Source organism: Chrysemys picta, chromosome 20 (assembly GCF_011386835.1).
Source record: "Chrysemys picta bellii isolate R12L10 chromosome 20, ASM1138683v2, whole genome shotgun sequence".
NCBI classification, from domain to species: domain Eukaryota; kingdom Metazoa; phylum Chordata; order Testudines; family Emydidae; genus Chrysemys; species Chrysemys picta.
Genome location: NC_088810.1, coordinates 9,976,701 through 10,120,074, shown reverse-complemented (window position 1 = coordinate 10,120,074; position 143,374 = coordinate 9,976,701). Strand labels below are relative to the sequence as shown.

Here is a 143,374-nt window from a genome sequence, read left to right as displayed (position 1 = left end):
AAAAAGGGATCCCGAGGGAGAACCTTCATGCCAGGTGAGAGGTATTGCTTCTACTCCCGTCGGAAGAGTCAGGGGCCTTATTAGTTTATTCGTCAGGTCAGGCCGATCACCTACAAAGTGTCCCAACCTGACCGAAAGAAGAAAAAGCAAATATATCATGTCAACTTGTTAAACGCCTGGAGGGAGCGGGATGGCCTCTTGATCACGTCGTACCCCACCCAGGGCCTGACCCAGGACCTGAACTACTGGTTCCCACCGACCCAGAGGAGCCGCAATTGGGGAATATTCTGGCACCTCTGCTGGGCAAATCTGCACTCCTCATAAGCACAGTCAACAGAGGGTTAAACAGAAGAACTTTGTTGGCGGAGGAAGGAGGAAGGACGGGGTGAGCTGGGAGAAACCTTTACTGTTCAACACCTTCCCCCATCTACTGTCTCAGGGCGCATCTGTCACTGCCCCCACCAATTGGCCCCTGAGCAGTTGATGCAGTTTGTTCTGCCTCCCAGCCCCTCACTCACAGTTTGTGGCTGCAGAAGAATCAGGGTCCCTGGGGCTCTACCCCCATCCTGCTATGATGATGTCAGAAGTGGGTTTAAACCTGTGTGGGGACACGTCCATTGGACCTTAAACCTAAAGTCGCCACCACTCAGCCACTTGGGGACTGTTACGATGATTTCAGCAGCTAGGACAGGGAGCCTGCACCAGAGTCTTTAGGTGAACGTAGACCCTGATTCCAGTCACTGTTCAGCCTTTGCCCAGCTGGTTCCCACCAGGGAACTCTCCAGAGTATCAGCCCAACTACAGAACGTAGCCACATTTAACCCCAATGTCCCCAAACCATCCACAGTTGGTATGTAAATAAGTTATGGCCTCACTCAGTCCCTTTGCCCTCCAGCAGATGGCAGCAGAGAGCTCCCTCTGGTACCTTCCTAACTCATGGACTTCAGGCCCCAGGGCTCCCACTCCTCTCTCCTGGGTCTGCCCCTAACTGAGTTCCCCTCCCTTGTATCCTCTTTTCCTGGCCATGGCCCAGCTGGGGTCACAAAGTATCATTAAGTTGCACCATCACCCCCTGCGGGGGCTAGCTGCAAGCTCACAGGCCAGGCCTAGCTTGGCTTGCCTTAAAGGGCTGGCCAACCTGTGACACCACCCACAACAAGCCACCCCACTGCACACACAGTGCAAAGAGAGGATGAGAGTCACTGAATCACAGGTGACACGCCCCCAAAATCACAGATAGTGTTGGACAGCCGGTTCCACACTGGCTGTGATTTTTTCCTGGAGCTCTAGGAGAAAACAGAGTTAATAAGACACATGTACCTTTAGACATACTACTGATTATATAAAAACTAACAATATGTTTCATTCCAAGAACAATTGTTAACCAGTTAACTCTGGGAAACTATCCCGGGAGAGTGCATCAGCCACTTTGTTAGAAGCTCCCGAAATGTGTTGTATTTCAAAATCAAAATCTTGGAGAGCTAAACTCCACCGAAGAAATTTTTTGTTATTTCCCTTGGCGGTATGAAGTCACTGTAGCGCAGCATGGTCTGTTTGTAGTTGGAAACGCCGTCCCCAAACATATGGGCGTAGCTTTTCCAGCGCGTACACAATGGCATAGCATTCCTTTTCGCTGATTGACCAGTGGCTTTCCCTCTCAGACAGTTTCTTGCTGAGAAACACGACAGGATGGAATTCTTGATTCAGTCCTTCCTGCATTAAAACTGCTCCCATGCCTCGCTCGGACGCATCTGTGGTTACTAGGAACGGTTTGTCAAAGTCTGGGGCCCTTAGCACAGGGTCAGACATGAGTGTTGCCTTAAGCTGGCTAAAGGCCTTTTGACACTCATCAGTTCACTGAACTGCATTTGGCTGTTTCTTTATGGTTAGGTCTGTCAGCGGGGCGGCGATTTGGCTGTAGTATGGTACAAATCGCCTATAATATCCGGCCAAGCCTAAGAAGGATTGGACCTGTTTCTTAGACTTTGGAACCGGCCACTTTTGGATAGCATCCACTTTGGCCTGTAGGGGATTTATAGTTCCTCGACCAACCTGGTGCCCCAGGTAAGTCACTCTGTTTTGGCCTATTTGACACTTTTTAGCCTTAACAGTTAGTCCTGCCTGCTTGATGTGCTCGAAGACTTTTTCCATGTGCTCCAGGTGTTCTGTCCATGAATCAGAAAAAATGGCCACATCATCGAGGTAGGCAACTGCAGATTCTCCCAATCCCGCTAGGAGACCATCTACAAGTCTTTGGAAGGTGGCGGGTGCATTTCGCAACCCGAAAGGGAGTACATTGAATTCATACACCCCTGCCTGGGTGAGGAAGGCTGACCTTTCCTTAGCGGGTTCATCTAGTGATACTTGCCAGTACCCCTTGGTTAAGTCCAAAGTAGAGATGAATTGGGCATGTCCCAATTTCTCCAATAGCTCATCTGTGCGTGGCATTGGATAGTTGTCAGGACGAGTTACAGCATTTAGCTTACGGTAGTCCACGCAAAAGCGTATTTCCCCATCTGGTTTGGGAACTAGAACCACTGGAGATGCCCATGTACTATTAGAGGGGCGGATTATACCCATCTGTAGCATGTCCTGGATCTCCCTTTGTATAGCAGTTTTGGCATGAGGTGATTCCCGGTAGGGTGGGGTTCTAATTGGGTGAGCATTACCTGTGTCAATGGAGTGGTATGCCCGTTCAGTCCGTCCTGGAGTGGCTGAGAAAATTGGTGCAAAGCTTGTGCACAGCTCCTTGATCTGCTGTCGCTGCAGACGTCCAAGGGTTGTGGAGAGGTTCACCTCTTCCACGCCACCATCCTTTTTTCCTTCGTAGTAGACACCTTCAGGCCACTCCGCGTCATCTGTTTCCTGGGCTGTAAACTGGCAAACGTTTAATTCTCTGGAATAAAAGGGCTTAAGAGAATTAACATGGTATACCTTAGGCTTTATGTTGGAGGTGGGGGAGGCTATGAGATAGTTAACAGCTCCTAGGCGCTCCTGGACCGTGAATGGTCCTTCCCACAACGCTTCCATTTTATGGGCCTGGAGTGCCTTTAAGACCATGACTTGGTCTCCTACTTTGAAGGACCGTTCTCTGGAATGTTTATCATACCAGGCCTTTTGCTCTTCCTGAGCATCCTTTAGGTTTTCTTTAGCAAGGGCTAAAGAGTGTCGGAGGGTGCTTTGGAGGTTGCTTACAAAGTCTAGAATGTTAGTTCCTGGAGAAGGCGTAAACCCCTCCCATTGCTGCTTCACCAACTGTAATGGCCCCTTAACCTCGCGGCCATACACAAGTTCAAATGGTGAAAACCCTAAACTGGGATGTGGTACAGCCCTGTAGGCAAAAAGCAACTGCTGCAACACTAGGTCCCAATCATTGGAGTGTTCATTTATGAATTTACGTATCATGGCCCCCAAAGTTCCATTAAACCTCTCCACCAGGCCATTGGTTTCATGGTGGTAAGGGGTGGCAACCAAGTGATTCACCCCATGAGCTTCCCACAGGTTTTCCATGGTCCCTGCCAGGAAATTAGTTCTCGAATCTGTAAGGAGGTCGGAGGGCCAACCTACCCTGGCAAAAATGTCTGTTAATGCCTGGCACACACTTTTAGCCCTGGTGTTGCTTAAGGGTACTGCTTCCGGCCATCGGGTAGCAAAATCCATGAAAGTCAGTACGTACTGCTTTCCTCTGGGTGTCTTCTTTGGGAAAGGACCCAGAATATCCACAGCTACGCGCTGAAATGGGACCTCAATTATGGGTAGTGGCTGGAGAGGGGCTTTGACCTGGTCTTGGGGCTTTCCCACTCGTTGGCACACCTCACAAGACCGGACATAATTAGCAATGTCCTTGCCCATTCCCTCCCAGTGGCAGGACTTCCCCAACCGGTCTTTGGTTCTGTTCACCCCAGAATGGCCACTGGGATGATCATGGGCTAAGCTCAAGAGCTTTACCCTATACTTAGTGGGAACTACCAACTGTCTTTGAGGATGCCAGTCTTCCTGGTGCCCACCAGAAAGAGTCTCCTTGTATAAAAGTCCTTGTTCTACAACAAACCGGGATCGGTTAGAAGAGCTGAGAGGTGGTGGGGTGCTCCGCGCCGCTGCCCAAGCTTTCTGAAGGCTGTCATCTGCTTCCTGCTCGGCCTGGAACTGTTCCCTTGATGCTGGAGACATCAGTTCCTCCTTGGACTGTGGACTGGGGCTTGGTCCCTCTGGAAGCGATGCAGGTGCTGGGGCTGTTTCCATTGACTGTGATCCACTGTCCGCTGGTGCACTATGTGGTATCTCAGGCTCTGGCTGAGCCTCTTGGGTAGGGTTATCTGCTGCTTCCACCAGGTCAGGCTCGCTGGTGCCCTCTGGCATTGGAGTTGTAGACGGGTTTGCAAGCGCTGGACTCAGTGCTGGCAATGGTTCTGGTGCTGGTTGCGTTGCCAGTTCCGGTTCTGGGACTGGCTTTGGCTGGTCTCTAGGATTGGATCCACTACGGCTGTTGCAGTCGTTGGCAGGAGATCTGGTTCCACCACCTTTGTTTGGGTCTCTGGTAACACAGACGGGGCCCTGGTGGACGGCTCAGGAACAGGGATGGGGGTGAAAGCTTGCTTAGCCTGGCTGCGGGTGACTATTCCCACCCTCTTGGCTAGCTTCACATGGTTGGCCAAATCTTCCCCCAGCAGCATGGGAATGGGATAATTGTCATAGACCGCAAAAGTCCACATTCCTGACCAGCCCTTGTACTGGACATGCAACTTGGCTGTAGGCAAGGTTACAGACTGTGACACGAAGGGTTGAATTGTCACTGGAGCCTCCGGGTTGATGAGTTTGGGGTCCACTAGGGATTGGTGGATAGTTGACACTTGTGCCCCAGTGTCCTTCCAAGCGATAACCTTCTTTCCGCCCACTCTCAAGGTTTCCCTTCACTCCGAGGGTATGAGAGAGGCATCTGGGTCTGGGGATCTTTGGTGTGATTGGGGTGTAATGAACTGTAATCGGTTGGGGTTCTTGGGGCAGTGAGCCTTTATATGTCCCAGTTCATTACATTTAAAACATCGCCCTGCTAAGGTATCACCGGGGCGATGTTGGTTGGTGGAGACTGGTGTGGTGAGGTGAGAAGGCATCTGGGGTTTCCCTTGGGATGTGGGTGCGGCCTTGGGTTGTCCCCGGTGGTAAGGTTTTGTTTCGGCTTGCCCCTTCTGATATTCGCTCCAACTGCTACTAGTTTTTTTCTTTTCTGCCACCTCCACCCATTTGGCTCCAATCTCCCCCGCCTCAGTTACAGTTTTGGGCTTCCTATCTAGGATGTACCTTTCTATTTCCTCAGGAACACCCTCTAAAAACTGCTCCATTTTTACTAGGGAAAGCAGATCTTCCAGAGATTGAACATTTGCTCCTGATACCCAGGCATCAGAATTTTTGTCAATGTGGTAGGCATGACGGGTAAATGACACATCGGGTTTCCACTTTAGGGCTCTGAACCGCCAATGGGCATGCTCAGGTGTTAGCCCCATTCTGAGTCTGGCCTTGTTTTTAAAAAGTTCATAACTGTTCATGTGTTCCTTAGGCATTTCAGCCGCCACCTCTGCTAAGGGTCCACTGAGCTGCGGCCTCAGCTCTACCATGTACTGGTCTGCAGCGATGCTGTATCCAAGGCAGGCCCTTTCAAAATTTTCTAAGAAGGCCTCAGTATCATCGCCTGCCTTGTAGGTGGGGAATTTTCTGGGATGGGAAGTGGTACCTGGAGGGGGGTTGTTAGCATTGGCTGGTGCATCCTGCTTAGCCTTTGCTACTTCCAGTTCATGCTTCCTTTCTTTTTCTCTCTCCTCCATCTCTTTTTCTTTCAGCTCCATCTCTCCCTTGTGGGCCTCCTCTTTGGCTTTTTCTTCTCTTTCTTTTAGCTCCATCTCTCTCTTGTGGGCCCCCTCTTTGGCTTTCTCTTCTCTGTCTCTCAGCTCTATTTCTTTTTCTTTCAGCTCCATAGCTCTCTTGTGGGCCTCCTCTTTGGCTTTTTCTTCTTTTGTAGTCATTTTCCTGTTTTCTTGTGCTGGGTCACCCCCTCTGCATTTGACTGAAGCTGGGAAGCTCTCAGCTCTGGCTGCTGCTGAGTTAACAGAGACTTTTTAACTAGCTACTCCCGAGGATGTAAAAAGAAAAAAAAAACAATTCAGAATGTAAATTCCCTTTACCTTGTCTTTTGTTTGCTCATTTGAACACTTCTCTTAACAAAGGACCTTGTTAAAAAAAACTTAACACCTCTGCCTTCAGGCAAGGAGAGATAAGATATGCATCTACTTCCAGCTCGGCTTTCCAAGCAGCTAGAAGGAAAAAAAAATCTTACTGGCTTTTGGGTTTAAACTGATCCCACCGCTCTGCCACCATGTCAAGGCTGTATCCCCACTTTGAACTTTAGGGTACAAATGTAGGGGCCTGCATGAAAACTTCTAAGCTTAACTACCAGCTTAGCTCTGGTTCCGCTGCCACCATTTCAATGGATTCCCTCCCTGGGAAGCCTTGAAAAACCTTCACCAATTCCCTGGTGAATACAGATCCAAACCCCTTGGATCTAAAACAAGGAGAAATTAACCATCCCCCCTCCTTCCTCCCACCAAGTCCTGGTGAATACAGATCCAACCCCTTTGGATCTAAAACAAGGAGAAATTAACCATTCCCCCTCCTTCCTCCCACCAACTCCTGGTGAATACAGTTCCAACCCCCCTGGGATCTAAAACAAGGAGAAATTAACCATCCCCCCTCCTTCCTCCCACCAACTCCTGGTGAATCAAGATCCAAACCCCTTGGATCTTAAAACAAGGAAAAATCAATCAGGTTCTTAAAAAGAAGGCTTTTAATTAAAGAAAAAAAGTAAAAATCATCTCTGTAAAATCAGTATGGAAATTAACCTTACAGGGTAATCAAACTTAAAGAGCTCAGAGGACTCCCCTCTAGTCTCAGGTTCAAAGTACAGCAAACAAAGATAAACACTCTAGTAAAAGGTACATTTACAAGTTGAGAAAACAAAGGAAAACTAACACGCCTTGCCTGGCTATTTACTTACAAGTCTGAAATAGGAGAGACTTGTTTAGAAAGATGTGGAGAACCTGGATTGATGTCTGGTCCCTCTCAGTCCCGAGAACGAACACACTTCCAAACAAAGAACACAAACAAAAGCCTTCCCCCCCCAAGATTTGAAAGTATCTTGTCCCCTTATTGGTCCTTTAGGTCAGATGCCAGCCAGGTTACCTGAGCTTCTTAACCCTTTACAGGGAAAAGGATTTTGGAGTCTCTGGCCAGGAGGGATTTTATAGTACTGTACACAGGACAGCTGATACCCTTCCCTTTATAGTTATGACAGAAGCACTGAAGGCTGCTGTTGGGGAAGGAAACTTCACCAAAGCAGCTGCTAAAGCTAAAGAGTCCCTGGAGATGTTGATAAAATCATTATCAACATCGCTATCATTGGGGAGGCAGGCTCTGGAAAATTGTCCTTTGTCAACACCATCCCGGGCCTGGGGGATGACGATGAAGGTTCTGCTGAGACAGGGGTGAATGAAACGACAATGGAGCCCACTGCTTACCCACATCCTACATACCCAAATGTTACCATCTGGGATCTGCCAGGGATCAGGACCCCAACATTTAAATCAGACACGTACCTCAAGCAGGTGGGGTTCAGCCGCTACGACTTTTTCATCATCATCTCGTGCACCCGCTTCAAATACCACGACATTAGCCTCGCCCAGGAGATCCAGAGACTGGGGAAGAAGTTTTACTTTGTGCACTCCAAGGTGGATCAGGATTTGACAAATGAAAAACAAAACTATAACGAGGCGGGAATCCTAGAGAAGAGGAAAGCTTCCACGAAAAGAGCACATCAGTACAGTGAGAGTGTGATCCTCGATGCCATCAGAGAGAACTGCATCAAAGGCCTGGAAGCAGGAGGAGTGGCCTCTCCACGGGTTTTTCTTGTATCTAGATGGGACTTGGGTAAGTACGATTTTCCCAATTTGCAGGAAGTACTAGTGGATGAGCTCCCCAGTCACAAGAGACTCACTTTTCTACGATCCCTGTCCAATGTTTCTAAAGAAATCCTGGAGAAGAAAAGAGAACTACTGCAAGCACAGATATGGTGGAAAAGTCTGGCGTCATGTGGAATTGCTGGTGTTCCAATCCCAGGTCTCACCATTGTTTGTGATATCGCCATGCTGATGATGTCCCTGAAAGAGTACTGCACGGACTGTGGCTTCAATAAAAATGCTCTCACTGCAGTTGCTAGACAGTCTAATAAGCCTATTGCAGAGCTGAAGGCCCTTATAAAGTCCCCACTGAGTGAGGGAATAACTGGCGATCTTGTAACTAATCTAGTGACCAAGTGCACAGCTGGGCCAGTGAAATATTCTACATTTTTGTTAAATTTTATACCTGTGTTAGGTTCCATAATATCTGCAGTAGCTTCTTACCCTACCACATACTACACACTGCAGAATTTCCTGAATGATGCTGCTGCTGACGCTGCATGAGTTCTGGAGGTGGTTTTGAAGGGAGCCATTTCCAACACAGAGAAACAGCGCGAAAACATCCGCACCCCCTGAAAGGAAGAAACGTCAGCACGCAGCTGAAAGGATCTAAGTAAAGACCCTGTCCCAGCTGGAGCTCCGCACTCAAAGCTGTGGGAAGTCTCATGAAATTGCCCTTTCTGCATCGGGTGTGAAACTTCACCGTAACTGAGCTCCAACTTCCATTTCCACGGAGGTCTACCACCCACCATAACATATTGCCACAAAAGGGGGGGCAGAATCCTGACTGACACTGTTCTTTGTTTTTTCTTTATTTCACCAGCGAAAGAGTCCAAGTTGTGATGACCATAGAAGATTAGGGTTGGAAGAGACCTCAGGAAGTCATCCAGTCCAACCCGCTGCTCAAAGCAGGGTCAACACCAACTAAATCACCCCAGCCAGGGCTTTGTCAAGCCAGGCTTTAAAAACCTCTAAGGATGTGTCATAACTATAAAGGGAAGGGTAACAGCCCTCCTGTGTACAATACTATAAAATCCCTCCTGGCCAGAGACTCCAAAATCCTTTTCCCTGTAAAGGGTTAAGAAGCTCAGGTAACCTGGCTGACACCTGACCCAAAGGACCAATAAGGAGACAAGATACTTTCAAATCTTGGGGGGGGGGAAGGCTTTTGTTTGTGCTCTTTGTTTTGGGGGGTTGCTCTTGGGACTAAGAGGGACCAGACATCAATCCCTGCTCTCCAAAGCTTCTGAACAAGTCTCTCATATTTCAAACTTGTAACAGCCAGGCAAGGCGTGTTAGTTTTTATCTTTGTTTTCTCAACTTGTAAATGTACCTTTTGCTTGGGGGTTTACCTCTGTTTGCTGTACCTTTGAACTTAAGGTTAGAGGGGGTTCTTCTGGGCTTTTTGAATCTGATTACCCGGTAAAGTTATTTTCCATCCTGATTTTACAGAGATGATTTTTACCTTTCTTTCTTTAATTAAAAGCCTTCTTTTTAAGAACCGGATTGATTTTTCCTTGTTTTAAGATCCAAGGGGATTGGATCTGGATTCACCAGGAATTGGTGGGGGAAAGGAGGGGGGATGGTTAAATTCTCCTTGTGTTAAGATCCAAAGGTTTGAATTGGTGTTCACCAGGAAATTGGTGAAGAAGTCTCTCAAGGCTACCCAGGGAAGGGAGTTAGTACTTGGGAGTGGTGGCAGCAAAACCAGATCTAAGCTAGTAATTCAGTTTAGGGGTTCACAGGCAGGTCTCCATATCTGTACTTTAAAGTTCAGAGTGGAGAAGGAACCTTGACAGGATTGAGATTCCACCTCCTCCCTAGGTAACCCATTCCAGTGCTTCATCACCCTCCTAGTGAAATAGTGTTTCCTAATATCCAACCTAGACCTCCCCCACTGCAACTTGAGACCATTACTCCTTGTTCTATCATCTGGTACCACTGAGAATAGTCTAGATCCATCCTCTTTGGAACTCACTTTCAGATAGTTGAAGGTTGCTTTCAAGTCCCCCCTCACTTTTCTCTTCTGCAGACTAAACAAGCCCAGTTCCCTCAGCCTCTCCTCATAAGTGATGTGCTCCAGCCCCCTAATCATTTTTGTTGCCCTCCGCTGGACTCTCTCCAATTTGTCCACATCCTTTCTGTAGTGGGGGGACCAAAACTGGGTGCAATACTCCTGTCTAGTCAGAGCAATGCCCTTACGCCATGGACATTTAGCAATGGTAAAATTCAGGGACACGGGCTCTTAGGCCAGATTAAATGCAAGTTTATTACAATTGAAATATTAAATCAGTTCTACAAGACAAGAGGGGCCCGTTCTGGGGGTGTGAAAGGATCGCAGAACCGGACCGCTAATCATTATGAAATCAAAAGCAACAAATCAGTGGGTTATTGAGGGAAGGCAGAGGCTGATGCACTGGCTATACATATGGCCAGACCAGCTGCAATGTATCGAAGTCTCCAACTGCTCAAATGAATTGTTCAGTCATAGGCTCTTATAATAAACTACAGAATAGGCTCCCACTGAGAATAGCAAATCAAGGAGCAATAGAGGTACATAAACTCAGCATCAAACACTAGAGCCTCTCTCCACACAAACTCACCAGCCAGGAATGGGGGCACAGCCCAGAGTATAAGTGACAGCTGCCACTCAGCCAGGTCATTATCAAGCATCCCATATGGGTTTATCAGCCAGGCACATCTTGACCCTTCTCCATTTCAATCCAGGGCCATTCACAGGGTTAATAGCACAGCCAGACACAGGTGCTTCCCTGGACAAATCTACCTTTGCATAAGGGGCTGGTTAAACCTATGAGAGTAGAGACAGAATTACAAGGATCAGTCTCAGCATTTCTTAGTCTATTATTGTCTCACAGTAACACCTAGGACCCTGTCAGGAGATGTCCCTGTTGCGCTAGGTGCTGTACAGAGAACAGAAGGATGGGCCCTGCCCCCAAGAGCGACAATCTAAGACTAGACCCAGCAGGCGGGTGCTCCAGGCAGACGGGGGAGCACACGGGAGCAGGGAGATGGGTGGGATAACGCAATGGGCAGCACTCCCAGAGCTCCAGCCGTGGGCCATTGTCGAGTAATCCGGAGGGTCAATGGCCGGGGTGAAGCTGAAGGAGGCATTTGCAGGAGGTCAGTCCAGGGGCTCTGTGGGAAGTTACAGGCGGCTCCTCCCCAGACAGGGGCAGCCTGGGGGAAAGTGCGAAAGCGTCTGTGCTCAAAAGCCTGTTTCATTTGCTTGGGGCCAGTAGCATAGCTAGCGGGGTGCTAAAAGTGGCACCTTTCCAAAGGCGGCCGCCGGCCGCAGGAGTGAGGGGGGGCGCAGGCTGGTTGCCCGCAGCACGGCCGGACAAGCGCAGGGGGGCGCAGGCTGGCCGCCCGCAGCACAGCCGGAGAAGCGAGCGGGGACGCAGGCTGGCCGCCCGCAGCGCAGCCGGCAGCCATGGTGGGCGCACGTGCGGCCAGAGGAGCAGGGGTGGCGGCGCTGCATGTGGCCTGCAGCTGCGGTCGGAGGAGCAGGGGGGAAGGGCGCAGGCTGGTTGCCCGCAGCACGGCCAGAGGAGCAAGAGGGGGCACAGGCTGGCCACCCACAGCGCGGCCGGCAGCCATGGGGGCGGCCGGCACGCGGCTGGAGGAGCAGGGGGCGTGGCATGTGACCTGGCCCCGCAGCCACGGCCGGAGGAGCGAGGGGGGCCGCAGCATGGCGGCCGGAGGAGCGAGGGGGGGGCAGTGTGGCCGGAGGAGCCAGCCAAGGGGGGGGGCTTTTTTATGTTTTCTCCCCCTCCTATTAAAAGCTGCTACGTCACTGCTTGGGGCCCTACAGTGACGAGGGAGGAGTTGGCACCGGGGGGGTCGGCACCCAAGTCACGTCAGGATTTAGGGTTTTTACGATTGTGTCTGAGTGAATTTACCCACATGGCCAATGTGACGCCTGCCCAGGCTGCAATTTCAGGGCAACGGGAACCAAGAAGTGGAAAATCTGTGGCTAGAACGAGTCATTGTTGGTGTCGCTCCCTGTCGTTTCTCAGGGAAGGGTTAGATGGGCTCTGCCCTGGCCCTGCTCTCGGCTGGGGCCTGAAATAACTGTTCCCTGAGCTCCCTGCAGAGCGCGTGAGGCACTGGGGACCCTGGGGAGCTTTATCACAACTTGGCCTAGTTCGCTGCGGAAATAAAAACCAAAGAACAGGGTCAGTCAGGACCCCTCCTCCGCCCATTTTATGGCTGAATTAAATTCAGTATGTTATGGTTGGAGACCTCCATGGAAACGGAGCTCAGAGCTCAGTTATGGTGAAGTTTCACACCTGATGCAGAAAAGGCAGCAATTTCATGAGACTTTGAGCCCCGAGCTCCAGCTGGGACAGGGTCTTTACTTTGATCCTTTCAGCCACATGCTGACGTTTCTTCCTTTCAGGGGGTGCGGGTGTTTTCATGCTGTTTCTCTGAGTTTGAAACGTCTCCGTCCATAACGACCTCCAGAACTCTTAGAGCGTCAGCAGCAGCAGCATCCAGGAAACGCTTCAACATGAAGTATGTGGTAGGGAGAGAAACTGCTGACATTTGATCCTTTCAGGTAGGGTGACCAGATAGCAACTGTGAAAAAACGGGACAAGGGGTGGGGGGTTATAGGAGCAAATATAACAAAATGTCCCCAAAAAGGGAACTGTCCCTTTAAAAATGGAACATCTGGTCATCCTACTTTCAGGGGGTGTGGTTGTTTTTGTGCTGTTTCTAGGCATTGGAAATGGCTCCGTCCATAACCACCTCCAGAACTCCTGCAGCGTCAGCAGCAACATCATCAAGGAACTTCTGCAGCATGAGCTTTGTGATAGGGAGAGAAACTGCTGCAGCTGCGACAGAACCTAACACAGGTATACATTTTTAAAAAATTGTAGCATATTGCACTGCCCCAGCTGCGCACTTGGTCAGTATCTTAATTACAAGATCTTTTGTTATTTCCTCACACAGTGGGGACTTTATAACGGTCTTCAGCTCTGCAATGGGCTTGTTCTGTCTAGCAAGTGCAGCGAGAGACTTTTCATCAAGGCCAAAATCCCTGCAGAACTCTTTCAGGGATGTCACCAGCATGGCAACATCATAAACAGTGGAGAGACCTGGGAGAGGAACAGCAGGGACTGCGCATGACACCAGACTTTTCAGCCATATCTGCCTATGCAGTAGTTCTCTTTTCTTCTCCAGGATTTCTTTAGAAACATTGGACAGGGATCATAGGAGAGTGAGTCTCTTGTGACTGGGGGGCTCATCCACTAGTACTTCCTGCAATTTGGGATAATCATACTTGCCCAAGTCCTGTCGAGATGCAAGAAAAACCCGTGGGAAGGCCACCTCTCCTGCTTCCAGGCCTTTGATGCAGTTCTCTTTGATGGCTTCGAGGATCACACTCTCACTGTACTGATGTGCTCTTTTCGTGGCAGCTTTCCTCTTCTCTAGAATTCCCGCCTCGTTATAGTTTTGTTTTTCATTTGTCAAATCCTGATCCACCTTGGAGCGCACAAAGTAAAACTTCTTCCCCAGTCTCTGGATCTCCTGGGCGAGGCTAATGTCGTGGTATTTGAAGCGGGTGCACGAGATGATGATGAAAAAGTCATAGTGGCTGAACCTCACCTGCTCGAGGTACGTGTCTGATTTAAATGTTGGGGTCCTGATCCCTGGTAGATCCCAGATGGTTACATTTGGGTATGCAGGATGTGGGTAGGCAGTGGGCTCAATTGTTGTTTCATTCACCCCTGTTTCAGCAGCACCTTCATCATCATCCGCCAGGCCCCGGATGGTGTTGACAAAGGACGATTTTCCAGAGCCCGACTCCCCAATGACAACGATGTTGAGAGTGATTTTATCAGCCATCTCCAGAGCCTCTTTTGCTTTAGCAGCTGCTTCGGGGAGGTTTCCTTCCCCAACAGCAGCCGTCAGTGCTTCCACATCCTCTTCAGGTATCTTGGGAAGCTCTTTAGCATCTACCCCAGCCATGACAGCTCCAGTGCACTGCTCAGCCTGCCTGCGAAAAGACAATGAGATATTCCATGTACGGTTAGTTTAGACAGAAGATTGGTCCTGCTTTGAGCAGGAGGTTGGACTAGATGAGCTCCTGAGGTCCCTGCCAACCCTGATATTCAGGGTGTCGGTAAGTGGTGGGTTTCACTGTTGTTTCAATTAACCCTATCTCTGCAGCACCATCATCTGTATCCCCCAGGCCCCGGATGGCGTTGACAAAGGACAATTTTCCAGAGCCCGACTCCCCAATGACAACGATGTTGATAATGATTTTATCAACCATCTCCAGGGACTCTTTAGCTTTAGCAGCTGCTTCGGGGAGGTTTCCTTCCCCAACAGCAGCCATCAGTGCTTCCACATCCTCTTCAGGTATCTTGGGAAGCTCTTTAGCATCTAACCCAGCCATGGCAGCTCCAGTGAACTGCTCAGTCTGCCTGCGAAAAGACAATGAGAGATTCCATGTACGGTTAGATTAGACAGAAGATAGACATCAGCTTACATGTGAAGGTCCAGTGGGAGTTTGGGCGGGAAAGGTGATACTCTCCACTCAAATCAAGCACATAACCTTAACTCTGCCCCCATAGGAATGCCAGGAGAGACTCCCCCTCTGTTTTTCTGGGGATGGAAGGACCCACACAACGTGTGACATGTGAAATCCCAGAAAAGGATTACTATTTTCCCAACAGAAAGCCAAAGAATTTCCTCAGAGAAAGAAGATTCCTATCAAGTGCTTGGGATGGGTAATGGCTCCCAGTCAGCCTGCTGTGGCTTCTCCCACCCTGCATACCTCAGCGAGTCCACAGGGAAGGGAGGAAGAACCCCAGATCCCTCAAGTCTTCCGCTCTCTACACAATCTCTAGCCCTTCCAGGAGAGCCAGAGTGGGTGGGAGAGGGGACTGGGTGACTATCAGGGGCTTGGAAGAAGGCAGGGGCATTCTCCTCCCTTCCTGAGACCTTGTGTGCATGATGGGAGAACCCCCACTGGACCTCAGGCTCATTAGTTCTAGCAGTGTCTGCACTGGGGCTTTGGTCGGCTTAAGCATATCACACAGGATGTGAAATTTTTCACAGTCCTGAGCGATGTAATTAGGTCGACCTATCTCTACAGTGTAGACCATCTCTTAGAGGAAGCAGAGGGACAGAGTTTCTTGGGCACAGAGCCTACTGGAGGGCAGGCGTGGAGATTTTGGAGTGAGGAAACTGCCTGTGACTGTTTCTGCTGTTTTCAGAAACCACAACTATGTGTGCGCTCTGTGCAAATAAACAAGATCACACCAAGATCAGACCTGACTTGTGTCTTCGATTTCTATCACCTCCTAATGCAACTAGCCCTGCAAATAATGGTGAACTCCATGGACCAAAGAGGCAACATATTAAGTGGGACTTTCATTTTCACAATCTCCCTCATTCATTCCCTGTGCCTGTAGAGAATCATTTATGGAGAACTCCCTGCTTGTCGATCTGTAGGATGGTGTCAGAGATGGTATGAAATGTCCTTTTGGGAGAAAGAGGGAAAGTTCGTTTAGACGAGCTGGAGCGGCTGCTGCTGTTGATGCCATCACAGTCTGACCCTGCCTGGTTTAAGGCAAATCCTGACAAACACACACAAAAGGGGAGAGGAAAGACCAGCAAAAGGAGAAAATGCAGCTTCTGTCTCTGGGGCTGACTCTCACTTGCAGCCTCATGGCTGGAGAAAGCAGGGCCAGCTCCAGGTTTTTTGCCGCCCCAAGTAAAAAAAAAAAAAAAAAAAAGAGGGGGCCGGAGTACCACCCCTTGAAAAGTGCCACCCTAAGCACATGCTTGGGACGCTGGCGCCTAGAGCCAGCCCTGAGAAAAACACAGGCCCAGCCCATGGTCTGACCAGCCACTCCCACAGATGGCAAACTCATGCTGGCATCTGGCTGTTTAAGGCCTTGCTTTTAGCTGCCTTATTGGTCACAGGCTCACAGCCCACGTGCAAAGGGTCGAATTGTCTTAGGCTGTGAAACTGAATCCTTAGTGGACAGAGGCAAAAGGGCAGAGAGAGAAGGGGGAGCTGGAGCGGCTGCTGCTGTTGATGCTGTCACAGTCTGACCCCCAGGGCCGGCTCTAGCTTTTTTGCTGCCCCATGCAGCAAAAAAAAGCGCCGCCCCCCAGGCCCGCCGCCGAGCACCGGGCCGCGCCGCCCCCCCCCCGCACCGAGTGCCGCCGGAACCCCCCCCCCCGAGCGCCGAGCCCCGCGCTGCTGGAGCCCGCCCCCGCTGAGCGCCGCCGGAACCCCCTTCCAGCGCCACGCCCGCGCCGCCTCCTCGCCGTGACGCCCCCCACCGCCGGAGCCCACCCCCTCCCAAGTGCCGCTGGAGCCCCCCTCCAGCACCGCGCCCGCGCCGCACCCCCCCCCGAGCGCCGAGCCCCGTGCTGCCGGAGCCCGCCCCCACTCCCCCGCCAAGCGCTGCCGGAACCCCCTTGCAGCGCCGCCTCCTCGCCGAGCCCCGCAACCGGAGCCCACCCCCCCAGAGCCGCGCCGCCGGAGCGCCCCCCCCACGGAATGCCGTGCCGCGCTCCCCCCGCCGCCCCTTACAAGGTGCCGCCCCAAGCATGTGCTTGGGTGCCTGGTGCCTAGAGCCGGCCCTGCTGACCCTGCCTGGTTTAAGGCAAATCCAGACAAACACACACAAAAGGGGAGAGGAAAGAGCAGCAAAGGGAGAAAATGCAGCTTCTGTCCCTGGGGCTGACTCTCATTTTCAGCCTCATGGCTGGAGAAACACAGGCCCAGCCCATGGTCTGACCAGCCACGCCCACACCTGGCAAACTCATGCTGGCATCTGGCTGTTTAAGGCCTTGCTTTTAGCTGCCTTATTGGTCACAGGATCACAGCCCACGTGCAAAGGGTGGAATTGTCTTGACCAGTGAAGCTGAATCCTTAGCAGACAGAGGCAAAAGGCAGGGAGAGAAGGGGGAGAAATAAGGCGGAGAAGGACAATGCCCCAGGATGGACGGGGTGTCCTCAAGAATCAATCTCACATCCCAGGTGGAGTTTAGGGGATTCAGCTGGAGCTGGGGGCATCATGTGCCTCCCTCTCTGACCTGCTCTTGTCAGGACATCTCTGAGGATGAGGAGAACAAGGCCTAGTGGTGTCGCGGTGGATCCTGGGGTCCTAGGAGACAGTGGTGGTGGCAGCCTTGCTGGTGTGGCTTGTTTCTTTCAGTCCCCCCATCCCAATGCTCCCATTTAGTGACCCCCAGATACACAATATCCAGGTGGGGGGATGGGTCTAGTCCCATTGACATTAATCACTCAAAGGCGCTATGGGGATTTGAACCCTGGAGGGGTCCTTCCATTTCTGGACTCTCTCAGCTCAATGTCGTGCCAACCTGGGACTTCACCCAGAGCCCGGGCGAGCCCGTAGCATCAGCCCAGCTCTTTTCCCTCTGTCAGTCCTGGCTGCCCGTCTGTTGTTCTCCTGCTTTGCTGACTTTTGCAGTTTGTGTAACAGGCTAAGTTGGCCTTTTGTCACCTTGGACATGCCACACTGTGCCATTGGGGCCAGCGCTGATGACTGGGGGACAGTGCCCCCTGCTGAGCAGTGACCCCTAGCGCCACACTGGGGCATTGGGGCCAGCACAGACTGTGAGGGGAAAGCGCCCCTTACAAAAAACTCCACCCCACTCCTTGCAGTACAGCACTGCCCATTGAGCTCCCTGCCCCTTCCTGAATCCACCCAACCTGTTCCCTGCAGCACATGAGTCCCCCTGCCCTCCTTCCTTCAAGCACGGCACCCATTGCTGAGTCCCCTGCCACCCTCACTGCAGCATGGTGCCCCCTACCGAGCCTCCCAGCAATACAGCGCCGCCTGCTGAGCTCCCGGTTCCTATCCATGCAGCGTGGGGCTCTCTGCTGAACCTAAATAACGCTCTCCCTGCGTGAGCCCCTGTCCCATCCCTGCAGCACGGCAGCCTGTAATGATAGTTGTAGCGACCACAGCTGAGATTTCTCTCCCTGGCCCTGTTAGTAACTACACACTGTGAGCGTTTCACAGCACGACCATTAACCCTAAAGGATAAAATGATGTCACAGAGCTCACGGATTCCAGGATTGTCAGAGACCTCCGGGACATTTTCCACTTCAGCCCTGGGGTCTGGAGGGGGCCGGAGCTCCCAGGCCGGGGCCCTGGCGCGCTGAGCTGCTGCAGGTGGTGTATTGGGGACCCGGAGATGCCTGGGCAGTGACTTAGGACACTTTGGCACTGCGGGCCCTGGAGCTGTCAGCCGCCATGGTGCAGGTGCTGCCACGGTGCAGGTGCTGGACACCCCCCTCCCACAGCGCGGCTCGAGCTTCAGTCACCCCCATCAGCCCCTCCCCCCATTATTTTTGGTTATTGCCTGTGACCTGTCCCTGACTTTTACTAAAATTAAGAGTGACAAATTATCCCCACCGCACTGTAACACACTGTACAGGAGAGGGGAGGGGCCCTGAGGAATCACATGGCAACTGCGTGGCCTAGTGGAGAGACCCCTAGACTGGGACTATTCCTAGCTCTGCCACTGGTCTGTTGAGTGACCTTGGGCAAGTCACTTCCCCTCCCTGTGCCTCAGTTTCCCACCTGTATAATGGGGATAATGATGTAAAGCTGTTTGAGATGTCCTGGTGTAAAGCACCATGGAACACTTCAGTGTTTTCATTATTACCTAGGCACAGGAGCATGGCAACTGCAAACCTAGGCGGGGACGACAGCTGTGTAAATGGCCATGAACTCCCACCGAGAACCATTTCTCTTTTGGTTTAAATCACTAGGAAGTTAAATAGCAAAAACGTCATTGAGGCAGAGTTCAGGTTGCCCAGTGAGAGCGCCTGCCCTTCCAGAGCAGTGAGTTCAGCACAACTCCAACTTCCGAAAAGCTAGAAATAGTGTTAGGGCAAAGGCCCACATCACCTTAGCTCTGCCCCCTTAACTCTGCATTTCATGGTCTTCAGACATTTGAGTTTTGCTGAACTTGACATTCTGGAAGGGCCCAAGGTATCACTGGGCACCTTTTCTCTGAGTTAATGAAGGTTTTTGCTGCTTAATCTATCCCTGCCCACCCCCTGCACCACAGTGCCCCCTCCTGACCTTCCCAAACTTCTTCTGAGCCCTGCCTCCCTGCAGCACAGCACCCGTACTGAGCTCCCTGCCTCCAGGGCCACCCAGAGGGGGGGCAAGTAGGGCAATTTGCCCTGGGCCCCACATGGGTACCGCGAGCCCTGGCCGAGAATCCCTTTCCTCACCCAGCAGCTGTCCGGGTCTTCGGCGGCACTTGAGCGGCGGGGAGCCCTTAAGTCGCTCCGGGTCTTCGGCGGCATTTTGGCGATGGGTCCTTCAGTGCTGCTGAAGACGGGGAGTGACTGAAGGGCCCCCCGCTGCAAGCCTGGGAGGGGAGAAGAATTAGAGCGGCGCTGGCGTGCTCAGCAGAGGAGGCAGAGTGGAGGTGAGCTGGGGCTGGCTCCCGGGCATGGTTAGTTTCCACGGGGGGGGGGCTCCCTGGGTGGGGTTAGCTTCCGCAGAGAGGGGGCTCCCCGGGTGGGGTTAGCTGCAGAGGGGGGTAGCTGCTGCGGGGGTGGCGAACTCCCCGGGCAGGGGGACGGTGGGCTCCCCGGGTGGCTGGCTGGGTTAGCTGGATTAGCTGCTGCAGGGGGGGCTCCTCTGGTGGGGGGGGTGGGGGGGTGTGGTTAGCTGCCACGGGGAGGCGGGGGGCGCAAGGTGGAAGTTTCGCCTGGAGCACAAAACTTCCTTGCACTGGCCCTGCCCCCCACCCCAGCTCCTTGCAGAACAGCGCCCCCTACTGAGCCCTCACCCCCACTCCATGCAACATGATGCCCGTAACTGATGCCCACCACCCTACTCCCTGCAGCACAACTCCTCTAAATAACATGCCAGCCGGCTACCTGCAGTCCAGTGCTCCCAGCTGAGCATCCAGCTACGTTCCCTGGGGCATTTCGCCCCCTTTGAGATCACCAATCTCTCCTTGGAGCACAGCGCCCCCTACTGAGACCCTGCCCCACTCCCAGAAACACAGCACCGCCTAATTAGCCCCTGACCTGCACCTTGCAGCACAGGGCCCCCTACTAACCTGTGGAAGGCAAGTCACCCCCCATTACACCCTCCTCCCCTCCTGGTTGCATCTATCAGGGCCGGCTCTAGGCACCAGCACTCCAAGCATGTGCTTGGGAGAGCACTTTCCAAGAGGCGGCACTCCAGCATCCCCCCCCATTTTTTTTTTTTTGCCTGGGGCGCAAAAAGACGGGAACTGGCCCTGAACCAAGATGTTCCCTCTTTCAGGCTGAGCTGGAACTGACACTGCAGTTCTGGCTGCAGTAGCTAGATGGCGCTCACGGCAGACTGAGTTGCACAGGCTGCCCGGCCGCTGGAGAGCCGGAGCCTCATCCCCGGAGCTGAGCCCGGCTGCGGCGGGGAGAGGGGCTCAGCTCCAGGGGATGATGCTCTGGCTCTCCAGCGGCCGGGCAGCCTGAACTGCAGCCCAGCCTGGGTGTGAGGAGCCGGGGAGGGAGGGAAGTGGGGCCCGGGATGCAGGGAGGTGGGAGGGGTCCTGCTGCTGCTCTGAGTCTCCCCAGGGTGGCGCAGAGTTTCCCCGCCCAAAGGGGCTGTGCAGGGCGCCAGGCTGGGCAGGGGGCGCGGATCCCGGCTCGTGAGCTGATGGAGCAAATGGCTGGGCAGCCCAAGCTGCCAGGGAGCTGCTGCCTCCTGCCCCTGGACCCAGCCCGTCGCGCAACTCACCCGCCTCAGCCCCACGCTACCTGCCCTGGGCGGGGAGAGGCAGAGCTCGGCTCCGAGCGGGGCAGCGGGGGATACTGCCCTGCTGGGGGACCCCCGCGGCTCGGGCACCTGGGGGTCAGTGTCTGTCCTCTCGGCTCTGCCTGCACGGGGCTGGGGAAGCAGCTGTCAGTGCCTGTTCCTCTCAGCCCTTCCACCCCCATCCCGCTCGCTGCCCCTCCACTTGTACCTCCCCCCCTCGCTCCTTCACCCGCACCTCTTCCCTTGTACCCTCCCCCAGCCCTCTCCTCCCGTACCTCCCCCTTCCCCTGCACCTCTTCTCCCGCAACCCTCCTGATACCCCCTCTCCTTCTCCACCCTCCTCCGCGAGTACATCACACCCCGTTTCTCTGCCAGTGCAGAGCCCCCAAGCACCCCACACCCGCTCCTCCGCCTGAACCCTCTTTACTAGATTCCCCACCCTTTGCCAGGTACTAGGTTTGAGGGTTAGTCTCTATGCCTTCCATGTTCATTTGGAGCACTAAAGATGGGGTTGCGGGGGATGGTGAGTTTTATACTAAAGTGAAATAAAAATAGGAGAAATGGTTTGATCCCTGCTGCAAGTGTAAACGGGGATTGCTGTGGTGAAAGAGGAGGTCACGTTTTCGGGGGGGGAGCCCAGGGCTTGGGCAGCAGGGGGTGCGGGTGGGGGTGGGCCCTGTGGGGGGGGAGAGCCCAGGGCTGGGTTGGGGGGCAGCCAAAAATTTTTTTGCTTGGGGCGGCAAAAAACCTAGAGCCGGCCCTGTCCTCAGCACCCAAGATCAGTTAGTTAAAGTCTAATTCCCAGCATTCCTAGCTTTTCAATTTATGCTGCTACGGTGGGTCACTGGCTCTGATACCCCTAGTGCAGGGTGTCAAATGACTGCTGGGCACCCAGCCTTTGATTTTATTCAAATACTTAGCAGCCCTTGTTCCAACAGAGAGAGACCTCAAAATACTTCCTGAACACTAGCGAGGCAGAACAAAGTGGCACAAGGCTCTTGTAATGTACCGGCTGTGCGTGTGTGTAAAAGAGATCATAGTGCCCTCGTGTGACTGCAGCCCACACACAGGACAAGGGGCATAGGCACAGACTTCCTCTCTTCCTGGTGGGTGCTCAACCCCTCCCCGCCCCTGGCCCCACCCCTACCCTGCACTTGCCCACCCCATTCCACCCCTTTCCCAATGTCCCCGCCCCCTTCCCGCTCACATTCCACCCCCTTCTCCACCTCTTCCCTGCCTCTTTTCCACCTCCTCCCCTGAGCGCACTGCACCTCCGCTCCTCCCCCTCCCTCCCAGAAAGTTCTAAGCACCACCAAACAGCTGTTAGGCAGTGGGAAAGCACTGGGAGGGAGGGGGAGGAGCGGGGACACTGCACGCTTGCGGGGGGAGAGGCAAGGAGGGGGAGCTTGGCTGGCATAGGATTTGGCGCCTATGATAAGGGACCTGATACTGCTCCTCAGTAAGGGAGTTTTCCCGTAGCACGGGTGCTACAGGCCTGGGTTTTGGAGCTGAAGGAGCCGAGTTTCTTGTCCTGGCTCCCCACTGGTACGTGTGAGCTATAGAGTAGCTGTGTCTGTTGGCTGCAGGACACTGGTTTGTTACACTGCGCGTTGGGAGCTCTATTGCTGTGAGTCCTGTTACTGAACGGTTCACCCCGTGTGACTCTGGACTGTGTCAAAACTGTGTCATGAGTCCCCTCCTCCCTCTTGTGAGCTCCAAACTTATGTTACTGAGAAAGTAATCAACAAAATCATCCCCAGATAGATCGTTCAACTAGTTTCTAGCTGGATCACACGCTACTGCCATTGGAGTGAAGATTTTCTTGTTTCCCTCATCTCAGCATCCTGCCCAGGGGTGGGTGGGCAGCAAGGTGGGGTGAGTGGATCTGTCCGGAGCCTTACACGGCCCTCACCACCATAGTGTCTCAGCACCTCACAAAGCTCAATGGATTGTATCCTCCCAGCACCCCTGCGAGGTAGCCCAGTGCTGCTCCCAATCTACTGGCTGGGGAATGGAGTCACCCAGAGATTGAGGGCCACACTCACAAAGGGATTTAGGCACCTAACTGTCTCTTTAGGCACCTCAGTCCAGCATTAGACACCCCAAAATCCTCAAAGCCCCCACTCAGCTGCCACCTAGCCCCATTGGTACCTAAGTCCCTGCTGCTGGGCACGCACAAAGCTGCTGAATTCCTGACATCCCCCCACTGCTAGTGAGTGGCTCAGAACCCCAGTGCAAGCCACAGCCCTGGTGGCATTCTCCAGCTACGTGTTTCCTGGCACATAGTTCATCAGCCAGGCCTGGGCCTCAGGTGTTCTCAGCAGGGTGGTGCCCCACACAAGAGGCAGAGAGGGGGTGGGGGTCTTCAGAACAGCCCAGAGCCTGGGTCCTGGCAGACCTGGGTTCAAGCAGCTGCTCCAAATCAGGCAGCGTGAGGATTTCAACAGGGTCTCCCCTCACCTTGGTGAGTGTCTAACCTCCCAGGCCATGGGCTCTCACCGAGGCTTTGCTCTCTCCGAACAAGCTGATCTGGCTTAGGCACCTAACTCCCCCAAGAGAGCGTTCACATCTGAGCATCCCGAACAGAGACAGGCGCCTCCCCGAGCCCAGCAACCAAGGCTGAGATCAGTAGGCGTTAGGTGCCTCAGTGCCTTTGTGGATCTGGGCCCTAAGCTCTGTCTCTCTGCTCTGCATTTCACTCCTGGCTGGCTTGGGCAGCTCCCTGCTCAGCTTGCTGGTTTCTGAGAATCCCTTTCGTAGGCACCTAAATCTAGGGTTACCATATTTGAACATTGAAAAAAGAGGACACTCCATGGGGCTCTGGCCCCGCCCCAACTCTACCCCTTCCCCGGCCCTGCCCCAACTCCGCCCTCTCCCCTGAGCGCCCCGCATTCCCCCTCCTCCCTCCCAGCCACGCAAAACAGCTGCACCAATTCTAGAGTCAGGCACTCCATTAGTGTAGACTCCCATGACTTCAGTGAAGCTGCTCAGTTTACACCAGTGGAGGATCTGCCCCAGCGCTCAGTTTTCGGGAGGGGTCAGGACACGCAGCTCACACTGTTCTGTTTCCCAGCTCTCCAGATGCCTTGGAGCACCCAGTTCCTCGGGTTCCTGAATCTGACCACCCCAGCTCCTTCCATTGCTTGAATTCTGGGGTTCTTGCCAGTCCTGTGCTCTCGGGTTCTCAGCTGGCGATTGGCAACGACCCCTCTCCCCCCAGCACTCGTCTCAGTCCCACTGGGTCTCTCAAGTCTCCCAGAAAATGCTCTCAGCTTCATCCATGCAAACTCCAAATGGGCAGCGCGACCCAGAACTCGCCCCCGGCTCAGTCAGCGGTGCAGGCCAAGTCGAGTCGCCAGCAGCCATCATGGGCCGAGGGTGTCTTTGCTCTGCCATCTGCCTGGCCCAGACTGGGCTACAGCAGGGGCTGGGTGGTCCTGGCTGGAGGGAGGAATGCAGGCATTGGCCATTCAGACCCACCACAGAGCCAAGGCTTCCTGCTTCCTCCCCCAGCCTGGACAGAGATGCTGCTCAGTCAGTGACAGGGAATTTTCACCCCCTTGGCCACCCCCACACAGCGTTCATCTGGCTTCACAGACTCTCTCCCATGCCCTTAGGAGCACACTGTCCCTGTTACAGATGGGGAAACTGAGGCTCGGAGCGGATGATGTCCCCCTCCCAATACCAACAACATCCCAAGTTTCTATAGCACCTGTGAACCCATGGCCTCCTGAAGATACAAAACCACTGAAATGCAGCCACTTCTGGGCTGGCATGGAAGGCGTTTAACAGCCCACAGCAGCAACAACACCACAGACACAGCACTGCACATGGCGGAGGCTGGGACGGCAGGGGATTTGGCTTTGCAGTCTGCACAGGTCCCAATGGCCGAGGCAGCCCAGGCTCCGACCAGGTGGGAACTGACTGTCTTGCACACCAGCTGAGGCAATCCGGGATTGGGACTTCTGCCCTGCCCTGCAGCCCTAAGCTCCTACCGCAGCTCCCCAGGCTTTCTCCTCCAGCGTTTCCATCCTGCTGGCTGCAGACAGGGCAGCCTCAGCATGGGCTCAGGAATTCCACCCCCTTTCCCCTCCGCCTCCCCCTTCCATTGGCTCCCAAGGCCGAGGCAGCCCAGCAGGGGCTCCAGACTAATGCTCCCTGCTGCCAACCGGGCTCGGAGGTTCTGCATTCTCCTCCCCGCCTGGTAAAATCCTGGACATTTTGAGCTATTTGGCGACTCCCAGTGCTGCCCCCCACCTGTGCAATCAACAGCGCATGGTACTCCCAGCTTTGACAGCATCCCTGCCCCAGTTAGGGTGACCAGATCACAAGAGTGAAATATCAGGGCACATTGGGCAAGCGTGGGGGAGGGGAGAGGACGACAATGACAGACACAGGTGCACAGAGCCATGAGAGGGGGCCCTAGGAAGCTGCGAGAGGGGTTGTACGACCCCTGCTGCAGCCCGCACCACAAGCCACAGAGCAAGGACACCTATTGAATTCAATGAGAATTTTGCATGTGAATTGATGTACCTGCCTAGTTCTGAGATTATAAAGCCTGAAGGGATCCGGTGATCACCTGGTCTCACCGCCTGTATAGCACAGACATAGAATTTTCCCAAAATAATTCCTAGAGGATAGCTTTTAGAAAAAGCTTTTAGAAAAACACCATGACCCTTAGTATATTGTTAATCGTTACTTACTCTCACCATTGAAAAGGTATGCCTTATATCCAGTCTGAATTTGTCTAGCTGCAACTTCCAACCGTTGGCTCATGCTCTATCTTTCTCTGCTAGACTGAAGTGCCCATTATTAACTGTTTGTTCCCCATGTAGATACTTACAGTCTATAACCAAGTCACTTCTTAACCTTCTTTTTGTTAAGCTAAATAGATTGAGGTCCTTGAGTCAATCACTATAAGGCATGTTTTATAATCCTTTAATCATTCTTGTGACTCTTCTCTGAACACTTGACAATTTATCAATATCCTTCTTAAATTGTGCACACCAGAACTGGACACAGTATTCCAGCAGTGGTTGCACCAGTGCCAAATACAGAGATAAAATAACCTCTCTACTCCTGCTTGAGATTCCCCTGTTTAGGCATCTGATCACCCGATTTCTGTATGCATTTCCCCAGGTTTTTTGTAAAAATCAAAACTGAACTGCCCCAGAAATTCTGGCATGTGGAATCATCGTGAAACTCGCATGGCTCCAACCCTGCCGATGAACCTTTAGATCCACTGCACAGACTTCTGCCACTTGAGCTAATGGAGTAAGTGATGGCAGAGGCAGTAGGTTGTCATCCTATATGTGATAGATCAGCTCTATAGGGGGATGAGACACTTTTTTTTTGCCACTGGGTTTCACAGATATCTGCTGACAGAAGAGGAATTGTGAAACTCAGGAATTCTGGGTCTATTCCAGGCTCCTGAACGGCGTGGTCTCTAGTAGTCAAAGACCCTTCTTTCCCGTCCCCTCCAGTCTGTCTATCCTATTGCTGTCTAACCCGCCCCAGCTCCTCATCTGATTTCAACTGCCCCCCACTACCACTCTGGATTCCTTGTCCCAGTTTCCTGGTCCTGTCTCACTCTCCTCTCTCCCCGCAACCATCCCTCAGATGGGATGTTCATTCCAGACTGGCAAAATTATAAGGCTTCCCAACATTTCAACACTTCCCATTCTAAATTTTTGGTTGCTTAACTATAGGCTAGCTCTGCCTACAACAAAGTATATTCAGAACCTCTGATTAAAGGGACTATAAATGTAGCAACCTCCATCATAGCTAGTCACCAAAGATTGAACCCGAGCCATCCAGACTGAAAAGCATGAGTTTCTACTACTTGAGTTCAAGCTATAACTCCCTTAGCTGGTAGCTATACAGTTATCCTCTAAAAATCCACTAGAGGAGGGCACAGAACACATGTTGGACAGTGAATTACAAAAGTGCCAAATATTATTATTAGACCTGCAATACTTTTCACAATTAATATCAGAGGGGGATAAACTGGGAGTTTAAGAATATTTGGAAAACAATTTTAGAATAACAGTCAGTGCTGTGGTTTAAAAGAAAAAAAACCCTATTAAAACTCATAACTTAGCAGCATTCAGTGTTTGAAAAAAAACAACTTCTAGGAGCTCTGGGATACAAGTTAAGAATGTTGAAACAGGAAGATGTTATGCTTAGTTACCACTTGGGCAAGGCGGCGTGCTATGGAATACTTGCAAGATTTCACTGTAATGTTTTACAATATATAGCAGCGCAATGCTGATTCCATTGATATTGTTGAGCAATTCATGCTGATTTGATTTCAGCCCACAGCTTAATAGTTTTCAATACTGTAGATCACAATTTTCAGCTCAGTTGGTCTGAACATGCAGAGCTTTAAAATTGCTATGCTCTAAACTGTATATTAACTACAATTTGATAAACCTGCATCTCAGAGAACTGTGTGCCACTACTACTAGACAGTGGCACAAGGCAATTCAGTGTGAATCACAGAAATGTAGGACTGGAAGGGACATCAACAGGTCATCTAGTCAAACCCCTGCACTGAGGCAGGACTGAGTAATAACAACACTAGACCATCCTTGACAGGTGTTTGTCTAACCTCTTAAAAAACTCCAATGACTGCTGTTCCATAACCTCTCTAGGTAATTTGTCCAGTGCTTAACTACCTTTACACTTAGGAAAGTTTTTCCTAATATCTAACCTAAATCTCCCTTGCTACAATTTAAGCCCATTACGTCTTTTTCCTGCATGCCCTGAGTGGGATGTGGGTGGGTACAGGCAGTGGGATTGGAGGGAGAGAGGTTGAGGGAGTTGGTGGGTGTGTGGGGATGGACCGGGAGAAGCAGGGTGGAGGAACTGAGGGGGACAGGATTGGAACTGGGGGAGTCGGGGGGGCTGAGGAAAGCATGAATGGGACAGGGTAGAGAAAGCTGTGTAGAGTGGAGCGGGGTGGGGGAGACAATGGGGCTGGGCTGGGGAGGGTCGGGGGTTGGGGAGAGGGACAGGGTCTGGAGGGGATGAGACAGAGGGGAGCAGGACTGGGATGGCAGGAAGTTGAGGGGGTGGGACAGCAGGGGGAGTGATGGGGGTGGGATGATAGGGATGCTGAAGAAGAGATTTGGGGTAGGGCAAGGCTGAGGGCAGTGGGTTGAGAGGAGCAGGGGGAATGTGGGGAGGCTGTTGGAATGGGGGTAGGGACTGAGGGCAGTGGGTTCGGGGTGGGAGGTACAGAGGGGACTGCGGGGGAGGCTGAGGGAACAGGGTGAGGGCTGAGGGTGGGTCAGGTCTACACTGGCACCTCTCAGCATTGCTGTGCCGGGAGGCAGACCTGCACCGGCCCTATCCTGGTGATGGAAGAGTCCTCAGTGGAAATGCAGACTTCATAACACAGACCCTCCTCGTCACTTCACACCTGGCACTGCTCTGGTCAGTCGCTAGGGTCTTGTCACTTTCAAACCCATGCAGGGTATCTGGCTCTTTTTCAGTTCTCAGGTTAAGAAAAGCCTCTGCATTTTGTGAGGGCTTCAACATTCACTTTCCTACTTGACAAACTGTCTGCCTGACACATTGCTCCCAGGGCATTCATCTTTATTCATTATCAGCAGGTCCATCAGATTCATGAGCAACACAGGGGGAAGCAACACCATGGTGTCATGGATTTTTAATTTTTCAAACCACTTTGGCCTCAACAGGGATAACAGCAAATCTGGATAGAGCAGATGGGTGTCAGGATGAGTTTGGGTATTTATTTATTTATTTAAGTGAAAATGTTTGGGTCTGAGCAAAGGCTGCAAATTTCCCTTTGGAAACCTCTGTTGATTTTTTTGCCCCAGCGGCTAAGGACAGCCTGGAATCCGGGACAGATTTCCACATCAATGAGGGTGAGATGATCGGGGGGAGGGGAGGGGAAGGACTGTGGGGGAGGCAGAGGGAACAGGGTCGGGGGGGCTGAGGGCAGTGGATTGAGGGTGGGGGGCACAGGGGGGACACTGCGGGAGAGGCTGCGGAACAGGGTCAGGGTGGGGGCTGAGGGCAGTGAGTCGGTGAGATGATCGGGGAGGGGGGAGGGGAGGGACTGTGGTGGAGGCGGAGCCCAGTCCCGGGCTTACCTTAGAGCGGGCTCTGGCAGGCTGTAAGCTGCAGTCGGATTCCCCCGCAGCAGCGGCGGCTGCTGCTGCTGGGAGACACCTCAGCTCTGTGCAGCTGAAGAGCGGAGCGTCTTTTGCCTGAGCGATACTGGCTTAATGGTTTGCCACACAGCCCCCATACCTCCAGCCCCTGCGCCCCCGGTCGGGCGCTTTCCGCCTCCCGGGCTCCGGCTGCTGCTGCATTGGGGAAAAGATGCTCGGTTCTTCAGCTGCACAGAGCTGAAGTGTCTCCCAGCAGCAGCAGCAGCAGCCGCCGCCGCTGCGGGGGAATCTGACTGCAGCTCGCAGCCTGTCGGAGCCCGCTCTAAGGTAAGCCCGGGACTGGGGCAGGGATGCCGGCAAAGCTGGGAGTATTTTCCCGGACATGTTCAGCTTTTTGGAAATTCCTCCTGGAGGGGGATTTGAGGACCAAAAAGCCGGACATGTCTGGGAAAATCCGGATATATGGTAACCCTATCTAAATCTCCCCTGCCTTGTAGAGGAGCCTGGGCACTGAACTCAGGGCTGAGGACTCCACCAGGCAGCAGGGCAGCTAGGGGTTAAGCTCTGCCCTGCCTAAGGAGCTTTCAAAATCTGTCCCAAGTGACGTGGCTGAGGTGACACAGGGAGACTGCGGCAGAGCCAGGAACTGACCCCAGAACTGCCAAGGCCTAGTCCAGTCACCCTCCATTAACCAGTCCTCCCTGGCCTTGGCTTTATTCTGCCAGTTCCCCGCTCCAACCGTTCTCCCTCTGCCCCCTGCACACTTGTCGATACACTCAAGGAATGTAATTTTCAGTTTCCGTTCTCAGGAAATGAGCAGTGTTTGTGGCAAGGCCTGGGAGTGGCAGGTGCTAAGGAAACACCACAGATCAGAGAAAGGTGGAGATGCCCTTTCATGCCTAACACAGCAGAGCAAGTAGCAATGGAGCAGAGGGGACCGGCATTGGGTACTTCTACTGCAGGTCTGAAGCATGCAAAAGTGAAGCCAGGCCCTGGAACTCTGTCAGCCACCTCACCCTCAGATGCTGCAGCAGACACAGGAAGGGAGGCCGGGCCACGGGAGATCACAGGGGGAAGGAGGGCACCATCTGCACTGCCCCATAGCACTGTGATGAGCTCGCTCCTGCAGCACTGAGCTCTGTGTTTCCTGGCTTCCCCCTTGTAACTCACAACATTGGCTCCTGCAGTTAGTTTGTGAGGATTTGGGGGAGGGAGGGAAAAACTGGGAAACTCACCAATTAATGGCACCGTGACAAGCTTCCTGGGTATCTGGGCTGTGTCCAGTAAGCACCGCCATGGGGCTCCTCCTCACTGGCCCCTCCATTACCTGCCCCAGTGGCACATGGGGGGCATCACAGAGTGAGCACTTCAGGGCTCTGGATTGGTGCCTCCATTGGAGTAACTGGGGGATTCTCCCACGCAGAATGATGGAGCCAGGGACCAGCATCTCCTTCCCAATCAGGCTCAACTCACCCTGACCAGCCATAAAGAAGCATTCGACGCCTGCTCCCTACTTCTGTATAGGATTCAAATTCCCCAGCCCCTGTTCTCCGGGCCACCCAGTCCCTCCATTGCTTGTTTTGGGGAAGGAGAGGAGATGGGGGAGGGGTTGTATTATTTTAGATTGAATAAATGGGCCCAAAGAGTCAAAGGTGTTACCTGACCCTGTCACTGTCCAACATTAACCAGTGTTATACCAGATTTGGGGTTTGGTGTCCAGAGACCTCAGCCTGCTTAGTGCCATGGCAAACACAGTGTCAAAGTCATGCCAAAGGTGAGAAATGTATTAACTGAAACACAGGAAAGGAAAAGAATCAAAACAAGGCAAAAAACTTTGAAACTGGAACTGAGTGATTGTCTAAAACAAACAATCAAAACCTACAGGAGTCTCATGTAGAATGGGGTGAATATTGGTTAAAGTCTCTTATTCTTTCAAACAGTCTGTCTTGGTGGGTTAGTTTTGTTGTTCCATTCTGAGTTGGGAAGGACAGTCAGACACAGAAGGGAGAGACGAGATGGGATAGTGAAGATGGGGAAATGCGGCTTTTGTTGGGTTCTCAGGACTCAGGGTGGCTCATCAGTCCTGGACGGACACTTTGGGCTGGCAGATCACCCATGACAGTGGTTGCTTTGGTCTCTAGCTCACCTCCTTGAACGGGGTCATCATCTGGTTTGTTTGGTCCTGTCCCTCCCCTTCACTGGTCATTCTTAGGCCAGGCCGAGCTGGATGGGCCGTCTCATCTCATTGTGCTGGTTCTGTGCAGTGCACTTGGTTTCAGGATCAGGTGAAAAGCCAAAAGGAGAGAGCGATGAGAGGAGGGAGATAGTGGAGGGTGGAAAGGAACACCAAAGGCAGGGGAAGACACAGCAGGATCTCACACGTATCAGGTATTTATACTGAACCTGTGATTGAGTGATAACAACAAAACAAGCTTAATTAAAATCCTTCCCTTTTTGGAGGCAAATTATCAGTCTTTTATTTTCAGAACCACATTTTTGATTAAAAGGAAAGCATTCATTTTACACTCAAACCTGGTTTGTAGAGGGCATTTACTTATCCTATTGTAAACAGACAGACAGACACAAGAAGGAGGAGAGACTGGATAGAAAAGACTGGTCCAATATAGCTTTAGTTGATGTTTTCTGCAACTTTTGACAGCTGGCAAGTCAACCCTGACACCTATGACTTTTATTCTGGTTCACAGTCTGGTCAGGGTTGTCATCTGATTGGATCCTTTCTGCTTGGACCAGGCCGGCTTGGCTGAATACAGCATAGTTAACTTCAGAGTTCAATCAAATGCAAGAGAGTGAGATAGGATAGGAGAAAAGAAACAGGGGGCAGACGGTAACACAACAGAGGAAGAGAAAACAATACAGGAACGTATGTGCCTGTGTAATGCTGGCAATAAGATATCCCACTGTGACAGACCCAGACCAATGGGGTACAGGACTCTGGTCCTATTGGGATCCAGGAAGTGGACGGGCGAAGCCCGCTCACTGCTAAAGGATCCCCCCCAGCCTAAGGGGGGGTCCACAGGGCCTGGAGACCAAAAAATTACGGGGGACAACTAATAAAAGAACAGGGACAGGAGTGAGGTCAAAGGGTCAAAAGCAGGGAACCAGATGGGGACACCGAGCAGAGAACCCCGGATAGTGCCCACTGCTCCTCGAAGGCGTCAAGGGAGTCAGTGGACGCCACCCAGAGGAACTCTGCCCGGATACGTGAACGAACGGAGGACCAGAAATAGGCCCCACAATCACAGGAGACTCCATCGGCCAACCTCCTCACTATGGTTTTATAAATGGCCAGCTTTGCTAGGGCCAGGAGGAGGTTGACCAGGAGGTGCCGTGACTTTGTGGGGCGATGGATAGGGAGTGCATAAATAAAAAGGTGAGGGGAAAAGTGCAAACAAAATCATAACAAAATATCCCTGAGGAGCCAGAATAGGGGCTGCAACCTGGCGCACTCCAGATGAACATGCGCCAGGGTTTCCCTCATGCCGCAGAAGGGGCAGGTGTCTAGGATAGGGGTAAACCGCGCCAAGTACACGCCCGTGGTCACGGCTCCGTGAAGGAGCCGCCAACTTATGTCCCCGGTGGGCTTCAGGATCAGAATAGAATAAAGGCTGGCCCACCGGGGCTTCTCACCCTCTAGAGGTGGCAGGAGGTCCCGCCACTTCATATCGGGGTGGGACGCGAGGGTGAGGACATGAAGAATATGGAGCACGAGCGTGTATATTTCCTTGGCGTGGTCCGGAACAGAACCGGCTGCAGATGGTGCAGCCGGCTCATGGCGAATGGACGGGGAGGGGGCCAGTTGGGTCCACGGGGCAGGGGCCTGATTAAAAAGTCTGGAGGACTCGGAGCGGAGGGTGGGAGGGGCGTGCCCTCTCGCAGGACCTGGTCGAGATAGTCCGAGCAGCGGGCGGCAAAGCGGCCCTCACCTCCTGAAGTATGCGCCGGGGAGTACGAGGTCTGGAGAGCCCCATGCGCTGAGCGAGCGTCAGGGGATCCAGCCAGTCTCCCCGGTCGTAGTCCAGGAGGTCTCCGACTTTGGTGACTTCTCCTAGGACCAACCTCTGGTGCACCATGGGGGACTCCGCCACCTGCACACGAAGCTGGGGGTTGTGTAGCAGGGGCTCCGCGAGGAGATCTGCCCCCACGGTGGCCGCCACGGACCTGGTCACTGAAAACAGTTTCCAGGTCCGGAGGAGGTCCTGGTAGAAGACCGGCAGCTCGGAGAGGCCTCGCAGAAGACCTCTCGGATGGAGACAAAGGAGCTGCCGGTCATATCGGAGCCCTCGGAAGCGGCGCAGGAAGGCGTGCGCCAATACGCTCCATGCCGGACTACCTGCACCATAAAGGAGCCTCTGCAGGGCCTGGAGGTGGAAGACATGGACCTGAGCGTGTAGACACTTCAGGCCCTGCCCTCCCTCCTCCAGGGGTAGATGGAGAACCCCCGCAGAGACCCAGTGCAGTCCTGACCAAAAGAACTCCAGAATCAACGTCCGGAGGGTGGTCAGGAAGCCCGGGGCCGGGACCAGGGTGTTGAGCCAGTACCAGAGCATAGACAGGACTAGTTGATTGAGCACCAGTGCTCTCCCTCGAAGGGAGAGACACCGGAGCAGTCCCGTCCATATCCGGAGCCGCTCCGACACTCTGCCCTCTAAACCTAGCCAGTTCTCCGGCGGAGACGGATGCGTGGCAGAAATGTAAACGCCGAGATAGAGCAGCGGACCCGCGCTCCACCGGATGGCCTGAAGCGCGGGTGGGAGGGAGCTCCCTACCACCAGGCCAGAGCTCTTGACCCAGTTGACCCGGGCGGAGGAGGCCGCCGAATAGATGGTCTGGCAAGCCTCCACCCGCACCAAGTCGCCCGGGTCCTGGACCACGAGGAGCACGTCGTCGGCGTACGCCAACAGGACCAGCCGCAGCTCCGGCTCCCGCAGCACCAACCCTGACAACCTACGGAGGAGACAGAGGAAGGGCTCAATCGCCAGAGCATACAGCTGGCCCGAGAGGGGGCACCCTTGACGTACTCCTCGCCCGAAGCTGACCGGTTTGGTCAGGGTCCAGTTGAGCCTGACCAAACACTCTGCGGAGGCGTACAGCACCTGGAGAAAACCCACAAACTGGGGCCCGAAGCCAAACGCTTGCAGAGTGCCCAGGAGATACCCGTGGTCCACCCTGTCGAACGCTTTCTCCTGATCCAGGGACAGGAGGGCGAACGACAGACCATCCCTACACCCGAGTTCCAAGAGGTCCCGGACCAGATACAAGTTGTCGAAGATGGTGCGGCCCGGGACGGTGTAGGTCTGGTCTGGGAGGATCACGTCCACCAACACGGACCCTAGCCGCAGCGAGATGGCCTTCGCTACGATTTTATAGTCCATGCTGAGGAGCGAGATGGGACTCCAATTCCGTAAATCGCGGTGGTCCCCCTTCTTCGGCAATAAGGTCAGCACAGCTCACCTGCACGAAAGAGGGAGGACCCCGCCCTGCAAGGACTCGGCCCAGACGGTGACAAGGTCCGGGCCGAGGACGTCCCAAAACACGCGGTAGAACTCCACGGTCAGCCGGTCCATGCCCGGAGATTTATTGGTGGGCATGCGGCGGAGGGCTTCCGAGAACTCGGCCAGAGTGAGAGGCAGCTCCAGCCGGTCTCGGTCGCCCACGCTGACCGTCGGGAGTTCATCCCAGAGCATTCTGCAAGCGTTAGGATTGGTTGGATCCAGGGAGAAAAGGCCTGCGTAGAAGGCCCTGGCCCTCCCACACATTTCCGCCGGATCTGTGAGGGGGGTGCCGTCCTCTGCTAGAAGGCAGGTGACGTGCTTTTTAGCCCCCCTCTTTTTCTCCAGGGCGTAGAAGAATTGGGAACCGCAATCCATCTCCCGAAGGAGGCGGATGCGGGATCGAACAAAGGCACCTCAGGCCCGAGGGTCCTCGAGGGTCTGCAGCTCTTCCCGCTTCTCCCGGCACGCTCTGCAGAGGGATGGATCACCGGGGCTGGCGGCCAGATGCCTCTCCAGCTCTAAGACCTCCCGTTCCAACTGCCCTATCGCCGCATCCCTCCGTCGGCTGGCGCCCTGGGTGTAGTCACGGCAGAAGAGCCGAGCGCGCACCTTCCCCAGGTCCCACCACCGTCGCGCCGAGGGAAAGGCACGCCGCTGCCCTCGCCAGGCCAGCCAGAACTCCCGGAAGGACGCCACGAAGCCCACATTCTCTAACAAGCTATTTTTAAAGTGCCAATAGGCCGGCCCCGGCCTCTCCGCGCAGAGAGAGGCTGTCATGGTGGCTAGATGGTGATCTGAAAAAGGGGCCGGCCGGACGCTGGAGGAGTGGTCCCGGAAAGATGGACGCGTGACATATAGATGCGGTCCAACCGGGAGTGGTACGACCGATGGACCTCCACCCGGACAAAAGTGAATGTCGAAACATCATCCAGGTGGTGGTCGCGCCAGACGTCCACCAGGGAGTGATGTTCGACGATCTCCTGGAGGACGTCCACGGCGGCCTGGTGCTGCTCGGTCCCCGAGCGGTCCCATTCCTCAAGGGTGGTGTTAAAGTCCCCGCCCAGGACCAGGCACTCGCGAGGATCCAAGGTGCCAAGGAAGGCGGACGCCTGCTGATAAAAACACAACCTCTCCGGGCCCAATGTCGGGGCGTAAACATTGACGAGATTAACCACAAGCCCCTCTATGCGGACCCGGAGGTGCAGCAGGCGGCCCGGCACAGCCTCGGTGACCCCCAGCACCTTGGGCCGTAGGTCGGGGGAGAACAGGGTCGCCACTCCAGCCATACGAACTGTGAGGTGGCTAAAATAGACCCTGTCCCCCCACTCCAGCTGCCAGCTAGCTTCAGCGGCCGGATCCATATGGGTCTCCTGCAGGAAAATCACAGAGTACCCCCCCCCCCCCGAAGGAGTGCAAGCTGTACCTTGTTGCGGGAGCCATGGACGTCCTCAAGGAAGTCCCGTAGCTCCTCTCTCAGCGTATGGGGGAGGTACCGGAGTCTGTTCAAAGGCAAACACCCTGGCCACTGGCTGAACAGTTGTCTGTTCTCTGAGTGACCAGAGCAGGGGCTGCACTAGAGTAATCAGGAACCTGCTAGAACCAGTTAAGGCAGGCAGGCTAATTAGGACACCTGGAGTCAATTAAGAAGAAGCTACTAGAATCAATTAATGCAGGCTAATCAGGGCACCTGGGTTTTAAAAAGGAGCTCACTTCTGTTTGTGGTGTGAGTGTGAGGAGCTGGGAGCAAGAGGTGCAAGGAGCTGAGAGTGAGAGCCTGTGCTGCTGGAGGACTGAGGAGCACAAGCGTTATCAGACACCAGGAGGAAGATCTTGTGGTGAGAATAAAGAAGGTGTTTGGAGGAGGCCATGGGGAAGTAGCCCAGGGAGTTGTAGCTGTCATGCAGCTGTTACAGGAGGCACTATAGACAGCTGCAGTCCACAGGGCCCTGGGCTGGAACCCGGAGTAGAGGCTGGGCCCGGGTTCCCCCCAAACCTCCCAATTGACCTGGACTGTGGGTTCTTCCAGAGGAGAAGGTCTCTACTGTTCCCCAACCCACATGGTGAATCTCTGAGGGAAGAAAATCCGCCAATAAGCGCAGGACCCACCAAGATAGAGGAGGAACTTTGTCACACCACATATGGACTGGCCACCGGAGGACATGATAATGTGATGATTTTCAGGATCCACAGGTAAAAACAAACTTTGTTAAACAAGAGCAAGGCCAGCCAGCCTTCCTCTTGGGACAAAACTCCCTGAGTGTGATCTGCTCCTTCTGACTTGGAGTTCAGGAAGCCGAGATGAGTGGAGATGAAATGCAATGCAGACAGGGCGAGGGATGAGCTGGGGGAAAGATGATGGAGATAGAGATATGTCAGCAGGTCATGGAACAGGCCACCCAAATACCCCGAGAGAACCTGACTCAGTACAGTAATAAAACACCCTCAATTGTCATCTACCACCTCGTACTGGAACCCATAAGTGGTATCATCAAACAACTACAACCCACACTCCATGGGGACCCCATCCTGAAAGACATCTTTCCTGACACCCCACTTCCAGCCTTCAAACAACCCCCCAGCCTCTCCAAGTTCAAAATCAGATGTAAGCTTCCCACTAACCACTGGCTGTGCCATTTGGTTCCATGGGTGCAGGATCAAGCCCAGTATTTGGCAATTTTGCCATCTGTAAATTGGTGATAATAGATGTAAGCAGAGTCAGAATGAGCTCTACCCTGATATCTGGTGGTGAGCTGTGGAAAAGGACTTCAGGGGCTGATCTCATTTACATGGGCACACCCACCCTGCGTAACATGAAACTGAAAGTAGAATGAATTATATTTTAAAAATAGAATGGATTAAAGAAATGTTGTATGTACCTTTAAGCAGAAATAAGGAATGCTGAAATACAGGTGTCAGGAAAAGGAACATTAAGGCATAAACAATGAGTCCACTTAAGCTAATGGTGAAACATCAGCCGGAGATCTGTAAAAGTTAGTAAGAAAATTGAATATGTATGTCTAGCCTTGGGTAAACTTGTCAGTTCTGTTTTCTTTATTCTTTTGTTAAGTTTGTGCCCTTTTTATCTGTATAAAATAAGGTAGTGTGGGTCTTGGAGGGTGCTCACATTATCTGGGTGATATTAGCAGAGCACTGTGCTAATAAAACAGAGTGGACTGACGAACTGTGAGTCCCGAGTCTAACTTTGACAATTTGGTGATCCCACCGAGATGGCAACCATCTTCACTGGGGCCGTGTGATTCCTGACCATTTTTGTAGGACGAGCGTGGCAGCTGGCACCTGGGTATTTGTCCCAAGTGGTCCTCCTCCTGAATGGAAGGGCGCACGACCACAGTGAAGTCTACGCCATCAAACCTGTTGGTTTGCACTCTGTTCTGGTAGGGATCCCAGGATCTGACATCAGGAATCTGGTCAGGTAATTATTTCTGTGTTTTGTCCGGACTGAGGACTGTCCTGTCTCTGTGTCTATCCGTCCTCCTGTGGAGTGTTTGAGTCTGGGTGCCGTCTCCATCCGGGGATCGGCTGACCAAGCGGTTCCTGTCCCCGGTTCCTGGTCTGAGTGAGTGAAATCTGCACAATTCCAGCAGCACCGCACCTTGGGGAAAACCCTTGGTGTGAAAGCAAAGGTGATTGAGGCAGTAGCCTGTGGGCTCCTTTTGTGTGTTGCACCGGGCATCGCTCTGACGAACCCGAATTTCCTGCTTGTGTGATTGGTGTGTGTAAAGTCCTCCTGTATGGGTAACCAGATGTCTACGTCGGGACAGTTCCCTAAAGGAACGCTGGCTCATTTTGTGTATTTTAGGAAGGGTCCGGACTCCTGTAAATTTCTGGAAAAATGGTCTAGGCTAACTCAGGGGAATCCCAAAACTCAGTGGCAACTGTTAAAATCTTGTAACAAAGACCGAGTGGACATCTTAAAGGACAAACTCTGCCAACCTAAAACTAAATTGGCTAAAGGAGAGGTTAATTGTTTCATGCAGTGGTGGGAAGAGGCAAATTGTAGGTGGACAAAATCAAAACTCGCCTCTCTCAAATATTAAATAATAAGTTAAAAGCTTTATTAAAAGCCTCCTCTCCCACCACCAGACTGAGCGCTCCCTTTTACCCCATTCTCCAAAAAACAAACAAACCCCGGTTCAATCCCAACCCCCTTCATACTTCTATCTCATTGTAAAAAGTATAAAAAGCCCCTTGTTCTGTTCCCCTTCATTGTCTGCCTCAGAAACTGATTCTTTAGTGTTCCACTACCAATTCAGTAAGGAGGGTGGGCTCCTTAACTAGCTCCCACCCTTCCTGGTCCCTTTCCTTAAACATTTCTTTCAAAATTGTGAAATGACCACAATATCACTCACAAAAACGGTTCATTGGAAAAGCAGGATCGGGCCCCAGACAAGCACGCAAGCAACAGATAAAGAAACTGAAAAACAGGTTGAAAGCCCTAAGGACATAGTGTCAGGAGTAAGAAAAGCAGTAAGTGCAAGCATGAACCCCTGGAACAATACTTAAAATGGTGAAATCGGAGTTGATAAAAGTATCATTTTGGGAGAGAAACAAGTGATTTAAGGAAAGAGAGTGAAAAGTTAACTCTACAGAGGCTGGAGAGAATTAAGCAGTTAAACTTTGTGAAAATGTTAAAAAGGACCATGTTAAAGAGAAAAAGAATTCTTGGTTTCTTTGCAGCCATTCTAAAGGAAAAATAGGACCTTTTCCAGAGGAATGTCTATAAGTAATCCAGGTAAAGAGACTATCTAATTAAAATCATTTGACTATGAACAATTTAGTCAAATTTGCTAAAAGAACAAAAGGGGGGGGGGGGTTTCCTATTGGAACTTAACTGCCCCAAATGTATAAAGGTAATGTAATCTATCTACAGCTATGTAAAAACAAAGCAGTGTAGAAGGGATGTTAAGGAAAAGAAAATGTGTATGTATCCGTCTGTCTGTGGAAATATGTGAGGTCTGTAAAACTCCTGTTTTGTAGGTTTAAGATAAATTGGTTTGGTTTTGTTTATAATGCCACTAAAAATCCATTTGACTCTTTAATTCCAAGTTGCAAAACTGACAGACCTTTTTGCCAGACACAGGTAATCAGTGTTGGTTGACTTTGAGATTTGGTATTTAACCCTTAAGGGGTAACTTGATTCTTTACAAAATTTAAAATGTTTTTAAATAAAGACCAAGTCATGACTGCAGCAGGACAGTCAAAATCAGAAGAATAGGGAGAGATTCTGAATTCTTGTTTGTTTTTTTGTTTTGTAACAAAATAGCAGATGAGAGCTGTAGTAAAAAAAAAAGAAAAAGACATTGCCCTTCTGAAGTAACAGCAGGGGTGAGGAGCACAAAACAAAAAGAAGCAATGTTAGAAACACTGAGCCTTAAAATGGCTCTGTGTAATCAGACTGTCACTTTGATAAGGGTACATAAAACTCTGTAAGAACAAAAGAAACAGTTACACCTTATGTAAAAATGAATATGGCTAATGTTTTAAAAGTTAAAGTATAGAAGGAATGTGCAGACGTGTGCAGTGTATATTATAGAAGTGGGTAAAAGAAATGCAAATGAAACATGCTACTTAATTAAAATCCTGTTAGGGCTCCAAAGGAGCCACAATAGACTGTGTTTACTTTTTTAGCTCTCTGTGTGTTTTGGAAGCAAGAGTTAAAAGTAATCAAAACTCTGGTAAAAGATAATTGTGTTTCTTTTTAGACAGAATCTCTGAGCTTTGCTGATAGCTTTGTTACAAAACAAACAAGCCTGTGTTGATGCAAATTACACTGGTCTACAATTTTTGAGAAGTCGTCTGCTTCAGAGATAAAATGTGCTATTTATTATGTATTTTGATGTGCTGAATTCAAATATGACAATTAAAACAATTGGCTACTGTTTCTAAGTTATTTAAGTTTTTACATTTTATGTCTATGTATATTGTGTAGATAGTAGAGTTTTAATCATAAATTGTAAACCTAGGTCTTTTCATGTGTTTATGGTTGCTTTACATGATAATAGTTCACCTGTCCTGTTTATGTAACACTTTAAAAATCAGCAAAAGGGTTATATAAATAAAATGTATTATGAAACAAAAGGCAAAAAACTATTATGTACATAGTTTAGTCCTATTCAGTGTCTACTCGGCGCTTCTTGGCTTGTCTCTTGTATTCATTAAATGGAGCATCTCTTGTCACTGTCCAGCAATAGTCTGCAAGCATTGATGGGTTCCATTTGCCCTGATAGCGTTTCTCCATTGTTGCAATGTCCTGGTGAAATCGCTCACCGTGCTCGTCGCTCACTGCTCCGCAGTTCAGTGGAAAAAAATCTAGATGAGAGTGCAAAAAATGGATCTTTAGTGACATGTTGCAACCAAGGCTTTTGTATGCCTTGAGGAGGTTTTCCACCAACAACCTGTAGTTGTCTGCCTTGTTGTTTCCGAGAAAATGTATTGCCACTAACTGGAAGGCTTCCCATGCCGTCTTTTCCTTGCCACACAGTGCATGGTCAAATGCATCATCTCGAAGAAGTTCACGAATCTGAGGACCAACAAAGACATCTTCCTTTATCTTAGCTTCACTTAACCTTGGAAATTTTCCACGGAGGTACTTGAAAGCTGCTTGTGTTTTGTCAATGGCCTTGACAAAGTTCTTCATCAGATTCAGCTTGATGTGTAAGAGGGTAACAAAATCTTCCTTGATTCAACAAGTGGTGGATGCTGAACACTTTTCCTCCGAGGCTCCAATGACTGTCGGAGTGACCAATCTTTCTTGATGTAGTGGGAATCTCTTGCACGACTATCCCATTCGCAGAGAAAACAACAGTACTTTGTGTATCCAGTCTGCAGACCAAGCAAGAGAGCAACAACCTTCAAATCGCCACAAAGCTGCCACTGATGTTGGTCATAGTTTATGCACCTCAAAAGTTGTTTCATGTTGTCATAGGTTTCCTTCATATGGACTGCATGACCAACTGGAATTGATGGCAAAACATTGCCATTATGCAGTAAAACAGTTTTAAGACTTGTCTTTGATGAATCAATGAACAGTCTCCACTCATCTGGATCGTGAACGATGTTGAGGGCTGCCATCACACCATTGATGTTGTTGCAGGCTACAAGATCACCTTCCATGAAGAAGAATGGGACAAGATCCTTTTGACGGTCACGGAACATGGAAACCCTAACGTCACCTGCCAGGAGATTCCACTGCTGTAGTCTGGAGCCCAACAGCTCTGCCTTACTCTTGGGTAGTTCCAAATCCCTGACAAGGTCATTCAGTTCACCTTGTGTTATGAGGTGTGGTTCAGAGGAGGAGGATGGAAGAAAATGTGGGTCCTGTGACATTGATGGTTCAGGACCAGAAGTTTCATCCTCTTCCTCATCTGACTCAAGTGAGAATGATTCTGGTGCATCAGGAACCGGCAGTCTTTCTCCGTGGGGTACTGGGCGTATAGCTGATGGAATTTTTGGATAATGCACAGTCCACTTTTTCTTCTTTGACACACCTTTCCCAACTGGAGGCATCCATGCAGAAGTAACAATTGCTGGTATGATCTGTTGGCTCTCTCCAAATCATTGGCACTGCAAAAGACATAGATTTCCTTTTCCTGTTCAACCACTGACGAAGATTTGTTGCACAAGTGTTGCAGCACGTGTGTGGGGCCCACCTTTTGCCCTGATCTCCAATTTTGCAGCCAAAATAAAGGTGATGGGCTTTCTTAACCATAGTGTTTATACTGTACTTTTGTGATGCAAAAGTCACTTCACCACAAACATAGCAGAAGTTATCTGCACTGTTCACACAAGTACGAGGCATCTCTGCTCACTTTGGCTAAACAGAAATGTGTCCCTTTGCAAAATCAAACACTGACAAATAAGAGAGCATGACACTGTATGATTTCTAGAGCTGATATAGGGCAATTTGTTCAGCAGAGTGATATAAGCTTCGTTATGATTGCATTGTCAAAGTTAGAATCAGGACTCACAATTTTGTCAAGACCACTCTGTTTATTAGCACAGCGCTCTGCTAATACAATCAGATAATGTGAGCCTCCATGCAAGATTCAAACAGTCTTATTTATACAGATAAAAGGGTGCAAACTAAACAAAAGGACAGAGAGAGCAAAATTGTAAAATATGCATGGAGCACAATATGCATATCCTGCTTCCTTGTTAACTCTTATCAATCTAAGGCTAATGCTTCACCAATTGCCCTTAAGTGGCAAGTTAAGCAGTTAATGTCTGCTTTCCTGCACACCTGGCTTTCAGCATTTCTAATTTCTACTTAAAGGTACATACAGCATTCTTTAATTCCTTCTATTTCTTTAGTATAATTCATTTCACTTTCACAATCCCTCCTTTTGGTCAAGCTTACGCAAAGACCAACAATTACTGGGTTCCACATATTAATAGTTCTTTATCTCTTCGTTCATCAGCGATATTTAACATCATCATATTAGCACTCTGTTTTGGGGTAGTCACCTGAGTGGCATACCTTACACAATTCTGGATACAACAGGAGATTAACTGAAAACATACAAAAATCATTAGGATTCCACACAGGATAGTCAGGGCTCCCTGAAACAACCAGTTTCCTATGCCAGAGAAATTGAATAGGTTACTTAGCCACTTCCATAAAGAACTTGGCTCTTCATGGGGAAGAGATGCAATTTGTTCTAAGTGACTAGCGCGATCTATTACCTCATTGGTGTCGTCAGGTATGAACACACAACATTCTTTTCCAATGAGAGCACAGGTCCCTCCTTTGGCCGCCAGCACTATGTCCAGTGCCTGACGGTTTTGGAGGGCCATCTGTAGGATCGCCCCTGTTTCTTTGGCCAGGGTTTTTAAACTCTCTCCGGTTTCATTTGCCATTATTTCAACTACTGCTTGTAACCTTAGGAGCCTTTTTGCATGGTGTATTACTCCCCCAAGTGGGATAAGGGAACTGCCAATGGCCTCTTCCCAGGTCAAGGGGCTTATGTTATTTACATACCATTGGGCATCTGATAAGTCCCTTCTTCTTCGCCTGAAATTACGCAGGCGTTCTCGTGGGAAGGACCCTAGCACTCGGAATTGTGGGAAGAGTCGAGCGGGATAACAGATACCTGACCAGTTAGCTGGTAACACAGTATAAGCTTTGGTCCCACAAACCCAATGATGGCCTATTAAGGCTGGGAAGGGTTGGTTGCACCCATTTGTCACATAGGTGCCTACAAAGGAGGAGTAATATCCTCCGAAGGGCACAGGGTAATTCTCCTTACGAGGAGTGGTGTTATTTGCATGGCATTGGAAGATTGTATTGTTTCCACTAAGATTACTGTAGGGGGAACATGAAATTGATTTTTCTGTTTGATCCCAGGTTGAGAAAAAATTCATATCCCCATACCCAGCCCGCCACTCTTTAGTTTTGTTCGAATAATCCCATACACAATATGCTGAAGGCAACGACTTTTTCCCAGATCCAGCCCTGTCCCATTACACACCCAACACCAATGACCTTTTCCCTCCACCACACTTATCCATTTAGATACATTTATTCCCACTGCTTCCCAAGTGTCATTGCTGTTCCATATTTTGTTAAACGGACGAAGTCCCCCAGTGAGCTCTGGGGAATTGAGTGGGATTGCCAGGACAGGAACACCAGCTTGAGAGTGAGCTGGGATGTGGCTGCAGACCCAGCAATTAGAAATATTAAGAGTCTGAGCTATCCACACTTGCTGCTGGATAAAAGAATTGTCATTGTGGGCTCCCCAGACCTTAAGACACCAGCAGCCAAGGAACAGGCGCCACCAGAGGTGCATGTTGGAGGCAAGGCCCTTCTGGTTCTGACAACCTCAACTGAGGGAACCGTAGTTACGGTTTCACGTCCACCAGGCAGCAGGCGCTAGGCTCACTACTGCTCCTTCTCGGGCCTTGCTTTAGGTCGTCGTCTGCTTCTGGCAACCCTTACGAGAGCGTAGATTGTAAGGTATTGCAGGCTGTTCCTCTACGTCTTTTTCTGGAGTCAAAATTGACTCTGCGCAGTCCTGAGGTGATGATTGGTTCGCCGGGGAGGGTGTCTTCTTACACTGCGAAGCATGTATCCACGCTGCAATGCCAGATAGTTTAACAGCTGTCTGGGTAGTAAGCAGTACCTGATGAGGACCCTTCCACCGGGGTTCCAAGGCGTGTTTTCGATGATGGTGCCGTACGTAGACCCAGTCACCTGGCTCGAGGTTGTGGCAAGCGTAGGGTGACCAGACGTCCCGATTTTGTCGGGACTGTCCCGATATTTGCTCGTTTGTCCCGCGTCCCGACCAATGTTTGGTCGGGACACTGGACAAACAAGCAATTTTTGCCCTCCGCTCTGGCTCGCGCCCCCTCCCTCGCCCCAACTCCGCCCCCTCCTTCCCCCATTGGATAGCTCCCCAAATCCTCGGCCTGGCCCCACCCCCTCAACTGCCCCATTGGATCCCTCCCCAAATCCCCGCCCCCTACCGAAGCACGCCGCATTCCTCCTCCCTCCCAGGCAAGCGCTGGAGGGAGGAGGCCCGGGGACAGCGGGATGAGTCCGGCCTGGCCCTGGCCCAATCGCAGGCAGGAGGGTGGGGGGTACCTGCAGGGGGGCAGCCCCGGGTCCAGCCTGGGGAACCGGCTCCCTACGCGCCCATGGGTGGGGGGGCAGCAGCTGTCCGCGTGGGGACTCTGGTTCCTCGGGGCTTCACCTCCGCCACGTGCGCTCCGGCCCCGGAGGGGTGTAGTTGGCGCTGGGTGCCAGGCAGATGCCTCTGCCTGACACGCGGCGAGGGAGAGGCGGAGTAGCAGCTGGAAGGGCCGGTCGGGCTGCACTCCCGGGCCCGCGGGGAGCTGAAGCCTGCCAGGGAAGGGGCTGCCACACGCTGGCGCGCCCGCGGCCAGCCCAGGACGGTCTCCGCGCAGGGACTTGGCGGGGGTGCTCCCCCTGTCCGTGCCCATCTCCGCGGCATCGGGCTCCGGGCAGGGGTTGTTGCATCCCGGGACCCGGGGGCCGCTGTTTACCGGCACCAGCCTAGGCGCTTTCCGCTTGTTCGTGCTTTTTTTTTTTTTTTCTCCCTACCGGCTTTTTTATTTTTTGGCTCCGCCCCCCCCCCCGCGCGTCCCGATATTTTGCCTCTCTGATCTGGTCACCCTAGGCAAGCGTCAGAGGTGGGTTCTGTTGGCCAGGCGGCTCGAACCTGTGAATGGAAGTGACTTACAGCTTGCATTTATCCCTTGCAATATTGAAGGAGCGTACTGTGAGTCAAGTTCAAGTCTGGGACTGGAGTAATGGTAGCCATAGCTCGCATGGGCCGTCCCATAACAATTTCAAAGGGACTCAATTTATGCCTTTGAGATGGAGTGGATCGCATTTCCATAAGGGCTAGTGGTAAAGCTGCTGGCCAGCTTAACCCTGTGGAGTCACAAATCTTAGCAAGCTTATTCTTAAGTACACCATTTCGCCTTTCCACAGCACCTGCACTTTGTGGATGGTAGGGACAGTGCAGCAGGTGTGTGATATGTAATATACGATCCAGGTGTTGAACAATTTGTCCGGTAAAATGTGTACCCCGGTCACTGGACAGAGTGGCAGGAATTCCCTTGGCAGGCATAATATGATTTAACAAACATTTAGCAACAGACAGTGAATCAGCCTTGTGACAAGGAAAGGCTTCAATCCAACCAGAAAATAAACATACCATAACCAAAATAAATTCATATCGTTGACACTTAGGCATTTGTACAAAATCAAGTTGCCAATGCAAGAATGGTGCCTGGGGCAGGCCCCGGAACCCCTGAGCCACTTTTACAGGTTTACCAATATTGTGGCTTTGGCAAGTGGTACAGGCAGCACAGTGGCGGGCTGCAAAGGAGCTGAAATGCGGGGCCCACCATCCTGCCTTAGTTACAGCAGAGACCATCCCCTCCTTTCCGACATGCGAAACACCGTGTAGCAGGTCGGCCAGCGACGGATAGAGTGAAAAGGGGGCCACAAAGGCACCAGTAGGCGAACGCCAAAGGGAATCAGGATATAGAGAGCAACCCTGGGCAATCCAGGAGTCTTTTTCGACTTCTGGGGCAGAGTCTTGGAGCAGGGTGAGGTTAGTGAGGGACGGCGGTGGTATAGAAACAGAAAGGGAACCTAGAAATGCATCTGGGGAAGGTTCTATGGCAGCAGCATGTTTAGCAGAGGCGTCAGCAAATGCGTTACCCTTAGCAACATCAGTATCTGCCATCGAGTGGCCAGGGCACTTAACAATAGCTAGGGCAGACGGAAGTAAAACTGCATACAGGAGAGCAGCGATGTAGGGGCCATTCTTAATAGGGGTACCGGCAGAAGTAAGGAAACCCCTAGCTTGCCAGAGGGTGCCAAAGTCATGTACAACCCCAAAAGCATAGCGAGAGTCAGTGTAAATAGTGGCGGAGCGTCCCTCTGCCAAAAAGCAGGCACGGGTGAGGGCAACCAATTCGGCAACTTGTGCTGAGGTTACAGAAGGTAAAGGCGCAGCTTCTAGGGTCTCAGCGAGTGACACTACAGCGTACCCTGCAAGGAGACGACCTTGGTTGTCTCGAAAACAGGAACCATCAGTAAACAAAACAAGGTCAGAGTTAGGGAGAGGGGCATCAGAGAGGTCAGGGCGCGGTACGGTGACAGCAGAAACAGTTGCAAGGCAGTCGTGGGGATCACCGTCATCAGACAAAGGAAGGAGAGTGGCAGGGTTTAACTGAGAACAACGCTTCACAGTAATATACGAAGCTGACAGCAGTAAAAGTTCATACCTAGTAAGGCGAGCGGAGGAGAGGTGGCCTGTGTTACGTTGTAACAGCAGGGTTTCCACAGAGTGAGGGACCATGAGGGTAAGGGGAGAGCGAAGGACAAGGGATTCGGACATTTCAACTAGGCGCGCTGCGGCAGCCACAGCACGCAGACAGGGGGGTAAGCCTTGGGCCACAGGGTCCAAAGTGGCAGAGAAGTAAGCCACTGGGCGGTTCTTGCCTCCGTGCACCTGAGTGAGAACTCCAAGTGCACACCCAGATTGTTCATGGCAGAAAAGGGTAAAGGGCTTAGAGTAGTCAGGCAGCCCTAAAGCAGGGGCAGAAGCCAAACCCTGTTTGAGGGAAACAAAGGCAGAGTCTGCTTCAGGGGGCCATGGCATGGGGTCAGGCACAGAGAGTCGAGTGAGTTCCTGGAGAGGTTTTGCAAGGGAGGCATACTGGGGAATCCATTGCCTGCAAAATCCAGCCATGCCCAAAAACTTTCGGACCTGGCGTGGGGAGCGGGGTCGGGGAAAGCTAAGGATAGCCTGGACGCGGGCGGGAGAAAGTGTACGGGAACCCTGGGAGAGGAGAAAACCAAGGTATGTGACAGAGGCTTGACAGAGCTGTAGTTTTGAGCGAGAAGCCTTGTGACCTTTTTTTGCTAGGGCAGTAAGGAGCACTAAAGAATCAGTTTTTGAGGCAGATAATGAGGGGGAACAGAGGAGTAGATCATCTACATATTGGACTAGAGTGGACCCGGATGGGAAAACAAGGTCAGCTAGGTCTCGGGCTAGTGCCTGGGAAAAGTAAGATGGGCTTTCAGTATACCCCTGGGGAAGCGTAGTCCATGTATATTGCTGTCCCTTGTAAGAAAAGGCAAAGAGGTACTGGGAGTCAGGGTGAACTGGAACAGAAAAGAAAGCAGAACACAAATCAACAACAGTAAAATGAGTTGCCTCTGGTGGGATAGAAGCCAGAATTGTTGCTGGGTTAGGGACAACAGGAAAGGCAGGTATGACAATACGATTAATGGCTCGAAGGTCCTGAACAAATCGCCATGATTTGCCATCAGCTTTTCGAACTGGGAGGATAGGGGTGTTACAGGGACTGGAGCAGGGAACAATAATGCCTTGCTCCCGCAGGGCGGTCATGACCGGAGCAATCCCAGCCTCGGCTTCGGGGTTTAAAGGGTATTGAGACAGGCGAGGCAGAGGTTTGGAGGAGTCAACAGTAATGCAGACGGGGTCAGTATTTAGGTGACCCACCTCAGAGGGATGGGTTGGCCACAGAGAGGATGGGACCTGCGAAATTAGGTGTTCAAGGGACGGGACCAGTGTGCAACAAGGGACTGGGGTGGAAAGGGGGGTCTCAGACAGCAGGGAGGCCACAGAATCACTCAGAGAGGACTGGGGAATTTGCAAATAGACACCATCCGGGGAACAGTATATGGTGCAGCCAAGTTTACATAACAGATCCCGACCCAAAAGGTTTACTGGAGTGGAGTCAGAGAGAAGAAAGGCATGATCTGCAGATAGGGGACCAACCTGGACCGGTAGAGGTTTTGAAAGGGGATAAGGGGTTGGGATTCCCGAAATGCCCACAGCAGACACAGTTTTTCCGGAGCAGGGAACCGCAGGCAGGTCAGTAGTACGAACTGCAGAGAGCGAAGCTCCCGTATCAACAAGGAAAGGGAGAGACAAATCATTGATAGTTAACACACACTCACCCATGGGAGTGAGGGGTAGTAAAGGAGCTAAAATTTCCTGAGGTTCCCTGGCATCCCGTCATTGCTGTGGGACAAAGTAAGGCTGGGGACTGACTGGCTGTGCCGGCAGGGGGTCTAGCTGGTTATTTACAGAGTTATTAGGCCTGCTCGGACATTCGTTCTTCCAATGTCCGGGCTGCTTACAGTAATTACAAACATCCCCATAACCCGAAAATCCAGTTCCTCGGCCCCTCCCTCGACCACGTCCCCGTCCCTGGTATTTTCCCCGTCCCCGGTACTGTTTGCCCTGTCCTGAATAATGCTGTATTTGCAGGGCCATTAACTGTTGAGCTGATTGTTCCTCCTTTCCTTTTAAAGTACGTTGGCAGTGCTCTGCCACTGTTTGCAGTTTGTCCATGGTTTCGGTCTCCCACCCAACACTTATTCGTTTTAGCATATTACCAACAGCAGGTAGGAGGCCATTAACAAATGCATTAGCCAGGGCGCCCTGTCCATTTTTATCCGGTTGCTGTATACCAGAATGTTGCAGAAAAATGTCAGTTAACCGGGAGCGATAGTCACCCGGGTTTTCTCCCTGTCGTTGCTTACAGCCGTTTATGGCCGTCCAGTTAGTTTTAGGAGTCCATACCCGAGGGATGGCTTCAAATAGATTTTTAGCTCGCTCCTTACACCTTTTCCGGTATTCAGCATTAGGACCAGTGTCTGGTAAAGTAGAGTGGCGGTCAGCTGCGAGCCAATTTGCTGCTGTGAGCCATTTTTCATGCTCACTAGGGATAAGTAGCTTGCACAGCTGCAGGAGGTCTGCCTCAGAGGGTTCATAGGTGTCACATACTAACAAAAATTCCTCTGCGAATTTGGTAGGATTTTCCCGGGGCTTTGGAAAGCCTTTTACAACTGAAAGGAGTTCTGTACGAGTCCAGGGTTTATAGCTCCAAGTGGGACCCCCGTCTTGGCCCCCAGTATGCAGGATTCGGAGGGGAGCCTGGATATTTTTAAGGCCCAAGCGTAAGCTTTTACGGGGCAGAGCGGGATCAGAGGAATGGGCCTGGGTGGTATCGGACGATCCAGATGGGTCTGAACTGGAGATCTCTGGAAATTGTTCCTGAGCTGGGGAATCTGGTGACAGTTGTTCCTGAGCTGGGGAATCTGGTGACAGTTGTTCCTGAGCTGGGGAATCTGGTGACAGTCTATTGATCCGACGCAAGGCTGCCAAGCCAATTAATGCGTCTTCCTCATCATCATCCCCAGAATCTAACAAGGAGTTTTCTTCATCTTTTTTCACAGAGAGACAGGAGTATGAAGGGGGATCTGCTCGGAGAACGGGGAAAAGGGGAGCGCTCGGTCTGGTGGTGGGAGAGGAGGTTTTCAATAAAGCTTTTAACTTATCATTTGAATCTTTGAGAGAGGCGAGTTTCGATTCTGTCCACCTACGATTTGCCTCTTCCCACCACTGCATGAAACAATCAACCTCTCCTCTGGCCAATTTAGTTTTAGATTGGCCGAGTTTGTCTTTTAAGACGTCTACTCGGTCCTTGTCCCAAGATCCTAACAGTGGCCACTGAGTTTTGGGATCTCCCTGAGTTAGCCTAGACCATTTTTCCAGAAATTTACAGGAGTCCGGACCCTTCCTAAAATACATAAAATGAGCCGGCGTTCCTTTAGGGAACTGTCCCGACTTAGACGTCTGGTTACCCATACAGGAGGACTTTACACACACACCAATCACACAAGAAGGAAATTCGGGTTCGTCAGAGCGATGCCCGGTGCAACACACAAAAGGAGCCCACAGGCTACTGCCTCAATCGCCCTTGCTTTCACACCAAAGGTTTTACCCAAGGTGTGGTGCGGCTGCGATTGTGCAGATTTCACTCACTCAGACCGTGGGGACAGGAACCCCTTGGTCGGCCAATCCCCGGACGGAGATGGCACCCAGACTCAAACACTCCACAGGAGGACAGATAGACACAGAGACAGGACAGTCCTCAGTCCGGACAAAACACAGAAATAATTACCTGACCAGCTTCCTGATGCCAGATCCTGGGATCCCTACCAGAACAGAGTGGGAACCAACAGGTTCAATGGCGTAGACCTCACTGTGGTTGTGTGCCCTTCCGTTCAGGAGGAGGACCGCTCGGGCCAAATGCCCAGGTGCCGGCTACCACGGTCGTCCTACAAAAACGGTCAGAAATCACACAGCCCCAGTGAAGACGGTTGCCATCTCGGTGGAACCTCCAAATTGTCAAAGTTAGAATCAGAACTCACAATTTTGTCAAGACCACTCTGTTTATTAGCACAGCGCTCTGCTAATACAATCAGATAATGTGAGCCTCCATGCAAGATTCAAACAGTCTTATTTATACAGATAAAAGGGTGCAAACTAAACAAAAGGACAGAGAGAGCAAAATTGTAAAATATGCATGGAGCACAATATGCATATCCTGCTTCCTTGTTAACTCTTATCAATCTAAGGCTAATGCTTCACCAATTGCCCTTAAGTGGCAAGTTAAGCAGTTAATGTCTGCTTTCCTGCACACCTGGCTTTCAGCATTTCTAATTTCTACTTAAAGGTACATACAGCATTCTTTAATTCCTTCTATTTCTTTAGTATAATTCATTTCACTTTCACAGCATCATCCATGACTTCTAGGAATAACATGATGCAATTCATATCATGTATGACGTAATACCAGCTTCAGATTGCATCATTCATTGTTTTGCCTAAAAAGCAAGTACTGTCCAAACCCAGTCATAGATTTATTCATAGATCCAGTCAAAGATGTATTTTAGTCATTTCTGGTTTAAATTGAGATCCCTTCCCTTTATAACTCACTTATCCTCCGCTATTCCCAAGTCAAGGGTCATATATACTGACCCAATATCATATCTTGAAAACTAGAGCCAATCAACAATTTTAAGCACCATTTTCGTTCTCAGTGACCCAGAATTGGTAAAGTTTGACTACATTTATTTCAGAAGCATTTTGGCTGTAGAGCAGTGTTACCTAACTGGTAAAGGAAGGAGAGAACTGCCAGCACAAAGAAACTGCAAATAAAGGACATACCTCATCAGCAAACAAATTGTCTAAATAAAAGGCATTGTATAACAAGATACCTTTAATTAAAATAAATTTAATGTTAATAAGTACCCCTGTAACAATGTATAGTGTGTATGATTTTTTGGAAAAATTCTTTATGGTATTGATGCTTTTCAGCTATTACCTGTAAACAAACTTAAAGCTTAACACAGCAGGAAAGACATTGTAAACTTGGTCTACTGTAGAGGAAAAACTGAGGTACACCACCTCATGGATTTAATGACTGAACAGTAAAATAATTTCCCCATAACCCCTAAAAGATAGAAGCCATTAAAACCTGGCCTGCCTATAAAACAAAAACACAGGAAAATATGGAGATAATTCCTCTTGCTGATTGCAGGCAAAACAAGGGTATTTGTAAAAGAAAGGAATATTTTAAGCAATAATAAATGCCAACCCAAAAAGGGGAAAAAATGTTATTTTTGTCTTTCAGAAAAAGCTAATACCAGCTAGAGGACATCCTAATACAGAAACAAAAAAAAGTCTCAGCTTACTGTAAACACTGATTTAGCTGAGTTCTCTATCAATCTTGGCATTGAATGGCAGAAAGTTACCAATCATCTGTTAAAAGGCAATGTTGGAAACCGACCCCATTCATATTATACATGCAAATGGGAACATGTTAAGAATTGCCACTGCAGAAAGACATAACAGCTTACCATTGGTATAACATATTTTCTGAATGGTCCCCCACAACTACTGGCGTACTAATGTTACTAACCCTAATTGTTTTTGGTTTTAAATTGTATGTGTTTAATTGTAATGTTTGAAATGTGCTGTTGCATAAGACAAATGTATGCAAAACTAGAGCCACAGACCCAAATCACCTCCCAGTATTTTCTATTACGCGGACTAAATAAGAAGTGACACTGGTGATTAATAATCTTAGTGTCAAAAGGGGGATATGTAGGAGATGGATTTTATAATATATTATGAGAATTAATATATGATTTGATTTCATCCTGTCTGCCACCCTTTTTGAATAGCAGAAAGGAATGACAGACCAGAACAATCCTTATGACTGATTATGGTCACCCTTTTGTTTTAGGATAAGTTATAATGTCTACTATGGTTTCCTATATGTATTACAAAGTAGGCACTCTAGTTAAATATACATTTCTTTGTTTTAAGGTTTAGTAAGTAAGAAACAGGATTCTCTATTGTGTCTGTTAAGTAGATTAGAGGAACATTGAAGGCCTGGGTCTCAATGTAAATTGTCTTGGTTATTGACTGTAAAACTTAGCAAGGTATAAATTTGCAATGCCTTTTTGCTCAATATAAAATACTACTGTTTGTATTCTCAATCTGTGTGAATAAGGAATGTATGCATAGGAAAAGATAAGGTGTGAAGGTCATTGTTATAGCCAGAGTCAAGGAAGAAAAAGTAAAGAGACTTAAAGGACATCAAAGAATCATCAGCTACTGCTTGCTATCCAGATGGCTGTTAAACTATCTGGCATCACAGCGTGGATACATGCTTCACAGTGTAAGAAGGCACCATCCCCAGCAAACCAATCATCACCTCAGAACCACACAGAGTCAATTTTGACTCCAGAAGAAGATGTGGAGGAACAGCCTGCAATACCTTACAATCTACGCTCTCGTAAGGGTTGCCAGAAGCAGACGAGGACCTAAAGCAAGGCCCAAGAAGAAGCAGTAGTGAGCCTAGCGCCTGCTCCCTGGTGGATGTAAAACCGTGACTGCGGTTCCCTCAGTTGAGGTTGTCAGAACCAGAAGGGCCTTGCCTCCAACATGTGCCTCTGGTGGCTCCTGTTCCTCGGCTGCTGGTGTCTTAAGGCCTGGGGAGTCCATGATGACAATTCTTTTATCCAGTAACAAGTGTGGATAGCTCAGATCCTTAATATTTCTAAATGTCACATCCCAGCCCACTCTCAAGCTGGTGTTCCTGTCCTGGCAATCCCACTCAATTCCCCAGACCTCACTGGAGGACCTTGTCCATTTAACAAAACATGGAACAGCAATGACAGTTGGGAAGCAGTGGGAATAAATGTATCTAAATGGATAAGTGTGGTGGAGGGAAAAGGTCATTGGTGTTGGGTGTGTAATGGGACAGAGCTGGATCTGGGAAAAAGCTGTTGCCTTCAGCATATTGTGGCCAATGGTGTATGGGATTATTCGAATAAAACTAAAAAGTGGTGGGCTGGGTATGGGGATATGAATTTTTTCTTGACCTGAGGATCAAACAGAAAAATCAATTTCATGTTCTCCCTACAGTAACCTTAGTGAAAACAATACAATCTTTCAACACCATGCAAAAAGGCTCCTGAGGTTACAAGCAGTAGTTAAAATAATGGCAAATAAAACTGAAGAAAGTTTAAGAGCCCTGGCCAAAGAAACAGCGGCGATCCGACAGATGGCCCTCCAAAACTGTCAGGCATTGGTCATAGTGCTGGTGGCCAAAGGAGGGACCTGTGTTCTCATTGGAAAAAGAAAAAATATTGTGTGTATATACCTGACAACACCAATGAGGTAATAGATTGCACTAACCACTTAAAACAAATCGCATATCTTTCCCATGAAGAGCCGAGTTCTTTATGGAAGTGGCTAAGTAACCTGTTCAATTTCTCTGGAATAGGAAACTGATTGTTTCAGGGAGCCCTGACTATCCTGTTTGGAATCCTCATGATTTTTGTATGTTTTCAGTTAATCTCCTGTTGTATCCAGAATTGTGTACGGTATGTCACCCAGGTGACTGCCCCAAAACAGAGTGCTAATATGATGATTTTGAATATCGCTGATGAAGAAATGGATAAAGAACGGTTAATATGTGGAACCCAGTAATTGTTGGTCATAGCGTAAGCTTGACCAAAAGGAGGGATTGTGAAAGTGAAATGAATTATATTAAAGAAATAGAATGAATTAAAGAATGCTGTATGTACCTTTAAGTAGAAAAGAGAAATGCTGCAATCCAAGTGTCAGGAAAGCAGACATTAACTGTTAATCAATTGCTCCATTTAAGGGCGATTGGTGAAGCATTAGCCTTAGATTGATAAGAGTTAATAATGAAGCAGGATATGCATATTGTGTCCCAGGCAAATTTTACAGTTTTGCTCTCTCTGTCCCTTTGTCTAGTTCGCACTCTTTTATCTGTATAAATAAGACTGTTTGAATCTTGCATGGGGGCTCACATTATCTGAATGTATTAGCAGAGCACTGTGCTTATAAAACAGAGTGGTCTGACAAACTAGGAGTCCTGAGTCTAACTTTGACAAATTATAGGACAAAAAGTGGGTTTGGTGGGTTATAGATTGTTGCAATAAGCCATAAATCCAGTGTCTCCATTCAGTTCATGATTTTTAATGTCTAGCAGAGTAATGAAGTTAAGCTCCCAGATTTGTCTTTTGAGAGTGTGCACAAGGTTTCCTTTGAGAATGAGGACAGATAGGTCAGATATAGAGTAATCACTTTGTGTAAAGTGTTCACTTACAGATTCTCAGATGTTTTTGTCTTTTATCATTTTGCTCTGTGAATTAATCTGAGAACATAGTGATTGTCTGGTTTCACCCACATAATTGTTGTTGGGGCATTTAGTGCACTGGATGAGGTACACCACATCTAGTGATAGGCATGTGTAGGATCCATGGATATCAAAAGGTATGTTGGGGGGGAGGGGTGTTGATCATTGTAGCAGTGAAAATATGTCTGCAGTTTTTTGCATCTGTTGGTCTGGCAGGGTCTGGTGCTGCTTTGAGTTAGTGTGCCCTGGTCTGTGGGGAGCTTATTTTGGTTGTTGAGCTTGGAGGAGGGGCAGTTCTTTAACGGCCAGAAGAAGGGGTTCAGGCAAGATTTCTTTCAGAAATTGAATATGGGTTGTAATTGTTTGAGCCCCTGTCTGGGTTCCAGTGTGGGGTAGCAGGCGACAACTAGGGGTGTGCAATCAGAGGGTTGTTGTTTTTTCTGTATAGAAGCTGCCTCTATCAGGGTATTTGAGTGGGTCATTCCATGATGTGATCTATTTCTCTGGTGAAGTATCCTTCTTTGGTGAAGGTGGTTTTTAAGGGTGTTAAGGTGTCTATCCTGGCCTTTCTCCTTGGCATTTGACTAGAGGTAACACTCGGGTAACCTGCACTTCTCTCCTCTCTGCCACATGGTCAGTTAAACAGGCTTTCTTGGGCTTTAAAACTTTTTTTCCTCTCTTGCCCTTTACTTTTTCTTTTTTCTTTAACAGGCTTTCCCTGGCTTTTCTACAAACCTCTCTCACTTTGTGTCTTGCTTGTTTTCTTTGAAATATAGATCTATATATCTTCTATTCTTTAGTTTAAAAAAGTTATTTTTCGGGTTTTATTTTAAAATAAACAAAATGCATGAAAATTGTAGCTAAAATGATACTTAATAAATACGTCCATTTAAAGAAATGCATAAAAATATTTCTCTCTAAAAATGCCTCGTACCATATTTGTGTTTTAAAACTTTATTCCTTTTTTTTTCAGTTTTAAATTCTCTTGTTTTTTGACATTTTCCTTTTGTTATCACTCAGATTCCTGGGTTCCCTGGTGCTGGCCTGCCCTTCTTGGGCCATAATGCCCCCCAGCCCTCATTTTCTGGGGTTCCCAGTTCTCTGTGCATTACCATAACTGGCCACTGGGTCTCACTGCTGCTCCATGGGAAACTCACTCTGTGTATTACCCATTCTGGCCTTAAACTCTGTGAGTCTAACCTGCCCAGGGCAGATGACGAGTTCCTCCTGCCACAGAATTCCTGTAGAGCTTTGTGCTGCCTGCCCCCAGGGGAGCCCCTAGATCTCGGTCTATTCATAGCATTTAGGGAGCCCCATGGACACAGGGGCAGGGCTCTGGCTGGTGCTGATGATGTCTCCAATGGGCTAGGATAGTCTCCAGTGCTTCATGCAAGGCTGAGTGGGAGCCCATCTGGATGGATGGAGCCTGGTCCTCTGGGCTGGCCTCTCTAGCTCCCTCCACTTAGAGAGGGGCTGGCAGCTTCAGAGTTCAGCTTCCCCCTCTGTGTGACCTGGGCCTAAGTGAGGTCGAGGATGGTTCCCTGATGTTCAGAGTCCCTGGAAGGAAGGAGAGGGCTGTGACATCCTGTACCTTGGGGGAACACTCTGCACCCCATGTTCATTATTATAGTATGATTGTGTGGTATCCAATGCAAAGTTTGTCATGTTGAGTGTCTTCAGAAGGATCATGTTGCACTGACCATTGAGCATTGTTCTTATGGTAATGTTACAGGTTATAATTTCATGTATATAGTTATGAGGCTGAAAATGTGTCTTCATGGCTTAAAATAACCTCAGACAAAAACTCTGCAAAAGCAGAGAGGCAGCTCACACCTCATCAGGGCAAGTGTCAAGGCTGTATCCCCACTTTGAACTTTAGGGTACAAAATGTGGGGGCCTGCATGAAGACTTCTAAGCTTAACTACCAGCATAGCTCTGGTCCGCTGCCACCATCTCCAATGGATTCCCTCCCTGGGAAGCCTTGAGAAACCTTTCACCAAATCCCTGGTGAATACAGATCCAAACCCCTTGGATCTTAAAACAAGGAGAAATTAACCATTCCCCTCCTTCCTCCCACCAACTCCTGGTGAATACAGTTCCAACCCCCCTGGGATCTAAAACAAGGAGAAATTCACCATTCCCCCTCCTTCCTCCCACCAACTCCTGGTGAATCCAGATCCAAACCCCTTGGATCTAAAACAAGGAAAAATCAATCAGGTTCTTAAAAAGAAGGCTTTTAATTAAAGAAAAAGGTAAAAATCATCTCTGTAAAATCAGTATGGAAAATAACTTTACAGGGTAATCAAACTTAAAGAGCTCAGAGGACTCCCCTCTAGTCTCAGGTTCAAAGTACAGCAAACAAAGATAAACACTCTAGTAAAAGGTACATTTACAAATTGAGAAAACAAAGGAAAACTAACACGCCTTACCTGGCTATTTACTTACAAGTTTGAAATAGGAGAGACTTGTTTAGAAAGATGTGGAGAACCTGGATTGATGTATGGTCCCTCTCAGTCCGGAGAGCGAACGCCCTCCCAAACAAAGAACACAAACAAAAGCCTCCCCCCCCAAGATTTGAAAGTATTTTGTCCCCTTATTGGTCCTTTGGTCAGATGCCAGCCAGGTTACCTGAGTCTCACAGGAATAAAGGACGCTGGCCTAGGCAGCAACAAAGGATCTGTTGGACTCCTGGGTGAGTCAGCCCCCTCTCTTTGGTCAGTTTGGGACTGCAATGAGGTAATACTAACCTGACTCTGAAGGGAGGGCAGTAAAGCCAAGAGGGAAGAAAGAACATGGGGAGAGAAGTTTTCCATACTCTTCCTCTCTCTTCTACCTCCATCTACAGCCATCACCATCATGCACCTGAAGCACTGTGATGCATCTAAGTTTGTAAGGGCACTGAAAGTGTTAAGATCTGCTTAGAATGCTTTTGCTTTTATTTCATTTGACCAAATCCGACTTGTTGTGCTTTGATTTATAATCACTTAAAATCTATCTTTGTAGTTAATTAATCTGTTTGTTTAGTCTACCTGAAACAGTGTGTTTGGTTTGAAGCATGTCAGAGACTCCCCTTGGGATAATTATCCTGGTACATATCAATTTATTTGTTAAACTGACAAACTCTTATAAGCTTGCAGCATCCAGCGGGCATAACTGGACACTGCAAGACGGAGGTTCCTAGGGTTGTGTCTGGGACCGGAGATAATGGCTAGTGTCATTCGGTTGCACAATCCAAGCAGCAGCTTACATGCCAGAGGCTGTGTGTAAACAGCCCCGGAGTGGGGGTTCTCACAGCAGAGCAGGGTAAGGTTGGCTCCCAGAGTCAAGGATTGGAGTGACCAAGCAGACCACCAGTACAGATAACACCAGAGGGGAATGTCACAATGGCATCTCCTCCTCTGGACCCTTGACCTCCCTTTGCCAGTCTCCCCATGACAGAGAGTCCCAGCATGGTCAGTGCTGTACTGCAGCTTCTCTCCAGCACTGTAGCCCTATCCGTCCCCATCCCCCCTTCCTGTAATCCTGATATTGGTGCCCTGCAACCCTCCCCACCTCCTCCCCATCCCTGCCCCTCCTGGCCCCATTCCCAGTCCTGGCTCTCATTCTCCTTCCATGCCATGGGCCTTCCAACCATCACGTAATCCTGTCTCCCACCCGCCCAGAGCCCTGAGGTGCATATGGGGGGGTGTCTCACACTGTGCTGTGTGTCTGAGGTTGCATGGACTGCAGAGCTGCCTAGGGGGCCTGTTGCTTGAGCCCCTCACACACCCCTCCTGGCTCACTTGTGTCTTTGAGCCAGTTCACTCCTGAGCCCCTGAGTCAGGCACTGAACCCTTCTGAAAATGATATTTGGGTGCCCCCCCAAACCATGCCCTACTCCCCTGGGCTGCTCAGTTGCAGAGGGAACCCCCAGCTTGGAAACCCTGTGTGCCCATCTGTCCCTGGAGCCCCTGCACACCCACGGCAGCACTTTGTGAGAACTGGCAACAGGGAAGTTCCCCCCGCCCCAGGTCCCCTGGAAGCCTGTGTGGCACAGAACCAGAGATGTGGTGATTCCATGTGTCATGAGGGCTGACAAATCGCTCCATGCTGAGCAGTTGTGACTGGATACTGTAGCCCACAGAGCTAGCTTTAGCATTTATTTATTTATTTTATTCCACAGTAATGCAAGAAACCTATAGACCTTATCCTATAAAACGCAGGCTTCAGCAGTTACCATAAGGCTTGAGGTCTTTGAACTTAACAGTGATTGTTAGGCCATTTACCTGTACCAAAATTTTGGGGCATTAAAAATAGTGTGTGTAGGGGGGAATTTTTCCATAATGTCACCAGCCAACCACTGGAATATGAGCTAACACCAGCTTTGAGTAGAACATCCACAGATGTTTGACCACAAGAGTTCCATGGCAACAAATTGACAAGAGATTGAGATCATTAATTTACTAACCTCTAGGACAGGGGTAGGCAACCTTTCAGAAGTGGTGTGTGCCGAGTCTTCATTTATTCACTCTAATTTAAGGTTTTGCATGCTGGTAATAAATTTTAACGTTTTTAGAAGGTCTCTTTCTATAAGTCTATATTATATAACTAAACTATTGTATGTAAAGTAAACAAGGTTTTCAAAATGTTTAAGAAGCGTCATTTAAAATTAAATTAAAATGCTGATCTTACGCCACCAGCCTGCTCAGCTCACTGCCAGCCTGGGGTTCTGTTCACCTAGGCCAGCTGAGCAGGCTGAGCAGGGCCTATGGCCGGGACCCCAGAGCTGGGGAGGGTGTTTCAGGGGTCAGGACAGAGAGCTGGGGGAGGGGGTTCAGGGAAGAAGGCTGGGGTGTGTGTGCGGGGGTTCAGGGATCAGGGCAGAGGGCTGGGGTGTGGGTGGGTGTAGGGCAGAAGGCTGGGTGTGTGGGGGGGTTCAAGGGTCAGGGCAGAGGGCTGGGCTGTGGGGGGGGTGCAGGGCAGAAAGCTGGGTGTGTGGGGGGTTCAAAGATTAGGTCAGAGGGCTGGGGGCTTTTGGGGGTGCAGGGCAGAAGGCCAGGTGTGTGGGGGGGTGGGGAAGGGTTCAGGGCAGAGGGCTGGGGTGCTTGGCTCATGGGGGTGCTGCAGAACCAAGCTTCTACCTCCTGCCCCCGCAGGAGAGAGCAGTGGGTCGGGGGGCTGAGTGGGGCTGGTGCTGGGACCATGGCAGGGAGCTGCGTGCCACTCAAAATCGGCTCACATGCCATGTTTGGCATGCGTGCTGTAGGTTGCTGGCCCCTGCTCTAGGAGAAGGGAACCCCAACATTAGTAGGATGAGGAAATACAAATAAGGGAAGGGGAGAAACCCCTAGTGAATATGCATTAGACTTAGTAGCATCAGCTTAACATGTTATAAAAGTTGTATCCCAGCCTGTGGGCAGAAGGAAAGAGATGTAGCCCTGGAGAGGTGCCCAGATGATGGCTACAGGTGATGATGAGGACAGTGATGGTGATGAGGAAAATAATGACTAACATTTCAGGTTGTTCTACAAGGGACGGTGTGAGTATATGGATGTTCAGATGTACATTCTGTATTATCTCTATCTGCCATGCTGGGTTAGAGTGTTTCTGACTTTGCTAAATGTATTAATAAACTATTGCAAATACAGAAGTGTTCTTAAAGTTTGTGTGTTGCAACTGTGCACATTGGTGTAATGGACCTGATCCTGGGCTGTGTTCCCTGAAAGCTGCGCGCCTGGGCGGCCGAACAAGAGACATTCAAGTACCGCCCAGCTGATTAGCAGAGCACGCACAGCCAACGGAATGTGTTCAGGTGTCCCTCCCCCCACCTTGTTCTGTCCTGCAGCTGCTCCCAGGACCCTGCTCGCTGTGCAGAGCAGGGTGGGGGGTGGAGGGGAGAGGAGGGTGCTGATGTTAGGGTGTCTCCCTTCTCCTGTACCCCATTTCCTCAGAACAGGGCAGAGGGGACAGTCTGGCACAGGAGGACTCAGAGCTGCTGTGGTCGAGGTCTGAATGGTGAATGGCTGAGTGCCTTTCTTAAAGAAACAAGTGCACTGTTTCTGAGACTTCCCCAGCAGCCAGCTCACACAGTCTCTGTTTCACACTCTCTCTCCCTCTCCCACTTCCCCTGCTCATGTACCCCAGCTCTGCAGAGTAGAGGAAGGGAGACAACAGAGCTCAGGAAAGAGCGGGAGAATTTTCAGTGAGTGTCTTAAAGAGACAGCGCATGGCTTTCGCGAGCAGCCAACACACACACACATTGTCACACACAGAGTCTCTGTGTTACACACACACACAGTCACTGTCACAGTCTGTTTCTCACACTCACACAGTCTCTGTCTCTCTCTTGCTCTCTAACACACACACACACTGTCTCTTTCACACTCACCTCCCAACATGTACTGGTGTTATTCTTGTTATTACTTCTTGGTACTGCCTGCAATGCACATATATTCTCTGTAATTTTATTCTTTCAAAGTGTGTTATTTGAGTGTTTTGACCGGTCTATGCATTTCATAATTTTTATTTCTCTTACACTTAAATTAAATTCTTTGAGTAGTGAGTTCTAAAATGCCTAACCTGTCCTGGCTGGAGTAATTATCTCTATGATAAATTTTTAAAAATATATATTATATCTAGGAATTTTGTTTCTACTGGTGGCGCACATCCGCACATGCCTCGGTGCACATAACAAAATTTATTCTGCACATGAATGGAAAAAAATTAGAGGGAACATTGATCCTGGGACAAGAACCTGTCAACCCTCACTGATAACAGGGAGTTCTTAAGTAATCAATAAAATTAATCTATGATTCATAGATTGGGCTGCAATCCAAATTTAAAAGCTCTCCAGAGTCATGAGCAGCGAGCAACCGGCAAGGGGCAAGCCAGAGAGTGAGGAGATTCCCAGCCTGATCCCCAGAACTCAGACAGCCTGGCCCAGTGCTCAGCACCACCTCCTTGAAGTTGGGAACAAACCAGGCCAGACACCAGCTTGATGCCACCACCTGTCAGTGCTGCAGCTGGTGTCGGCTGTTAGAGCAAACACAGTGACAGAGAATTGAAGAGAATAAACTGCAGAGGTGCTAACTCAGTGCTACAGAAAGCTTTAGTCTCCACAAGCAAACCCCACCACACAGCAGATGCAACAGGAAAACTAACTTGTACATTGAACTCTAACAGGGCAGAGGGGGGTGTCACAGTAGATGGGCAAGGAGAGCACAGAGCAGAGCCCCCAGAGCCGGTCACTAGCCCCAGACTGGCTTCAGCAGTGGATTTTGTAAAGCTTGGGTGACCATCGTTCCCCCTGAATCATCTGAACGTTTCTTCAGTCCCCTCAGTGCAGGATCTAACCAGGCTCAGGATATTAAGCAACTTCTCTGCTGCTGCTGAAACAGAGCAAAAATCCAGAGCGCTGTTAATCATAGACTCTGGTACATCCCACAGGCAACAAAGCCCCAGCAGCTCTCCTTGACCAGGTCTGTGCGGACAGACACGGCTCAACCAGGGGCAGCTGGGGCAGGCCAGCCAGGCACAGATTAGGAGGATGTTTTTTGTCACTCAGACCTCACCGAGAAGGGGGGCATTTTTCTGGCCTTTGGTGCTGACAGACCCTTGAATGGTGAGCCCCTCTGCAAGGCCCTTCTGAAGCTTGGTACTTGAGAGATTTTAGTGACCAACCTATTGCATCGCTCTAGCTAGCCTGCAACTCACTGAGGGTTCCTGTGTCTGAAAGGAGCCAAGTGGCCCCTTATTTTGGGTGTTTCCGACTATATATCTATATATCTATATATATAGAATGAGAAGTTTTGTTTTCAGAGATTCACAGTAGCCACAAGTCTAACTGAAATGAAAGGAGGGTCAGATAGAGGATCAACACATCTGAAAATCAGGCCCGAGTTGGGCAGTCAAATATTGAAGCCCAGCTCAAAGGCCATATTTTACAATATGGGCCACTGGCCACAGGAAATCGAACCGCTCAGGTTGTTCACAGCTCTGAGTAGGGTTCTAGAGAACACAAGATTGCTGTATTTGGTAATGACTCACCTTAGCGAGCCGCACTCAATGCTTAGACTCCTTTGAGAAGACTGTGATAGAACATCAGGTTTCAATGTAAATTTAGCCAGCTCTGCACCAAGGCCTCCGGACACTTACACTTTGTCTAGCTCTCCTGTATGGTGGGTCCTCTAATGGGTTTAACTATTTAGGGTTCCAGATCTCACTGAAAAGAGTAATTGATGACCCTGAACCTGTTCCCTCTACTCAAACACTAAGGATTGATACTTCAGGCTGTGAGCCATGGGCTCATGACTTCAGGGTTATCCGGGAAGAGACAAGGGATACTTAGATACACTCCAATACCTCATCAAAGTCTTGATATGTAATGTCCAGTTACTAACCCTGGAGAGGGAACTTTGCACGGCAAAGGCCTTGCTGCTCAACCCCTCTGGTTGACGGAAATGGGGCCCCCACTTCAAATACATCACCACAAATGTGGGGAAGAATCTGCATCATCACTAGGGTGTATATGGAGCTGTGCTTCAACCCCATTGTGACAGAAATGGCAATTTCCTGGACACACCTCACAGAGTGAATTTTCAGTATTTTAGGACATGATTGTATTAAAGTGCAAATGTTTATGTGTCACTGCAGGATTGTAGAGAACTTCTCTAGGAGACACAACTAATATAAATCTTGGGGACAGGAGTGCGGGGGGGCAACAGTCCCTGAACCATGGCCACACCCCTTTCCCTGTGAGGCCCCACCCTCCTTCTGTTTCTTCCCCTGAGGCTCCACCCCCTGCTCACTCCTCTCCATCCCCTCTCCTCTGTCGCTCACACTTAAGGCAGGTAAAGTGATGGGGCCATGGTCCTCTAGACCCCCCGTTCCAGAGCCCCTAGTGAAAAGGGGTTTGCTAGGAAATACTCGAGATGTGTGGAAAGCACTTACCCACCTCCAGAGCTATTCTTCTGAAGCTACACCTTAAGGAGAAACCCGTTGTATGGCTGATTACCTATTCACGGACACTTCCCCAGGAGCTGTCTCATCCCCCTCTCCTCAGATATTTGGTTGCACACCCTGGGGAGGTAACTGGATTGCCATTGGATACTGGCAGAGACATCCACCCCCTCCTTACTGTCAGCTGTCCCATTGGCAGTTTGCCGCACACAGTCCCCTACAGGCCTGGAGCTAACTGGGGACGGAGATGCAGCAGGTTTTCCCAGCACTGCGCGGGCAGAGTGGGCAAACCTGGGCAAAGTGACCCTGCTGGTCACATATGGCACATCACTTTCTCCCACCCATCTCAGGGCTTCTGGGAGGTGGTTTCACTAGTGTGGGTCTAGGCTTGGGCCTGCTCCCTGTCCTCTGATCCCATTTACTTCCTATTAGGTTTTCTATCAAATCCACGCCGACTATCTGCATAATGGTTGGCCCATGTCCCAGCTATGCCTTCATCTTCAGGATTTTTGTCTATTACCAGGATTTCAGGTCTGGGTGGGGGGAAGCATTTAGAGAATTGTTCTAAAAACATTAATTCATAGGCCTCATGGACCATGGAAACCCTACATCCTCATTTCCTTAAATAATCCCTAATTTGGTTTGAAACCTCAGCACAAGTCATGTTCCTGTTTTTCTGAACTCCCAAGAACTTCTCCTAGATGCTTCAGGGGTCACTTTAAACCTTTTTGACACACTTTGTTCACATCACTCATAATGTCTATAACCCTCCCTTCCCACAAGGCTAAATATGTCCCAGGCCTTTGTCGCAGACAGTTGTGGAGCCAGGTACCATGCCATGTCCACTTTTCCCACCTCATTCAATTCACACCCCATCTCAAAAGCATTTAGAAACATAGCCAGGCCCCCCACCTCCCTAAAGTGAGGAAGAAATTTGGAATCTTTGCCACCCACTGGGACAAGTACCTAAGGAGTGGGTTTACCTACCTTCAGTTTCTCCAGCTCAATATGCTGCTGGCGCTCCTTCTCCTTTTCTTCTCTCTCGTGCTTGCGCTGCGTCTCCTTTTCTTCTCTCTCCCGCTGGCGCTCCTCATGCTGGCGCTGCTTCTCCTTTTCTTCTCTCTCTCGCTGGCGCTGCTTCTCCTTTTCTTCTGTCTCTCGCTGGAGCTCCTCATGCTGGCGCTGCTTCTCCTTTTCTTCTCTCTCGTGCTGGCGCTGCTTCTCCTTTTCTTCCCTCTCGTGCTGGCGCTGCTTCTCCTTTTCTTCCCTCTCTCGCTGGTGCTGCATCTCCTTTTCTTCCCTCTCTCGCTGGTGCTGCATCTCCTTTTCTTCCCTCTCTCGCTGGCGCTGCATCTCCTTTTCTTCCCTCTCTCGCTGGCGCTGCATCTCCTTTTCTTCCCTCTCTCGCTGGCGCTCCTCGTGCTGGCGCTGCTTCTCCTTTTCTTCTCTCTCTCGCTGGCGCTGCTTCTCCTTTTCTTCTCTCTCTCGCTGGCGCTGCTTCTCCTCTTCTTCTCTCTCTCGCTGGCGCTGTTTCTCCTCTTCTTCTCTCTCTCGCTGGCGCTGCTTCTCCTTTTCTTCTCTCTCTCGCTGGCGCTCCTCGTGCTGGCGCTGCTTCTCCTTTTCTTCTCTCTCTTGCTGGCGCTCCTCGTGCTGGCGCTGCTTCTCCTTTTCTTCTCTCTCATGCTGGCGCTGCTTCTCCTTTTCTTCTATCTCTCGCTGGTGCTCCTTCTCCTTTTCTTCTCTCTCTTGCTGGCGCTCCTCGTGCTGGCGCTGCTTCTCCTTTTCTTCTCTCTCTCGCTGGCGCTGCTTCTCCTTTTCTTCTCTCTCTCGCTGGTGCTCCTTCTCCTTTTCTTCTCTCTCTCGCTGGATCTCCTCGTGTTGGCGCTGCTTCTCCTTTTCTTCTCTCTCATGCTGGCGCTGCTTCTCCTTTTCTTCTCTCTCATGCTGGCGCTGCTTCTCCTTTTCTTCTCTCTCTCGCTGGCGCTGCTTCTCCTTTTCTTCTCTCTCTCGCTGGCGCTGCTCGTGTTGGCGCTGCTTCTCCTTTTCTTCTCTCTCTCGCTGGCGCTCCTCGTGCTGGCGCTGCTTCTCCTTTTCTTCTCTCTCATGCTGGCGCTGCTTCTCCTTTTCTTCTCTCTCATGCTGGCGCTGCTTCTCCTTTTCTTCTATCTCTCGCTGGTGAGATGTAAACACAATTGTAAACACAGGAGTTAACTTCAAGATGACAGCAGTCTCCTTCTCATTCAACACTTCTGCCACCATGTAGTGATCTTTCAGTTCATTAAAGAAAGAACCAGTGAATGAGAAAGGAATAAAACTTCTAATAAAAGAAACTAGAGACCTTCTATGGTGAACTGCTGTGCACAGGTACACTGTGTTCTCAACCCCAGATTCCAAGACACATCTGTAAATTCCTATATTCATAATACTGTCCCTTATGAAGGATGCTCTCTAAATTATATTCTTCCATAAACATATCTCTACAGTGAGTGATTGTACAATATATACTATGTCATCAAACTTGTTGTATTTGTTACAAAAATGGTTATTTACCTGTACAGTAACAACTGTTCAAGATATGTTGTGCACATATACATTCCATTGCAGGTGTGTGCACACTCAATGCACTCGAATTGGAGACCTTTCCTAGCAGTACCAATAGGCGGTGCATGCACCCCATCTCTCCTCTTGCCCAGATGAGACAAAAACGGTGTGTGTCCACCACCTCCTTCTCCATTCTGTTACACTGGGGAAAGTGGGAGTGTCATAGAATGTGTATGTGCACAAGACATCTCAAAGAACAGTTACAGTACAGGTAAGTAACCTGCTTTTCTCTTTGGAGTGATTGTGCACATATAGTTCCCTTATAGGTGGAGGAACTTTGGATTATATAAAAAGAGATCATAACACTAACTTGAGATTGTAACACAGGAGGCTTGAGTGACAGCATAATGAGTGGAAAAGGTATGCACAGATGACCACATCACTGCCTTGCGTATATCAGCTATTAGAACATTGCTCAGAGAAGCTGATGAAGTGGAGCAAGCCCTGGTGGAGTGAGCCATTATTCTCTGTGGAGGAGAGACTTTCGCAAGATTGCAGCAGAGCTTCATGCTGTCAGAAATCGAGTCCGAGAGTCACTGAGATGACACTGATTGACCTTTGATTCGCTCAGCATAGGCTACAAAATGCTTGTGGGAGATCCTGAAGGATCTGGTGAGGTCCAAGTAGAGTGACTGGGGTCTAAAAACATCCAAAGTCTGAAGTGTTTCCTCGGCTTTAGACACATGGGGGAGTGGGATTTGGGGAAAAACACTGGGAGATGAATTGTTGGTTAGATGGAAGGCTGACACTACTTTAGGCATAAACTTAGGCTGTGCCCTAAGGGAAACCTTGTTAGGGAAGATTGTGAAAGGAGGGTCAGCCAAGACAGCCTGAAGTTTGGAAACTCTCCTTGCAGAAGTGATGACCACCACAAAGGCCATTTTCATAGACAATAGTGATAATGAAGTAGCCATAGGCTCAAAAGGGGAGCCCATGACTTTGGAGGGGACTAGATTTAAATCCCATACAGGTACAGGAGCAGACACAGGAGGGTAAAATGGAGATGCAAATGGAGCATTGTCCCTAACATGTCCCTCACCTGGAGACATCAAACAACTGCCGTGCCTGTCTGTGACATGGAAAACAGCCCTGAAGGTGGCACGTTGTTCAAATCCTGGGGAATTTATCAAAGTAAAATCTCCCAGAAAACTATCAAACTGTAATTACTAACAAAGTAAATTATTGAACACTAACTCACTGTATACCCTAAAACGATGGAAGACTGGCTAAATGAAGGGAAAGTCAGGGGAGATACAACGGTCACCATGGGCAGTGAGAAGGAACTGAAAGGGAGTTGGCAGAGAACACAAGGAGAGAGGGGCACAGGTGCTGCCTGCTCGTACTGCTGGCTAGTCTCTGAAGTCAGTGCCCTGGGTGCACATACACCTGCAGTAGAATGTATATGCAACAGTCACTGGAAGAAGAACCTTATTCACAAAATTCAGTTTTCAAGGAGAACCTCGTTTATTCTGGGAATCCAAATATTTTTCCTTAGGAGCTTTTTGCAGAATCACTTGCTTGAACTGATTTTAGCTCCTCAGGACATATTGTATCTGCTATGGAATTCAATATGCTATATTAATTTGCTTACAGAGTAGATATATTTGCCGAAATTGCTGAAATCCACTCCACGACCCTCATTTTGGGTTTTCACAGCTTGAACAATATCTGAAAAGCTCTCAGGATCATACTCTGGTTTGCATCTATCTCTTATGTATTCTTCCATAGTAAAGGTTCCCTGGATTAATAGTTGGCATCAACATTCACTTTCCCAGGATGACATTTCATGGTGAAGTTGAAACCTGAGAGCTCTGAAACCATCAATGATGAGAAGCATTTAGTTTAGCTGATGTCATCACATATGTTAGTGGGTTATTATCACTACAGATTGCAAATGAAGGTTCATAGAAGAGGTAATCTCTGAACCTTTATGTTAAGGCCCACTTCAGAGCCAGAAACTTTCCCAGAGTATAAGTGGTAGTTCTGTGCAGGTGTCAACGTTCTGCCTCCAAAGGAAATTGTCTGGGGCTTCCCATCTTGATGCTCTTTTGAGGTAACCATATGCAAGGTGAATGATTTCTATAAATCTGGATAAGCCATGATTGGAGGGTTGAAACATGTAAAGGAATGCTAAACTGTATTATACTGTTTAGCCACGAAGTGGTGCTCTGTGTAACATACCTCACCTGGGCCCACAACAACCCAACTTGGCAGTGAATTTAAAGTGTCTTAAAGAGGACACATCTCTTGTATCTATCTGGGGTGGAAGCTCTGTAACCAGGCCATACCCAGTACTTGACATGGTGTCAGAAGTGAAGGCAGCTTAGGTAATGCCAGAGGAGAAAAGAAACAAAAGAAAAATAGCAACAAAAGTTGCAAAGAGAAAAAAACAAAGATTGCAGGATCTCATCAACATGCCACTCTTCAGTGCCCCACAGAATTTCAGCTTTGACAGCCCTTCAGAATGGAAAGCTGTAGGTCTTGCAGGCACAGATGACCCAGACCTGCCAATAGTGGGTGGGGGCACAAGTAAGGGCAGAGTGAGGACAGTGGCTTCAGCAGACGTTACTGAGCATGCTCAGTCCATGTGAGCCTGCTCAGTACAAATCAAGCACTTAAATCTGGGTGTGGGCACGTGACCCCTTGTGCAACATTTATCAGTGTTGATAAATGCAAAGTAATGCACACTGGAAAACATAATCCCAACACAATGTTTTGGGGTCTAAATTAGCTGTTTCCACTCAAGAAAGAGATCTTGGTGTCATTGTGGTTAGTTCTCTGAAAACATCCACTCAAGGTGCAGTGGCAGTCAAAAAAGTGAAGAGAATGTTGGGAATCATTAGGAAAGGGATAAATAATAAGACAAAATATCATATTGCCTCTATATAAAGCCATGGTGTCAAACATACAGCTAAGGGTAACATAAAATCCCTCTTTACCCTGTAAAGGGTTAATTCCTCTTTTACCTGTAAAGGGTTAAGAAGCTCAGATAACCTGGGGGCACCTGACCAAAAAGACCAATAAGGGGAGAAGATACTTTCAAATCTGTGGGGGAAGGTTTTTTGTCTGTGTCTCTTGGAGAGAGCCAGGAAACAGGGCAGGGGAAAATAAATCTCCCTAGCTATATCTGAACTAAGCATCTAGTCTTGCAGAAATAGTAAGTAATAGCAGAAAAAATGTGTTAGATTAGCTTTTGTTTTAGCTTGTGAATTTTCCCTGGGCTAAGAGGGAGCTTTATCCCTGTTTTTGTAACTTTAAAGTTTTTCCTAGAAGGGAAATACTCTGTGTTTTTGAGTCTTTTGTTATTCTGTAAAGTACTTACCATCCTGATTTTACAGAGGTGATTCTTTTACCTTTTCTTTAATTAAAATTATTCTTTTAAGAACCTGATTGATTTTTCATTGTTCTTAAGATCCCAGGGTTTGGGTCTGTGTTCACCTGTACCAATTGGTGAGGATATTATTCTCTAGCCTCCCCAAGAAAGGGGGTGTAGGGGTTTTGGGGGGGATACTTGGAGAAGGTAGGGCTCCAAGTGGCCCTCTATGAATGTTTGTTTAAATCACTTAGTGGTGGTAAGTATCAGAGGGGTAGCCGTGTTAGTCTGAATCTGTAAAAAGCAACAGAGGGTCCTGTGGCACCTTTGAGACTAACAGAAGTATTGGGAGCATAAGCTTTCGTGGGTAAGAACCTCACTTCTTCAGATGCAAGAACCTCACTTCTTCTTGCATCTGAAGAAGTGAGGTTCTTACCCACGAAAGCTTATGCTCCCAATACTTCTGTTAGTCTCAAAGGTGCCACAGGACCCTCTGTTGCTTTTTAGTGGTGGTAGCGATACTAAGGCAAGGAAGGAATTTGTGCTTTGGGGATGTTTTAACCTAAGCTGGTAGAAATAAGCTTAGGGGGTCTTTCATGTGGGTCCCCACATCTGTACCCCAGAGTGGCACATGGTATGCCTATATCTTGAATACTGCATGCAGATGTTGTCACCTCATCTCAAAAAAGATACTTTGGACTTGGAAAAGATTCAGAAAAGGGCATCAAAACTTATTAGGAGTATGGAATGGCTGCCATATGAGGAGAGATTAATAAAACTGGGACTTTTCAGCTTGAAAAAGAGATGACTAAAGGGGGATATGATAGAGGTTGTAGCAGGGTAGTTCCCTGATCCTGCCTGGAAGAGCTTAAAACAGCCCTGGCAGAGGGCTGGGGCAGGGGAAAAGCTGGGCTGATTCGCAGAGTAGCTGGGCCACGCCCTAATCAGGCCACAGCTGGCCTGTATAAAAGGCTGTGAGCCAGACGCCCAGGAGGAGTCTTTCTTCAGGCTGGGAGAGAGCAGGGCCTGGCTGCCTGCAGTAAGGGTACTGGAAGTGAAGCAGGGCTGGGGAGGAGTAGGGGAGCTCCAGGCTGGCAACTCCCCAGACTGCAGGGCCTGGTCCAAGGCCCATAGAGGTACTGGGAGGCAGAGGAAGGCAGCAGGTCCGAACCCCCTTGCCTATGATGAGTGCCTTTTATGCTGCTGTCTGCCCAAAGGAGGTGGGGGCTTGGTGATGACTGGCAGTAGCCCAGACTGAGGCAAGGGTGGGGATTAGAGGGTTGGGGGTTTCCCAGAATGGGGAGACCCATAGAGACTGGTGGGGGTATTGCCAGCGGGCAGCCCCCAGGTAAAGGGGCACCGGGGTCTTGGGAGGAACATGGGGGCCAGCGGCAGCGGAACACTGGTCTGCAGAGGGCGCTCCGAGGGCTGAAGAGCTAATTCCCTGAGATGACCAGCAGGAGGCGATGCAAGGGGGAGTTGTGCACCGTGACAGAGGTCTATAAAATCATGACTGATGTGGAGAAAGTAAATAAGGAAGTAAGTGTTATTTACTCCTTCTCATAACACAAGAACTAGGGGCCACTAAATGAAATGAATAGGCAGCAGGTTTAAAAGAAACAAAATGAAATATTTTTTCACACAATGCATAGTCAACCTGTGGAACTCCTTGCCAGAGGATGTTGTGAAGGCCAAGTCTATAACAGGGTTCAAACAAGAACTAGATACATTCACAGAGGATAGGTCCACAATGGCTATTAGACAGGATGAACAGGATTGGTGTCCCTAGCTTCTGTTTGCCAGAAGCTAGGAACGGGCAACAGGGGATGGATCACTTGATGATTCCCTGTTCTGTTCATTCCCTCTGGGGCACCAGGCATTGGTCACTGTCGGAGGACAGGATACTGGGCTAGACTGATCTTTGGTCTGACCAATATGGCCGTTCTTATAGTCTTATGCCCCCCACGTTACCTCTGTTTGCAGGAAAAATGAAAGAAAACAGATGTAAGGAAGCCGGTTAACAGTGGACAAAGCATAAACTCACGAATGGCCTTGTAAATAACATGTAGTTAGCAGATAAATAATAAGGAGAATAATCTATGATAAGGCTGCAGCTTTGCTCACTAGCACATTTTGCAGCTCATGGATGGTTTCAGGTTACGAAAATTAGTAGACTAATTATAAAGTGTGTGATACACTTAATACTATTGGATAAAACATCGTAAGTGTATACGTAACCTGATTCATGATTATGTATGTTAGCTGTGTGGTGTACCTTGTACCCACCCCCTACAATTAAGCCCAGTCAGCTCAGGTATAGTTTGATTGTATGCCAATAAAGAAACCTCAATGACAAGTCAAGTTGAACTGATTTCTTGGATTCCAGAGAACTGGATAAAGCATTCTCCCGGGACTGGATGAAGTGTTCTGGATAAACCAAGTGGAAATGGTCTTGGAGGGAATCCCAACAGCAGACTGGAAGCAGCATTTTGCAAGATTTTGCTTTGCAACCAAACTCCACAAGGAAACTGCCCACATTCAGATATGCTCTTTCATTTGTGCTATGGGGAAGCAGACAGAGCATATCTTTAAATCTTTTACCTTTACTGAAGACAATCACAAAGATGATTATGCCAGAGTTCTGGCAGTGATTGATGCATACTTTATACCTCAATGCTGAACTGTATTATACAGGTCAGCCACTGCATGGCACCATGTGTAACAGATGCACCTGGCAGTGCATTAGAGTGTCTTAAAAACAATGCAGCTTTTGTATCTCTCTGAGGTGGGAGCTCTGTAGCCAGTTCATATCCGGTTTGTGACAGACGGCGTGAATCAATTGTTTTTCACTCTGTTGATTTTACATGGAAGGTGCTCAGATACTACAGTGATGGGTAACAGAATGATCCCAATTAGATAGATGGGAAGGAAGGGAAAATGCTCTCCTCCCTGTTCCCTTCTCATCTCCTAAAGGCTTCTCCCTAAAGACCTCAGGAGGCCAGCATGGACACGGGGATGGATAAAAATAGAATTTCCCCATCCCTCCAAAATCTACCTCCCAGTGCATTTGGGACAGGGAATAATCTGACCTGCCCAACTCCAATTGACAAACAAAATGTAAAACTGAGGCCAGGACTACACTAGAAACATTCACACCCCTGAGCGACAGTTATATCCAACTACTCCCTGGGATAGACAGTGCTAAGTTGACAGGAGGAGGATTAACTACAGAAGAAGGTAGTGTCTTCACTGAAGCAGGCTACAGGCAGCTTTAAATGTGCAGCTGCAGCACTTTAAGTGTAGACCTGCCCTGAGAAAGAAAATATCCCATATCCCTAGCCAGCCAGGGTAATGCAGTGTATCTACTTTGTGCTTTACCCAAACTGGGCAGCAGGTGTTACTGCTGCTCCATGGGGGAAACACACACTCTGCATTACCCCAACTGCCCCTCCAACCCCACTGAATCTCACCAATTGCTGCTGCAGCTTCTCCTCTCTCTCCTTTCCCCGCTTCTGCAACACGTCCATCTCCTCTTTCATCAGCCTGGCTTGCTCTGTGAAGCCCTGCTGCAACAGCTTCTCCTGCTCCTTCAGCTTGCACTCCATGGTTCTGTCCATCTCCTGCCTCATCTTGGTGATCTCTTCCTCCATCTTGGCTTCCACCTGTCTAATTTTCTCCTGGTGGCTGCATTCCTCATCTCTCATCCGCTGCTCCAGCTGCAGACTTCTCTCCTCCTCTGCCTTGTGCTGCTGCTCCAGCCGCTCCACTCTTGCCTGCTCAGCTTATTGTAAAAGGGAAAACAAAATTAAAAAAAGACGATAGCATCATCCTCCACCTACTGTGGAGTCTCCATGTGGCAGACAGTGTCCAGCCTCTCAGACGTGTATTGGACTTGATTATAAAGTGGCAGTAGTCTCTCCACAGAAGGCTGCCAGTGGGTCTCCACTGTAATAAAATGGCAGAACTTGCTCCACAGTTAAGGCTGTCAGTGGGTTTCCGTTATAAGCTGATTGTGCCCCATTTTCAATTCCCACAAAGAAAGTAAGGTTAGGCTGAAAAGTATCAAGGTAAGTTTGGACCAACATTGAATTTTTCTGCTAAATTGGAAGTGAATCAGACCAGGGTAGGAAAACTATAGCACCCTCATAACAGGTATGTTCACCAGAGCTCAAAACCTCTTTGTTTCACCAGAAAGAAGGAGAGATGAAAGAAAAATTACTTACTGGTAATTCTGTTTGTCATTTGTCTCTTTTCTCCCATCCTACAGGAGTAGTTTAATGAACAGACAGTGTCATGGGGCCATCTGCTGGAAGCAAGGAGGCAAAACAAACCAAGCTCCCATCTCTGACTATATCAGCCCCAGCCAGAGCCCCCTGCCTCCTAATATACAGACTTGCAGAGCCATAAAGGGAGAAAAACAGTATTCATGTTAATAAATAATAAAGTGATTGCAGCAGGGAGGAGGGTGGGATGTCAGATGGGAGAATACAGCTAACAGAATTACCAGTCTGCAGTGTTCTTGTTGCTGTGCTGATCCCAGGATATCAGAAAGAAAAGGTGGGTGAAGCAGTGTCTTTTATTGAACCAACTTCTGTTGGTGAAAAAGACAAGCTCTCGAGCATCACAAGCTCTTCTTTGGGCCTGGGACTATCCCAATAAACCTGGGTGCCTAGTTACCTACCAGGAGCAGTCTGAATTCTCTGAGCCACAGCAGAGAAATGAAGGGGAAACTGTCTCTGAGGAGCAGAGATGAACCCCAGAGACTGAAAGGCAAATAGAATACCTGGCTCCTGCCCAGTGAGGGGTGTTCAATAGGTGCTTTTATAAGGCCCCAGAGGTACAGCTCAGAGGGCAGGTCCATGCACAGTGAGTTGCTAGGCACTCAGTTTATCTCCCTCAGTGAGGGAGCCTGGGCTGGGGTCTGAACCTCTGGCTTACACAAGGGCAATGATTTCAAACCTGAGGCTTAAGCCCTACCCTGATCCAGCACCTCTGTGGCTCATGGGAATTTTGGGAGTCAGCCTGGAGCACCAATGGTAGCCCAGAGGCCAACATAGATATTATTCAGTGGCAAAGAACTACATGCACACAGAGTTAAGGTAAGGTAGGTCATCCCCTTGCAGAATGCTGATTTGAGTAATCTCAAACTTCTGAAACCCATGAAATGTACAGTTAAGCTTTCCCACACAACCTTAACTCTGCCCTCTTTCAGCAATGGACAAGCGGTGGAACAAATTTGGGAACCACTGGTCTAAACCAAAGTGCTTTATATCTACAAACGGGGCCGATGCAAGGATATTTTGTGCCCTAGGTGAAACTTCCACTTTGCCCCCCCCCCCCCCGTAACATCAGTTCATTGAGGGGCAAATCCCAACAAGCCTTTATAGACCCCAGGGGCCAGCCGTACCCAGGGGCTGCTCCCCAAACCAGGTTCCCCCCTCCACACCCCCTGAACTCCCCTGGAGGGTGCACCCCCCACGTGAGCCCTCCCCACCCCACCGGCCCCCACCCCAAGTCCACTCACTGGCTTTGCTGGGCCTGGGCTGCTGCAGCAGCTTGGCAGGGAGGAGCCATCTTCCAGAGGCACTGGAGAGCCAGAGCATCCTGCTTGCGGCAGCGGCGAGCCACCCATGTAGGAGCTGGTGCGGCGCAGGGTGCAGGAGCCCTGCAAAGGTGGCGGCACTGCTAGCGGGGAGCAGCCCTGCCCCTTGCCCCTCCTGCCCAGGCTGTGACCAGGCACCCCCCCAGGGGCTCCTGTAGTGGATGCATGTGGGCAGAGGCCCCTGTGTACCCCCCAGCTCCTCCCTCTCTGTGCTCGGGCACTGCGGCTCCCAGGAGCGTGAGCCACTGCTGTGCCTCCTGGAGCAGACTCAGGTCCCCGCGCCCTGGCAGTGGCTCACATGCTCGGGAGCTGCAGAGCCCAAGCACAATGAGGGGAGAGCTGGGGGGCACATGGGGGCCTCTGCCTGCATGCATCTGCTGCAGCCTGCAGGAGCCCCCGGGGAGGGCACCAGGCTGCAGCCTGGGCAGGAGGGGCAAGAGGCACAGCTGCTCCCTGCTAGTGGTGCTGCTGCCTTTGCAGGGTTCCTGCCCCTCTGCATTGCGATGGCTCCTCCATGGCTGGGGCTCGCTGCCCCTGCAAGCTGACGCTTTGGCTCTCCAGTGCCTCCAGAAGGCGGCTCCTCCCTGCTGAGCCAGAGCACTGCTTTTTGGCACCCCCAGGGCCATCCTTAGGATTTATGGGGCCTTATGCAGTATTATTAAACTGGTGCCCTTATGCCTGAGGGCAGCCTGAGCTTGCAGCCCGGCAGAGGCGGAGGGACAAAGCACAAAGAATAACAAGATGCCCGGCCCGCCTCATGGTGGCAGAGAGTCACAGTTCCCCGCAGAGACCCCTGTACCCTCTCCCTCACACAGAATTGACGTGCAGAAAGTATCTAATTAAAAGTACTAAATTTGGCAATAAAAAAATGTCACAGGTTTTTTGATATGCCCTGAAGTTTGTCAGACATTTATTTGCTAAAACTTTGTAGTAAGGGTGAGTCAGCTGTCTTGCTGAATACATTATTAAATATTATGGAATACATGATGCAGTTCTTCTCGGTTTTACATTGTCTTAATCAGTATTTCTAAGCTGATTTTATATTTTAAATGTATGCTTAAACCTTCATAAAGTAATCATTCCAGATTACTATATATTTAACTCACTGAAACAGACATTATTTTAAATTAATCATTCACAGAGTTTTAGTGTGTTCATAACAATTTTCATTGCTTTTAGAAAAAGGGAACACTAATTTACTGTGTCTGATCTCCATAACAATACACATATTCATGAAATTTCACCAACTTTAAAAAATATGTTTGCAAAGATTTTAGGCATAACAAAGGATTTTATATCTTACTAAGGTACTGATTTTGCTTAAAACTAGTTCATCAGATTGTCAGAAGTAAAGAAAGGGAAACTCTTTGTCCAGCTATCTGGAAGCAAAGGGCTGTTGTCTGTTTAAAGGCTCTCTCCAATGTGGGTGCGGGGAGAGGGGCTGAAGGGAGAAATGGATGAACAGAAAGGACAGAAAGACTTTGGAAGTAAGTTTTTTTACTATAGTAATTGAAATGTGTATTTTAGATAAGGATGGTCTTTTGAAGGATTTATTTAAAAAACCATATGTCTGAAGATCCAAGCATTTAAGACTAAAAATGATTGTGCATCTAAAAATCTATGCAAGAATTTTTTAGAGATGTGATTTTATAATCTTCACCAACTCACTAATGAAATATTTTTAAAGCAAATTTTAAACTAAGGTCCTGTAGACTGACATGTCCTGAGTAAATATGACAGTCATGCACAGCTGTTTTTGTCAGTACATATATATACACCTGGGGGGGCGGGGGTGGCAAATGCCTGTTAAGTGACTTCATTACCCCTTGAATGGCTCTTTAACAGTTTCAGTGTTGTGCTAATAGGTCTGGCAGAATGGAGGCTTTTTCTCTTTTAACTACTAGATCCCCTTCCCAGGAAGACTCAGAGCCTGCAAGAAGGGTCAGAACAGAGATAGGAAAACCAGGTGGGTGGAAACTAAGACCCAGTGGGTGCCCCCAACCACTTGGTGCCCAAGGCAACCGCCTAGAGGCTCCACTGGCCCTGTCTACAAATCTAGTGCTTAGTATCTATCAAACTGAAAAGTTCTTTGTACTCAGGTTAAACCACAGTGGGTAACCAAATGAAGGAATCATGCATCTGAAGAAGTGGGCTGTAGTCCACGAAAGCTTATGCTCTAATAAATTTGTTAGTCTCTAAGGTGCCACAAGTACTCCTGTTCTTCTTTTTGCAAATGAAGGAATGTATGTGATCAATAAGGGAATGTGTATAATCTTTTACGCTGACTTTGTTGACACAAAGACAATTGTATTCACATGTCCAGAGAAGAATCACTGGTGACTGATAAGGGACACTTGTTATTGCAAATGTTTTCTGTGATTTATGAAATCATGACCCTTTGAAAAATGTATTAACTCATTAGGAATTGCTTGTTTCCACAGATGATCTTAGTAATAGTGATTGGGTTATAAATCCTTTCAGATTATCAATCACGTCAACTGAGGAACCATAAAAGAAACTGTACTTAGTATTTAGTATTGTATTTAGATAAACCGAGATATCAAAAACAGAACACATAGTGGGATCAACTGTGGGGAAGTGGCTTCTCTTCCCCACACAGGAAATTTTTTGTCCCACACTCTATAAAAAGGAAAAGTTTGGGGGAGTTAGGTTAGAAGTGGACACCACTTACAAAGGGTTTGGTGAAGTATGCTTTTCTTTCTGTATTCCCTATTGTGCTGTATTAACCTTGGACTACAGGTAGGAGCTAGTCTGGAACAGTCAAACACAATAGAGTCCTAATACAATATAACACATGTTGGCAAGCAACTGAATATTGACAAAATGTACAAACGCTCATATATATATATATAGTGACAAAGTTCCTCCTCTATCTTGGTGGGTCCCGTGCTTATTGGTGGATTTTCTTGCCTCAGAGATTCACCATGTGGGTTGGGGAACTACCCAGAGACCTTCCCCTCTGGAAGAACCCACAGTCCAGGTCAATTGGGAGGTTTGGTGGGAACCCGGGCCCACCCTTTACTTCAGGTTCCAGCCCAGAGCCCTGTAGACTGCAGCTGTCTATAGTGCCTCATGTAACAGCTACATGACAGCTACAACTCCCTGGGCTACTCCCCCATGGCCTCCTCCAAACGCCTTCCTTATTCTCACCACAGGACCTTCCTCCTGGTGTCTGATAACACTTGTGCTCCTCAGTCCTCCCACATTACAGCTCACCCTCTCAGCTCCTCTCACCCTCCTGCTGCTGAGGACACCACCACCATCGACACCTGAGAGGGGTCCTTCCTGCTGGCCACCAGACTGCTGCCTACAGCTGCTGTGTTTGCTGCTGGGAGCTGCTGAAGCCCCGAGAAGAAGGAGAAGAGGACCATTTGCCAGTAGAGGAGCGCGTAATAACAGACCACCGTGGAGGGGGTTCTCATGGACTGAGTAACTTTTGAACTGTGCTCTTGTGGTGGGGGTCTAGAATGTGTTTGTGGGACACAGGGGGTGTGGCGTGGAGCCTGCCCCCTGGTCTATCTGTGTCCCCCCGACCCCCACCACCACCATCATTGTTACCCCCTCCACCACCCCCACTGGCTACTCACCATCTGCCTTGGGCTCCTGCCTCTGAGACTCAGCTGCTCCCCAAGGCTTGCCACGCCCTGTTGCCACCATTGAGCCTGATACAGCAGCCAGCTTCTAAGGACTTTCTTTTTGTTGCAAGTGCACGTACCCCCCCTTTTGACTGACCCACTCTCCCCTGCAGAAAGCCCCAGCTTTGCCCCTGCTGCCTACCCATTTGCCCCTTGCTGCCTTTTGCCCCTCCCCCTTGCCCCAGCCCCTCGCTAGCTCCAGTTTGTTTCCTTACCCGCCCTTTCCCTCTGCAGCTTTTGTTTGTTTGACCCGCCCCAACTTCTGAAGCTAGCCCCGTGGTTCCTCTGCCCCATTTCCCGTCTGGTTGCTCCCTTCCCCCTGTGGTCCCCATGCCCTGATTAGCCCCTCCCCTCGTGCGCCCATGTCCCCTCCTATGCGCTTGTGTCCCTCCCCGTTTTAGTTTAATCCTGTCTCACTACACCCCCCAATGCTGTTATCTCCTCCCTTCCTTGGTGCAACAAGAGGAGCCGGAAACCTTCCCTGAGTCGGTGACTGACCCCTAACCCTTGACAGCCCCCCCCATCTACCCCCCGCTTTTTTGGCGCCCTCCTCCCCTGTCTACAGCCTAGCGGGGAGGAGTGGTCGACCTGCTTCCCTCTTCCCTACCCCCGCTCCAGTGTTTGCTCTCCCCCCCATCCTCATTATGGCAGAGAACAAGGCGAGTGGGACCCCTCGGGCAGACCCTGCTGCCCCTCCTCCACCCACCCCACCATCATCCCCCCCCAGCCTCTACCTCAACCGCCGTTGCCGAGCCACCTACTACCATCCCTGCTGAAGCGCCGGCAGCGGTGGGTAACGAGGTGACCTCCGCTGCTGCCACGTCCCTCGCCCCCTCTGACTCTGGGGGAGTCCAGCCCAGCCGGCAGGAAGGGCCAGGGCACGAAGAAGGGTAAAGGCCCCGCTAAAAAGCCAGGCCCTCCATGGCAGGGGGTGCCCACACTGCCGCGGCCCCGCAACAAGCCGCGGCGTCCCTCCCTGCTGTTCCCTCCACCAGCTCCATGGGTGTCCCACCCCCAGCTCCCAGGGCATACGCCCAGGTTGTGGCGGCCCCCCCGCCTACAGCTACGTCATCTCCCCCATCCACCGCCTCTGCTACCATCTATAGCGGCCGGGGCCCCTTCCCCACCTTGACCAGGAAGCACGGCCCACGTGGAGACCTACATGCGGGCGTTGGTGAGGGTGGTGGGGCCAACGGCCATTGTGGCGGCTTCCAAGATGTACGGAAAGGTCGTCTTCTTCCTAGCATCTGAGGCCGCCGCCCAGGAGGCAGTGGAGAAGGGCCTGGCGGTGGGGGGCGTGTATGTCCCCCTGGAGCCGCTAGAAGACCTGGGCGCCCGACTGGTCCTGACTTCTGTCCCTCCCTTCCTTCCAAATGCTGCCCAGTTACCAGCCCTCTCTACCCTGGGGAGGCCGATCTCTGTGGTCAGCCCTCTCCCATTGGACTGCAAAGACCCCGCCCTCCGTCACATCCTCTCGTTCCGCCGGCAGGTACAGTTACAACTGCCGCCGGCGGCACGTGACGGTGAGGCGCTCAAGGGGTCCTTCTTGGTCCCGTACCAGGGGGCCCGCAACCGGGTACATTATTCAACGGGGGAGGCCCGGTGCTACCTCTGCCGGGCGATGGGACACGTCTGGAGGGACTGCCCCTTGGCCCGGCACGGAGGGACATCCGGGACCCCCGAGCCCCGGCAGGGCGCCGGCCCCGTCCTCGCCGGCGCCCCTAGCTGCCCGGTGCCTGAAGCCGGCCCTCCTCCCTTCCGGCCCACCAATGCTCCCGCTCGGGCCCAAGGGGTATCTCCCCCTGTGCGCCTAGATAAGCAAGAGGGCCCCGCCTCTGCCGCCTGCGATCTGGCGGGGCCTGTGGAGGAGGGTGAGGTAGGGATATCACCGGGCATAGAAGAGGGCATGCCCCAGAGAGAATCCTCCCTCCTACATGCTGCCCCACCATTGCCTCCCCGAGTCCCTAAGCCTTCGCTCTTGCTCCCTGACCCAACTCCTGTTAGCCAGCCCCCGGATGATGCCATGGAGAGCTGGTCCTTAATACAGGGGAAGCGGGGCAAGCGGAAGGCTCGAGCTCCGCTCCTTCCATCTGATGCGGAAGACCAGGAAGGGGGGAACCGATGCTGAGCCTTCCGCTTTGCCCCCGGGTGGGTTTTGTCCACCATTGCCGGCTAGGGAAGACGTGGCAGCATCGGAGGAAATCACTACCCCTCCTCCGGTGTCCCTTCCTATGGAAGCCCCTGATGGAGCCCCTCTCACCCCGTTACAATCTGAAGCCCCTGCACGCACCAAGGCGAGCGTCGCTTCGGGTGCAGGCGGGGAGAGCCCTGGGGTGGTGGAAGGTGATCTCCCTTCCATTTATGAGGCGATCGAGGCCCTGGGTCTGACCCCGGTTACCCAGGGGGAGGACGACCCTCTGCCAGCAGGCCTCGATCTGAGTGACCTCGCCTCGGCCCCCCAGGCCCCATCTTCCGTCCCCTTACCCACTGCTTCTGCTCCCACCTCCGAGGAGCCCCTGGACTCTTCCAGTAACCCGGCCGCAGATGGCACCTCGCTAGTGACTGCCGAGCCTCTTGCGGCGACGGCCAGTGCCACGCAACCGGGACCCGAGTCACCAGGGGACTCCCTCGTGGCTGAGGGGCAGCCGACCTCCTTCCTGGGTGGGGGTCCCATCGTTGATTCTCCACCTACGGATGCCATGGCCTTACCATCTGCCTTGGCACATGAACCCGGCATCGTGGAGGGCCCACCTCCCTCCCCGCAAATCCCTGAGCCCATTTGCAGGGTGCCACCCCCCACCCCCACCGACTGGCCTGGCTGCTGGGGCCCCCGATCCCACTATCGCCCCTTCCCCTGTCCCTATTCCTGACTCCGACCCTGCCCCTGACACCGACCCCGTCCCTGTCCCCTCCACTTCCCGTGATGCTATTGCTGCCCCTGGGGCCGTCTACTTCTATATCTCAGATGACCCCCGAGGAGCGGCCTTTGTTTTTCCCTGTCCTGACCCACCAGGGGCTGCTATTTTCCCTCCGCCGCCCCCCATTGAGCCAGGATCTGAGGCGGGCCACGTGGCGTCGGCCCATCGGACGCCACGTCGAGGATCTGCCCCCTGCTTGCCCGTCTCGGTGGCCCATGGGGCTGTGACAGGGGCCGCACTGGGGGAAAGCCATAGATCAGTGACCCCACCCCCCATACGCTGAGAGAGGAGCTACGGGAGTTCCTTGAGGACGTCCGTGGCTCCCGCAACAAGGTACAGCTTGCACTCCAGCAATTGGGGGATTTCCATCAGATCCTCTGGGCCGCGAGGGCCCTCATGGGGGAGGGTAAGGGGACCGGAAGGCAGGCCGCCGCGGCCTACCAACGGGTCCACCTCTTCCGTGACTCCTTAATCACTTATGGGGTAGGTCATGGATTGTTGCGCGGCCCGACGGAGGCCGTGGGTGTCTCTGCTAGCGAGGATCCCGCCGAGCCCTCCTCATGGCACCGATCATCTTCGCAACATTAAACACCCGGGGCTGTAGGATGGGTCTCCGCAGGAGCCAGGTGCTCTCCTTCCTTCGGGAGGGGGGGTACTCTGTGATTTTCCTGCAGGAGACCCATACGGATCCGGCCGCTGAAGCTAGCTGGCGGCTGGAGTGGGGGACAGGGTCTATTTTAGCCACCTCACAGTTCGTACGGCTGGAGTGGCGACCCTGTTCTCCCCCGACCTATGGCCCAAGGTGCTGAGGGTCACCGAGGCTGTGCCAGGCCGCCTGCTGCACCTCCGGGTCTGCATGGAGGGGCTTGTGGTTAATCTCGTCAACGTTTACGCCCCGACATTGGGCCCGGAGAGGTTGTGTTTTTATCAACAGGCGTCCGCCTTCCTCGGCACCTTGGATCCTCGCGAGTGCCTGGTCCTGGGCGGGGACTTTAACGCCACCCTTGAGGAATGGGACCGCTCGGGGACCGAGCAGCACCAGGCCGCCGTGGATGTCCTCCGGGAGATCGTCGAACATCACTCCCTGGTGGACGTCTGGCACGACCACCACCCGGATGACGTTTTGACATTCACTTTTGTCCGGGTGGAGGTCCATCGGTCGTATCACTCCCGGTTGGACCGCATCTATATGTCATGCTTCCATCTTTCCCGGGCCCACTCCTCCAGCGTCCGGCTGGCCCCTTTTTCAGATCACCATCTAGCCACCATGACAGCCTCTCTCTGCGCGGAGAGGCCGGGGCCGGCCTATTGGCACTTTAATAATAACTTGTTGGAGGATGTGGGCTTCGTGGCGTCCTTCCGGGAGTTCTGGCTGGCCTGGCAAGGGCAGCGGCGTGCCTTTCCCTCGGCGCGGCGGTGGTGGGACCTGGGGAAGGTGCGCGCCCGGCTCTTCTGCCGTGACTACACCTGGGGCACCAGCCGACGGAGGGATGTGGCGATAGGGCAGTTGGAACGGGAGGTCTTAGAGCTGGAGAGGCATCTGGCCGCCAGCCCCGGTGATCCATCCCTCTGCGGAGCGTGCCGGGAGAAGCGGGAAGAGCTGCGGACCCTCGCGGACCATTGGGCCCAAGGTGCCTTTGTTCGATCCCGCATCCGCCTCCTTTGGGAGATGGATCACGGCTCCCGCTTCTTCTATGCCCTGGAGAAAAAGAGGGGGGCTAAGAAGAACGTCACCTGCCTTCTAGCAGAGGATGGCACCCCCCTCACAGATCCGGCGGAAATGTGCGGGAGGGCCAGGGCCTTCTATGCAGGCCTTTTCTCCCCGGATCCGACAGATCCTAACGTTTGCAGAATTCTCTGGGATGAACTCCCGACAGTCAGCGTGGGTGACCGAGACTGGCTGGAGCTGCCTCTCACTCTGGCCGAGTTCTCAGAAGACCTCCGCCGCATGCCGACCAATAAATCTCCGGGCATGTATGGGCTGACTGTGGAGTTCTACCACGTGTTTTGGAACAACCTCGACCCGGACCTTTTCACCGTCTGGGCCGAGTCCTTGCAGGGCGGGGTCCTCCCGCTTTCGTGCAGGCGAGCCGTGCTCACCTTATTGCCGAAGAAGGGGGACCTCCGCGATTTACGGAATTGGCGTCCCATCTCGCTCCTCAGCACGGACTATAAAATCGTAGCGAAGCCCATCTCACTGCGGCTAGGGTCCCTGCTGGCGGACGTGATCCACCCAGACCAGACTTGCACCGTCCCTGGCTGCACCATCTTCGACAACTTGTATCTGGTCCGGGACCTCTTGGAACTCGGGTGTAGGGATGGTCTGTCGTTTGCCCTCCCGTCCCTGGATCAGGAGAAGGCGTTCGACAGGGTGGACCACGGATATCTCCTGGGCACTCTGCGAGCGTTTGGCTTCGGGCCCCAGTTTGTGGGTTTTCTCCAGGTGCTGTACGCCTCCGCAGAGTGTTTGGTCAGGCTCAACTGGACCCTGACCGAACCGGTCAGCTTCGGGCGAGGAGTACGTCAAGGGTGCCCCCTCTCGGGCCAGCTGTGTGCTCTGGCGATCGAGATCTTCCTCTGTCTCCTCCGTAGGAGGTTGGCAGGGTTGGTGCTGCGGGAGCCGGAGCTGCGGCTGGTCCTGTCGGCGTACACCGACGACGTGCTCCTCATGGTCCAGGACCCAGGCGACTTGGTGCGGGTGGAGGCTTGCCAGACCATCTATTCAGCGGCCTCCTCCGCCCGGGTCAACTGGGTCAAGAGCTCTGGCCCGGTGGTAGGGGACGGGTGGCAGGCGAGCTCCCTCCCACCCGCGCTTCAGGCCATCCGATAGAGCAGCGGACCCATGCTCTATCTCGGCGTTTACCTTTCTGCCAGCATCCGTCTCCGCCGGAGAACTGGCTAGGTTTAGAGGGCAGAGTGTCGGAGCGGCTCCGGAAATGGACAGGACTGCTCCGGTGTCTCTCCCTTCGAGGGAGAGCACTGGTGCTCAATCAACTGGTCCTGTCTATGCTCTGGTACCGGCTCAACACCCTGGTCCCAGCCCCGGGCTTCCTGACCACCCTCCGGACGTTGATTCTGGAGTTCTTTTGGTCAGGACTGCGCTGGGTCTCTGCGGGGGTTCTCCATCTACCCCTGGAGGAGGGAGGGCAGGGCCTGAAGTGTCTGCATGCTCAGGTCCACGTCTTCCGCCTCCAGGCCCTGCAGAGGCTCCTTTATGGTGCAGGTAGTCCGGCATGGAGCGTATTGGCGCACGCCTTCCTGCGCCGCTTCAGAGGGCTCTGATATGACCGGCAGCTCCTTTGTCTCCATCCGAGAGGTCTTCCGCGAGGCCTCTCCGAGCTGCCGGTCTTCTACCAGGACCTCCTCCGGACCTGGAAACTGTTTTCAGTGACCAGGTCCGTGGCGGCCACCGTGGGGGCAGTCTCCTCGCGGAGCCCCTGCTACACAACCCCCAGCTTTGTGTGCAGGTGGCGGAGTCCCCCATGGTGTGCCAGAGGTTGGTCCTAGCAGAAGTCACCAAAGTCGGAGACCTCCTGGACTACGACCGGGGAGACTGGCTGGATTCCCCTGATGCTCGCTCAGCGAATGGGGCTCTCCAGACCTCGTACTTCCTGGCGCGTACTTCAGGAGGTGAGAGCCGCTTTGCCGCCTGCTGCTCGGGACTATCTCGACCGGGTCCTGCGAGAGGGCACGCCCCGCCCACCCTCCCCTCCGAGTCCTCCAGACTTTTTAATCGGGCCCCTGCCTCATGGACCCAACCGGCCCCCTCCCCGTCCATTCACCATGAGCCAGCTGCACCATCTGCAGCCTGTTCTGTTCCGGACCGCGCCAAGGAAACATCTATACACGCTCGTGCTCCATGTTCTTCATGTCCTCACCCTCGTGTCCCGCCCCAATACGAAGTGGCAGGACCTCCTGCCACCTCTGGAGGGTGAGGAACCCCAGTGGGCCAGCCTTTATTCTACTCTGATCCCAAAGCCCACCGGGGACATAAGTTGGCGGCTCCTTCATGGAGCCATGAGCACGGGCGTGCACTTGGCATGGTTTACCCCTATCCCAGACACCTGCCCCTTCTGCGGCGTGAGGGAAACCTGGAGTGTGCCAGGCTGCAACCCCTATTCCGGCTCCTCGGGGATATTTTGTTATGATTTTGGTTGCACTTTTTCCCTCACCTTTTTTTTAATGACAGGTTTCAGAGTAGCAGCCGTGTTAGTCTGTATCCGCAAAAAGAAGAACAGGCACCTGCTCGGTGTCCGCGTCTGGTTCCCTTCTTTTGACCGTTTGACCTCACTCCTTTCCCTGTTCTTTTATTAGTTGTCCCCCATAATTTTTTGATCTCCAGGCCCTGTGGACCTCCCCTTAGGCTGGGGGAATTCTTTAGCAGTGGGCGGGCTTCTCCCACCCACTTCCTGAATCCCAATAGGACCAGACCCCTAGACCCCACTGGTCTGGGTCTGTCACAATATCTATCTATCTATATATAAATGCTAGAAGTTTAAATACTAAGATGGGTGAATTAGAGTGCCCGACATTAAATGAAGATATTGATATAATTGGCATCACAGAAACATGGTAGAATGAGGATAGTCAATGGACCATGGTAATACTAGAGTATAAAATCTGCAGGAATGACAGAGTAGGTCATGCTGGTGGGGTAGTAGCTCTATATGTCAAGGAAAGCAACAAGTAAAAACCTTAAATGAAACAAACTACCACAGAGTTTCTATGGACAGAAATACAATGCTTGAATAAAAAGAGTATAGCAGTAGGAATACACTACCATCTAAGCAGGATAGTGGCAGTGATTATGAAACACTAAGGGAGGTTAGCAAGGCATGTTAGCAGAAAACACAATAATAATGGGTGATTTCAATTATCCCCAAACTGACTGGGTACATGTCACCTCAGGGTGTGATGCAGAGATAAAATTTCTAGACTCTCTAAATGACTGCTTCTTGGAGTAGCTACTCCTGGAACCCACAGGGGCAGAGACAAGTCTTGATTTACTTCTCATTAGAATACAGGGTCTGGTCTATGAGATAACTCTAGCAGAACCATTTGGTAATACTGACTATAACGTAATTAAATATAGAATCCTTTGGGGTGAGGGGGGGAAGATAATACCCCCAAAATCAATCAGAGTAACATTTAACTTTAAAAAGGGGATCTTCAGAAAATGAGGATGCTTGTTAGGTGGACATTAAAAGGAGCTGTCACAAGGTTGAATGCCTGCAAGCAGCATGGGAACTATTTAAAAACACCATAATAGTGGCTCTGATTAAATGTATACCCACGTCAGAAAAGACAATAAGAGGATCAAAAGAATGCCAGCATGGCTGAACAGCAGAGTAACAGAGGTCAAATCCTAGTGAGGATAATAGGGAGCAGCACACACTCTGGCAGGTTAAGTGTAAAAGGACAATAAGGCCCTCCCCGAGATAATTTGAGAAGCAACTTGCTAAAGACACAAAAACTAACAGTAATAAATTTTTAAGTACAACAGAAGTGCGAAGCTGGCCAAACAGGCAGTAAGTCCACTGGATGACCTGGTTGTTAAAGAAGCACTCAAGGAAGACAAGGCTATTGGAGAAAAGCTAAATGAATTCTTTGCATCAGTCTTCGGAGCGGGAGCTGCCTGCCCTTGCCGCACCACATTCTGTGCCTGCAGGGCAGTGATGTGTCCCATAGGGTTACCATACGTCCGGATTTTCCCGGACATGTCCGGCTTTTGGGGGCTCAAATCCCCGTCCGGGGGGAAATCCCCAAAAGCCGGGCATGTCCGGGAAAATCGGGAGGCTCGGCCGGGGCCTCTTTGTGCGGGGCCGGGGGCATGGTGCCGGGCCGGGCCCGCGGGGCTGGGAGCCGGCCCGCGGGGCTGGGAGCCGGGAGCCGGGCCGGGGTCGGGGAGCCGGGAGCCGGCCCGCGGGGCTGGGAGCCGGCCCGGGGTCGGGGAGCCGGGCCGGGGTCGGGAAGCTGGGAGCCGGGCCGGGGGGCTGGGAGCCGGCCCGCGGTCGGGGAGCCGGGCCGGGGGGCTGGGAGCCGGGAGCCGGCCCGCGGGGCTGGGAGCCGGGAGCTGGGCCGGGGTCGGGGAGCCGGGAGCCGGCCCGCGGGGCTGGGAGCCGGGGGCCGGGGTCGGGGTCGGGGAGCCGGGCTGGGGGGCTGGGAGCCGGGAGCCGGCCCGCGGGGCTGGGAGCTGGGCCGGGGTCGGGGAGCCGGGAGCCAGCCCGCGGGGCTGGGAGCCGGCCCGCGGGGCTGGGAGCCGGGAGCCGGGCCGGGGTCGGGGAGCCGGGAGCCGGCCCGCGGGGCTGGGAGCCGGCCCGGGGTCGGGGAGCCGGGCCGGGGTCGGGAAGCTGGGAGCCGGGCCGGGGTCGGGGGGCTGGGAGCCGGCCCGCGGTCGGGGAGCCGGGCCGGGGGGCTGGGAGCCGGGAGCCGGCCCGCGGGGCTGGGAGCCGGGCCGGGGTCGGGGAGCCGGGAGCCAGCCCGCGGGGCTGGGAGCCGGCCCGCGGGGCTGGGAGCCGGCCCGCGGGGCTGGGAGCCGGGAGCCGGGCCGGGGTCGGGGAGCCGGGAGCCGGCCCGCGGGGCTGGGAGCCGGGCCGGGGTTGGGGGGCTGGGAGCCGGCCCGCGGGGCTGGGAGCCGGGCCGGGGTCGGGGGGCTGGGAGCCGGCCCGCGGGGCTGGGAGCCGGGCCGGGGTCGGGGGGCTGGGAGCCGGCCCGCGGGGCTGGGAGCCGGGCCGGGGTCGGGGGGCTGGGAGCCGGCCCGCGGGGCTGGGAGCCGGGCCGGGGTCGGGGGGCTGGGAGACGGCCCGCGGGGCTGGGAGCCGGGCCGGGGTCGGGGGGCTGGGAGACGGCCCTGGGGCTGGGAGCCGGGCCGGGGTCGGGGAGCCGGGAGCCGGGAACCGGCCCGCGGGGCCGGGAGCCGGGCCGGGGTCGGGGGGCTGGGAGCCAGGAGCCGGCCCGGGGGGCTGGGAGCCGGGGGTGGTCGGCCAGGGCCCGAGCCGACCCAGGCTGGAGCCGCCGGGGGCCAGCCTGGGCCGCGCCTCCTCCCCCCCACACTCCCCCTTACCTGCTTCAGGCTTCAAGCAGGGGAGGGGGCGGAGACTTTGGGAGGGGGCGGAGTTGGGGCGTGGGCGTGGGCGGGGTTGGGGGCGGGGCCGGGGCCCCCGGGAGTGTCCTCCATTAGGAGGCACAAAATATGGTAACCCTAGTGTCCCAGTGATTTCCTTTGTCTGTTAGGCACACACTATCTGTGGCAGGGGAATATTGGCCTGGGATGGATCCATTCTGGTTACTGGGCTGGACCCCTTGTCAACTCTTGTTCCCTTTGTGTTTCTTTTTGGGCTGCTCAAACTGTCAGATCAGGACATGGGCGGTTGTGCTAGTGCTTGGAGCAGGCAACAGGCCTAGTGATAAGAGAAGATGTCAGGTCCAGTGCTTAGAGCCAGTGCTGATAGCCAGGAATCAGAGCCCAGGGTCAGAGGCCAGATGCCAGAGTCAAGGGTCAAAGCCCAAGTCAGAAGTTAAGAATCAGACGCTAGGGTCAGAACTGGGGTATCTGGAATGAGGAAAGGCAGAGGGAGGGCTGGGTTCAGAGCAGGAGCATGGCTGGAACAAGCCTGGCACAAGCCAGGAGCGGATCTGGAGCAAGACAGGAGCAGGGCTGGGAACAAGCAAGCACAGGCACTATTGCAGCTATGAGTGAATGTTTTGAGCAGTCAACGAACTGCTGCTGGGCTTAAGAGCAAGGCTGGTGGCTTCCTCAGTCAATGAGGAAGAGCGTTCCGTCAGGTGATTTCGCTGATGCAGCCCTGCTGTGATCCTTAGGCTGCCAGGAGACTGAAGAGGGGCAGCTACAGGGCCTTATTTCTGACAGAAAGGGCGCTAGGAACCCTGGGATACAGTAGCACATGCCCACAGAAGCTGCAGTTCTAACTCGGGTCTAGTGTAATATGCACATGCCAGCACGGTTGTGAGGCCCAGGTTTCCATTGCAAAGTAGATGCTCAAGTTCAAACTGGGAAACACAAGTCAACCAGTCCATGTCCTGCAGACCCAGGCTTCGTGTGCAGTGTGGACAAACCCTAAGAGCCCAGGGAGGGGAGTCTCCCTCGCGTCTCTTCTTCAGCCTGGTGCTGCAACAGCCCCAGCAGCTTTCTATTATAAGACCAACAGCAGCTGGGAGGAGTAACTACAGAGAGAATCTTGCTGAGACCCTGCAGCCCGGGATGAAACATGCTGTGTGTGGACAAAATCTCCTTGCTCACAGTAGGGTGACCAGATGTCCCGATTTTATTGGGACTATCCCAGTATTTGGGGCTTTGTCTTCTATAGGACCCTATTTCCCCCCATCCCAATTTTTCCCCTTCCTATCTGGTCACCCTAGCTCACCATTTCTAAGCCTGCCTTTGAACCAGTCATGTGCCCCAAGGAGCTCTGTCTCTGCTCCCACTCATGGCCATGCTCACCACTGCTTCTCTGGCTGTCTGCTGGATTGGTCTTTGCTTCCTGGCTGTTTAATCTGGCTTTGCACAGCTTTCCATGTCTCTCACACAGACACAGACACAGCTGCAACCAATCAATACTTCAGCCACTGCATTTACAATCAATCTGCAGGGAAACAGCTACTCCCTGACTTCTTGCTCAGGCCTTCCCATGTGGAATTCTGACTAAATGACTTGGAGATTAAATGACTGCTGTGTGCTAATGAGCTGGTCATCCTCTCATCTATACACAAAAATCTCCACAGAAACATGCACCTTCTAGAAACCTGTTGCAATACACAGAGCTTATAGATCAACCTGGAAAACCTAAAAACCCCTATGACATTTCAGAATCCCCTCCAAACAACCAACTATACGGAACATTTTATTTCAGTCATGGACACTACACATACCCTGTGCTATATTCCCGGGCCTCATAATAAAGGCACACCCCTAGTTGTCACCTACCACATCACACTGGACTCCTACAAGGTACAATTAAACAATTACAACCCATACTCAATGGGAACCACATCCTCAAAGAAATATTTCCCAACCTCCCACCTCTGGCCTTCAAACAACCCCCAAAATTTGTCAAGCTCATTGTCAGAAGCACGCCCACCACGGACCAGGACACATCAACTCAAAGGAGACATAGTTCCACTGGTACAATGATCAACACCCACCACAACACACCTATCAAGATCCATGGGTCCATGACAGACCTCTCACAACAAGTGAAAAGAACGAGGAGTACCTGTAGCACCTTAGCACTAAGAAATTTATTTGGGCATAAGATTTCATGGGCTACAGCCCACTTAATCAGATGCATGAAGTGGAAAATACAGTAGGAAGTCACATATATATATATATATATATATATATACACATACAAAGAACATGAAAAGATCGGGGTTGCCATACCAACTCTAACGAGACAAATCAATTGAGGTGGGCTATTATTATTAATTGATTTGTCTCATTTGAGTTGGTATGGCAACCCCCATCTTTTCATGTTCTCTGTATATATATATCTTCCTACTGTATTTTCCACTCCATGCATTTGATGAAGTTGGTTTTAGCACACAAAAGCTTATGCCCAAATAAATTTGTTAGTCTCTAAGGTGCCACAAGTACTCCTGTTCCTTTTGCTGATACAGACTAACGTGACTACCACTCTGAAACCTGTCACAGCAAGTGGTGTACCTCATCCAGTGCATCAAATGCCCCAGTAACAACTATCTGGGTGAAACTAGACAATCACTATACCCTCGAATGAACTCACACAGGAAAATGATAAAAGATAAAAAACCCCTATCACCTCTGGGTGAACACTCCATACCTGACCTCTCAGGTCTTGTTCAAAAAGGAAACCTGCACAACACCATCAAAAGACAAGCCTGGGAGCTTAAATACATACCTTTCCTAGACACTAAAAATCATGGTCTTAATAAGGAAACTGAGGCCTGGTCTACACTACAGCATTAGGTCGACACAAGGCAGCTTACATCTAACCTCTGTACAAGGCAGCTTATGTCTAACCACAGCTAACTCTGTAAGCATCTACACTAAAATGTCACTCGCTAAAATGTGATTTACCCGCTATGCTGACTTAATAACTCCACCTCCACAAGAGAGGTAGTTCTTAGGTCAACGTAGTTAGGTCAATTCAGCATCAGAGTAGAAACTGTATTATTTATGTTGACTTTAGTGGTCTCCAGGAGGTGTCCCACAACACTCTAGTCACCGTTTTGAACACCGTTTTGAACACCGCTGCCTGGCAGCCAAGTACACAGGAACATGCCTCTCCCATTTTAAAGGCTCGTGAATATTTTAAATTCATTTCCTGCTTGATCAGCATGGACAGTTTATATAGCAACTGCCCAGCTGACCATGCTGGCTGCACGCTGCAGGCACACTCCTGTCTGGAGTACACAGGAGGTGGTCAATCCCCTGGGTCTGTAGGGAGAAGAAGCTGTGCAGGCACAGCTTCGATCCAGCTGTAGATGGAGACCTGCAGAACAGTTTGTTTATGTGCTCTGGGATGTCCTGTGAATCCTCCATAGAGATCTCGAGGAAACTTTCTTGGACGTAGTCTGCAATCCTCTGCCAAAAGTTTCTAGGGAGGGGCTGGGCTGCCTTATTTGTTCTGCTGAGGTAAGATGCTTTTCCATACCACTCAGCAATTACTTCAGCAGGCACCGTTGCAGCACACAAGCTAGCATCATATGGACCCAGTCTGCAGCCAGACATGTGCGGGAGCTGTTCCCTTTCAGCCTCCGTTACCCTCAGGAGTGAGATATCAGCTAAACTCACCATGGCCTGTGGAAAATGGTGCCAGTATTCAGTACAATTGCTGTACCTGGATACACTCACAACCATTAGCTCCCCCCCACTTATTATGCCAGCTCGCACCTGTCCCGCTGGCTCTCACTCACCATGGCTGGGACTGCTGCTGTGATCTTTGAATCCCAAGGAGAAGTGAGAATACTGATGTGGATCAAGTGGATTAAATACACTCACAATAGCACCTCTGTGCATTGTATCTTTTGCAGATGCCAAATAAGGAGGAGAAGGAAGAGGTCACAGGATGACATGTTCCAGGAGATCCTGCAAGGCTCTGGCATTGTGGATACCAAGCAGAGGGCTGGAGTATCACCCTCATGGATAGCATGAACAGGGATAGAGTAGAGACGAGAATGGGCACAGGAAAAGAAGAGGGATGTGCAACAAGAGGTGATAGCACTTCTCAAGCGGAAAACAGACATGCTGGAGACTCTTGTTAACCTTCAGGTTCAACAGTTCCTTCCTCACCTCCCTCTGCTGCCCACAGAGAACTGCATTCTGGGACCTCCCTACACCCTCTTCCATTCCAGGAGAAAGGGTCCACCATCTGCAGCTGTTCTTTGACTGCCAACAACAACCTTGAATTGCTTCTTTCCATAGCTCACAGAAAGCTAGCCTGTAAGGAGTCGTTATATTCCACAAGGCTGCTCTTGCAGCTCTGGAAATATTGCAGAATCAGGTGCATTGTGTTCCCACTACTTATCACAATAGTGCAAAGCTCTGTAGGATCCATGCTTCTCACAGAGATGGTGGACGCGCAGGTTTGTGGGTCTATCGAAAAAGAGGCACGAAATGTTATGGGATGCAGATAAAATTATGGGACAGAGAACACTGCATCATGGGATACTGAAACCAGTCACCCCTGCTCGTTTGTCCCCATGAGACACTGCAAACCCTTTCCAAAAGGCTCTGCACTAGATGATGGTAAGCTGCAAAGTAGGATAGCTACCCATGGTGCACTTCTCTCTGCATGGATGCAAGTGTGCTAATGAGGATACACACTGCCAACACAAGAAGTGTAGTGTGGACATGTGGAATTGATTTAATTACTGCAGTGGTTGTAGGTTGATGTAATTTAGGTCAACTTAATTTTAGTGTAGACTTGCCCTGAATGTGTGGATTATTACTACAGTCTTTAACCCACTATTCCCTGCCCTCCACTTTTGTTCTATGATAGCAGAGGTGTTAACTGGCCTTTTCACCTTGAGTGGTCCCTTACAAGATGGGTTAATTACCTATGCTAAACAATCTGTTCAACCTTGTATTTAGCTGTGATGCTCTGAGTACCTTTCTCAGACCTGAAGAAGAGCTCAGTGTAGCTCAAAAGCTTGTCTCTTTCACCAACAGAAGTTGGTTCAATAAAACATATTACCTCAACCACCTTGTCTGTCTAATAAAGGCATCCGGTAGTTTCAGTCTGGCTACCATAGCACACAAGAAAATGCTCTGTGGCCTTCTACCCCCAGAAAGAAAACACTAAATAGTTTAAAAGAGTTTAAGGCCAGAAGAGACCATTATATAATCTAGTCTGATCTCCTGTATAACACAGGCCAGAGAATTTCACCCACTTACTCCTGTATTAAGTCTGATATCCTGTGTTTGGCTGCACCATATCTTCCAGAAAGGCATCCAGTACAGGCGAGTCTCATCTTATGCTGGGGTTACGTTCTGCTGTCAGCTCGTAAAGCGAAAATCGCGTATAGTTAAAATTACATTGAGTGCAATGGTGGGCGGAATCACCCACACTACAGGTACAGTATTTAAATTGTTTTTTGTTTTTGTTTTTGCTGACCTTGCAAAGCTGAATTCACGCATGTTAAATGCGCGTAAGATGGCACTTGCCTGTACTGATTGATTTGAAATAGATACAACCCTCCAGTAAAACTACTGCTGAGCCTGCTTTGCAGCAGAAGCAAACCTATTCCACTATACAGGAGGGAAATCTGGAGCCGAACTCTGAGAAATTACTACACGAACTGGGATAGAACCTCACTAGAGATTCTACATCTGCAGTTCTGCAAAGAAATACTCCATATGCACAGGACACCAACAGCAACAGATGCAGAGCAGAACTGGGTTACTTCCCTAGGCCCATCAATATCTAGAGGAGAACATTCAACTTCTTTTGGCCCAATTCTCCAATTTGTCTAGGTCTCTCTGGACCCTATCCCTACCCTACAATGTATCTACCTGTCCCCCAGGTTAGTGTAATCTGTGAATTTGCTGAGGGTGCTATCCATCCCATCAGCCCGAGGGGGGAGGGATACCTCAGTGGTTTGAGCATTAGCCTACTAAATCCAGGGTTGTAAATTCAATCCTTGAGGAGGCTATTTAGGGATCTGGGGCAAAAATCTGCCTGGGGATTGGTCCTGCTTTGAGCAGGGGGTTGGACTAGATGACTTCCTGAGGTCCTTTCCAACCCTGATATCTATGATCATTAATGAAGATGTTAAACAAAACCAACCCCTGAGGCACTCCACTTGATACCAGCTGTCAACTGGACATAGAGTCATTGATCACTACCTGTTAAGCCTGACAATCTAGCCAGCTTTCTATCCACCTTATATTCCATTCATCCAATCCATATTCTTTAACTTGCTGGCAAGATTACTCTGGGAGACCATATGTAAAGCTTTGCTAAAATTAAGATATATCACGTCCACTGCTTTCCCCATATCCACAGAGCCAGTTATTTCATCATAGAAGGCAATCAGGCTGGTCAGGCATGACTTTCCTTGGTGAACCCATGTTGACTGTTCCTGATCACCTTTGTCTCCTCCACGTGCTTCAAAACAGATTCCTTGAGGACCTGCTCCATGATTTTTAAAGGGACTGAGGTGAGGCTGACCGATCTGTAGTTCCCCAGATTCTCCTTCTTCCCTTTTTTAAAGATGCCTTTTTCCAATCATCTGGGACCTGCCCCAATAGCCTTGAGTTTTCAAAAATAATGGCCAATGGCTCTGCAATCACAACAGCCAAGTCCCTCAGCACCCTTGGATGCATTGCATCCACTCCCATCGACTTGTGTGTGCTCAGCTTTTCTAAATAGTTCTTAACTTGTTATTTCACCACTGAGGGTTGCTCACCTCCTCCCCATACTGTGCTGCCCATTGCAGCAGTCTGGGAGCTGACCTTGTCTGTGAAGACCAAAGCAAAAAAAACATTAAGAAGTTCAGCTTTTTCCACATCATCTGTCACTAGGTTGCCTCTCCCATTCAGTAAGGATCCCATACTTTCCCTGACCTTCTTCTTGTTGCTAACATACCTGTACACACCCTTCTTGTTGTCATTCATATCCCTTGCCAACTGCAACTCCAACTGTGTTTTTAGCCTTCCTGATTATACCCACGCATGCTCAAGCAATATTTTTATACTCCTCCCTAGTCATCTTTCCAAGTTTCCACTTCTTGAAAGTTTCCTTTTTGTGTTTATGCTCACCAAAGATTTCTCTGTTAAGTCAAGCTGATCGCCTGCCATATTTGCTATTCTTTCTGCACATTGGGATGAATTGTCCCCCCGCCCTTGATAAGGCTTCTTTAAAATACAGCCAGCTCTTCTGAACTCCTTTCTCCCTCATATTAGCCTCCCAGGGGATTCTGCCCATCCGTTCCCTGAGAGAGTCAGGTAATCCCCCTGCAAACATTGCTAGTTCCTCCTCACATCCCATCAAGCTATTAATTGGCACTGTAGAAGCCACTCACATGTAAGAAGTTTCTCCTTGCTGTCTCCTGCCCAGTGCTGGAGTGTACACGTTGTGACACTGTACCATATTCTTCAAAATGATGTTGTTATGATATGATTATGACATAATCATAATATATTTTATGCAAGATAAGTCATGTGAGGTGTCATTGGAAATGTTATGATTTACTGAATATGATGATTCTATTTGTATGCATCTATCATTTTGTATATGAAATTAGGAATATTGACTATGTATCTGTATTATAAATGTGTTTACACCTGGGGAACACCCACTGGGCAAAAGACTCTTTGTTTAGTTTGCTGACTGGAAAGGGCCCATTCATGTTAATGAGCCATTAAGAGAAAACAATAGGCCTTAGAAGAAGCTTATCTCCCACCTGGGAGCCTTCCTGAGGACATTGCAGATAGCCCCCAACTCATGGCTACTGTGACACTGCAGGGACATGTGACCAGGCCACCTGGTGCTGGTCTCCATCTTGGGATATCAGTGTTTTTCCACTGACTGTCAGGAGAACCAAGCTTTGAAACAAAGGGTTCTTGCCATATGCAAAAGCTACTTAAGGCAGGGCCGTGACATCATCATGGTTCTTCACTGACTCCCCACCCAAAGAGACTCCTGGAAACACCTGAGGAAAAAAGACTGAACGGGGGGAAGTGCTGGACCTGGGTTAAAGGGATCTTTACCCTGTGAATGGAACGTCTGAGGATTCCAGGCTGTAAGGAAGTGCAGCTTGCCCCGTAGGAATCTGCAGCCTACTTGTATCCTCACTTAGAGTGAGAATCTGCTACTCAAATCAGCTCTATGTAATATATTAAGCTTAGTTTGCATGTTTTGTTTATTTTCTATGTAATCTGGTTTGATCTGCTTGCTATCCCTTATAATCACTTTTGTAGTTAATAAACTTGTTTTTGCTTTGTCTAAAACCAGTGTGTGGGAGTCATAACTCGGAGCAGAAAGCTGTTGTATATTCCTCTCCACATTGAGGGAGGGGGGAAATTTTATGAGCTTATGCTGTACAGTTCCCTGGGCAGTGCGAGATGGTATAATGTTGGGTTTACACTCCAAAGGGAGGTGCGTGCCTGAGTAGCTGGGAAGTTCCTTATCTGGAACCTTCCCATGCAGAGCTGGTCACAGTGTCTGCATGTAACTGTAGCTGTGTGTGTCCCTACCGGTATGTGTGCTGGCCAGCAGGGGTGATGTGTATCTTAACAATTCATTTTATGGATTTCAGAATTTTAAATTTCAGCCCCCCCATCCCTATTCATATTGGGGGCTGAGAGAGGTGCACAGACACCCACTGAGGGACAGGGGAAACTCTTCCTTGTGATTCTTCTTCCTCAGAAGGTGACCCCTTCCCACCATGCCACCTTTATCTGGGCAAAGGACTGTGCTGCTTTTCCTGGAAACAGAGGGAATTCAAATTTGGGTGGTGCCCTTATCACCCGTAACTTTGCTAGTTCAAAGACTGTCACTGTCAGACATGGCTCCAGACTGTTCTGCTGGAGTTGGCAATTGGCAAGGCTGGATAATTCAGGGCTTGGAGTTCTCTAGTCTTACAGATGGTCAAAAGAACTGAGGAGCCAGTAGAGTGCTTGAGACATTCTGTTTCCATTTTGTCATCACAGTAGTCTATGTCTACACTACACCTTACAGCAGCACGGCTGTACTGCTACAGCCATGCTGCTATACAGAACACAATGTAGCTGCTCTTTGTCAGCAGGAGAGGGTTCTCTGGTTGACAAAATAAAGCCATCTCCAACGAGTGGTGGTAACTTTGTTGGTGAGATATCTCCTGCCAATAAAGCGCTGTCCATACCAGTGCTTTTCATTGGTAAAACTTTTGTGTTTTTTCACACTCCTGACCGAAAAAAGTTTTACCAATGAAAGTTCAGTGTAGACATAGCCAAAGTAATAACTGGTGCATGTGATGAAATGTGTTTTCTTCAAATACATCATGTTTCCTTTCCCTCTGTTTTCAGTGCTGTGTTACGTATTTTGCACCAAGATGGTTATTCACATTTATGGCTCATTATTCCTATTACTCATTGAGGGCTTATTTAAGGCAGTGTGTTCTTAGATTTATGATCAGGAGGGACCATTGTGATAATCTAATCTGACCTCTGGCATAACACAGGCCAGAGAACCTCACCCTGTAATTCCTGCCTCAAGCCCTAACTTCTGATTGAGACAGAGAATATATTTTACATAGGCCCATCAATGTCTACTAGCCAGGATTGGTGGAGATGGTGTTCCTAGCCTCTGTTTGCTGGAAGCTGGGAATGGGTGACAGGGGATGGATCACTTGATGATTACCCGTTCTGTTCATTCCCTCTGAAGCACCTGGCATTGGCCACTGTCAGAAGACAGGATACTGGGCTAGATGGATCTTTGGTCTGACCCAGTATGTCCATTCTTATGTTCTTATGTAGATATCCAGTCTTTATTTAAAGACTTCAAGTGATGGAGAATCTCCACACCCCTGAGTAAACTGTTCCAATGGTTAATTACCTTGACTGTTAAACATCTATGTAGTGATGCAAAAATAGTAGTGAGCAAACTTTGCTGATATAAAGCAAAGCAGCAAAGTCAGGTTCTGCCTGCTTGCAAGCAGACAGAATCTGGCAAGAACAGGGCTGATATTGCAGAAACACACATTCCTAAGTAGTGCTGAGCACAAGAATATATTGCAAACACATTCCAGAAAGGTGGTACCAGAACACTTTGATACCAAACACATTCCCCAAGGAGAACAGGAATACTCTGACCCATCTTAAGGACGAAGTCAGGATAACTGCATGATGAATAGAGATGTTTTGATTGAATCATAGAATCATAGAATCATAGAATATCAGGGTTGGAAGGGAGCTCAGGAGGTCATCTAGTCCAACCTCCTGCTCAAAGCAGGACCTAATCCCAACTAAATCATGTACAAGGTAATTGGCGGCCCCTGGATACATCAATGAGTGGCATCCTAATACATCAGAGGGTGGCACCCTGATACATCAGGAGTAATACGTAACTTGTTTGTATTGGTGTATAAAGATGTATCTCAGAGGGAGTGTCTTTGACTGGCTGAGGGGAGATGGAAAGTCCCACCATTCACTGAGCCAGTCCATTGTAATGGGCATACATGTGCTAGTGTAACTGTAGACATTGATCCGGGCAGCTAGGACCATGCTTCACTGACAATAAAATGACCAAGTGCCTTCGCATCTTAATGGATCTTGTGGTCATTGGGAGGTTCACTCGAGGTGTGCTGTGCCAGATGTCTGCACAGAGCTGGGACAGCACACAAGGAGAACACACACACACAGCCAAAAATCCATCAACATCTGATGACAACCTGCTCTTAAAAATTTCCAATGATGGAGATTCCACAGCCTCCTTAGGCAATTTATTCCAGTGTTTAACCACCCTGACAGTTAGCAAGTTTTCCTAATTTCCATCCTAAACCACCTTGGCTGTAATTTCTTGTCCTCTTGTCAGAAGTTAACAAGAAAAGTTCCCCCACCCTCCTCCTTGTAACAACCATTTATGTACTTGAAAACTGTTATCATGTCCCCTCTCAGTCTTCTCTTCTCCAAACTAAACAAACCCAGTTTTTTTTAATCTTCCTACATAGGTCATATTTAATAGAACTTTAATCATTTTTATTGCTCTTCTCTGGACTTTCTCCAATTTGTTCACATCTTTCCTGAAATGTGGCACCCCGAACTGGAAACAATACTTCAGCTGAGGCCTAAACAGCATGGATTAGAGCAGAAGGATTACATCTTGTGTCTTGCTTACAATTCTCCTGCTAATACATGACAGAATTATGTTTCCTTTTTTCACAACAAGGTTACACTGTTGACTCATATTTAGCTTGTGATCCACTATGACCCCCAGATCCCTTTCTGTGGTACTCCTTCCTAGGCAGTCATTTCCCATTTTGTATGTGTGCAACTTATTGTTCCTTCCTAAGTAGAGTACTTTGCATTTGTCCTTATTGAATTTCATCCTATTTACTTCAGACCATTTCTGCAGTTTGTCCAGATCATTTTAATCCTATCCTCCAAAGCATTTGCACTTTCCACCCCTCCCATCATCCGCAAACTCTCTATGCCATTATCTAAATCATTGATGAAGATATTGAACAGAAACGGACCCAGAACTGATCCTTCTCAGACTCTACTTGATATGCCCTTCCAACTTGACTGTGAACCACAGAATTTTTTAAATATAATTTCAAAAGATAATAGTGACATTTATTTTTAGGCTTTCTAAAGATTTTTAGCAATTAAAATTTTTATATTTGAGTGAAATTATGGGGGTTCACAGAATTATTTAATGACAGTAGATGCTGAGATTCAAAAGCTGAAGTTTTATAAGCCACTAAAACACAAATTTTCAACATCACATGTCAAAATATACAAAGTAAATATCCATCAATCAAGAAATCAGACCTGTTTATACTATGCATTTGCTAGTCTGCATCTCTGGATTTTAAATCTAATAAATTCTCAAACAGCATTTTTCTTACTCTGCCTATCTGTAAAATTCAATGATTATCAATGGAAGTATATTTATGTTGGCTTGTGTGCGTACAGTGAAATCAATGGTTACTGACATTCACCAATAGGAATCTAACTCTCCCAAATATAGCTATAAATTCACTGAGTCTGATGGGGCCAGCTGGCCTGTATTGGATGTAATCAGAGGAGTTCAGCTGTGACACAGGGCTAGACTCACAACAGGCCACAATGTGACACAAAGTGCTGAGAGATAGCACCTATTGAATTCTGGGAGTGGGCACTCTGATCACTCTGGCACTGATGAGTTCCCCAGAGGACTGATTGGGGGAATGGAATCTAATTATCTAATCAGGCTGCAAAGCTATGTGAGCTAAAGAACCAATTACCCCATCTGCTGACGACTGAAAGGAAAGGCACAGGTAGGATCTGTGGGGAGTGATCAGGGTTAGCTGAGCCCAGACTCTCAGAAAAGGGAGAGCGCCTCTCCTCTCAGGCCCAGGGGAAGACTGAAGGCACAAGGGATGCTGCTAACAGCACTGCTGCATGGGACTGTTAGAGTGTAGGTGGAGGGAACATAAATTATCCCCAAAATGTGGCTGCCTAACTGGCAGAGTCTGAGCAGATAACTGTGGTACCAGTGAGCAGAAGCAGAGCATGCCCCATTACAGGGGCTAGGCATTGCACACACCGAACTCCTAGGAGACCTGCCGGCGAGTGGAATCTTCACCCCCAAGTTAGTGTCCAGGCTCCCTATCCAATGCATGGGGAGAGACAGGTGCCTAAGCAGGGGATTCACAGAAGCCAGCACACTGAGCAAGGAGCCACCTAAACTAGCCAAAAGGAAATGCAGAAGATGGGGGGCTTAGAGCCAGATCCACATAGGCACCTAACTCCCATTGACCTTGGCCTCCCACACTGAGCTGATGAGCCGGACGAAGGAAGAATCCCATGTACCGCTACAGGCTGGGGACCAACTAGCTAAGCAGCAGGTCTGCAGAAAAGGACCTGGGGGTTACAGTGGATGAGAAGCAGGATATGATTCAGCAGTGTGCCCTTGTTGCCAAGAAAGCCAATGTCATATTGGGCTGTATTAGTAGGAGCATTGCAAGCAGATCGAGGGAAGTGATTATTCCCCTCTATTTGGCACTAGTGAAGCCACACCTGGAGTACTGCGTCTAGTTTTGGTCCCCCCACTACAGAAGGGATGTAGACAATTTGGAGAGAGTCCAGCAGAGGACAACGAAAATGATGAGGGGGCTGGGGCACATGACTTGTGAGGAGAGGCTGAGGGAAATGGGATTATTTAATGTGCAGAAGAAAAGAGTGAAGGGGGATTTGATAGCAGCCTTCAACTACCTGAAGGGGGGTTCCAAAGCGGACGGAGCTCGGCTGTTCTCAGTGGTGGCAGATGACAGAACAAGGGGCAATGGTCTCAAGTTGCAGTGGGGGGAGGTCTAGGTTGGATATTAGGAAACACTATTTCATTATGAGGGTGGTGAAGCACTGGAATGAGTCACCTAGGGAGGTGGTGGAATCTGCATCCTCAGAGGTTTTTAAGGCCCGGCTTGAAAAAACCCTGACTGGGATAATTTAGTTGGTGCTGGTCCTGCTTTGAGCAGGGGATTGGACTAGATGCCTTCCTGAGGTCTCTTAAAACCCTAATCTTCTATGATTCTATGATTCTAAGGTACCTCCCTCTTCTCAGGATTCTGAGCTATTAACCCTCTCCTTGGCCCTTTCAACCCTTTCTCTGGAGAAACGAGAGCAAGAGAGAGACCCCCCCACACACAACCTCCTCTAGACACTCACTGGGGATATGGGAGACCTGGGCTCCAAGCCCTGCTCTGGCTGCTGGTTTATGGATCTTGCGTAGCAGATAGAATACCCCTGGTCGAAGTTCTAGTGGTGTATCTGTGCAGATTTGTTCTTATGCTTTTTCAGGGAGTTTCTTGAGCAAATGGTGTAGTTTCTTTTGGTAACCCTCAGTGGGATCAGAGGGTAATGGCTTGTAGAATGTGGTGTTAGAGAGCTGCCTAGCAGTCTCTCATTCATATTCCAACCTGGAAATCCTGGACGCCCCATCATCTCAGGCATTGGCACCCTGACAGCAGGATCATCTGGCTATGTAGATTCTCATAGACTCATACACTCATAAACTTTAAGGTCAGAAGGGACCATTATGATCATCTAGTCTGACCTCCTGCACAATGCAGGCCACAGAATCTCATGCACCCACTACTGTAACAAACCCCTAACCTACGCCTGAGTTATTGAAGTCCTCAAATCGTGGTTTAAAGACCTCATGGTGCAGAGAATCCTCCAGCAAGTGACCCGTGCCCCATGCTGCAGAGGAAGGCGAAAAACCTCCAGGGCCTCTGCCAATCTGCTCTGGACGAAAATTCCTTCCCTACCCCAAATATGGCGATCAGTTAAACCCTGAGCATGTGGGTAAGACTCACCAGCCAGCACCCAGGAAAGAATTCTCTGGAGTAACTCAAATCCCACCCCATCTAACATCCCATCACAGACCATTGGGCATATTTACCTGCTAATAATCAAAGATCAACTAATTGCCAAAATTAGGCTATCCCATCATACCATCCCCTCCATAAACTTATCAAGCTTAGTCTTGAAGCCAGATATGTCTTTTGCCTCCACTGCTCCCCTTGGAAGGCTATTCCAGAACTTCACTCCTCTAATGGTTAGAAACCTTCGTCTAATTTCAAGTCTAAACTTCCTAATGTCCAGTTTATATCCATTTGTTCTTGTGTCCACATTGGTACTAAGCTTAAATAATTCCTCTCCCTCCCTGATATTTATCCCTCTGATATATTTATAAAGAGCAATCATATCTCCCCTCAGTCTTCTTTTGGTTAGGCTAAACAAGCCAAGCTCTTTGAGTCTCCTTTCATAAGACAGGTTTTCCATTCCTCGGATCATTCTACTAGCCCTTCTCTGTACCTGTTCCAGTTTGAATTCGTCCTTCTTAAACATGGGAGACCAGAACTGCACACAATATTCCAGATGAGGTCTCACCAGTGCCTTGTATAATGGTACTAACACCTCCTTATCATTACTGGAAATACCTCACCTGATGCATCCCAAGACCACATTAGCTTTTTTAACAGTCATATCACATTGGCGGCTCATAGTCATCCTGTGATCAACCAATACTCCGAGGTCCTTCTCTTCCTCTGTTACTTCCAACTGATGTGTCCCCAATTTATAACCAAAATTCTTGTTATTAATCCCTAAATGCATGACCTTGCACTTTTCACTATTAAATTTCATCCTATTACTATTACTCCAGTTTACGAGGTCATCCAGATCTTCCTGTATGATATCCCGGTCCTTCTCTGTATTAGCAATACCTCCCAGCTTTGTGTCAGCCGCAAACTATATTAGCACATTCTCACTTTTTGTGGCAAGGTCAGTAATAAAAAGATTAAATAAGATTGGTCCCAAAACCGATCCCTGAGGAACTCCACTAGTAACCTCCTTCCAGCCTGACAGTTCACCTTACAGTATGACCCGTTGTAGTCTCCCCTTTAACCAGTTCCTTATCCACCTTTCAATTTTCATATTGATCCCCATCTTTTCCAATTTAACTAATAATTCCCCATGTGGAACCATATCAAATGCCTTACTGAAATCGAGGTAAATTAGATCCACTGCATTTCCTTTGTCTAAAAAATCTGTTACCTTCTTAAAGAAGGAGATCAGGTTGGTTTGACACAATCTACCTCTTTTAAAACCATGTTGTATTTTGTCCCAATTACCATTGACCTCAATGTCCTTAACTACTTTCTCTTTCAAATTTTTTACAAGACCTTGCATACTACAGATGTCAAACTAACAGGCCTATAGTTACTCAAATCACTTTTTTTCCCTTTCTAAAAATAGGAACTATGTTAGCAATTCTCCAGTCGTACTGTACAACCCCTGAGTTTACTGCTTCATTAAAAATTCTTGCTAATGGGCTTGCAATTTCGTGTGCCAGTTCCTTTAATATTCTTGGATGAAGATTATCTGGGCCCCAATTTAGTCCCATTAAGCTGTTCAAGTTTGGCTTCTACCTCGGATGCGGTAATATCTACCTTCATATCCTCATTTGTCATCCTACCATTATCCCTAAGCTCTTCATTAGCCTCATTAAAGACTGAGGCAAAGTATTTGTTTAGATATTGGGCCATGCCTAGATTATCCTTAACCTCCATTCCATCCTCAGTGTTTAGCGGTCCCACTTCTTCTTTCTTTGTTTTCTTCTTATTTATATGGCTATAGAACCTTTTACTATTGGTTTTAATTCCCTTTGCAAGGTCCAACTCTACATGGCTTTTGGCCTTTCTCACTTTATCCCTACATGTTCTAACCTCAATAAGGTAGCTTTCCTTGCTAATCCCTCTCCTCTTCCACTCCTTGTAGGCTTTCTGCTTTTTCTTAATCACCTCTCTGAGATGCTTGCTCATCCAGCTTGGTCTACAACTCCTGCCTATGAATTTTTTCTCCTTTCTTAGGATGCAGGCTTCTGCTAGTTTCTGCAACGTTGACTTGAAATAATTCCAGGCCTCCTCCGCCTTTAGATCCACAAGTTCTTCAGTTCAATCCACTTCCCTAACTAATTTCCTTAATTCTTTAAAGTTAGCCCTTTTAAAATCAAAAACCCTAGTCCCAGATCTATTTTTGTTTATCCTTCCATCTAGTTTGAACTGAATTAGCTTGTGATCACTCGAACCAAGATTGTCCCCCACAACCATTTTTTCTATGAGGTCCTCACTACTCACCAAAACCAAATCTAAAAAGGCATCCCCTCTTGTTGGTTCTTCAACTACTTGGTGAAGAGAAGAACAGGAGTACTTGTGGCACCTTAGAGACTAACAAATTTATTAGAGCATAAGCTTTCGTGGACTACAGCCCACTTCTTCGGATGCATCCGAAGAAGTGGGCTGTAGTCCACGAAAGCTTATGCTCTAATAAATTTGTTAGTCTCTAAGGTGCCACAAGTACTCCTGTTCTTCTTTTTGCGGATACAGACTAACACGGCTGTTACTCTGATACTTGGTGAAGGAATCCATCAGCTATCACATCCAGGAAAATCTGAGCCCTATTATTATTACTAGCACTTGTCCTCCAGTCTATATTTGGGAAGTTAAAGTCTCCTATGATCACACAATTCCCATTAGTGTTTACTTCATTAAAAAGATTAAAGAGGTCTCCATCCATATCCAAATCAGATCCCGGCGGTCTGTAGCACACCCCAAGCAGTATCTCAGGGGAGGCTCTAGTAGCTTTCTTCCCCAATGTGATTTTTGCCCAGACAGACTCCGTCTTATCCATTCCATCACTTCTTATTTCTTTCAGTCTACCTCATCATTGATATACAATGCTACTCTCCCACCTTTGCCTTTATTTCTGTCTTTCCTAAACAGCACATAGCCTTCAATACCTGTACTCCAGTCATGACTACTATTCCACCATGTTTCTGTTATCCCTATAATATCTAGTTTCACTTCCTGCACCAGTAGCTCTAGTTCCTCCATTTTGTTACCTAGGCTCCTCGCATTATTGTACAAACATCTTAATTTTTGCCGTTTGGTTTCACTGACATTCTTTACCCGATTAGGCACAGACATTCTACTGCCAGTATCACCTATTAGACTGGTATCTACACAACCCTTCCTCCTTACGTCCATTCTCATAACCATGGCTGTAGCCTTTCTTACTTTGTTTTCTTCCTTATCAATGTTAAATTCTGGCGTGGAGATTACCTGGACATCTCCCAACCATCTCCCCCAAATTCCTAGTTTAAAGCTCTCTTAATCAGTTGTGCCAGCCTCCATCCTAGAAGTCTATTTCCCTCCTTACTCAGGTGAAGTCCATCCCGAGAGAACAATCCTCTGTCCATGAATGCTTCCCTGTGGCCATACATACCACTGCCTGAGCCATCTGTTGATCGCCATAATCTTGTCACACCTTTGTTGCCCTTCTCTAGGAACAGACAGAATCCCACTGAAGATCACCTGAGCCTCGATTTCCTTAAGCGTCTTCCCCAGCCTAGCATAGTCTCCCTTGATATGTTCTAGCGAGAATCTCGCTGTATCATTTGTTCCCACATGAAGGACAATTAGCGGATTCTTTCCCGCTCCTGTTAGGATTCTTTTCAGCCTCAGGTCCACATCCCGTATCTTAGCACCCGGCAGACAGCACACTCTTCTGTTCTCTGGATCAGCTCTAGTTACAGGCCTGTCTATTCTTCTCAGTAAGGAGTCCTCAGTCACGTAGACCTGCCTTTTCCTGGTAACGGTGCAATTCTCCGGTCTATCCCCTGCTCCCTCTGGCTGCAAGTCCTCTCGATTTCTATTTTCCCTTGCAATCCTCCGCAACCCATCTCATATCCTCCTGGGGCTCATATTTGATGTTGTTATTTCCATTGACTCTTCCCCTCTTCCTATAGGACTAGCTGCTCTTCTCTTCTTCCTTGCCCTCTCACCTTCAGCGACCACCTGCTGTGCCCCTTCTTCATTTCCCAACTCTGAAAACCTGTTCCTGAGCTCTATTTCTCCTTCAGTAGCCCGTCTCTTCCTCTGCCTGGTTCTCTTAGTCACATGCTTCCACTGTCCACTTTCCTCACCCAGCAGGCTCCCCTCAGAATTCTTGGGTCCTGTTTCTGTCTGCAAGTCTGAGCTTTTTCCTTCAGCCTCCTCATGTCTTTGCTCCATCATCTGCTCAAACCCCCTTCTAAACTCGACCAGAGTTTCCACCTGCATCTCCAATAATCAGATCTTTTCTTCCATCAGCTCTATCAGGCGGCACTTTATGCAGATGAAACTCTTTTCAGATACCCCCTCCAGGATCATGTACATGCCGCAGCTTCCACATCCAGTCATCCTCATTGTGTCTTCCACTGCTGCCTCTGTATCAGTCACAGCCTTCCCACCTAAAACCTGCTAGGCCGGGAAACACAAACCAAACCACCTCCACCCACAGAGAAAGAGGGGGAAAAAACACACACACAGCAAGCACCAAACCACTGGCACACCATCACCCCCTCCCTTCACTAGACTGTTTATTCCTCTGCCTAGCTCTCTTAGTGTCCCCCAGAAACTCCCCTTGCAAACTCCCACTGAAACTCCCCTGTTTACAGCTCTGTTTGCAGGCTCCTGTGCCGCTGCAGCTGTCTATGCCGCTGCCTGACTGGCTGGCAACCTTTATAGGACCCCTAAGCAGAGAAGCCCAAACCCCTAATCAGGGCTCAGCTTCTCTCCCAGCACACTGCCCCTACCAGCCTCCATACATAAAACTACAAAAAAAAAAATACACAAAATACAAAAACCTTCTCCTCCAACAGAACTCCCACAGGTCCTCTCTCCTCAGGCCCTACGCTACCAGCACTCCTAGCTATCTTTGAGACACCAGTGAGTTCCTGAGGAAACTACAATCCATTGGTGATCTTTCAGAAAACACCATCCTGGTCACTGTGGATGTAGAAGCCCTCTACACCAACATTCCACACAAAGATGGACTACAAACCACCAGGAACAGTATCCTGATAATATCACAGCAAACCTGGTGGCTGAACTTTGTGACTTTGTCCTCACCCCCAACTATTTCACATTTGGGGACAATGTATACCTTCAAGTCAGTGGCACTGCTATGGGTACCCACATGGCCCCACAGTATGGCAACATTTTTATGGCTGACTTAGAACAATGCTTCCTCAGCTCTCGTCCCCTAACACCCCTACTCTACTTGTGCTACATTGATGACATCTTCATTATCTGGACCCATGGAAAAGAAGCCCTTGACAAATTCCACCATGATTTCAACAATTTCCATCCCACTGTCAACCTCAGCCTGGACCAGTCCACACAAGAGATCCACTTCCTGGACACTACAGTGCTAATAAGTGATGGTCACATAAACGCCACCCTATACCAGGAACCTACTGACTTCTATACTTACCTACATGCCTCCAGCTTCCATCCAGACCATACCACACAATCCATTCTCTACAACCAAGCTCTAAGATACAACCACATTTGCTCCAACCCCTCAGACAGAGACAAACACCTTCAAGATCTCTATCAGGCATTCTTACAACTACAATACCCACCTACTGAAGTGAAGAAACAGATTGACAGAGCCAGAAGAGTACCCAGAAGTCACCTACTGCAGGATAGGCCCAACAAAGAAAGTAACAGAACACCACTAGCCATCACCTTCAGTCCCTATGTAAAACCTCTCCAGCGCATCATCAAGGATCTACAACCTATCCAGAAAGATGATCCCTCACTCTCACAGATCTTGGGAGACAGGCCAGTCCTCACTTACAGATAGCCCCCCCAACCTGAAGCAGATACTCACCAGCAACTACACATCACACAACAAAAGAACTAACCCAGGAACCCATCCTTGCAACAAAGCCCGTTGCCAACTCTGTCCATATATCTATTCAGGGGACACCATCATAGGACCTAATCACATCAGCCGCACTGTCAGAGGCTCGTTCAATGTGATATATTCCATCATGTGCCAGCAATACCCCTCTGCCATGGACATTGGCCAAACTGAACAATCTCTACACAAAATAATAAATGGACACAAATCAGATGTCAAGAATTACAACATTAAAAAACCAGTTGGAGAACACTTCAATCTCCCTGGTTACTCAATTACAGACCTAAAAGTGGCAATACTACAACAAAAAAACTTCAAAAACAGACTCCAGCAAAAAACTGCCAAATTGAAATTAATTTGCAAACTAGACACCATTCAATTAGGATTGAATAAAGACTGGGAGTGGATGGGTCATCACACAAAGTAGAACTATTCCCCCTACTTTTACTCACACCTTCTTGTCAATTGTTGGAAATGGGCCATCCTGATTATCTCTACAGAAGTTTTATTTCTCCTGCTGACAATAGCCCACCTTAACTAATTACTCTCATTATAGATGGTATGGCAACACTCATCTTTTATGTTCTCTGTGTTTATATATCTTCCTACTGTGTTTTCCACTGCATGCATCCAATTAAGTGGATTTTAGCCCACAAAAGCTTATGCTTAAATAAATTTGTTAGTCTCTAAGGTGCCACAAGTACTTCTGTTCTTTTTGCTGATACAGAATAATACTGCTTTCACTTTGAAACATTTCAAAGCAAGTGGCCAGTATGCTGATGATTGGAAATCACAGACTCAAACTGCATTCCTCATTCACAGTCAACAAAGGAAGGCCCACATGGGTAGAGATGCTGTCAGCTAGCTTTAGAATAATAGAATATTAGGGTTGGAAATGACCTCAGGAGGTCATCTAGTCAAATTGCCCGCTCAACAGTGTGAACAGACTATAAATATGGATTCAAAGAAAGATCCTTCATCTCTGGACTATTTGGACTCTGACAGGGAAGAGTACCAGATGCAAAGAGGAGATCCCCAGAGACATCTGGGTTCCCTGAAAGACTTTTGGGAAACTGTCAGTTCATTACATCACTGTTACCACTTGGAATTACAAACTGTGACTCACATGTGAATACATTTTACCTGCTTTAAGCTCTCAGTAACTCTCATATCCTTTTCTTAGCTAATAAACCTTTAGTTAATTTACTATGGAATTGGCTGCCAGCATTGTCTGTGGTGCAAGGTCTGGAGTATCAACTGATCTGGGGTATGTGACTGGTCTTTAGGACTGGGAGAAACAAGATGTGGTGTGATTTTTGGTTTGTGTGACCATTACCACTAAGTCCAGTTGTCTAGGTGGCAAGACAGACTGGAGAGTCTAAGCGGACTGTCTGTGACTCCATGGTAAGGCTGGTATAGTGATCCAGGAGTGGACATTTGTTACTGGCTTGGTGCAATCTAATTCCAGAACACACCACCAGTGTGGGATCTCTGCCCTGTTTTCTGACAGTCTGCCTTGAGATTGGCATGCACAGTGGTGAGCCACTCCAGACAGACAACGTGACAATTTATACAAAGTGGAAGTTTCAGCTGGAGTGACTGAGAATAACCCATAGCCTGTAATGGGAGAGTTCCAAATTGTCGTGGTGTTCATCATAGGGACAGCTATGAAGCCCTGTTTGGCCATGGATTCTCATCCTTAACTCTATCATATGAATAATTGTTTTTTTCTTGAAATTATTGCAATACGGAAATGAATCCGCTTAAAATCTTTTCACAGAAACTTACCCGCCAGGCGCTTTTGTACATCTGTCAGCATTTTGTCAGCCGTGACAATGGTGGCAGCTTCTGCCTTCTTACTGTCCATGAACTGCTCCAGTACCTGCTCTGCCTGGGAACAAGAGACCACAAAGGATTCTTAACACTCAGGGCTGAATTACTCATGAGGCATCAAAAATATGCTAATCTCTGGGAGGAATGCAACCAGTAGGAGAAGAATTGACTGACAAGGATTCAGCAACTGCATCAGAGCAAATCTTTCCCCTGAGACATGACCTGGAGATGGTAATTTGTAAAGGAAGGTTGGTGAGTGGACAGCAGGAAGCACGTCCACAGCCCTGCAATTGCTCCAGCTGGCAGCTCAAACTCCCATTGGCCCTTGAAAATGTCATTTATTCTGACCCCCAGCAACCAACCCAGCCACCCCAAAGTCACTCCCTGAGCACAGCCAGCATCTCCAAAGGCCTAGCTCTTATGCCTTGGGTCTTGTTGGCTTTCAGGGCCCAACTACACTGGAGCTGAAGGTGTAATTTCCAGCTCAAGTAGTTATTTGCATGCTACTTTAGATTGAGCTAGTGTGTGTATAAATCTACCCAAGCTGGAAATTACACCTCCAGCTCCATGGTAGAAATGCCCTTAGATAGGGCACCTGTGACAGATTCTCTTTGCAGTACATGTATTTGAGCTAGGTGTTCAGTCTGCATCAAAATATCTGTGAGCAATAGGTCAGCCTCTGCTCCAGGCTCCTCATAAGAATTAAAGACTAGCCATACTGGGTGAGACCAATGGTCCATCTAGCTCAGTATCCTGTCTTCTGACAGTACCCAGTGCCAGGTGCTTCAGAGGGAATTAATAGAGCAGGGCAATTATTGAGTGATCCATCTCTTATTGTTCAATCCCAGCATCTGGCAGCCAGAGGCTTAGGGACACCCAAAGCATGGGGTTTCACCCATGACCACCATGGCTAATAACCATTGATTAACCTATCCTCCATGAACACATCTAAATCTTTTTTGAACCCAGTTATACTTGCGGGCTTCAAAACATCCCCAGACTACAAGTTCCACAGGTTGACTACGTGTTGTGTGAAGAAATACTGCCTTATGTTTGATTTAAACCTGCTGCCTATTAATTTCGTTGGGTGACATGTGGTTCTGGTGCTATGTGAAGGGGAAATAACACCTCCTTATTCACTTTCTCCACATCAGTCACAATTGATAGACCTCTATAATCTCCATCCTTAGTTGTGTCTTTTCCAAGATTAACAGTTCCAGTCTTTTTAATCTCTCGTCATATGGAAGCTGTTCCATCTCCCAATCATTTTTGTTGCCCTTCTCTGTATCTTTTCCAATTCTAATATATCTTTTTTGAGATGGGGGAACCAGAACTGCACATATCCCTTTCCTAGTGGTTCCTAATATTCTGTTGGCCTTTTTGACTGCTGCTGCACATTGAACAGATGTTTTCAGAGAACTATCCACAATCACTCCAAGATCTTCAGTGGCAACAGCTAATTTAGACACCATTGTTTTGTATGTATAATTAGGATTATGTTTTCTAATATGCATTATTTGCATTAATCAACACTGAATTTCATCTGCCATTTTGTTGCCATCACCCAGTTTTATAAAATACCTTTCTAATACTTTTCTGTCTGCTTTAGACTTAATTATCTTGAGAAATTTTGTATCATCTGCAAACTTTGTCATCTCATTGTTTACTCCTTTTTCCAGATCATTTATGAATATGTTGAACACGTCCTAGTACAGATTCCTGGCAGACACCACTATTTACTTCTCCATTCTGAAAACTGACCATTTATTCCTACCCTTTGTTTCCTATCTTTTAACCAGTTACTGAGCCATGAGAGATCCTTCTCTCTTATCCCACGACTGCTTACTTTTGCTTAAGAGCCTTTGGTAAGGGACCTTGTCAAAAACTTTCTGAAAGTCCAAGTATACTATATCCACTGGATCACCCTTGTTCCCATATTTGTTGAATCCCTCAAAGAATTCTCATGGAATCATAGAATCAGAAGACTGGAAGGGACCTTGTGAGGTCATCAGTCCAGTCCCCTGCATTCATGGAAGGACTAAGTATTATCTAGACCAGTGCTTCTCAAAGCCAGTCTGCCGCTTGTTCAGGGAAAGCCCCTGGTGGTCTGGGCCAGTTTGTTTACCTGCCGCGTCCGCAGGTTCAGCCAATCGCAGCTCCCACTGGCCGCGGTTCGCTGCTCCAGGCCAATGGGGGCTGCCGGAAGGGCAGCCAGCACATCGCTTGGCCCGCGCCGCTTCCCGCAGCTCCCATTGGCCTGGAGAGGTGAACCGCGGCCAGTGGGAGCCATGATCAGCCAAACCTGTGGACGGGGCAGGTAAACAAACTGGCCCGGACAGCCAGGGGCTTTACCTGAACAAGCAGCGGACCGGCTTTGAGAAGCACTGGTCTAGACCATCCCTGAGAGATGTTTATCTAACCTGCTCTTAAAAATCACCAGTGATGGAGATTCCTCAATTTCCCTAGGCAATTTATTCCAGTGCTTAACCACCCTGACAGCTAGGAAGTTTTTCCTAATGTCCAACCTAATTCTCCCTTGCGGCAATTTAAGCCCATTGCTTCTTGTCCTATCCTCACAGGTTAAGAAGAAAAAATATTTTCCCTTCTCTTTGTAACAACATTTTATGTACTTGAAAACTGTTATCATGTCCCATCTCAGTCTTTTCTTTTCCAGACTAAACAAACCCAATTTTTTCAATCTTCCCTCATAGATCATGTTTTCTAGACCTTTAATCATTTTTGTTGCTCTTCTCTGGACTTTCTCCAATTTGTCCACATCTTTTCTGAAATGTGGCACCCAGAACTGGACACAATATTCCAGTTGAGGCCTAATCAGCACAGAGTAGAGTGGAAGAATTACTTCTCATGTCTTGCTTACAACACTTTTTATGTTAGCTTTTTTGTTACACTTTTGACACATATCTAACTTGTGGTCCACTATGACCCCTAGATCCCTTTCCACAATACTCCTTCCTAGGCAGTCATTTCCCATTTTGTATGTGTGCAACTGATTGTTCCTTCCTAAGTGGAGTACTTTGCATTTGTCCTTATTGAATGTCATCCTATTAACTTCAGACCATTTCTGCAGTTTGTCCAGATCATTTTGAATTTTAGTCCTGTCCTCCAAAGCACTTGCACTTGCCACCCCTCCCAGCTTGGTATCATCTGCAAACTTTATAAGTGTACTCTTTATGCCATTATCTAAATCACTGATGATATTGAACAGAACTGGACCCAGAATTGAGCCCTGCGGGACCCCACTCATTATGCCATTCCAGCATGACTGTGAACCACCAATAACTACTCTCTGGGACTGGTTTTCCAACCAGTTTTGCACCCACCTTATAGTAGCTCCATCTAGGTTGAATTTCGCTAGTTTGTTTATGAGAAGGTCATGTGAGACAGTATCAAAAGCTTTACTAAAGTCAAGATATACCATGTCTACCACTTCCCCGCTATCCACAAGGCTTGTTACCCTGTCAAAGAAAGCAATCAGGTTGGTTTGACATGATTTGTTCTTGACAAATCCATGCTGACTGTTACTTATCGCCTTATTATTGTCTAGGTGTTTGCAAATTGAGTGCTTAATTATTTGCTCCATTATTTTTCCAGGTACAGAAGTTAAGCTGACTGGTTTGTAATTCCCCGGGTTGTCCTTATTTCCTTTTTCATAGATTGGCACTATATTTGCCTTTTTCCAGTCTTCTGGAATCTCTCCTGTCTTCCATGACTATTCAAAGATAATCGCTAGTAGCTCAGATATCTCCTGAGACAGCTCCTTGAGTATTCTAGGATGCATTTCATCAGGTCCTGGTGACTTGAAGCTGTCTAATTTATCTAAGTAATTTTAATTTGTTCATTCCTATTTTAGCCTCTGATCCTACTTCATTTTCACAGGCATTCACTATGTTGGATGTCCAATCACCACCAAACTTCTTGTTGAAAACCTAAAATAAAGATGTCATTAAGCACCTCTGCCATTTCTACATTTTATGTTATTGTCCACCCACCCCATTGAGTAATGGGCCTACCCTGTCCTTGGTCTTCCTCTTGCTTCTAATGTATTTGTAGAATGTTTTCTTGTTACACTTTATGTCTCTATCTAGTTTGATCTTGTTTTGTGCTTTGGCCTTTCTAATAGATTGGTGAGGCATGATTTCTAATAGATTGGTAAGGCATGATTTCCCCTTACAAAAAAAGTGTTGATTCTTCCCAAACAAATCGTGTTCATCTATGTGTCTGATAATTCTGTTATTTCCTATAGTTTCAACCAATTTGTCTGGTACTGAAATAAACTTACCGGCCTGTCATTGCCAGGATTGCCTCAGGAGCCTTTTTAAAAAATTGGTATCACATTAGCTATCCTCCAGTCACCTGGTACAGAAGCTGATTTAAATGACAGGTTATATACCACTGTTAGTAGTTCTAGAGATTCATAGTTGAGTTCCTTCAGAACTCTTGGGTGAATAGCATCTGGTCCTGGTGAGTTATTACTGTTTAATTTATCATCCTGTTCCAAAACCTCCACTCTTGACATCTCAACCTGGGACAGTTCCCCAGATTTGTCATCTAAAAAGAATGGTTCAGGTGTGCAAAACTCCCTCACATCCTCTGCAGTAAATATTGATGCAAAAATATCATTCAGCTTTTCTTCAATGGTCGTGTCTTCCTGGAGTGCCCCTTTAGCAGCTCAATTATCCAGTGGAACCACTGTCTGCTTGGATGGGTTCCAGTGTCCGGTGTACTTAAAAAAAACTGTTAGTTTTTGTGTCATTAGCTAGTTCTTTAAATTACCCCACATCATCCCCGCCATTTCTGTGATCAATGGGTCAGTCTGTGCTCCCTTCTCCCCCCCGACCATATGTTGCTGTGCTGGGACTGAGCAGAGGTGGGGCTGGAGGGTACAGCACTAATCTATGGGAATGTGGGAGTGGGAGAAGCTGGAATCTCCACCCATCTGCAGCCAATGCCTCATTTGTAATGAAAGAGGTGCCTGGGCTCAAGCATCATACAAGCAGCATCACAACAGACCAGGGATGTTCCTCTAGCAGCTAAGTGACATGTGAGTGGAGGTGGAGTGTTGTGCTGCTGCTGCTTCAATCGCTTATGCGGATGATTTTGTTACATTAATAACTGATGCAGCAAGCCTAGAGGTGCCGGTCTCAGCCCTGGCAAGCCCCAGCACAAATTAAGCACTGACTGCAGCCCTTTACGCAGATATGTGTAATCTGAGCTCAGTTGGGTCCTGCAGTGAGAGTTCCTGAAGCAGTGTCCAGGGGCATCTGACTCCCTATGGATGTGGGGGAGGAGGCAGCCTGGCATTGTCACATGCACGGGGGTGGGCAGGGAGTTCACATTAGAAAAGAAATCCCACAACACCGTATAAGCCTATAAAAAACAAATCTCACGATTTTGGGCCAATTTCTTGATTCTTTGGGGTCTGGCTCATGATTTTTCAGCTTTTGGGCCTGGCAAGGCTGGTGCAGTCTGAAATGCTGTGGTAGGTGACTTCTGGCCAGACAACAGTCAGTAGCAGAGATGGCAAGATAGTCCACGAGGAAGAAGGTGCTGGGATATTGTGGCAAGACACTGGAGGACTAGTGCACACTGGAGAAACCTCCTGTGTACAACAGCTGAGGCAAGCAAACTCCAGGTCTGCCCAGCCAACCTGGCAGTTGCCTCAGTTACTGAAGCAAAACATAAATGAAGGGATTTTGTGTTTGAATCGGAGGCACAGCCCAGTTCTCAGCATGCATCTCCTGAGGAAACAATACCTCACAGAGGTGTGAACTTGCTGTAAGCCATGGCACTGAAGCCTTTGTTTCTCTCTGACACAGCTGGTGTAGTAACAAATGCTGCAAACCAGAGCACGGCACATCACACTGTAGAACCAGAATGAAAATCCAATTTTTTTTGGAATAGCGGAGTTCAAAACTAGGCCTTGGTTCCATTGACTAGCTGATTGCAGGTGTCCAGATATGCTTTATTAGGAGTACCCAAGTGTTTTCATATCTTTGTGTGTAAAAATAGTTATAAAAGTCTGAAAAATTTAAATGCAGCTCAGTTTGGGGGAATGTACCTCAGAAATCCCTTGACCAATGACCCCTAATTTGTACTATAAATTCTATCCCAGTCCTAATGCGGCATAGCCTTTTTCAAGCCAACCTCACACTTTCTGTGATTTTAGAAAACGTTGAAATTTTGTTTTCAGATGGACATTTTGCATCAGCCTCCCCCTGCCTTTAAAGGAGAGCACCCCACACCAGCCCTGATATGGTTAATGAGGGCCTACAAGAGGATGGGGCAGGTTAATTAAGAGTGAAGCCCAGCTGGAGAAGGACTGGGAGGGACAGTGCTACAAAGCCAGGAGGCTGAAAGCAGAAAGGGGGCTGCAGGGGAAGAAGTCTTCAGTCACTCCCTGGGATGAGGGAAGGTGCAGGGACAAGGAGGGAGTCCAGAGGAAATGAAGCCCTGAGATCCTGTCCTGGAATACGGAGTTCAGCAGGAGGCTAGGAGGGGGTGAAGTAGCCGTGGGGAGTATAGTAAGTTCCAATGGTAAACCCAGCCCCAGGCAATAAAAGATAGAGAGGCTGGGAAGCAAGAAGCCCAGGGAAACAGTGACAGGGAGGGGGACTGAGGGCCTGAGTTGCTGGTTATAGGGTTCTTGGGCTGGAACCTGGTGTAGTGGGCAGGGTCCGGTTCCCCTGCCAGACACTGGGGCTGAATGACCTCCAGAGAAGGCATCTGGACAGTGGTCCTATTGGACTGCGTAACCGCGGTAAGAGTGGACTAAATAGTGACTTGGCTAGAGGGCCAAGTTAGTAGAAGAGAGACGGCAGAGTGAACAAAGGCAGAAGGAGGTACCTGATGCAGTGAGAGCTACTTTCCCAGACTTAGACACAAGGAGGTGCACTAATGGTGGTGGGGAACTCGGTTACCAGAGCACTGGTGTGTGAGCTAGTTTGTAGCTTGTATCAGCCATGAGTAGTACTCAGAATCTGACAGAAAGGCTAATGATGTTTGAATTATTTGGATTTGACATTGGAGCTGTGTACTGGATGCTGGATGAGCTCATGGCAGTCCAATGATACAAGCAGTATAAAAATTCATATGGAAACTGCCCTTAGTTTTCTTTCCTCATTGTGGGCTAAAAATCATTATAAGAACAAGCAGTTTAAAATTAGGACATTTGTGGTGGAGGAGTCAGTATCCTGGGAATCCCTTGACGAAATAACCCCAAATTTGCACCACTAACTCTACTCCTGCCTCTGATATGTCCCAACAATTTTCAAGGCTACTTACTTATCCATGGGCATTTTAGGGCATTTTGGAAAGCTGGGTTTTATCAGAAACTGCAATGCAATCCTTGCTACAATATTCATTCTCATTCTTCCATAGATTAAAAGTCACATTCTACCCTTGGTCTTTGCACAGACCTTCATAGAATCATATCATAACAGAATACCAGTGTTGGAAGGGCCCTCAGGAGGTCATCTAGTCCAACCCCCTGCTCAGAGCAGGACCAATCCCCAGGCAGATTTTTGGCCCAGGTCCCTAAGTGGCCCCCTCAAGGATTGGACTCACAACCCTTGGTTTAGCAGGCCAATGCTCAAACCACTGAGGTATCCCTTCCCCCCAAATGCATCTGATGAAGATGGGATTCCATTGATCTTACTTGGGGATTTGCTGTCTATTGAGGGGACTATGTAGTCCTAAAGTGATATTGCAGCCCATAAGTAAAAGTAGAATTTTGCCTTCTGTATAGGATGACTTTGATATTCCATCCTAACGTCTTAAGGAAGGGAGACATACTCCTGTGAATTGATAGGACTGAGGTTCCCCTCCAGTGCTTGTCACAAGGTATCCAGCTGCAGAGGGGAATGTGGATCTCAGGGAGGTTGGTGGGTGGATAGCATACCATGGGGCTCTCTCCCCTGTAAACCTGAGGAGAGAGGTGGGGACACTGCTCCAAAAGCATTTCATAAATTCACAAGAGAGGGAAAGACTGGCTGGTTAGAAGCCCCAAATTCTGGGCCACAGACCCCTCCTCCTCTTGCCAGTTGAAATAAAAAACACTGTCATTTAAGGATGGGATTTTCTAAAGCACCTGAGTACCTTTGAAGGGCAGGATTGACTGACAGTCTGTGGGTTTTACTGTGGTTCAGTAACAAAAACTATTTTGGAAATATATGGTGTAGTGAGGCCGAGTGGGCTCCCTCCAGACTGGCAAGTGAGGGACCACTACACTCTGCTTGGTGGGTGGAGCTAAACCTGCCTCATCCCCCCTCGCCGGAAGTACCAGGGTGGGGCAGGAAGCATAAAGGAAGACCCTGCATCTCAGTTGGGCTGGAGCCAGCAGAGGATCCTGCGACAACACCCAGGATCTGAACCGGTGCCGTGCCCGCCCCTTGCCCCTGGAGGAGATGGACCCAGAAGAGGAGTTGCCAGGTCTACCGTTGGCTGTACGCTGCGAGGAGCCCGAGGACCGGTGAATGCCAGAGGTACCAAACCCTGGGGAGGCAGGAAGTGGCCCAGGAGCCGCCGATGCCTAGCCAGCTACAGGGTTGATCCTGTTGGTGTGTTGTGGCTGGATCCCTGCCAACCCCGTGGCAGAACAGTCTGCCTCTGTTAGGGCCGTGGGCTGGGATGTGGTGGAGTAGGGTGGGCCTGGGGTGGCCAACTTCCCACCTTAGGCCAGGACACCTGTGTTCCAGGAACACCCCCTGCCAGCATCCTAGACTGCCTGCTGGGTGCTAAGCCCTTGCTGAGCCCCCTAGACTGTGTGGGCGCTCACCACTACCTGAATCCCAAGTGTGTGTATGTTTGCTGGCTGCCTGAGCCCATAAGCCCAGTCTAAAGCCTGCTCCCTGTTCTGCCCTACCCAGGGGATATAACATATTGACTGTATTTGTTTGCTGGCTGCCTGAGCCCATAAGCCCAAGCTAAAGCCTGCCCCCTGCTCGACTCCACCCAAAGGTCTAGAGCCAATTGATCATGTTGGCTTACTGGCTGCCTGTGCCATGAGGCTTAGGCTACAGCCGGCTACCAGCCTAGCCCTGCTCAAGGGCTAGGGGCCTTTACTGTTAATTGCTGTCAGCCCTATTGTTGGGCTGCAAACCAGAGACTCCACAGGGTGCTGCCCTGCCCAGGGGTGGGGACAAAGGCTACAGACTGTTGTGTGTTTGCCTCTGTTACAGCTCCACCCCACCGGTGCGACCCGAGGACTAAATCCCAAGACAATGAGGCAGAGTGGCCTCCCTCCGGACCACAGAGTGAGGGAGCACTACATGTGGGTTCAAACAAACAAGGAGACTTTTGGGATCAGAGCTTCAGCTGGTGTAAATCAGCAGAGCTCCATTGCAGTGAGTGGAAGCATATTGGCTCACATCAGCTGAATAAACTATCCTTCAGTGTTTCAAATGTATCAAAAGTATCATTGAACTTGAATGCCTATGAAACTAGCTTGAAACTCTGCATTGTCTGCAGGCCTATGCAGACAACACTGTCCGATTAGCAACTATGGAGAGCCGCCCTGTCAACAGATGTTTCATGCTGTCATATTAAAAACATTAATGACCAAAACTGCAGGAATCACAATAAAGAGAAGGTGATTCTGCTGCTAAGTGATATTCTCCTAATTAGCACATGTGGGGTAACCTGTCAGGCAAAAAGCAGAACCCAGAGCTTTTATATTTTTGGCCAAAGGTATCTAAAGAAAGGTGAAACGTCCCAGTTGCTACATAAGAAATGGTCCCCCAACATGAATATACTCTAAACAGGTAGAATGGTGACTCAAAACTCCCAGGCCAGGCATGAAGGATTGTATCAAGCAGACCTGCAAAGTTGGTATGAGTGAGTGATTCTGTGTAGCTAGAACAGCAATTCAAGAACTCCCGTACCCTAGACATGCATATACATATACATGCATTTACCTGGTGAGTATAAGAATGTGACAGAAAACATTGTAAATTCTCTCTCTCCTTCCTTCCTTCCTTCCGGAAGAATTAGTGTTGCCAATTTAGCTATTTTCTTGCTAGATTTAGCAACTTTTTGGTTTCCCTAGCCAGGAAATAAGCGTGAAAGTGACCAACGACAAATCTAGTGGCTTTCACTGCCGATTACAGTGATATTCAGAGAAAGAAGTTGCCAATTTGTATAGTCACAAAATCATTCACAAGCAGCTCAATAGTATTAATATAATCCATTCCAGGCTCTTCTTACATCATCAGTGTGGCTCTCCTCCCCAGCTAACCTGCCTCCCGCACCCTGCCCACTTTGTTAAGAACATAAGAACATAAGAAAGGCCGTACTGGGTCAGACCAAAGGTCCATCTAGCCCAGTATCCTGTCTACTGACAGTGGCCAATGCCAGGTGCCCCAGAGGGAGTGAACCTAACAGGCAATGATCAAGTGATTTCTCTCCTGCCATCCATCTCCACCCTCTGACAAACAGAGGCTAGGGACACCATTCCTTACCCGTCCTGGCTAATAGCCATTAATGGACTTAACCACCATGAATTTATCCAGTTCCCTTTTAAACTCTGTTATAGTCCTAGCCTTCACAACCTCCTCAGGTAAGGAGTTCCACAAGCTGACTGTGCACTGCGTGAAGAAGAACTTCCTTTTATTTGTTTTAAACCTGCTGCCTATTAATTTCATTTGATGACCCCTAGTTCTTGTATTATGGGAATAAGTAAATAACTTTTCCTTATCCACTTTCTCCACATCACTCATGATTTTATATACCTCTATCATATCCCCCCTTAGTCTCCTCTTTTCCAAGCTGAAGAGTCCTAGCCTCTTTAATCTTTCCTCATATGGGACCTGTTCCAAACCCTTAATCATTTTAGTTGCCCTTTTCTGAACCTTTTCTAGTGCCAGTATATCTTTTTTGAGATGAGGAGACCACATCTGTACGCAGTATTCGAGATGAGGGTGTACCATTGATTTATATAAGGACAATAATATATTCTCAGTCTTATTCTCTATCCCCTTTTTAATGATTCCTAACATCCTGTTTGCTTTTTTGACTGCCTCTGCACACTCCGTGGACATTTTTAGAGAACTATCCACGATGACTCCAAGATCTTTTTCCTGACTTGTTGTAGCTAAATTAGCCCCCATCATATTTATGTGTAGTTGGGGTTATTTTTTCCAATGTGCATTACTTTACATTTATCCACATTAAATTTCATTTGCCATTTGTACTTGCATCTGAAGAAGTGAGGTTCTTACCCACGAAAGCTTATGCTCCCAGTACTTCTGTTAGTCTCAAAGGTGCCACAGGACCCTCTGTTGCTATTTGCCATTTTGTTGCCCAATCACTTAGTTTTGTGAGATCTTTTTGAAGTTCATCACAGTCTGCTTTGGACTTAACTATCTTTAGCAGTTTAGTATCATCTGCAAACTTTGCCACCTCACTGTTTACCCCTTTCTCCAGATCATTTATGAATAAGTTGAATAGGATTGGTCCGAGGACTGACCCTTGGGGAACACCACTAGTTACCCCTCTCCATTCTGAGAATTTACCATTAATTCCTACCCTTTGTTACCTGTCTTTTAACCAGTTCTAAATCCATGAAAGGACCTTCCCTTTTATCCCTTGGCAGCTTAATTTACATAAGAGCCTTTGGTGAGGGACCTTGTCAAAGGCTTTCTGGAAATCTAAGTACACTATGTCCACTGGATCCCCCTTGTCCACATGTTTGTTGACCCCTTCAAAGAACTCTAATAGATTAGTAAGACACGATTTCGTTAGCCATCTTCCTCTGCATAACAGGCTGTGCTACCTCCTATGGAGCAGCAAGAAAGAAAACATTTGGGTAAAAACAAGCCCTGGCTAATGTGCTGCTCTCTCCGAAGTGCGCCTGGCTTTAGCAAAGTATTTAATTAGCCTCCACAAACTTTTTGTCGCCTGCAGCTTATAGTGAATGGAGGGTTGGGAATTATTTTACATCCTGCCATTCACATGTTAATTAATCTCTAACCCTAATTGCAGTTTATTCAAGCACTGCTCAATAGCTCACCCACACAATAAACACCAAGCCTACTTTTATCCATTTTACCCCAGGTTAACACATTGAGTAATTAACTCCACTACCTGTAGAAGATCATAACTTTTCCCCCTGGGGCAGTTGTATCTTCCCATCTTTCAGCTTCCCATTAGATCTGGAATTTCACCCGATCCCCACCACCAAGGAATCGAAGCTGAGCGCCAGTTATTTGCTAAGCATTTATTCTGCCACCAGAGCTCCAATCAAACCCTTCCTATCATTCACAGCCTCACAGCCCAAGCATAGATGCCAACTTTCCCCCGCTCCTGCCCTGCCCCCATTCCAACCTGTCAAGGCTGTATCCCCACTTTGAACTTTAGGGTACAAAATGTGGGGGCCTGCATGAAGACTTCTAAGCTTAATTACCAGCTTAGTTCTGGTCCGCTGCCACCATTCTCAAAAAACTAATTCCCTTCCCTGGGTAGCCTTGAGAAACCTTTCACCAATTCCCTGGTGAATACAGATCCAAACCCCTAGGATCTTAAAACAAGAAGAAATTAACCATTCCCCTCCTTCCTCCCACCAACTCCTGGTGAATACAGAGCCAACCCCCTTGGATCTAAAACAAGGAGAAATTAACCATTCCCCCTCCTTCCTTTCACCAACTCCTGGTGAATACAGATCCAACCCCCCTGGATCTAAAAACAAGGAAAAATCAATCAGGTTCTTAAAAAGAAGGCTTTTAATTAAAGAAAAAGGTAAAAATCATCTCTGTAAAATCAGTATGGAAATTAACCTTACAGGGTAATCAAACTTAAAGAGCTCAGAGGACTCCCCTCTAGTTTTAGGTTCAAAGTACAGCAAACAAAGATAAACACTCTAATAAAAGGTACATTTACAGGTTGAGAAAACAAAGTAAAACTAAGACGCCTTGCCTGGCTATTTACTTACAAGTTTGAAATATGAGAGACTTGTTTAGAAAGATGGGGAGAACCTGGATTGATGTCTGGTCCCTCTCAGTCCCAAGAGCGAACCCTCTCCCAAACAAAGAGCATAAACAAAAGCCTTCCCCCCCCCCCAAGATTTGAAGGTATCTTGTCCCCTTATTGGTCCTTTGGGTCAGATGCCAGCCAGGTTACCTGAGCTTCTTAACCCTTTACAGGGAAAAGGATTTTGGAGTCTCTGGCCAGGAGGGATTTTATAGTACTGTACACAGGACAGCTGTTACCCTTCCCTTTATAGTTATGACACAACCCCTTCCCCAAAGTCCCCGCCCCAACTCCGCCCCTCCCTGCCCCTATTGGACCCCTTCTGCAAATCCCTGCCCTGGTCCCACCTCTCTCCCGAGTCCACTGCATGCCCCCTTCCCACCCCCTCCATCTCAGCACTTGCCCGGCACATCCATGGAGTCAGCGCCTATGAGCCCAAGCCTTCAAATGCAAGTCCTTCCGAGGACATGCCCTTCAAAACTATGGCTATGTCTACACTACACAGCTTTTAGCAATACGGCTGTGTCACTACAGCCATGTCGCTAAAAGTCACGCAGTGTAGCTGCTGTTTGTCAGCTCTCCTGTTGACATAAACTTTTACCCCCAATGGGTGAGGTTAGCTTTGTCGGCAGGAGAGCGCTTCTGCCAACACAGCACTGTTCACACCGGTGCTTGTCATCGTCAAAATTTTGTCTTTTGAGGGTGTGTTTTTTTTTAACACCTCTGAAAGACAAAACTTTTGTCATTCAATTGCCAGTGTAGACAAATCCTATGACAAACACTGGTTAGAATACAATTTACAGTCTAAAAACATTTTCAGTGATTATAGACTTTCTATATACACTAATGTATTATTTCAGTATTATGTTCATAATGAAAATTTACCATCTCATGTATGCGCATATATATAAATCTCTGTTGATATCTGTGGACATTTTGTTTAGTCACATTTTTGACACATTTGGGATGCTTAAATAGTAACACCTAGTGACTTTTCAGGGTTTCTCTGATGACTTGCTTCTATGTGGAGTTGGCAACACTCAACCAGGCATCTAACATGCAGCGTATGCACACAGCCAGATATGATGCTCTTTCATAGGCACACAGTTTGTGAACTGTTCATAAGCATAAAAAAGCCAAAGTGCTCCAGCTCTCCCCTGAATAACTCTGCTGGCCCTGCTGATCACTCACCATGACTCCTTTGTTGGGTGTCCTCTGGAAACTCTCCACCACTTGTTTCTGATCTTTCACATACACCTCATACCCACCAGGCTGCATGTAAACCCCATCTCTGAGCTTTCCCTCCATGTCAGCTGACAGCTGGGAGAGCAGCGTCTGGCAGATCTCTTGGGAAGTCATTTTGTTCTTGTTTAGCACAGTCCCGTAATGTTCATTTATCTCAAACTGGAAAATGACATGGGAGAGAGCAGTGTTAGTGGATGACTGGATTTCTGCCATTTCTCACCTTCCCTTTCCAGCATACCAGTGCCGGTGGGTTTAGGAGACATGTTGCCCTCTTATGAAGTAGAAACCAAAGGCTCAGTGTCTGACAAGTGGGCCAGGACTGTGTATGAGGGGGATCTGGTCTACATTTTTTATTTATTTATTGGTAAAAAAAATAGCTTTTACAAAAAGAAACTTTTCATGACAACATACTGCTAATACCCAAAATGTTCATTTTGATTTTCAATGGAAATTAGGTGGCTAACTTGCTTAAGAGTTTTTGAAAATACCACTAAGACCTTATCTGCCTCTTTGGTAACCTATAACTTTGAAAATCTGACCCTTTGTCCCTTGGTAAGACTCAGCCAGAGTCACAATTGGTGCACGTAGGCTGAGATTCTTTGTGGAGATGCTGGTTTTCAGTTTGGGATTTCTCATATGAACTACTATCCTTGTCCTATAACTTGGATACATTTATGTTTGGAATTCTTGTGGGGACAGCAAGATCTTTTACAGAACAATAAGACCTGGTATTTAGACAACTGGACTAGCCCCTGTCCCTGTGGGTTTCCTTAGGGGCTGCTGACTGGTGTTGCTTTGCTCCCCATACATCTGGGATGTAAGTAGAGTGAGCCATGGCTGAGGATTCCTGTGGGGACATGGAAATCAGGAAAACAGACAAAGAGAGAAAGTTTCTTATATAAGATTGGCCGTGAGGGGAAGTTGTCTGTGTCAAAAAGGCCTAAGAATTTGCTTCTGAAAAGCTAGTGCCACAGTTACCCTCTCCCAGTCCCTCTGTGCATGGCAGGCCTCAGATGGAGGCTGCCAGAAGGTGCAGTCCTGTCTGTTGCTATTAAGGGAGGAGGACAGGAGATCGGCCACCTCTAGCTTAGGGGGCAGGGTTACTTACTAGGGAAAAAGCTGCAGGGATCCTTGAACATCAACCCCAGGGACTGAAGGTGATGGACCAGACTTAGAGTGAAAAATCGCATTGTCTGACCCAGAAGTGTCTATAGGAGAAGAATATTTCCCTGACAGAAACTTCCCTGGAGAGGGGTGATAATACAAGCTCCTAGGGACAGGGATTGTCCCTTTGTTCTGTGTTTATACAGTACTTAGACTAGAAGGCTCTGAGTCAATGACTGGGGTGCCCAGGTACTACTGTAATATACCCAATAAATACCCATAATAATGTACAGCACCTAGCACAGAGGGGTCCTGGTCTATGCTTGGGGCTCCTAGGTGCTACAGCAAAGCAAAGAAATAAATACATAATAAAATATTGCAGCTAATGAAATCAATTTAAAAAAAACTAATAAGAGGACCAAAAAAATGCCACCACGGCTAATCCTCAGAGTAAAAGATGTGGCTAGAGGCACAAAATTGGAAGTCAAATCCTAGTGCTAGAAAATAGAAAGGAGTATAAGCTCTGACAAGTGAAGTGTAAGAGTATAATTCGGTAGGCCAAGAAAGAATTTGAAGAATAACTAGCTAAGGACACAAAAATTAACAGATTTTTTCCACTCATTAGGCCCAAATTTGGAGGGGTCTCCGAGCAGCAGGGGCTGTGGGGTTATTCAGAGAAATAGGTGTGAGGGCAGGAATGCTGGCAGACTCTGAGCAGTGTCAAGAGTAAAGGTTGGAGTCGGAGCAGGGGGTAAGGAATGTGCTGGGGTCTTGGAGCAGTGCAAGGAAGAATGAGGTGCACAGGAAGGCCTCAGAGCTATTTGTACAGAATGTGGCACTGTGTCCTGGAAAGCAGTGACTCTGAACATGGGCTCCCCTGGCGATTTTGTGGCAAAAGAGCTACATCAATGGACGTATAAACAGGAGTAGTGAACAGGAGTAAGGAGGTGATTTTACCTCTGCATACGGTGTTGGTGAGACTGATACTGGAATACTGATGTCCAGGAGATTGTTAAACTGAAGAGAGTTTAAATGAGAGCCACAAAAATGATTGGAGAGCTGGAAAACTACATTGTTTTGAGGGACTTAAGGAGTTTGATTTGTTTAGCTTATTTTTTAAAAAAAGAATGAACGGTGACTTGATAGACGTGTATAAGCACCTTCACAGGGAGAAAATACTGAATACCAAAGGGCTCTTTTGAAGAGAAAGGCAGAACAAGAACCAGTGGCTTGGAGCTAAACCACAAATTCAAGTTATAACTAAGGCTATGTCTACATTACAGCTTATGTCAGTATAACTTATGTCGCTCAGGGGTGGGAATAAACCACCCCCCGAATGACGTCAGTTACACCGACATAAGCGCTGGTGTGGACAGTGCTATGTCAGTGGGAGAGCTTCTCCCACCAACACAGCGGCTGCTGCTTGTGAAGGTGGTTTTATTATGCTGACAGGAGAGCTCGAAACAGAGGATCTCCACCAGATGTTCTGTATCGGTGCAGCAGAGCCCCTACAGCACTGTATGTGTAAACATGCCCTAAGGCACAGTGTGTTAACAACGAGGGTGATTAACCACTGGAACAAACTCCCCAGGAAGTCCTGGATGGATTCTCCATCTCCTGAGGTCTTGAAATCAAGCCTGGATCCCTTTCTGGAAGCTACTTTTATCAAACACTGCTGGACTCAGTAAAGGGATAACCTGAAATTCTCTGGCCTGTGTTATGCGGGAGGTCAGACTAGATGATCTAATGGTCCTTTCTGACCTTGGAATCTATGAATGATGAACTGGGCAGTGGGAAATGTTGGGGCATTTTATCTCTGTCCTCCCTGAACTCCCACATCCGTGCCACCCAGGTCTGTCCCCCCACTAAAAGTGTCTGTGCTGACTCTATTTGACTCCCTGCACTGTTCGAGCATTCTCTTCTCAACTCTCCATAAGGGGGAGCGCTGGGATGGAAGAACCAGGCTGTACTGGACAGGCAGAGAGACCCGAGGTGATGGAGGGGCAGGGAAGGAACTAACATTAATTAATATAGAGAGAGTGAATGGGGATACATGTTGGAGAAGCTGTGGTGAAAGAGGTGATTTCATGCATATATGGTGGCCGTGGCCTGTCATTAGAGAATATCGGAATGTGATTCATAACCAAATATTTCAAATGATTAAATATTTTGCCAAATGATCCTTTGCTAATCCTCATGCAGCTTCCTCACAGACATGGTCACACTCAAAGAAATGAAGAGTCGTTCTCTCATCTGCCAGTAGCTGCTGAGTAGGCTACTGAGACTGGAGAAAGAAAATAATCCAAAATCAGCGGAATGGTTCCAAAACAATACGGGAGGAGGAGTTGTTATGGAAAAATTAATGCACAGATTACTTACCCAGCAAAACAGACAGTGGGCAAATAGATACTTAGAGATTTGGTTACGATGTATTCGTTACTCAGGCAAAGGGCAGTCACGGGCTAACAGCCACCACACTGCCCAATATTCTTGAATATTAACGTTTGTTAGAGATCACTGGTTTGATAAATATGCGTAAAGTCAGGACTTTCACTCAGTTTAATAAAATCCTCAGAAGCAGCCCATCCTGCATGGTTTAAAGAGGCTCCTTCTGTAATATGGTAACACCATACTAAATAGAGAGATCCAGTGATACAGTCATCAGATCATGTTTCTCTAAGCCAGTGGTTCTCAAACTTTTGTACTGGTGACCCCTTTAAAATAGCAAGCCTCTGAGTGCGACCCCCCCTATAAATTAAAAACACTTTTTATATATTTAACACCATTATAAATGCTGGATGCAAAGCAGAGTTTGGGGTGGAGGCTGACAGCTCGCGACCCCCCATGTAATAACCTTGCGACCCCCTGAGGGGTCCCAACCCCCAGTTTGAGAACCCCTGCTCTAAGCAAACCGATAGGCTCAACTTTGTAGTGATCCACAATGATTCTCTTGTTTACATGGCAATGATTTCTAAATTTGTTAAAACTTCCTACATAAATAGTCTTTTTTAAAAAAAGCCCTAAGTGGAGAAAGGGCTGGATCAGCTGGATGTCACACTCCAGCAGGGGTTTCTGAGCTTTCTCAGCAGTTAGTTTGTGGCCACATTCTTTACTTTCCCATGGAGGGGCAAATACGGCCGGATCAGTGTGAGCAACAGGCTGAGCTGAGCCGCAGCACCAGGGACTGGGTTTGTGGCTTTAGTATCAGACAGTTCAAGTGCCACCCAAACATCTGCTCTCGGAGTTGAGTGCCAATGTCTGGCCTGCTCCCAGAGTCAGCGTCCAAACTCCTGGTGTCTCCCCTGGGACACGGCTGGGCAGAGGTCACAGAGCCCCACATGTCAAGCCAGTGGGAGGTACAAGGCAGGGGAACATGCAGCGCCCAAGCACTTACTGCCAGCTGATCCTGGTGCTTCTGATCCTCATCCTTGAAGGATCGCTGCATGAACAGCTGCAGGGCTGCCTTCTCACAATTCCCATGTGTCTCAGACAGCACGGCCACCTCCGCCGGGAACTTGACCCGTTCCTCCATCTGGGCCACGTAGTAAGCCAGACCCTCCCTGATGGCAGCTTCATTCTCCTTGGTGGCCAGGGTGGTCACTGCATTCTCCAGGCAGGGCACCTTCCCACTGATGATGGTGTCCACGTAGCTCTGGGCTAACATGCCAAACACTGGGGAAGAGCAGAGCAAGGGAGGGGGGCATTAGGAAAATTCACACAGACTCCAGTGATGGCCAGTCCCCTGCTCTGGGCTGCCCTTGGGGTTCTTCTATTTTTGTTAGCTGAGTAGCTCACACAGACACATCACTGATAGAAGCTGATGCCATTTACTGCTATTGTTTATCTACAATGTATAACCCCAAGGGGTGTGCAGGGCCCTTCACAGACCCAGAGCTGAGACTGGTCCCTGTCCTCAGGAGATCACAGCCTAACCAAAGAGATACACTATAAACAATGAGATGATGAGGTCTGAGGGTGGAAGAAGATGGGGGCATAGCTGAGCAGTGAGGGAAGGGAGCGTGAATGAAATGGGTTTGATGGAGGAGAGGGAGGGCACTTGGCATAAAGAATATATGAAGCAATTCCAGGCATAGGAGGCACCATGTAAAAGGCCTGAAGCTGAGAGTGGCTGAAATAGAGAGAACCGGACAGTGTTGGGCCCAAGGAAGGAGTTCAGGAGGAGATGAAGGTAGAGAGATAAATGTAGGGGAGGTGCTGCAAAAAGCATTAAAGCTGCAGCCAAGGAGCCTGAATATGATGCAGAAAGAGACAGTAAACCAGAGAAGAGAGGGGAAGGGCAGTGACATGGTCAGGGAGGCAGGAGAGGAAGCAGATCTTAGAAGCAGCATTTTGGGCGGCCTGCAGAGGTGGGGGAGAAGGTACACAGTACCAGGTGAACTGTGAGGGACACGTTTTATCAGCGGAGACAGAGGGTGGGGTAGATTTTAGAGAGAATATAGAGACTCAAGGCCTGGTGAGAACCTGCATGTGTGGATGTTGCTGAAAGAGAGGAGGTGGCAGTGGTAAAATGGGTTGTGGGAATTCACAAAATCATGTGGGACTGGAAGGAACCCTAAGAGGTCATCAAGTCCAGCCCCCTGTGGTAAGGCAAGGGCAAGTAAACCTAGACCATCCCTGACAGGTGTTTGTCCAACCTGTTCTTAAAAACCTCATAAGAACAGCCATAGTGGGTCAGACCAAAGGTCCATCTAACCCAGTATCCTGTCTTCTGACAGTGGCCAATGCCCAGAGGGAATGAACAGAACAGGGAATCATCAAGTCATCCATCACCTCCAGTGATGGGGATTTCACAACCTCCCTTGAAAGCCTTTTCCAGAGCTTAACTATTTTCATAGTCAGCAAAGTTTTCCTAATATCTAACCTAAATCGGCCTTGCTGCAGATTAAGCCAATTACTTCTTGTCCTGTCTTCAGTGCACATGGAGAACTACTGATCACCATCCTCTTTATAACGGGCCTTAACATATTTGATGAAGACGGAGGAGGGACCTGATAATAATCTTTTCTGAAGACTAAACATGCCCAGTTTTATTAACTTTTCCTAATAGGCCAGATTTTCTAAACTTTTTATCATTTTTGTTGCTGTCCTCTGGACTGTCTCTAATTTGTCTCCTTCCAAGTCATTGAGGGCTCTGTCCTGTGAGGTGCTGAGCACTCTGACCCAGATGCAACAAAACACTTAAGCACATGATTAATTTTAACCACGAGTGAACCCATCTGTTATGTACACTTGCGGTAGGACCATACTTTCCAGGACAGATGCATCTGACGAAGTGGGCATTCACCCACGAAAGCTTATGATGCAATACGTCTGTTAGTCTATAAGGTGCCACAGGACTCTTTGTCATGTATATGATTGTTAGTTACTGTACAACACTAGCTGATTTTACTATTACCTCCCCATTTTCCACCTTCTGCATGACACCCGTTCTGTTTGCCCATCTCCTTATTGTAACTTGACATAAAAATGTGAGCTCTGTAGTGCAGGGACTGTGTATCTGTGAAGCGCCAGGCACAACAGGACCCTGATCTCAGCTAGGGCAGGGACTGTCTCTCATTGTCAGTTTATCCAAAGCCTGGCTAAACTCACTGTTGCACTCTTATAAATTCCCTCCATGATGCCGATTGTTCTGACAACCCCCTATCACTGCTCTGACCCTGCTCCACTCCTCCAATATTCCCTCCACTCTGCCCAATGTTGTGTTCACCTGTGCACACACTCCTGCTCCAATTCCCTGCACACACACCAGCTGTACCCTCCTCTTTGCTGTTCCACTCCCTGGTGACCTTGGAGGGGCCAGGGGACTTGGGAAGGTGGTGGGGCTGGGAGGACCATCTGGGGGCAGGGAGGGGTAGCAAAGTGGAGATGCAGAGTCCTTGCCCTGTGTTTCTGCCTGCTGTCTGGGAAAGGGCTCTATACACCCACACTGGGAGTTTCCATCACCTTACCCTCAGGCATTTAGTATTCTGGATAACACAGTGGGTGGGGAGGGGTGTGGGGCAGAATCCCACCTGAGGAGCAGGGCCCTCCAAATTTAAGCTTACACAGGGGGCAGAAAGATGGGGTCAGACCCCCGCCCCCCCCCCAGAGTAAGTTAGGAGCCTAAATACCTTTGAGGATCTGGGCCTTCTTTCCTCAACTTAATTAATGCTTTTCTTCTTCACTATAGTTCTCAAGTGCCATCACAGTCTGCATGTGGATTTTAGGGCACTTCCAAATATCACTCTTAAACCAGAAATTTTGGTCTCAGGGATGGACAACTCATCCAGGCTGCAGATAGAGAACAGGGGACATGGCCAATAAACAGTCTCTATGACCTGCCAGTGGTAGGGCTCAAGCTTACAGTGCCTCAGGTTCTCAGCATGTTATCCTGCATCAGTTATGTATTGCAACAACTGTCTGCTTGCAAACCCTCTTGCTTCAACAGCGCTGTTTGCTTCTATTGCTGCACATGCCCATTCACTCTTTTAGGCGAATCAGCTTGGCACGCGCCATCTCAAGTTACTCCCTTTATCCTTGATATAACCCACCCAAAGAGGCAGTGAGTGCCCTGCACCAGCTGAGATAAATGTTCAGTGATGAGATTGGTTTGGGGAGGATCAAAGTCATAGTCTGAGCCCCAGATGTGGGCCAAGAGAGTTAGAAGGATGAGATGATTTTGGAAAATGCTGTTTTTATGGGGGCCTTATCTTGGGGAAATTCTTGCTCAAATGACCTGAAATTTGGACCACTAACAGTACCTCCCACTCCCAGAGCAAATTTCAAGACAATCCAGGTGGATTTTAGAGCACGTAGGGTTCAATGAAGGTTTCTGTTTAAAGGTGGAGTACTCTAACTGTTGTAGAGTGGGCACTCTGCTATAATGTAGCTATGCTGAGTCACTGGTTGCAGATCTGGCCTATTGAATCCAGTGGAGCTATGTTAATTTACACCAGCTGGAGCTACACTGGTTTACATCACCTGGGGATCTGGCCCACTGACTCCAGTACAGCTACACTGATTTACATCAGCTGCAGATCTAGGCTTGGAAGCTTCATATCACCAGAAGAGTTTGTCTGCTTTGAACAATCCTGCCACACCAAGCAATGACTCGGGGAGGGGCATGAATTATCAGCTGAACATGAGCTCCCAGTGTGACACTGTTTCCAAAAAACGAATGCGATCCTGGGATACATAAACAGGGGAATCTCGAGTATGAGTAGAGAGGTTGTTTTGCATCTGTATTTTGCACTGATGTGACTATTGCTGGAATCCTGTGTCCAGTTCTGGTCCACCCCACTTCAAGAACAATGTTGATAAACAAGTTCAGAAAAGAGCCACAAGAATGATGAAAGGACTGGAAAAGCTGCCTTCTAGTGACAGACTCAAGGAGTTCAATCTGTTTAGCTTAACAAAGAAAGGGTTAAGGGGTTATTGATTACTGTCTTGTTTAATAATGGGCTCTTCAATCTAGCAGAGAAATGTCTAACATGACCCAACGGCTGGAAGTTGAAGCTTGACAAATTCAGATTGGAAATATGGCATACATTTTTAACAGTGAGTAATTAACCACTGAAAAAAAATTACCAAAGGTGGTGGTGGATTCTCCATCACTGACAATTTTTAAACCAAGGGTGGATTTTTTCTAAAAGATCTCCTTTTTGGGGAACTTTTCTGTCCTGTGCTGTAGGGTAGATCAGACTAGATGATCACAATGGTCACTTCTGGCCTTAGAATCTATGAATCTATATCCTTGAACCAGGAAACCTTCTTCAAGTGAGAAATTTGAGCACAGGCCTCAGTCATGACATTAGGAACTAAATATGAAACTCATCTCTTTTGACTTGGGTTTCCTGTTAAATTGTTTTCACTTGCAAATTTTAAAAACTTTTATAAATTAATAAAGCTGTTTTTCCTACATGCTGTGAAGAAAAAGACAGATTGTCATTGTCCATTCTATTTCTACTTACTCTCAATGTTGGTCTACATGGGGAAATTTACCAGCAGAACTATACTGTTATAGGAGTGCCCACATGGGGAGTTGTATTGCTATAACTAGTGTTATAAATGTACCTGTGTATAGTTCTTCCAGTAAATTTCCCCATGGAGATAAGTCCTCAGACACTCTGGTGATGGGGTTCATTTAGGGAGACACAGCATGTATCTTTCTAGCTAACTAATGTCCCATCTACATATACCTGTAGGGACATGCATAAATTTCCATGCTGTATTTCCAGCATCATCCTTAATTTCTTACCTATGGTGACTAGTCCTAAGAAATTTACCTATCTCTTAATTAACCCAGGAAATATCAACAGAAGGCTAATTTGAACAAGCCTAGTCTACACTAAGCTCTTAAGGAGATGGTGATGACATAGTAAAATTGTTCACTGGAAAGCCAGAGATATGTAATTTCATTTTGTTTCAGCAAAGTACTCTGGCCTCAGGGGACAACCTGAACAGCCATAGGGCAGCCCAGAAGAATTTTCAAGCTAATTACAAACAAGTATGTAATTATTGGGAAATCTAAGAAACAGGGATCCTAAAAACAGCACATCCTTGCCTTCCCTCAACAGTCCTGTCTTGTGAAGAGTCAGAGGAATTCCTATTTGGACATTATGGCCTTTGTGCACCATTGTCTGGTCCCTTGTACAGCTATTTACACCAATGCAAAATGGGAGTGGAAAACTGCTGCCATTTCACACTCACTTGCACTGGTGTAGATGAGTGCACAAGGCTCAGGGTGATGGTGCATTGGGCCTTGTGAGAGAAGAGAGGGTAGGAGAAGAGAAGGTGACTTTGGACCCTCGTTGTGGCAAGGCTATTTCTGAGCACATACAGCTCACTCCCCAGTGTCAGATTAATCCCCCTGCTCTGCCCTGAGCCTGGCACCTGACACCAGAAAAAGCAGTGGTTTGGCCAGGCTTCCCAGCAGAGATGGCCAAAGAGCAGGACAGGCAGGAAGGAAGGGGTAGCTGGGATGGGGTTGTCAAAGAGTGCAGCCCTAAGATCCCCCAGTGCCTGAGTGCTAAGATGGTTAGGGAGGCAGAGCTCAGAGGGACATGGAGAAGGCCCATTGGATGTGACATAAAGGATAAGGTAACTGGGAGGTGTGCTGGAGGTACCAGGGCACATCCGAAGGGGTGAGAGGCTTGGGGTAGGTGAGATGAGGGTTGGGAAGGGAACAAAACCCATTGGAGCGCTGGGGAGGAGAAGGGATGACTGCGAGGGCATAGGGAAGAGACCAGGACACATTGGAGAATTTTTAAGTCCCTGGCTGATGCAGTATGGCTTATGGGGAAGGGGAAAGTGCCCTATAGAAATTCAGGGACTGGATTATTTTATATGCTGATGTCTCAAAATCCGTAACACTTTGGGGGCAGATAAGGGTTTCTATCTGTTCAGAAAAACTAAGGAAAGTAAGTCCACCAGTAACACAGGACTGAGCGCTGCTCACTAATAGGCTTCACTGACCAAGCTTTCTGTTTTCTGACAAGTCTGGGATTCACCATCTGTAAGTTCTGCCCAGGTAGTCAGGCTGGAGGCAGGAATGATGAGGTGAAATTCTCCAGCCTGTGCTGTGCAGGAGCTCCGACCAGATGGTTACAATACATTGGTCCCTGGTGGTCCCATAATCTGAGTCTTATGAGTTATTAGAGGGAGGGGCAGCTGGCAAGGGGCCAGTAAAGGGACTGGTTTACACGGAAGGTGAGGAATGGCTAGGTGGCCAGCTGAGAAGGGGGTGGGGATCAGACCAGGAAAAGCTGGGGAGAGAGACAGGGCAGTTCCCAGGGAGTGAGGGAGGAAGAGAGGGAAGGGGCAGCTGGTGAATGGTGAGGAAGGGACTGAAATTTGCTATGATCTCATTTCTTTGGGCTCCCCCATCTGTCTCTCTGTCTGTCACCTGTTTCTCTTGTCTTATAGTTAGGTTTGGTCTATACTAGAGCTTATTTCTGTATAACTTACATTGCTCATGGGGTGTGAATAATCCACTCCCCTGTGTGATGCAAGTTACACCGACCTAAGCGCAAAGGTGGAGTTGTTATGCTGACAGAAGTGCTCTCTTCCATCGACATAGAGAATCTTCACCAGACGCATTACACATCGGTGCAGCTGCACCCTGTAGACGATCCCTGAGACTGGAAGCTTTGGGCAGTGTAGTGAGTCGGTGTTGCTCCCCTCCTGCCCAGCAGAGGGAGAGCCCTTACAGACACCCACGTGGGTGGAGTCACCGATGCCTGTTCCTGCCCCTCGGAAGTCAAGGGACGGGACAGGAAGTATAAAAGCTGGCCGTCAGTGCTCAGGGAGAGCCCAGCCACCGCAGGGAGTAGACGTGCGGCTGGGAGCTCCCGGCCGGGAGATCTCCGAGGCCCGAGGCCGTTGCCCTAGCTGGCCGGAGCTCTCCCGAGCCCATTATGAGGAGGAACCACCGGAGCCCGTCCGCTCCCGTCTTTGGGAGGAGCCGTTGGAACTCCCCCACACCAACCCCAAAGGCGAGACGGCACCAGTACCCCTCCGCCCCTGCTGTTACCCGGAGGAGCCGCCCGAGTGCAATTGGCCGGTTTTCCCTGAGGAGCTGCTGGACCTGTCACCAAGCCCCGGCCAAGAGGAGCCCATGCTGGAGGACTGGACTGGGCCCAGTGCCACGGATGAGGTAGGCCCTGAGGGGGAACCTGGAAGCAGCCCAGGTGTAGCCGACCCCGGTCAGGCTGTGGACGGCTGTGAGCCGATGTCAGTGTGTTTCGGTCAGGACACCCCAGTGACCAGCAGCAACACGAGCCGCTGCTAGGGCCCCGGGCTGGGACGCAGTGGAGTGGGTGGGCCTGCGTCCCCGCCGCCACCCCAGCTCGTGGGTGGCAGGCTTCCCCCTCACCCAACGTTCAGGTGTAGGAGCCTGGGCTTATCCCAACTGTTATATTGTTGCCCAGCCCCTGCACCAATGGACCTGAGCTCCCTGAATGGTTTGTTTGCTCAGCCCCTGCACCAAAGGGCCTGAGCCCTGAACTAACTGTTTGTTTGCTCAGCCCCTGCCTGAGGCCTGAACTCTACCACTGCCTCACTGGTAGTGAGTCGGTGTGGCTCCACTCCTGCCCAGGAGGGTCGAGCCCCGGCACGAACCTTCTACACGCAGGGACTATCTTTTTGTTCTGTGTTTGCACAGTGCCTATCACAGTGGGGTCTTGGTCGGTGACTAGGGCTCCTGGGCACCACGGCAATACAAATAAACAATAAGTAAATGAATAAAATATGACTGCTACTACTGAGACACATTGCAGGGGTAGGAGGGAGAGGGCAGCAGGAATGGGGTGCAGACAAGGCCAGGGTACATGATATAAAATTCCCCGTGTTTTGTTAGGACACTAGAAGTTACATTCTATCCCCAAGTGAATCAGTGGAGACTGATGACATGTTCTTCCTATTCTTATTCTTGTGCAGTGGGGACAGCATGGCTGCACAGACAATTACATTGATTTGTTATTCTCATGCCCATGACGTACTTCGCCCATTGATGTGGTGCCCTCCTTTCAGCATCTTCACCTTCGACTCCCGGAGAACGTACTGGCAGAATCTGTCGCTTTGCTCCAGGAACTCGGGCTGTAAGGCGCTGTCAGAGAGCGTCTCCAGTTGCTTCATGTCCCTTTCACTGGCCGGCCTGATAAACACGAAGCACTTGCGTGTGGGGAAGTAATCACGGATGCACTGACGCGGAAGGTTGTACTCTATCACCTCCCTGTTCCGGCCTGCACCAAGGGGGAAACAGAGTACACAGCAATGCAGAGGAGAGAGAGAGAAAAAAAAAAAAAAAAAAAACTAGTGAATTCAAACAGTCTGGAATAGGACGGTTTTGTCTCCAGCAGCTTGCCTCATAGTAGAGCATCCATTCACCTGTCCTAGCTGCTGCTGGCTTATCACCATGCAAAGGCAGATCTATGCAAATACTGCTGTTTGCTCACAAACCCAGATCCTTCAGTTTCCATCTTCCCAAATGAATACTTTCAAAGCAGGAATGACATTTAAAAACAAGAGTAAGATAGTGTGACAGGGTAACCTGCCCTTAAGGGCAGTAGTGCTTAGTGGTCAGCCCACCCCACCACCTGGCAAGGCCCTGTAAGGATTTTGAAAGGCCCAATAAAGATACACAAGGACCTGAGGATGCTTAAAACTCATAATTTTGCACAACTCTGAAAATTTAAAGAGACAAATACAAAAAAATGCTTTGAAGAATCTGTTATTCCATTATTGAGAAAGATCATTTCGGAGAAAAAAAAAGTCTGACACTGAGAGCTAAATTTTTGAAAGGGCCCATTTTAAAATTAATTTTAACTCAAACAAATTAATGAATTTACTTTTAAATTCTCAGAAAATTCATTCAGTAATAAGTGCTGTGATTCTAGGGAGGTTCCTATATTTTTCATATACAACATAGAGGTTGGATCCCTGCTTTAACTGCAAACTCAAACTTCAGCATGGAGTTGTGAGCAGCATCCCCATAATAGCTTGGTTACAATAACATGACAGTAGGTGTCCACAAAGTTGTACTAAAGTAGCACAACAGAGGGCTACGTGGTTCTGTAAACCCTTCAACCATAGCCCACTCTTCCTCCATTTCATTGGAAGTGAGTGACCTTGTTTGTCTGTTTGGTTTTTCTCTTCTTTTCCTTAAAGTTTACAAGTGTGGTCTGTTTGTTTGGACATGCAGTGTTGTTGTAGCCAGGGTCGGCCTTAGGCTGATTCTACCAATTCCACTGAATTGGGCCCCGCGGCTAAGAGGGCCCCGCGGCAGCTGTCTGCTCCGCCCCCGGCTCCAGCTCTTCTCCCCTGAATGCTCCGCCCCCCTTCTCCTCTCCTGCTTCCCGCGAATCAGATATTCGTGCGGGAAGTCTGGAAACAAGAAGCGGCAGGTAAGCTGGGGCTGGGGGGCTCAAGGAGGGCTCCAGGGAGGCGTGGCACGGCCCGCTCCGGCCGAGCAGCCCCAGCCAGGCGGCTCCCTCCGGCCCGGACCCGCAGCTCCGGCTGTGGCTCCGGCGTGGTGGGGGTAAGCGGCATGGTAAGAGGCCGGGGGTGGGTTGGAAGAGGCAGGGGCAGGGAGTCCCAGGGACAGAAAGCGGGTGGGGGGTGGATCGGGCAGAGGTTCTGGGGGGGGGCAGACAGGGGATGGGGAAGTGGGGTGTTGGGTAGGCGTGGGAGTTCCGGGGGTCTGTCAGGGTGGTGGTGGATGGGGTTGGGGCAGTCAGGTGACAGGGTGAATTGGGTAGGGGGTGGGGTTCTGGGGGGCAGTTAGGGTGGGGGGTCTTGAAGGAGTGGTCAGGGGACAAGGAGCGGGGGGTTGATGGGTTGCGATTTCTGAGGGGGCAGTCAGGGGCAGGACATGGGTGGGGATGGGATGGGGGGGAAAATGTACTCACCGGGCGGTTCCCTACTGGGTCTTCGGCAGCGGGTCCCTCAGTGCTGCGGAAGACCCGGAGCGCTGCTGAGTGAATCATCCCTGCCGGGGCCCCGTTGAATCGGGCCCTGCACTTCCTAAAGCCGGCCCTTGTTGTAGCCATGTGAGTTGCAGGGTATTAGAGAGACAAGGTGGGTGAGGTAATATTTTTTATTGAACCAACTTGTATTGGTGAGGGCAGGCCTACACTTAAAATGCTGCACCAACGCGGCTGCATTGCTGTAGCACTTCAGTGAAGAGCTACCTATGCTGACAGGAGGGCCTTCTGTCAATGTAGGTACTCCACCTCTGTGAGAGGCAGTAGCTATGTTGCCGTGAGAAGCCTTCCTATCGACCTAGCGCAGTCTGCACCAGGGCCCTAGGTCGGTATAACTGCGTCACTCAGGGGTGTGGATTTTTCACACCTGTGAGTCATGTAGTTATATTAGGGTGACCATATGATGAGGTACTGTGTCCCTGGGCAAACCAAATCCTCGGAAGAGTCCCCGGTTCACGAAACTCATCCCCAAATACCCTTACTTTTAATTTCTCATGTTGGTTATTATGTCTAATGCATCAATGCATTAGAAACATGCTGGATATTTATCTCTATTATTGTTATTGTTACTGTTAGAACATAGATGTCACACCACTATTGCAGTTGCCATAGCTCTGATGCTGACTGAATGATATATGACATAGAACACATGCAAGATTTGGTGCAAAGTGAAAATGGCATTGTCAAAACTGCATAAATGCTGCTTTAACCAGCTTCAAAAGGATTTTCTATATTTACAACCAACTGGAAAGAAACATCTGTATTATGTTCAATAGGCCAGTCAGTATTTTCTGTTTGCAGTGGATGCAGGACATCTATAAAAGAACACGGAGTTATCACTAAACATAAAGCTGCTCTTATAGCAAGTGCTAGTTTCAAGTTCTGTTACTGATTTTTTTCCCCCCCACAAAGTTGAGCCAATGCAGAGTGAGCATGACCTAGCAAGAAGGAATATATGCCTATCATACTGTTAGACATAATCACAGTTTCAGGTCAATGGATTGTACTTCCAATTTAAATAAAAAAATTCAGCATTCCAAAATTCTCATGTGCATGGACAAAGTGTGAAGCAAGTGTTGCAAATGTTTTTGCTCCATGGGCAAATGATGAACTAATTGATGACCAGAAAGATGTTGAATGTGTGTTACTGCCCGCTGATGCATTACTCACAGACATGTAAAATTGCTTCCTGTATTGGTTTGCTATTTTAAGCTTTATGAAGGCAGTTCGTGTGTGCAAATTAAACTTGTGGATTTTGTGAAACTTAAAGGGGAGATGTCTGAACTTACTGCAGCTGAAATAATTAACCTTATTAATAAGTGTGGAATCGAAAATAGGGTTGAAGCATTCTCAGTGGATAAAACAAACACAAACTTTGGCAGCCTATACAGTAATGTAAGAGAAAATTTGCACAAAGTAAAGACAAGCTGAAAAAGGGAAGTGATAGGTCTTGGATGCCCTACTCACATCATGCGCAACTCTGCCCAAACTATAAGGGATATAATCCCAGTAGACCAGTGTTTCCCCAACCTTTTCCAGTCTCCACTCTTACTTCAGTAAAAAGATTGTGTATCACACCCCACCATACACTAAACAAAACAATTTTAATGAGAAATTTGAGCTTGTCTTGAGATGCAGAATCATAGGCGCTGACTCCGTGGGTGCTCCAGGGCCTAGGCACCCACATAAAAAGATGGGTGCTCAGCACCCACCAGCAGCTTCCCACCCAGCGGTGGCCCACCAATCAGCACCTCAACCTCCCCACAGTGCCTCCTTGCACTCTGGTGATCAGCTGTTCAGCGGTGTGCTGGAGGTGCTGGGAGGGATGGGGGGAGGAGCGAGGTTGGGCTGCGCTCAGGGGAGGGGGCAGAATGGGGATGTGAAGAGGCGGGGTGGGGCCTTGGGGAAGGGGTGGAATGGGGACGAGGCCTGGGGCGGAGCCAGGGAGAGCATTCCACAGCACATAAAAAATCAGCACCTGTGTGCAGAGTCATTTAATCCTGTCTGGAAATGTTGACAGTGCAACTCAGAGTTCTTGCTCCACCAATCTCAGATGCCACTGTCACTCAGAATGAATCCAAAGACATGTTGCCAAACTTAATTTTAAAAGAGTGATCCATCCTTAATTTGGCAAGATGCTCTTGAGTCATTATTGTAAGATTCTTAGCACTTCCCATTGCAGGGGAAATCTAGGAATCCCAGACTGGGTCAAAATCTTCTATATAGGTTGAAGGAAAATAGGAGCTGAATTTTTCCAGACTTTTCAAATGATGAGAAATGACATTGACCAAAATACCTCCAATAGGATCTGCCATGTTTTCCAGGGGGGACATCTCTATTGTGCCTTTTGCTACTTTTTTCATATCAGACTTCTAACTTAGATCTAAACCCATGCAGTTTATCCATGCAGCAGAATATATTCTCATTTCTACCTTGCATTTTCCTGTTCAATTCATTGAGGTGGTGGAATGTATCAGTCAGGGAGGCAAGGTCAGTGATTAAGTCCATGTATGTGGATTTCTCCAAAGTTAAGAATATTTTTAACTCCTCTCTCAGCTCATACAAACATGGGAGAAGTTTTCCATGTCTGAAGCTAGAAAACTCAACTCTGTCCTGTTTTCTAGATTCAAACAAGATGTAAATATATTCCACATTAATCCAGAAGGGCATTTGTCCCCCCTCTCATGGGTGATTCAAGTGAAGAAATGTATGAGTCTGCTACTGAGTCTGAATGGGATTTGTGACAAAGTTCCTCCTCTATC

At 49.0% G+C, this 143,374-nt stretch overlaps 2 protein-coding genes and 1 pseudogene across 3 annotated transcripts; 1 reads left to right on the top strand and 2 right to left on the bottom strand.

Annotated features, from left to right (window-relative positions):
• Positions 1-7,335: 7,335 nt before the first annotated feature.
• On the top strand, positions 7,336-8,579 carry LOC112061138 (interferon-inducible GTPase 5-like; annotated as a pseudogene).
• Positions 8,580-12,501: 3,922 nt separating this feature from the next.
• LOC101941463 (interferon-inducible GTPase 5-like) lies at positions 12,502-14,139 on the bottom strand. The gene is made up of 4 exons (XM_065574671.1): positions 13,470-14,139; positions 13,313-13,412; positions 12,974-13,123; positions 12,502-12,602 (listed from the first exon to the last, which is right to left on the bottom strand). The coding sequence occupies exons 1-4, from the start codon at positions 13,995-13,997 to the stop codon at positions 12,502-12,504; spliced, it is 879 nt and encodes a 292-aa protein (XP_065430743.1). The 5' UTR covers positions 13,998-14,139.
• A 48,024-nt stretch (positions 14,140-62,163) lies between these two features.
• On the bottom strand, positions 62,164-138,897 carry LOC101931101 (trichohyalin-like). 2 transcript variants are annotated; one of them, XM_065574567.1, is made up of 7 exons: positions 138,630-138,897; positions 130,526-130,803; positions 125,974-126,186; positions 111,757-111,859; positions 73,824-74,134; positions 65,427-66,611; positions 62,164-62,869 (listed from the first exon to the last, which is right to left on the bottom strand). In XM_065574567.1, the coding sequence occupies exons 1-7, from the start codon at positions 138,763-138,765 to the stop codon at positions 62,840-62,842; spliced, it is 2,256 nt and encodes a 751-aa protein (XP_065430639.1). In that variant the 5' UTR covers positions 138,766-138,897; the 3' UTR covers positions 62,164-62,839. The 2 variants fall into 2 exon arrangements, with proteins under 2 accessions (XP_065430639.1, XP_065430640.1); XM_065574568.1 differs by having other exon boundaries at positions 62,695-62,866.
• Positions 138,898-143,374: the final 4,477 nt, after the last annotated feature.

Coding starts and splice junctions, on each gene's coding strand:
- LOC101941463 (XM_065574671.1), bottom strand. CDS start 13,997: ATGGCTGGGGTAGATGCTAAAGAGCTTCCCAAGATACCTGAAGAGGAT. Junction 13,413..13,469: donor AAAAACAAAACTATAACGAG/GCGGGAATTCTA, acceptor CAGTACAGTGAG/AGTGTGATCCTCGAAGCCAT. Junction 12,603..12,973: donor CGTTATAAAGTCCCCACTGT/GTGAGGAAATAA, acceptor GTTTTTTCACAG/TTGCTATCTGGTCACCCTAC.
- LOC101931101 (XM_065574567.1), bottom strand. CDS start 138,765: ATGAAGCAACTGGAGACGCTCTCTGACAGCGCCTTACAGCCCGAGTTC. Junction 126,187..130,525: donor AGCACCAGGATCAGCTGGCA/GTAAGTGCTTGG, acceptor GTCATTTTCCAG/TTTGAGATAAATGAACATTA. Junction 74,135..111,756: donor TGTACAAAAGCGCCTGGCGG/GTAAGTTTCTGT, acceptor TTTTACAATAAG/CTGAGCAGGCAAGAGTGGAG.